At 50.8% G+C, this 123,991-nt stretch overlaps 6 protein-coding genes, 1 long non-coding RNA gene and 1 pseudogene across 7 annotated transcripts; 2 read left to right on the forward strand and 6 right to left on the reverse strand.

Moving 5' to 3' along the window:
• Positions 1–8,431: 8,431 nt before the first annotated feature.
• On the forward strand, positions 8,432–10,440 carry LOC141977375 (interferon-inducible GTPase 5-like). The gene has a single exon (XM_074938832.1). The coding sequence runs from the start codon at positions 8,517–8,519 to the stop codon at positions 9,798–9,800; it is 1,284 nt and encodes a 427-aa protein (XP_074794933.1). The 5' UTR covers positions 8,432–8,516; the 3' UTR covers positions 9,801–10,440.
• Positions 10,441–17,171: 6,731 nt separating this feature from the next.
• On the reverse strand, positions 17,172–23,993 carry LOC141977564 (interferon-inducible GTPase 5-like). Its single transcript, XM_074939079.1, has 4 exons — positions 23,817–23,993; positions 23,186–23,288; positions 21,523–22,213; positions 17,172–17,358 (listed from the first exon to the last, which is right to left on the reverse strand). Exons 2-4 carry the CDS (start codon positions 23,220–23,222, stop codon positions 17,172–17,174), a joined length of 915 nt encoding a protein of 304 aa, XP_074795180.1. The 5' UTR covers positions 23,223–23,288; positions 23,817–23,993.
• Positions 23,994–24,275: 282 nt separating this feature from the next.
• On the reverse strand, positions 24,276–30,317 carry LOC141977565 (CD276 antigen-like). The gene is made up of 5 exons (XM_074939080.1): positions 30,231–30,317; positions 29,305–29,381; positions 25,553–25,906; positions 24,443–24,790; positions 24,276–24,286 (listed from the first exon to the last, which is right to left on the reverse strand). The coding sequence occupies exons 2-5, from the start codon at positions 29,372–29,374 to the stop codon at positions 24,276–24,278; spliced, it is 783 nt and encodes a 260-aa protein (XP_074795181.1). The 5' UTR covers positions 29,375–29,381; positions 30,231–30,317.
• A 9,842-nt stretch (positions 30,318–40,159) lies between these two features.
• LOC141977398 (phospholipase A2 inhibitor gamma subunit B-like) lies at positions 40,160–44,103 on the reverse strand. Its single transcript, XM_074938863.1, has 5 exons — positions 44,055–44,103; positions 43,497–43,613; positions 42,888–43,040; positions 42,323–42,463; positions 40,160–40,505 (listed from the first exon to the last, which is right to left on the reverse strand). The coding sequence occupies exons 1-5, from the start codon at positions 44,101–44,103 to the stop codon at positions 40,291–40,293; spliced, it is 675 nt and encodes a 224-aa protein (XP_074794964.1). The 3' UTR covers positions 40,160–40,290.
• A 6,737-nt stretch (positions 44,104–50,840) lies between these two features.
• On the reverse strand, positions 50,841–55,402 carry LOC141977189 (phospholipase A2 inhibitor gamma subunit B-like; annotated as a pseudogene).
• Positions 53,629–65,679, forward strand: LOC141977190 (uncharacterized). The gene is made up of 3 exons (XR_012636185.1): positions 53,629–53,983; positions 54,828–55,587; positions 65,362–65,679. It is a non-coding gene; the product is annotated as an uncharacterized LOC141977190 (long non-coding RNA).
• A 6,294-nt stretch (positions 65,680–71,973) lies between these two features.
• Positions 71,974–85,148, reverse strand: LOC141977566 (phospholipase A2 inhibitor NAI-like). The gene is made up of 5 exons (XM_074939081.1): positions 85,100–85,148; positions 84,464–84,580; positions 76,398–76,550; positions 75,864–76,004; positions 71,974–72,134 (listed from the first exon to the last, which is right to left on the reverse strand). Exons 1-5 carry the CDS (start codon positions 85,146–85,148, stop codon positions 71,974–71,976), a joined length of 621 nt encoding a protein of 206 aa, XP_074795182.1.
• Positions 85,149–104,720: 19,572 nt separating this feature from the next.
• LOC141977567 (phospholipase A2 inhibitor gamma subunit B-like) lies at positions 104,721–109,633 on the reverse strand. The gene is made up of 5 exons (XM_074939082.1): positions 109,585–109,633; positions 109,203–109,319; positions 106,660–106,812; positions 106,189–106,278; positions 104,721–104,974 (listed from the first exon to the last, which is right to left on the reverse strand). The coding sequence occupies exons 1-5, from the start codon at positions 109,631–109,633 to the stop codon at positions 104,721–104,723; spliced, it is 663 nt and encodes a 220-aa protein (XP_074795183.1).
• Positions 109,634–123,991: the final 14,358 nt, after the last annotated feature.

Here is a 123,991-nt window from a genome sequence, read left to right on the forward strand (position 1 = left end):
GGGGGCTGGATTCAGGGCACTGTGCATTTGTGTGGGAGGGTGCTGGGCATAGCGGGTCCATGGGGGGCTGGGCAGGGGGGGGCTGCGTGACCCGACATGGACCCACCTCTACAGGGAAGGGGCACGCTGGCAGCACAGGGCTGGGCGGGGCAGTGTGCGTCTGGCGACTGCCGGTTTGTAAACAGTGCCCCCACATTGGACGTGACCGCCCCCGCCGTGGCTTGCCCCTGGCCGGCCCCTCGCTCCAAGGACCGACCTCCCTGCGCCATGTTCCATTGCTCCCATAGGGGCCCACAAAAAGTTTATCCGGCCCTGACTGGGTCAGAGCAATGGTTCATCTAGCCCAGTATCCCGTCTTCCAACAGTGGCCAATGCCAGGTGCCCCCGAGGGAATGAACAGAATAATCAGGGAACCATCAAGTGACCCATCCCCTCTTGTCCTGTCCAGCTCCTGGCAGTCAAAGCTTAGGGACCCATCCCTGCCCGTCCTGGCTCACAGACATTGGTGAATCTACCCTCCATGAACGTATCTAATTCTGTTCTTAGCCTAGTTTTATTTTTGGCCTTCACAACATCCCCGGGCAAACAAGTTCCCCAGGGTGCCTGTGTGTTGGGTGAAGAGGCACTGCCTTGTGTTTCTTTTAAACCTGCCGCCTGTTAATTTGACTGGGTGACCCCTGCTGGTTGTGTTATGTGAAGGGGTAAATACCACTTCCTTCTTCACTCTCTCCTTCCATTCATGGAATCATGGAATTGCAGGACGGGAAGGGACCTCGAGAGGTCGTCTAGTCCAGTCCCAGGCACTCAAGGCAGGGTTACGTAATAACTAGACCATCCCTGACAGATGTTTGTCTAACCTGCTCTTAAAAACCTCTAATGACGGAGATTCCACAACCTCCCTAGGCAATTTGTTCTTGGCAGTTAGGAAGTATTTCCTGATGTCCAACCTAAACCTCATGGTTGTACAGACTGACTTTCTGACATGGGTGGCTTTATTGCATCGGCGTAATGGGGCGCTTACGTTGTCCGGAGACAAATTAGCGTGTAGACACGTGCACAGATAGGTGGACGCAAAATGACTTATATCAACCAAATTCTGTAGAACAGACCAGGCCTCAGGCTCTCCTGCTGAAGCTTTGGATCAATAGGTAAAGAGAGACTGGGCCAGACAGAGGGTGCGTGAGAATGACTGTAAGAGCCTGGTGGTTAGAGCACCCACCTGGAAAACACAGTGTGGAGTTCGCCCGCTCACTGACCCTTCAGTTATGTATCCACCATGGAACAGCGTCCCCAGGGAGAGACTCGGGGAGCCCGCGTCAGCCAGTCACCTTATGCCAGGGGCTACCGCAGCTGCCACTGGCTGACCCATTTGGGCAGTACCGGGTTCACCACGGCGCTGGGCCCCACACTCAGAATGGGGCCCCGGTGTCTGGACTTGCTGCTTCAGCCTCCAGCGACCAGCCCGATCCCCCGGCCGGCTGAGCTGGCCAGGAAAACTGCCCCTGCCGCAGTGAGTGCTGGGGGCCAGTTCCCTCCTGCCCCCCAAGTCCCAAGGCAGGAGCCAGGGGAGTAGAGTGGAGCGGGCTGGGGCCGGGTCACTCCACTTCCCGTCGCCCTGGGACTGCGGGGTCGGGCCCGCCTGCTCCTGCCCCCCACAGACCTTGGGCACAGTCTCCCCGCTGCGCGGAGGCCTGGGGACACCCCCCCTTCCCCTGCGTAAGGCACCACAATGTCGAGGGATGGCCTTGCTGGTCCTGGCTGGTTGTGCCGCTTCTGAGGGGCCAGAGGGTCCCTGACTGGCCCCAGCAGTGTTGCTGGTTGAGCTCCCCTTCTGTGTGCTGGGAGCCATCCTGTTTTCCGTACAACGGTGAGTGCCATATGGGGGGAAGGGCAGGGGCAGGCTGGGGGCTAGGGGGAAAGAGGCAGGGGGGGAAGGAAGTGGGTGGGGTGGGGAGGAGAAGGGGGCAAAGGAATGGGGGCCAGGGGAAGCGGCGGCTGGGGGAAAGAGGCAGTGAGGACAAGTGGGGGGTGGGATGGGGAAGCCTTGTGGCTGTGTGCTGGGTGGAGCTCACAGAAATTATACTTTAGCTCTGCTTCCTGTTTTTCAATAGATTGTGTGGTACTTTCAGTTTCCGTATTACTGCATCACAGACGTACAGGGGGAGAGAGAGAGAGAGAGATGGCTGAAACACAAAGAATTACCAATATTTCTTTAACTTCCCGAGAAGGTCCCAGGAATGGAAACACCCAGGGTGGAAGGTAAGAGATTTTCTGCTCCAGGGTGGGTTGGTGAAATTGATTCCTGGTGTCATTTTAGCAGCTTCTTCGTGTCTGTAAGTTCAAGGCACAAGTGATTGAAAATGGTTGCTATGAAGGTCTCGCTGAAAATAGCTTCTAGATACTTCCGTGTTTACCATTCCACACTCAACTCCCCCCTGGTCACCCAGCCAAAGACAACTCCAGGGGCTTGTCGTCAGAGCTGGCAAAACAGTTTTGCCCAAAACATTTGTGTGGGGGGTGGGGGGGGGGTGCAAAAAATGCAGGTTTGGTGATACTGAAATGTTTTGTGATTTCAGTTGATTTTGCCAAATTATTCATTTGGGGGGAGGGGCACCCTAATTGCAGGAAAAAACAGAAATGTTTCCTAATGACATTTTGTAAATGAAAAGTTTCAGAGTGGCTTTTTGTGTCACAATTTCCTCTGATTTCTTTAATTACACAATGATTTAAAAATGGCAGAACTGAAATGAAATGTTTCCTTTGTCCCAAAATAAAACAAAAATTTAACTCGTTAATTAGCTGACAGGTTTAAAAAGTTCTGTTTTCGGCTCAACCCCAAATGCTTTTTATTCCCCTGACTTTTCAAAATTGCCAACAAACTGTGAAATCCATTATTTTCCCAGCTCTAGATTCACAGAGTCATAGGACTGGAAGCGAGCTCAAGAGGGTTTTTAGTCCAGTTCCTGGCACTCATGACAGGACAAAGTATGATTTAGACCCAAGGCCACAGGTCCGGGGGTCATGCAGGTCAAGTGTCCCCCCAGCAACTGGCCCAGGTGGGGAGTGGACCAGCGCCTCTTCCCTCTGCTGGGGTGCTGACTGTCACTAAAACCTGTTTGTGTTAATTTATGTAGCTTTGTATGCAAAAGCATAAAGGGGCCTATTCAAGGTGCTGCGTGCCATAAGTTACAAAACCAGAAATAAAATTAACCAGCTCACTAATCCCGGGCTATTTTCTGGGAGGGCCTGTGTGTTCCAGAGTGGACAGCCACCCGCCCCGTCTTCAGCCCACTCCCTTTGCTATCAGAGCTCAAATGCAGGGCCGGATTAAGTTTTTGTGGGCCCAGCACCATATATATTTGTGGGCCCCCATGGGGCAAGGTGCAAGGGGGCGGGATGGTCAGTCTCGAGAGTGAAGGGCGGGCTGGGGGCAATGAGGCCCAGCGCAGCGGGAGCAGCCCCGCTCCACACAGCCCAGCAGGAGGGCACGGTTTACAAATCTGCAGCTGCCAGACGCACACTGGCCTGCCCAGCCCCGTGCTGCCAGCATGACCCTTCCCTTGAGGGTGGGCCCGCACCACACCGCCCCCCTGCCCAGTGCCCCACCCTTATGCCCAGCGCCCCCTGCCCATAGATCTCCCCACTGCCCCCCACTTTCCTCACAGCCCACCATCATAGCTGCACAGCACCCCATATTCCTGAGGGGATTCTGCACCAGAAAAATAAAAATTCTGCACGCAATCGTTTAAAATTCTGCAAATTTTATTTGTCCAGTAAATAAATGTGGAGGCTCCAATATGGCAGTGGGGAGCACAGGCCACTGGTTGCATGGAGGTGGGAGATCCCTGCAGCCTCCCCCCACCCCACCCCGGGACAGAGACTCGGCAGTGAGGCTGCACCCGACCCTGACACAATGCAAGGGCCAGGCCTGCCCCAGCAACACCCTGAGGCCCTGCCCCCCTGTGCCAGGCGCACCAGGTGTGGGTGAGCAGGCTCAGCCCAGCAGCAGGATCCAAGTGCAGAGGGATTTAGTGTGGAGGGATCCAGGTGGGGGTAAGAGAGTTTGCTGTGGGGCAATCTGGGTGTGGGCGGCTCAGTGGGGAGATCTGGCTGCACAGAAGCTCATTGAGGGGTTCCAGGTGCAGGGGCAAATGGGACTCTGCAGGGGATCCAGGTGAAGGTGTCTGGGGCTCAGCAGGGGGGTCTAGTGCAGGGGAGGTGGGGTTCATTTGGGTGGGGGTCCAGTTGCAGGTGGTTGGGGCTCAGTGGGGAGGGTGTCAGGGGGGTTCATCGGGGTGGTACAGATGCAGGGGAGGTGGGGCTTGTCAGGGTGAGGGTTCGATGGGCCTGCTGAACAGGGGAGCCCCAGCTTCTGCCAAGGGGATGCTGCAGGCTGGGCTCCAGCTTCCCCCCTCCCCTTCTCTTCCCCAACCCCTGCCCCTTCCCCACTGCCCCATCTCCTCCCCACCTCACCCTCTTCCTTCCCCACTGCCTCTTTCCCCCATCCCCTTCTCTTCCTCATCCCATATCCCTTCCCCACTGCCCCATCTCCTCCTCATCCCACCCCCTTCATCCCCACTGCCTCTTTCCCCCATCCCCCACTTCCCCATCCCCTTCTCTTCCCCATCCCATGCTCCTTCCGCACCGCTCCATCTCCTCCCCACCCGCTTCCTTCTCCACTGCCTCTTTCCCTGCTTCCCCTGCTTCCTTCTCTTCCCCATCTCATGCCCCTTCCCCACTGCCCCATCTCCTCCCCATCCCACCCCGCCCCTTGTCCTCACTGCCTCTTTCCCCCAGCCGCCGCTTCCCCTGGCCCCCACTTCCTTTGCCCCCTTCTCCTCCCCACCCCACCCACTTCCTTCCCCCCTGCCTCTTTCCCCCTAGCCCCAGCCTGCCCCTGCCCTTCCCCCCCATAGGCACTCACCGTTGTACGGAAAACAGGATGGCTCCCAGCACACAGAAGGGGAGCTCAACCAGCAACACTGCTGGGGCCAGTCAGGGACCCTCTGGCCCCTCAGAAGCGGCACAACCAGCCAGGACCAGCAAGGCCATCCCTCGACATTGTGGTGCCTTACGCAGGGGAAGGGGGGGTGTCCCCAGGCCTCCGCGCAGCGGGGAGACTGTGCCCAAGGTCTGTGGGGGGCAGGAGCAGGCGGGCCCGACCCCGCAGTCCCAGGGCGACGGGAAGTGGAGTGACCCGGCCCCAGCCCGCTCCACTCTACTCCCCTGGCTCCCTGCCTTGGGACTTGGGGGGCAGGAGGGAACTGGCCCCCAGCACTCACTGGCGGCAGGGGCAGTTTTCCTGGCCAGCTCAGCCGGCCGGGGGATCGGGCTGGTCGCTGGAGGCTGAAGCAGCAAGTCCAGACACCGGGGCCCCTTCTGAGTGTGGGCCCAGCGCCGTGGTGAACCCGGTACTGCCCAAATGGGTCAGCCAGTGGCAGCTGCGGTAGCCCCTGGCATAAGGTGACTGGCTGACGCGGGCTCCCCGAGTCTCTCCTGGGGACGCTGTTCCATGGTGGATACATAACTGAAGGGTCAGTGAGCGGGCGAACTCCACACTGTGTTTTCCAGGTGGGTGCTCTAACCACCAGGCTCTACAGTCATTCTCACGCACCCTCTGTCTGGCCCAGTCTCTCTTTACCTATTGATCCAAAGCTTCAGCAGGAGAGCCTGAGGCCTGGTCTGTTCTACAGAATTTGGTTGATATAAGTCATTTTGCGTCCACCTATCTGTGCACGTGTCTACACGCTAATTTGTCTCCGGACAACGTAAGCGCCCCATTACGCCGATGCAATAAAGCCACCCATGTCAGAAAGTCAGTCTGTACAACCATGAGGTTTAGGTTGGACATCAGGAAATACTTCCTAACTGCCAAGAACAAATTGCCTAGGGAGGTTGTGGAATCTCCGTCATTAGAGGTTTTTAAGAGCAGGTTAGACAAACATCTGTCAGGGATGGTCTAGTTATTACGTAACCCTGCCTTGAGTGCCTGGGACTGGACTAGACGACCTCTCGAGGTCCCTTCCCGTCCTGCAATTCCATGATTCCATGAATGGAAGGAGAGAGTGAAGAAGGAAGTGGTATTTACCCCTTCACATAACACAACCAGCAGGGGTCACCCAGTCAAATTAACAGGCGGCAGGTTTAAAAGAAACACAAGGCAGTGCCTCTTCACCCAACACACAGGCACCCTGGGGAACTTGTTTGCCCGGGGATGTTGTGAAGGCCAAAAATAAAACTAGGCTAAGAACAGAATTAGATACGTTCATGGAGGGTAGATTCACCAATGTCTGTGAGCCAGGACGGGCAGGGATGGGTCCCTAAGCTTTGACTGCCAGGAGCTGGACAGGACAAGAGGGGATGGGTCACTTGATGGTTCCCTGATTATTCTGTTCATTCCCTCGGGGGCACCTGGCATTGGCCACTGTTGGAAGACGGGATACTGGGCTAGATGAACCATTGCTCTGACCCAGTCAGGGCCGGATAAACTTTTTGTGGGCCCCTATGGGAGCAATGGAACATGGCGCAGGGAGGTCGGTCCTTGGAGCGAGGGGCCGGCCAGGGGCAAGCCACGGCGGGGGCGGTCACGTCCAATGTGGGGGCACTGTTTACAAACCGGCAGTCGCCAGACGCACACTGCCCCGCCCAGCCCTGTGCTGCCAGCGTGCCCCTTCCCTGTAGAGGTGGGTCCATGTCGGGTCACGCAGCCCCCCCCTGCCCAGCCCCCCATGGACCCGCTATGCCCAGCACCCTCCCACACAAATGCACAGTGCCCTGAATCCAGCCCCCGCCCCCATCCTCAGCCCCACTGCAACCTCCCGGTACCCCACGCAGACCCCCCCTGCCCAGGACCCCAACACGCATAGATCTCCCCCACTCCCACAGCCCAGTACCCTTCATTGGGGGCGGTTTTATTTCGTGGGCAGGAGAGCTCTCTCCCGCTGACAGAGAGCGGCCACCCTGCGTAACTTAGAGAGCACGGCTGAGCGGCACGGCTGTGGTGGTGTGAGGTTCATAGTGTAGACGTCAATCCTCTCTTTTGTTAGGCTCAGTGAATTCAGGTACAAGGGATAAAGACAAAAATAACGACAAGCAAATAAAAGTAAATAAAGATGCTTTCTAGCGGCTAAGACTTCACAAGTTACAGTCTGGGTCCAAGGTAGATTTCTTCCCACTCTGTCTTCTTCCAGCCGTACCTGACCTTCTGTCTCTCCACAAGCTTCCTGGGTGCCCCCACGCATCCCCCTCTATTTGAAAGACTCCCTACCCCAAGCCAGGGGCTCTGTATGCTTCCCATCCCCCTCCCATTATGATGTCTTTTCTTTCTGTCCGTGAGATCAGTCATTAAGATGTCGACATGTTCCGTTCCGCTGGGAGAACGTTGTTTGTGGTGTAGTTGTAGCCATGTGGGTCCCAGGAGATTAGAGAGACAAGGTGGGGGAGGGAATAGCTTTTATTGGACCAACTTCTGTCCGAGAGAGAGAGAGGAGCTCCGGAGCTACCCAGGGCTCTTCTCCAGCTCTGGGGAAGGAGAGATTGGAGAGCTGTGAAGGTGTTAATAGGGCCATCAACTGGTTCTTTGATTTTGTCTACACCACACACTTACTTCCGAATAACAACAGTGCTCAGGGGGGTGAAAAAATCCCCTGAGAGACCTGGTTTATACCAATCTGACCCCCCCCCCCCCCCCCGTGTAGACAGCGCTGTCAGAAGGAAATCGTCTGCCCTGACATAGCTGCCGCCTCTCGCATGAAGCCGATGGGAGATCTCTCCTGTCAGCTGAGAGCATCTTCACCAGAAGCACTACAGTGGTGCAGCTGCATCGGTGCCAGCTTGTAGTGTAGACCTGCCCTTACAGAGTTGGTTAAAGCTGCTTGGCCAGCTAACCAGTTGCCAAGGGCTCAGTGGGTACATCTACACTGCAATAAACCATCTGCAGCTGGCCCGTGTCCCCCGAGGGGCCCAGAGCCCGGGATCCAGCCCAAGCCCGGAGGTCTACACTGTGATTTTATTGCCGCACAGCCCAAGCCCCATGAGCCCGAGTCAGCCGACACGGGCCAGCCACAGGTGTTTTACTGCAGTGTAGACGTACCCAGTGTGTCTATTTCCCCGTTCTGCTTGTCCAACGGACAGACAAACAAACAAACAGAGAAATGCCATCAAGTTGCATGTAGGACTTCGCTTTGCTTGGCCAAAATAGAATAGTACTAATAACACAGTAATGAAGGGGCAGATTGCCAGCTTGGGTCAACGGGCCGTAGCTCCACTGGGGTGATTGGGGACAGATTCCCAGCTGGGATAAAACAGCCCTAGCTCCAGGATCTGACCCTAGGTCTTGAGGACTTATAGTAGATATAATGGCAGGGTCATAGGGGAGATTAATTCCATTTATTTTTAATAACTGAAATATTTGTTCTCTTTTTCAAAGACAGGCAGCTTAGGTCGATTGAGCGGCTCACAGGAAGTCTCAGTAAAAGTCCATTGACCCAGTAGCGGTTGGGAAAAAATCTCCCACTATGAGCGAAGAAGAATTCAAAGCTGCTGTCCAAGAAGGAAACCTTAAAAAAGCAGCTTCGATAGCGCAGCAGATGATCAAGTCACCCAGATTATTCGAAATTGCTGTCATCGGGGAGTCGGGCTCTGGAAAGTCATCGTTTGTCAATGCCTTCCTGGGCTTAGCTGATGGTGAATTAGGAGCCGCTGAGGTCGGGGTGGTGGAAACGACAGTGTGGTCAACCATGTATTCACATCCTGAATACCCTAATGTTTTCTTATGGGACCTCCCAGGAATCGGAACGCCAAATTTTCAGTCAATTGAACACAAGATGACTGATAAATACTTGTCAGGATATGATTTTTTCCTTATTGTCACTGCTACACGCTTCAGAGATATTCATGCCAACCTTGCACAGAAGATCCAGGAGAACATGAAGAAGTTTTATTTTCTGCGCTCCAAAGTGGACCAAGACTTGGGGGCTGAAAAGAGAAAAATAAACTATAGTGAGGTGAGAACCCTGCAACAGATCAGAGAGGACTGCAAAGCCCATCTGCAAAGAGCAGGGGTGAATGACCCTCAGGTTTTTCTCCTCTCCAACTGGGAATCTGACAAGCACGATTTTCCCCTCCTGAAGGAAACTCTGGATAAAGAACTCTGCCATTCTATGTTGCAAAAGCTGCTCGATACCTCATGCTCGACCCTGCAAGAGAAGAAAACAGCCATGCAGAAGACCACATGTAATCCAGCTACCTTGTCGGGCGGTCCTGGTGCTATTCCTCTTCCAGGTCTTTCTCTTGTTGCTGACATGTCTATCTTGGTGGGTTGCATGAGAGATTACTGCAAGAATTTTGGCCTGAATTCTGACTCCCTCACTGCACTCGCTGAACAGGTTGGGAAGCGGGAGAAAGATCTGAAGGCCGTGATAAGTTCTCCACTGGTCACAGAAATAACTACTGACCTTGTACTGAAGCTGCTGGAAAAGTCGGCAGGTGAGGGAGTGATGTATCTGACTTACTTTGCCTGGACTATGCCAGTGGTCGGGTCACTGTTTTCTGCACAGGTTTCTTTTGGCACAACAAAGTTTATGCTGGATAACTTTATAAGCAATCTTGCTGAAGATACCCAAAGAGTCCTGGCAAAGGCTTTGGAGGGAGAAGAGAAAAAGTCAAAACAACATCACCAAGAAATCAATTTGCCTGTAATGCATGAAAAAAACCCAACCAATCCAATCTCAGCTGGAGGCAGGTGTGACACTGGCCGACCAGGTGCCAGCTCATGCCAAGACTCTAGGCCTCAGCCCTGACAAATTCAGAGCTGGAAACCAGTCTGTGTGTGAGGATTGTTAATATAGATGTTAAGCTTACAAAAATGTGTTCAGACTTTAGGAAATGCTTGTGAGTTGCGGCCTGCCTTAATTTCACTTTTAATGTCTCAATCCCCTGTGTTAGGTGAGAAAAGCTAAACAGGAGGCAGTTATGCCAACCGAACCAAAGTCAGGCCAAGAGAGGCTGCTGGGAAAGTCTCTGAAAGTAGAATGAAGGAATATTTGTTTAAGTTACAGAGAGTGAGAAAAAAAGGGAGGCCTGCATTCCTGCAGTTTTGTACCAGATGTGCTGGGAACAATCCTTCAGATACAGAGGCGCTGTTTTCCACTCCCTGTTCTTGTGTTATGTCTGTTTTGTCTCCTGGTTGACACCCATACCGATAAGAAAATTAGTGAAGCACTGTGATTTGCTAAAAGTTATCTACAATAAGGGGGGGTAGATGTGCATGCATACAGAGAAAGAGGATTTTAACTAATATGGTGTGGGGGGCTGCTTTATGAATAAATCTGTGACGCGACGGGACTGTCTATAAAAACCTATGAGTTTTACTTAGAGGCTGGCTGGTTCTCTTTGGAGACAGGCGGCTCTCTCTTGTTGCATGCACTCTTCAATAAAGAGCTTTGAGTTCGGACCTTGCTGGTGTTGGCTGTCTCTCTCTGGTCAGACAACGAACCGTGCCGTCTGGGGTTCGAGTCCTCGACCCCTGCTCTATATGGAGGTAGTACTTGAGGGTTTTGTAAAAACGTTTGCTCTGAAACTGTAAACCCAGCCAGGAAAGAAACCTCATCAAGTGTGAAATACTGGTTTGCCCCGGAAAGGGTGATCTCCTGCCCATCAGGAAGGCCTATTGGATCCAAACAGGCCATTGTGGGACATCATACACCAGTGATTCTCAACCAGGGGTACATGTACCCCTGGGGATACACAGAGGTCTTCCAGGGGGTCCATCAACTCATCTAAGCATTTTCTAGTTTTACAACAGACCACATAAAAAGCACGAGCGAAGTCAGTACAAACTAAAATTTCATACAGACCATGACGTGTTTACACGGCTCTATAGACTGTCCACTGAAATGTAAGTGCAATATTTGTATCCCAATTGATTTATTTTATAATTGTACGATAAAAATGAGAAAGGCAGCAATTTTTTGGTAATAGTGCGCTTTGACAGCACTGTGATACTTTTGTATTTTTGGTCTGATTTTGTAAGCAGGTCATTTTTAAGTGAGGGGAAACTTGGGGGCACACAAGACAAATCAAACTCCTGAAAGGGGAAGAGTCGTCTGGAAAGGTTGAGAGCCACTGTCATAAACCAAAGACTTTGTGGATTGTTCCCCTGCACACCCATGAAGAGGGGAGGGGCAGAAGCGCTCATCCTGTCAGCTTAAAGTCTGGGGGAAGGGAGGGACTAAAACTGCCTGACAAGAAAAGTCATCATCTTTATGTGGCTTGAACTCTAAAAGTGCAAAAGAGCTACATAACACAGGCAAAAGAATCCCAGGTTAGCCTGGGTTAGCCCTAAGGAGCATATAGAGATGACCTATTACCACGGTTCCCACACCTTGTGTGCATGTATCTTTACCTGCGTTAATCTTGTAAATAAGGAATTCTTCTTTCCTTTTCTTAATTAATCAAGTCTTAGTGAGTTTATTATAGGATTGGCCACAAGCATCATCTTTGGTGCGAGATCTAAAGTGCAATTGGCATGGTATAAGTGACGGGTCCTTTGGAACTGGGAGAAACCTAAATATGTTAAGTATCCGAGGGGTGGCCGTGTTAGTCTGGATCTGTGAAAGCGGCAAAGAGTCCTGTGGCACCTTATAGACTAACAGACGTATTGGAGCATAAGCTTTCATGGCTGAATACCCACTTCTTCAGATGCTAAACATTGCTGTGATTTTTGGTGTAAGTGACCATCCATCATAAAGGCAGGCTTGCCTGGGTGGCAAAATCGAGCAGGGTACCCCAGGCGACTGTCTGTGACTCCATGATTGGGCTGTTATGGTGCCTGAGGAGTTTACACTTGATATTTGGTTTTCGTGAAATCGAAACATAGACCTCACACCCAGTTTGGGGGGTTGTGCCCTATTTCTGGGGGTTTGCCCTGAGGTTGGTACCCATGCCCTTGAGTCTCTCCAGGCAGCATGACAACATGATACCAAGTTCAGGCCTGGTCTACAGGCAGAAGTTGCACCACTTTAACCAAAATCCCTTTTTAATTTGATTTAGTTAAACTAGAGCAAACCTCTGTGAGGACACCTTAAACTGGTGCCTTACAGCCATTTAGCTTAATTCATGTGTCATAGAGGTCTCAGCTCTGCTCCTTTGCATGAGTGGAAAGCTATGTGTGAATTATCCAGGTCCTTCCAAACTCTTGCTGATAAAACCTGTATTCTGCATATTACAAAAGAAATTGTTTTATAAAAATTTTTGAGCAGACTTAGAATCCTAGAAGATCAGGGTTGGAAGGGACCTCAGGAGGTCATCTAGTCCCACCCCCTGCTCAAAGCAGGACCAACCCCAACTAAATCATCCCAGCCAGGGCTTTGTCAGGACTTCTCATTTGTCCTCTTAGTCTCTCTCTCTTTTTTTTTTTTTTAACAAAATTAAGTCTCTAGTTGCTGTGTCAGCCTCACTCTTAAGTATAGACCAGGCGTAGATGCTGACAGGAGTTTGTGTAGGAACACTGCCTCCCCGAACGGCGTTAGCTAAGCGCTCTTCCATTGGCACAGCTGCATCTACACATTGCAATGCTGGCTGTGGGGCGGGGGGGGGGGGGGGGCTTTTTCACATCCCTGACTGAGACTGTAGTAAGATGCGGCCCTGAAACATAAACCCTTGGTATCAGAGGCCAGGTATGAGACCTAAGGCCTGAGCTAAAGCAATGGTCAAGACTTTGCTAACAAGTTAAGCTGTGAGCCAGAGGCAGACCCTGCTCGCAGAAGCTGGCAAGGAGAAGGCTGATGGTGCATAAAGATATGCTGTTGCACAAACATAGATCTAAAGTGTATTGGGTACCAGGACCGTCTACAAATGGTACAAGAACATTCTGATACCATCCACACAGACAACAAGGACGGGGCAAAAGGCTAGGATGATGGAGAGAGTTGTTTTGTTCGAACCAACCTGTACAAGGTGAGAGGCGGCACCTCACTGTGTAGAAGGGTGGCGCATAGTTACGGAAAGGGGTTGCATCTTGATACGTCAGGAACGTTGTGTGATTTGTTTGTACCTGTGTATAAGAACGCATCCCTGGGGGGGTGTCTCTGTCCGGCCTAGGGGGCAGCGGAAAGTCCCGCCGCTGACTGAGCTGTGTCCATTGCCAGGGAGCACAAATTCGTAGTATGCCCTGTCGAGTCTATAGGGAACTATCCCTGCGCTTCGTTTGAGCAATAAACCTGGCCGGGTGCCTTCGTACCTTACTAGAGCCTGTGGTCATTCGGGGTCTGCTGTGTCAGCGATCTGCGCAGAGCCGGGGCAGCACCCGGAGGGAACGCGCACGCAGCCAACTGTTATCATCGCCCAAAACCAGCAGAGCGCCACACCGGTAGCTTCTGACCACAGAGACCTCGCTACGCAGCACAGGTGCCGACTCTGTGGGTGCCCCAGGGCTCAGCACCCACCGACGGGCCCTGCCGATCAGCTCCTTCCTCTCCCTCGCGGTGCCCCCGGCTCGCCCACTGCAGGTCAGCTGTTCAGCAGCAGGCAAGATGCTCTGGGGGAAAGGAGGAGGAGCAGAGGGCAGGAAGAGGTGGAGTGAGGGTGGGGCACGCTGCGGGGAGGGGTCAGAAAGGAGCAGGAAGAGGCAGAGTGGGGGTGGGGCCTTGGGGGAAGGGGTGGAGTGGGGGGCAGGGCCTGGGGCAGAGCGGGGGCCGAGCACCCCTGGGGAAACCAGAAGGTCGGGGCCTCTGCTACCGAATTAGGTCGGCGCAAGGCAGCTTATGTCCACCTAACCGCGGGAGCGTCCACACTCACATTGCACGCCCGCGACATAACTTCCCTGCTACGCCAGTGTAAAGACTCCACCTCCACGAGCGGCGCAGAGCCAGAGTCGCTGTAGTTAGGTTGATGCAGCGTCAGGGTAGACACTGTGCTGCTCACATCGACGGTTACCCGCTGTCAGGAGCCATCCCCCCATGCCCCACTGTAGCAGATCGATGGCTCACTGGCACGGCGCCTCCTGCTGGCCGGTGTCTCTCCCGCTCAGTGTCCCTCCCAGATCCCGGTGCCCCTTACCCTGGGGTTCTGCCCCACGGCAGTCCCCATGCTCTGGGTCTTCCCTCCCAGGGGAACCCCCAACCCTCTAAACCCACCTCGCCTCCGTGGCTACTGCCAGTCCTCATCTAGCCCCTGCTCACCGGGGCAGGCTGCAGACTGTCATGGCCACTCAACACGGGCAAGGGGGTTGGACCAGCTGCCTCTGCCTGTCCCCGGGCTGCCCCTCTGCAGCCCCAGTACCACTTTAGGCCTTTAACTAGGCCTCAGCCTGGGGAGTTGCCAGGTTGGAGCACCCCAGCTCCTCCTCCTGCCCTTCCCCAGCCCTGCTCTGCCCAAGGTGCCCTGTCTCCCAGGCAGCCAGGTCCTTCCCCCTCCAAGGCTGGAGTGAGACTGACCCAGCTCCTCCCTGAGCCGTCATATCAGGGCCAGCTGTGGCTGCTTCCCCCAATCAGCCGAGCTTTTTCCCCAGGAGCAGGGTAACTGCCCCGCTACACCCACTCGGACAGTGCAATTGACAGACGCGCCCGTAGCAAGGACGCACACAGCCGACACAAGGAGCGAAGTGGAGACTTGCCCCAGCAATGTAATTACTACAGCGGCCGTTTGCCGACCTAAGTGAGCTTGAGTTTATTTTGTAGTGCAGACGCGGCTGTACATAGCTAAGTTGTAAGTGTAGACCAAGCCTAAGGTTGCAGAGAGCCTGAAACGCTTGCTGTGAGGTGTGAATTGCCCCGTTCATTCCAGTGGGTGCGAGCTCAACTGTGCAATGATTTTGAAGGGCCTCAGAGGGGGCGTCTATAATATACGCCCACTTTCGGTTGCTCTGGCAGCGTCAAGGGGCTTTCAAGAGGCTTTAGTGTAACTGCAAATAAAGCTTTTAATGGCCACACTGTGAACTATTTCACTGCTCAACCCATGAAAGAAAGGAGAAAAGGGAACGTATTCTGAAGATCGACACCAGCCAAGCGCAGGATGGATAGAACTAGTGTGTGTGTGTGAGTGAGAGAGAGAGACTCGGCTGGTGTGTGTAAGATGTATACATTAAGTTGTTTAAGTTTGTTGATTTTATTGCCTTATTGGGACAATATTGTTTACATCCTTGCCAAGCCAGGTGCCTGAATTACCCTGATGCTCTCAAAGCTAACTTGAAAGCTGTAATGTTTCTATTGGGGTAAACCCAGGACAAACAGCTACCAAAGGGGGGTAGTAATTAGTCCCAGGGGATTAAAAGGCCCCTCCCTATCCACTGAGGAGAGAGAACCAGGGGGCAATAAGGTTCAGCTGGGAAAGGGGTTGCTAGGGAAGCAATTAGGTTTGGCTGACCCCAACTACTGGGGACCTTTGAAAACCCTCCCCTGGCTGGAAGGAGGGGGAGAGTGAGGGGAGCAGGGAAGGGGCCAGTAGGCTGTTCGCAGCAAGACACCAGACCTTCCCAGTAGGGAGGCTGCACTCGCTCCCCAGGAGGGAAGGAAAACAGGCCCAAGGGACTGACTGAGGAGAGGAGTAGCCGGACCCTGTGCCACCTATGAGGATTCGCCTTGCCCCAAACCTGAGCCTCCAAGGCTAAAAAGGACGGAGCCTGCTGAGGCGAGCAAGGTATTTTGCCACACTGTGCACAGCAAAGTTCTTGTAAGTCTTGCTGGGAATCTCCCCCTGTAATGAGACAGTCTCACTTGCCCTTGGCAACTGGCCAGTTCACACCAGCTCCAGGATCGGGGGAATCAAAGGTTGTATACGCTGTGTGGGTGTATTGTATTGGGCTGTGTGCACTGTGTGGGTGTATTGTATTGGAGATAGCAATTTCTCGCACTACACTGTCTGGCGGGAGGAGGGAGGCCTCCGGACGGATTAGGGCTCCTCCATCCGAGGGGGCGGGGGTCTCGGGTCTCCGGCTGTGGGAGGGGGTGGTGGGGCAGGTAGAAGGGGCGGAGCTGGGGCTAGTCTCTCTGAAATGGGGGCTCCACCCCCAGCCCATGCAGGGATTGGATGTAATTCCATGGAAGAGGGGAACCACAGTGCCTTTGGGATCTAAGAACATTGGGGTGGATGGTAATTAGGTGAATTCGCTCTGGTTGCACAACCTCCCGAGAGCCCCAGTCCTTCCTGGGAAGGGTTGGGAGGACTTGGCCTATTCCTGGGGGTTCCTGTTCTGCGCTAACAGCTGTGATGAACTTGTAACCACAGAAAACCCCCGATGGGGGGTTGCAGGACTGATCAGCTACCAGGGCCCTGCTGGGGTTGGGGGTGAGCTCTGGGAAGATTATTAGCGCGGGTACTTTTATTGTGTTGAATGTGTTTTCTCTGCCATGCTTTCACCTTAAGGATAAATGTGCTGACTTAGAAACAGCTGGGGGCTAAGTTACACCTGATGAAGCACAGAGGATGCTGGGCAGCAGTCAGCATGGTTAGCAAACAATGCTGTAGGTGGACTAGACGTGCGTCTCAAGCCTTTGAGAGGTGCCAGACAGTACGGCGCATGGCAAACTGCTGTAGTGTAGACAAGGCCTAAGATTTTCTGCTCACCACACACTTACTTCCGGGCATGCGATCCAGCACTGACCCGTCCACCAGCCCTGAATTAATGCAAAGTCTTCTGTGAGTGACGAGGTTCAGAAACACAAACGCTTAATCCCGAAAGACGCATGTTTAGTGGAGTATAAACCAAGTCTGACGAGGAGAACACCCAGGCTAGTGAACAGACACACTGTATTCGCGTCTTGCTAACCTACAGTGAGCAGGCTAAGCAATTACCTTTTAAAGGTCTAAACCATCAGCTATCGCCCGGTTTGTAGTGCTATTGCTTGAAATGACTGGCTCGGGAAGTGGGGAATGGGAAATGGGGCCTTTTCCCTCTACGAGGCGCCAGCCCCAATCTGGCCCCAGGGGGGACTAGCTGGCTCAGGGTGCAGAGGGAGGTGTAACACAGACCGAACAGCGAGTGAGGGACTCAGACCCATTTCCTAGCTGGGAAACCTACAGCATTAATAACGATACACATGGTGTTTCTATCAGCAACCGTCTTCTCGAGGTCCCCAGGCTAGTCTGGCGGGAGGCTTGGGACAGAGGAGAACAGCACGAGGGTGCAGAAATTTGCACGCCCCTGGCTCTGCCCCCACTGTGCAAATGTGTCCCTAGTGCTGCGGGGAAAGCAGCAGCAGCTCCCGCAGCGACCACACAGATGGCTCAGCTGCCAGGCCCAGATTTCTCGTCCTGTAAGGCTGCTGCTGAGCTGAGATGCCAGGACCTGGGCAGCCCCCGGGAACGCCCCATCCCAGGCGGCACGGATCCTGCTGCTGAGTGGCGAACAAGGAAGCGGAGCTAAAAGAATGAGAGAGGAAGTGAGTCATGCAGTTTTTTTTAGCCCACTAGCCTTGGAGTGAGGAGACGCAGGGTGCGTTTCTGGCCTGCTTGGGGTCTCGCTCTGTGCCTCCATTTCCCCTCCCACCTTTTGTCTGTTTATAAACTCTTAGAGGAAGGAACTGTCTTTGGCTGTGTGTCTGGGCAGTGCCTGGCATGACTGGGCCCAGATCTCGGCTGTCTCTTGCTGTGTGTGTCTGGCAGCAGTGCCATTTTAGATTGGGCGGGGGCAACTTTAACTTTGATTCGAGGAGCTACTCGGGCACCTGAAAACTCAAGTGTTTTTGGGAGATAACAACTTAGAAATTAGCTGACAGGAGCACTGCACCTAATTCCTATATAAAGAAAGGAAAAAAATATAAATACAAACACCAATTAAAGCCATATTTTATGTTTATATGTACATTTAGAACAATCCAGAGATAACACAGCAAGATATTCCTAGCCCCAAGCCTGGAAGTATCATAAGAACGGCCAGACTGGGTCAGACCAAAGGTCCATCTAGCCCAGTATCCTGTCTTCCCACAGTGGCCAGTTCCGGGTGCCCCAGAAGGAATGAACAAAACAGTGCTGGCAAACAGAGGCTAGGGACACCATCTCTGTCCATCCTGGCTAATAACTGTAGATGGACCTGTCCTCCATGAATGTATCTAGTTCTTTTTTGAACCCTGTTATAGTCTTGGTCTTCACAACATCCCTTGGCAAAGAGTCCCACGGGTTGACTGTAGGTTGTGTGAAGAAATATTTCCGTTTGTTTGTTTGTTCCTCCTGCTGCCTATTAATTTCATTGGGTGACCCCTAGTTCTTGTGTTATGGGAAGGAGTAAATAACACTTCCTTATTTACTTTCTCCACACCTATCAGAACTTTATAGAGCTCTATCATAACCCCCATTAGTCGTCTCTGTTCCAAGCTGAAAAGTCCCAGTCCTGTGAATCTCTCCTCATAAGGAAGCCGTCCCATACCCCCAATCATTTTTGTAGCCCTTCTCTGTACATTTTCCAATTCTAATATATCTTTTTTCAGATGGGGCGACCAGATCTGCACATGGTATTCAAGATGTGGGTGTATCATGGATTTCTATAGAGGCAATATGATATTTTCTTTTATCTTTCCCTTTCCTAATCATTCCCAACATTCTGTTTGCTTTTTTGACTGCCACTGCACCTTGAGTGGATGTTTTCAGAGAACTATCCACAATGACTCCAAGATCTTTCTTGCATGGTAACAGCTAATTTAGACCTCATAATTTTGTATGTATAGCTGCGATAATGTTTTCCAATGTGCATTACTTTGCAGTTACTTTCCTTTACCAGTTTTGGAGCCTTATTACAAGAACTAATAACTTTAACCAGCAAATAACATTCATGCAGAATATTTGCTCAATATCATTGTCCTTACCACGTCACACCAATCCCCCTCAAACACCCGCACACTTGTTTATTTTCATTTGTATTACTTTTACAAAAATTATAAGCAAGCAAATATATGCACTTTTAATTTGTGAATCTCATTTCTTATAAAAAAGTTATGAAGTCTAAAGTAGTTGTGTTTCTCCTCAAACATTCTTCTGAAACATGGAATGACTAACAAATTAGAGAACAAATTCGTTTTGGCACTATCTAAATAAAAAGGATAGTCAAAAAGCTTTTAAAGTGATAATTGGAAAGAAAATATTACAATAGATTGGCCAACACGGGTTTCCCATCAGCTCTGACACATCTGAAGGTGTATTTCCACTATATAAAAATATGACTTTTTCCAGTGGCCATGTGTTTTCTTTTCTTAAGGTACTCAGTAACTAGAAATAAAGTCTTAAACATTGTAATCTATTTATACAATGCATTTGATATTTCTCCAGCATAAAGGAAAATGAATTTAAAAACTGAACTTTTAGCCTCTGGAAACTCTTCAGTTCTATTACGTAATATAGGAATCCACTGTAGATACATACTCAGATGTTAGAGGGGTTGCCTTTCACCTCCTCCCCTGGTTCTTGTCTCGCATGCAGAAAGCAGAAGACCAGAAGTCCGAAGTGCAGGCAATGCAATGTTTATTGGCGTTCGTTCCAAGCAAGCATATCCATAGCTCTACATGCCGGGAGAGTCTGTTTCCCCCTTCCCAGCTCTGACGCTGCAGAGCCGGACCTGTGTCCCTGTTCCCCATTCCCACCATCTCCTTCTTAGCAGGCCCCAGTATACCTGCTATGCTCACCCCTAGTCACACCCCTTACAACTTATGGTCATGCTCCATTTTGGGGTGTCGTGAGTCTGGGGTCTTCGTCCCACCTCTTTTGTATCCCATGGGAGGGGTAAGGAGTGAGGCTGTTTTCTGGCCAAGGCCAGGCTTTTAGTGTTTCTTATGCCTCCCCCATCCCTCTTGCCCCTCCTAACTGATTGCTTGACCTTGGCTTGAGAAAGGAGCCAGGCAGCCTTTCAGTGTATGTGCATATATTACTCTCCCACCACGCCCTGTAATGTTTTAGCTCTATCCCTTATCTCTTCCCATTATGCTAACAAACCCATTTGTCCAGGCAGAAGCAACACACATTGTCTTTGTTTGCACATATTAGTAAGGATATAAAAGTATCAAAAATCAAACCCAAAATTCTCTCTCAGGCTGACAAACCAGCTATATACTAACCATGACCCAACTGGATCATTCTTAACTGTGCCTTACTGAAAATACAGTATGACACTAGACCTCTTAAATGTTAAGAAAATTTGCCCTCTAAACAATGTCCTTTCTAGCGCATACTCACATATTAAGGAAGTTAGGAAAGCAACCACTTCTAAGGCTGTAATAACCAGGGAGGATTAAGACCCCTACAGGAACTGTTTTAAAAAAAAAAAAAAGTCCCAGAGGTCCATAGAATAATTTCAGAAGGAAACCATTTGTGTTGCTGATGGAGACGCCAAGGTACGGACAATAACGTCCTCTGGTTTCCATCATAAGAGACTGAACGTCTCAGGGCAGCACCGACGGTGACAGTGGAAATAAAACGGCCCGGCTTTGTGGGGGAGACTCGTGGAGATCAGCACGCACCAGGTCCCTTCTCTGGGCCAAGGCTGGCCAGGACTTGCCCTCCCCTGGCTCCCATCCCACCAGCGGGGGAACGAGGAGCTATTTCCCCACAGGAAGGGCTTTGAGTGTCCTCTGGTGCCGGGGCTGCTAGCGCTGATGCTGGCGGGGGGGCTGATGGGCGCCCAGGTTCTCAGCCGCCCAGCCGGAGGGGGCATGTGAGGAACTTGCTCCACCCGCTCTGCTCCGGGTCGAGGCGCACAGAGCCATACGGACAGGTCTCAGCTGCGAGGACAAAGCTGGGGAATTTACAGTTCCCACAGCCCGGAGTGGGAGAGGCGGGGTGGGGGTGGGGACAGCCTTGTGCCAGCAGCAACTTCTCAGCCCCCACCCACGGCCTTCGCAGTTCCTCTCCTGTTTGCACGCCATTGTGATACGGACCTGGGGTGGGGGATGGGCAGGTGCCCGCCCTCTGTAAATAGTGCACTTGCCAAGCGGGCATGTCTATTCTTAGCCCTGCAGTGCACATCCAAGTCAATTGACCCGGGCACTAAGAGCTGGTGCCTTTTTTTTTTCCTGTGTATTTTCTCTCTTCCCTCTGGACAGGGACGATAAACCTGTTTTGTTTTGTTTTTTTCTCCCGTAGGCTGCAGCTCTTTAGCAGAGCTAGTGCGGAGGAAGTGCCATGGCTGAACGTCAAGGGCCTTCCCGGTGTGTACCGGCCGCGTGCACTGTCGGCAGAGGTAGATCTGGCTTTCTACGACAGGGTGACACAATTTCATGTTTCACCCAGAATTCAGAAGGTCTGTAGACAGCTCCCCAGACCATCACACCAACCCTCCAGGGGAGCGGGGAAGGAACTGTGACTCCCTGGCCAGTGGGACTCCTAATAAATCGTAGGCACATGATTTCGCTGGCAGAAGGACACAAAAATGGGACATGGGTCAAATTCTCTGATGGCGTAAATTGGAGCTACCTAGGTAGAGTTTGGCCCCATGTCGGCTCCTACAATGTCACTTTTATCTTTTGCAAAATGGGTAAAGAACTCTTTGAGAGAGCCCGCTGCAAAGCCCAGGCCCTGTGATGGCGGAATTCCTTGGCTAACGCTTGCTGCAGGTGGGGGAAATCAAACTTGTCAGGGTCCCAGCTGGATATAAGGAAAACATCTTTCTCTCCTCCCAGGCGCGATAGACAGTCCTCTTTGATTGTCTGCAGGGCGCTCGCCTCAGGGCCGTTTCTTCTCCGTGCAGACAACACGTCCGAGTCCACTTTGGAACGGACAAAGTAAAACCTCTTGCCCAGTGTTCGAATCTCCTCCACAAGTCTGGCGTCGGTATCTGTGAAGCGCTCACAGGAGATGACAAGGAGCAAGTCGTACTGTCTGAAGTGACGCTGCTTAAGGAAAGTGTCTGAGGGACAATTCCTTGTCCCAATCCCTGGCAGGTCCCATAGCGTTACGTTGGGGTGTTCGGGATGTGAATAAGCCTTGGGCTCCACCATGATTCCTCCTATCACCCCAGTCTCAGCAGCACCTGTATCCTGTTCTTTCAGACCCCGGGTGGCATTGACAAAAGATGACTTTCCAGATCCCGTCTCTCCGACTACAGCAACTTCGAGCTTTGCATTCTTGACGGCCTCACTGACCTCTTGCAGCGCGGAAGCCAGGCCTGACGGGTTATTTGTTGCAACAGCAGCTTTCAGTTCTGCAATTTCTCCTTCAGAGAGCATGTCGAAATCTTCCCAAACCACATCTGTAGCAGCTCTTCCCTGTTGTTCATGCTCCTTTGGCTGCCGGTCTTAAGGAAAGGGAACGACACATTTCAGTTATGGATCGATTCGTTTCCACAGGCAGTATACAATCAGAAGCAACAGCTACACTCAATACGATCTCTAGTCAATAGGCAACAAGATTCTGATGACATTTAAGGAAGGCTGCTTTTGTCCCATGCGAGAGCTCCAGCTCATTATGACCTTGATTCAGCAAAGCACTCAAATCTTTACTGAATTCTCTAGAAGCTCTGGATTTGTGGGGCCTGGTTGTTCTTTCACCAGGCCTGGCACATTTGTCCCCCTTCCCACCCCACAAAGAAAAACAATTTTCAAGGGCCCCCAACCCAGCGTCAGGACGGCCCTTTTATGTACAAAGTTACCCAGTGTTAAGCAGTGGAATTATGGTAGATTGAAGAGGCTTCACCCTTTACATAAATCACAGCAAAATACCAACACTGGGGCCAAATTTTACTTTTTTAAATTCTTAATTTCTAAGATTTCCCAGGGATTGAGTTAGCCTCTGGACTCCTGGAAAGTTGTTTGTTTTTTAAAAATAGCAATATCCCGGGGGGCCCAAATTACTCAATTCTCCCCCTCCCCAATAATTGGATGGTAGAACTAGTCCTGCCTGTCACTTAAATCAGTTTTGCTTTCCCTGAGAGTCATGGGGAATTAGGTTCCAAAGTGCCACAGTCATCCTGCAAAATGGGACTCAAGCTCCTAAGTCACTTTGGTGCATTTGAAAATTTTAATCATGATCTCCTGACTTGCCCTCCCGAGCATACTGAAGTGCCCAGGGTCAGATCCTGAGCTGGTTTAAATCAATGTAGTTCCGGATCTGGCACATTGTCCTCTATCTTCTACCAGCTTGAACAATTCCTCATCCTAATAAACGAGTGGCTTTGTCCCGTCTCAATTCAGCTAACTATCAAGTCCTGCTAGGACCAGAGGCTGATTTGGGTATAAACCCCCAAAGGATGAAAAACACAGTATTTTACCCAAGGAGCTGGAAGACTGTGTGTCATCATGTTCCATTACTCGAGAGCCTCCAGGGCATCTGGTGGTAACCTCTCCATAGGGCTGTGAGTTCAAGTCTGTTGCCTAGAAAAGATTCACATTTGGGGAGAGGAAAGAAAATCTGTGTTAGGAGCTATGGATCCCCAGCTGTGCTGTGCATGACGTGTGGCTTGTTTGGAATCATAGCAAGGGGACTTTCTATGAAACTAACACCTTGTTACAGCACCAGACTTCCCTCCTGGCTATCTTTGTGTATTTCTCTCTTCCCCGATGACCTAAATGCATCCCATGTGATGCAGCTGCGCTGGGTAGGTGGGTGGACTATCTGTTCTGTGCCAAATAGGGCAACTACATAGCCCTCCTTCTCAGTAGCAGCTGAGCATCTCCCAATCATTAACGAAATTACCCTTGCAACCTCTTGTGAGATACAGTCCACGTTATTAATGGAGTTGAAGGGCAGGATTTCCAAAAGCATCTTAAGGACTGAGGAGCACTATTCCTCTTGAAAGGCCCTTTTGAAAAGCCCTTCCAGAGGGGTTTGCTCTATGTGGCAGAACTGGGAACCCCCAACATATGCAAACAGGAAGGAAACAAACATGTCTTGTGCCTCACCTGTAAGGAGTAGCCAGGTGGTGGCAGGAGTGTGTTTGGCTTTTCTGACTCACTGGCTGTCAACAAGTTTGACTCAGGCTGGTCTCTGCCCTCCTGCTGTTTCTGTTGGGGCCAAAACTGAAAAGTCCTTAATTTCCGCAGCAGGGAGGGATAGTGCTTCTTAATAATAATATATGTTATAATTGCTAACAGAGCTAAACACAAGAAGACCCAGTACACAACTGATGATGGCTGGTCACTCACAAAGCCTGTAAAAGACAAACAGAAAACAAAATAAAAACTTTTGGATGCTATTGGCATAATCTTAGTATTTTCCTTCCCATCTCTTGTGCAGCCTAGCGTCTGGTTCGTTTTTCCCCTGCCACTGCAGGTTAAGCAGCAGCTTCAGTTGAGGTATCCTCAAGGCCTCTTCCTTGTGTGGCTATGGCGGGGCTCAGAAGCCAGCAATGTGCGTATGGCTCATGTTGACCCTATGGGGAAGCAGGGACAGCCTGGACCAGATCTATGGAGCTAGAACCTGCCGAGGCTGGGGAAAAGGTTAAGGTTACATCGAGGTAGCTAACCTCAAGCACTTTTCTCAAGTGTAGGAAAACCCCTCGGGGCTTGTACTATACGCTGTCCCGTACCTTCGACTCTAACTTGCATCCGCACAGAAAACCGTCCCAGTTCCGGCTTGACATGGCAGATGTAGAATCCCTCATCCTGGCTGCGAACTCTCCTTAACGTCAGGGACGCATTTCCCTCAGGGAATCTCTCTGGGTGGAGCTGTGTTCTGTTCTTGTAAGCGACATCTTGTCTCTGCAAAGTGTCCATCCCGTTATAATAACTGTGAACCAGGAGATCCGGCCCCTCGGCTTCTTCCTTCTTCCAGGTGATGTTCAACAACTGGGGGTTTAATCCAACTTCAAAGGAGCAGCTCAGGGTGACGTCCTGCCCCAGCTGAGCCACGATAGGGAAATTCATTTCACGCTTCCCTTATGGAGAAACAAGGCTCAGAATTATTTACCCCAGCTCCAGAGGCAATTGTCGGTCACGTTTTCCGTTCTATTTTATAGAAACCAACCAGCAAAAGTAACCCATACGAACATGCCACACTCGTACCATGCACACAACAGACACCCCACACGCCCACCACACACAGTCACACCGCCGTCACAACTTTCCAAGCCCACCACACTTACATGACACACACGCACAATGCTCACACAGCACACGCCGAACAACACACTCAGACCTACCACGTTACCAAGAAGACCAACAGGGTTATACAACTTCGCATTTTCTCTGCAGCAAAACGTATGCACCCACGTACCATTTCCTTCAAAATTCACACCCACAGAAAGGCCTAGAACATTACCGGTGCTCCGCTTGGGCTGTGAGGGGGATTTGAACCCATGACCTTTGGAACCAAAAGCATGCACCGCTGTCACATGAACTGAAGGAACAACTCCAGCAGCTGATACCACTAGGAGGCTATTGTCTCTTTAGGTGATAGGGCCGCTAGCGGGGGACAAAGGCAAGCCCTGCGCTTGTGCGGGCTAAACCTATGGGGAAGAACACAAGGCTTCACAGCGGCTGAAAGTCAAGGCCAAGCGCTGCTACCACGGACATGGCCTGTGTCTGCACTGGGGGTTGTGGGGCGTTAACCAGACCTGGCTCTGCTGGGCATCACATTGTACACAGCGAGTGACTGGGTCTCAGATGCTCTGACAGGGACACAGGCAGAGGAAACCTACTTAGCACTGCCAGTGAAATCTCCTGGGACCAGGCTCCCAGCTCAGAGGTGATGTAGCAGAAGTAGGAGCCCTCGTCCTGGACGCGCACAGCCCTGAGTCGCAGGGACGCGTTTCCTTTCTGGATTCCCTCTGGGTACAGCTGCGTCCGGCCCCAGTAAGCTTTGTCCTGTCCCTGCCACAGGTTCGTCTTCCCATAGTAGCTGTGAACCAGGAGATCTGCTCCCTCGGCTCTTTGCATCTTCCAGGTGATGTTCAGTCGATGGAGTTTTACCTCCGGTATGTGGTCGAAGGTGCAGTCTAGGGTGACGTCCTCGCCATCCTGAGCTGTGATGGATGGCCGTGCTCCAGCGACTCCTTAAAGGGAAGCAAAGGTAGGTGTGGGAGCCTTTCACCTTGAACCCCCATTTCCAAGCCCTCCCCAAATATCGGCATTGACTAGCTGAAAAGCCTGCCACCATCGGACACGTGCGTCCGTGGAAGGTGCTCCCCATTCCCGGAGACACATGGCCAGTGCACAGTTACTAGTTAGTAACAAAAACCATCACAGCGCTGCCAGGTACAATTCCTCTGTTAACCCAGCTGGGCTGGAGGAAGTCCCTTGTGGACACAGCTATCCCAGCCAATCGGTGCTTTTATGGATCTGGCTTGTTGCGCTCACAGGGGATGGTTTTAGTGCTCTATGCTGTGGGCCTGGCCACACGAGGAGTGCTCTGCTGGGATCGTATCCTGGCCAAGTGCTCCTAGTGCAGACCGAGCCTGCGTCTACACTCGCGGGCTGTAGATGTTAACTAGACCCAGTGTAGGGGGTATAAATAGCTGCGGGGCCGCGGCAGGACACGTGACGGCAGCAGAGGCCCGGCTTAGCCAGGCTGAGTATGTGCCCACTGGCTGCAGCTCTTGCTGTCTGTGTGACTGCACGTACCCTGCTCTCTATGCTCGCCCCAGCTGTCACGGAACTGCCGCGAGCTGGGGGATCGGACTCCCAGTTCACAGTGTAGACAGAGCCTGTGCGGGCACAAGTGTGTAGTGTAGACATGGCTGCAGCTGCCGTAGTATAAAGGGGTTTCAAACCAGTGTAGCTAGTTCTGTATGTGAAGGGGAATACCCTAGACCAGTGGTTTTAAACCTATTTTTCTGGGGACCCAGTTGAAGAAAATTGTTGATGCCCACGACTCAACGGAGCTGGGGATGAGGGGTTTGGGGTGTGGGAGAGGCTCAGGGCTAGGGCAGAGGGTTGGGGTGCAGGCTGAGGGCTGTGCGTGGGGCTGGGGATGAGGGGTTTGGGGTGTGGGAGGGGCTCAGGGTTGGGGCAGAGGGGTGCGGGGTGAGGGCTGTGGGGTGGGGCTGGGGATGAGGCGTTTGGGGTGTGGGAGGGGCTCAGGGCTGGGGCAGAGGGGTCGGGTGAGGGCTGTGGGGTGGGGCTGGGCATGAGGGGTTTGGGGTGTGGGAGAGGCTCAGGGCTGGGGCAGAGGGGTGGGGTGGGGCTGGGGATGAGGGGTTTGGGGTGTAGGGGGGGCTCAGGGCTGGGGCAGAGGGTTGGGGTGCGGGGTGAGGGCTGTGGGGTGGGGCCGGGGATGAGGGGTGCAGGAAGGGGCTCCGGGTTTTGTGCGGGCCCAGGGCTGGGAATTGGGGCGTGGGGTTCGGGCGTGGGCTCACCTCCGGCGGCTCCCGGTCAGCGGCGCAGCGGGGGGCTAAGGCAGGCTTCCCGCCTGTGCTGGCACCACGGACCGCGCTGCGCCCCGGAAGTGGCCAGCAGCTGGTCCGGCTCCTAGGTGGAGGCACCCAAGAGGCTCCGCACTGTTCTTCCCGCAGTCACTGCCCCCTCTCCCCCCGCAGCTCCCATTGGCCAGTTCCCAGCCAATGGGAGTGTGGAGCCGGTGCTCGCGGCGGGGGCAGCGCGTGGAGCCCCGTGGCCCCACTCCCTAGAAGTCGGACCAGCTGCCGGGCGCAGCGCGGTGTCAGAAGAGGTAGGGACTAGCCTGCCTTAGCCGGGCAGCGCCGCCGACGGGACCTTTAACAGCCTGACTGGCAGGGCGGAGCAGAGCCGCGAGGGTCCCTGGGTGCTGGGCAAGGCGACCCAGGGCCTGACACGCTGCGGCCCAGTAACGCTGCACTAGACTGGTATTTGGCGGCTTTTCACCGTAGTCAGGGCACGCGCTCTAGGGGCTGTCCCAGTATAACTGTATCAATGGAACAGCACATACATAACCGACATACAGCGTGGCACTGGGGGGCGAGGTTTGCAGGGGCTATAGCCACCCCAAAATTTGCCTTAGCCCCCCCCGTCGCCACCTCTCCCAGACCTGGGCACGCTGCCAGGAGCTGCCAGCTGCTCTCTGGCCGCCCAGCCCCCACCGCTGCGGCAGTCTCCCCTTCTTTGGGAAGCAGTTCAGTGGCTCGCCCGATGCCGGAGGTGGCCGTGCCCGCGTGGGTCTCGGCTGAGCCGGGGCGGGGGGCAGGGAGCCTGTCTGAGCTGGTGCCCCGGGCTCAGGAGTGGGAGCTGCAGCTGCTGCGGGACTGAAAAGCGTTCAGCTCCTGGGTGCTGGTCTTAAGGAGACTTAAAGCGCGTGGACGCACTCACGCGGGGCACACACCGCCTCCCTCCCACACTCCCCAACGCACAGTCTCACACACACACTTGTGTTCTTGTTGCAGTTACTTCCTGGTACTTCCTGTCGAAATGCGCAAGGCAGATATATTCTCTGGAATTCTATTCTTCCAAAGTTTAAGGATTACCGTCCTGCGATTTTCGCTGTTTGGCTGCTCTGCGCGGTTCATCATTTTATTTCTCTCTTATGCTTAAATGTAATTCTTTCAGTAGTGAGGTCTGAAATGTCTAACCTGTCCTGGCTGGAGCAATTATCATTATTACTTTTATTACCCTATTGTGCTTTGTCATCCATTGTTCAATGGGGTACAATCAAATAATAGTATCCATGGGAGGCACATGCACCCCCCATTCGGGCAGGCTAGCCTCCTTCCACCCAAGGCCCTGCCCCTTCCGCCCAATGCCCCCCCCCACTCCGCCCCTTCCACACACGCCCCCTCTCACGGAGGAGCCCTGAGCCCAGGGTGCTAGGGGAGCTCTGAGCCCCACCGCGGCCCGGTCCTGGGGCTATGGCAGTGAGCATTAGCGGGGGTTTGGGGAGGCACCTCCATTACCCACCGCCCATGACAGGACCCTTCTAGAATGTAAATTTAGCTTGTGCTCATCTTTGCCGTACCAATTTAAAAAAATGAGCTAAACATGTAATTTTAGACACTGTGCAGATTGTACAATTATTTGCAAATTGTATTTTTAATTATATCTGTAAAATAACTTAAAATTCATATGCAAATAAAATCTGTATTATCTCCTGATTGTTCTAAACTTATATATAAACTTCAAATATGGCTTTAATTGGTGTTGCCATCTATATTTTTCTTTCTTGTAGAAAGATTTAGATACAGGGCTCCTGTCAGCAAATTTCTAACTTATTATCTGCAAAAAACCTAAGTTGGTTAGTCTCTAAGGTGCCACAAGTCCTCCTTTTCTTTTTGCAAAAAAACTAGTTTTCAGGTGCCTAAGTAGCCCCTTGAAATCACCGTTAAAGTTGGCCCTCGGCCCCCCCCAAAATTGGAAACGGTGCCCCTGGCACAGACTGGGACCAGCTAAAAAAAGGGGAGGGGGGCAAACCCAGAAGGGAAATGGACAATTAAAGCGATCCCAGATCGCACGAAAGAGGCAGGAGAGTGAAGCAGGAAGTACCTACCATAGAGAGTCCACAGAGCCGTCAAAAGCAGTGACCAGCCAGGACTCATTCTCACTCTGCTTCTCACCATTTTGCATCTGCAAGAAAAGGAGATAAAATGCTCTGATGAGCTGCATTCCAGACACCAGCCCCTGGGGACACAGACACAGACACTGCAGCCCTGGGTTCCCGTCCTGCTCACCCCAGCCGGCGCGGAGGGTCGGGGCCACTCCTCGCGGCTCCAGGAAGCAGTGGTATGGCCCCCCTCCAGCTCCTATGCGCTCCAAAGGCCCTGCTCCAATGGGAGCTGCTGGAGCGCTGCCTGCAGATGGGGCAGCATGCAGAGCTGTCTGGCCGCGCCTCCGCCTAGGAGCTGGAGGGGGGACATGCCGCTGCTTCCAGGAGCCGCTTGCAGTAAGCGCCGCTCAGAGCCTGCACCCCTGAGCCTCTCCCCACGTCCCAACCCCCTGCCCCAGCCCTGATCCCTCTTCCGCCCTCCAAACCCCTCAATCCCAGCCCAGAGCACCCTCCTGCACCCCAAACTCCTCATCCCCAGCCCCACCCCAGAGCCTGCAACCCCCAGCCGGAGCCCTCACCTCCCCCCGCATCCCACTCCCCAACCCCAGCCCGGAGCCCCTTCCCACACCCTGAACTCCTCATTTCTGGCCCCACCCTGGAGCCCACACCACCAACCAGAGACCCCCCACCCCCCCATGCCTCAACTCCAATTTTGTGAGCATTCGTGGCCCGCCATAGAATTTCTCTTCCCAGATATGGCCCTCGGCCCAAAAAGTTTGCCCACCCCGATTTAGAAGCTGTTTTCAGGGAGCCCTTCATAGCAGCCATTTTCAATCAGTTGTGCCGTCAACTTACAGACACGAAGAAGCTGCTAAAATGACACCAGGAATCAATTTCACCAACCCACCCTGGAGCAGAAAATCTCTTACCTTCCACCCTTCCTTCCATTTCTGGGACCGTCGCGAAGAAGTTAAAGAAATGTGGTAATCCTCTGTGTTTCAGCCACCTGTGTGTGTGTGTGTCTCTCTCTCTCTTCCTGTAAGTCTGCGATGCAGTAATATGGAAACTGAAAGTACCACGCAATCTATTGAAATAACACACAGCAAGCTCAAGTCTAATTTCTGTGAGCTCCACCCAGGCACTTTTCAATTGATTTTAGGCGTGCCGATCAGTGTCTGTGAGTCCCACATTGCCCCCGGGAGCAGAACACGATGGGGCTGCCCCTTCGCCTCCTGCCCCATGCTGCCCTTACCCGCAACCCCCGCCCTTGCACCGCCTCTTCCCTGCAAGACCACACGCCCCCCCGCTAGCCCCTGTGAGCCGGCTGGCTGATGCGGGTGTGGATGCGGGTCACGGGTCGGATGCACCTTGTTTCTGGCACCCGCGGATCCATAATTTTGTGTCCGTGCAGGGCTCTGAATATACAGATCACCCCGCCTGCTGTGGGTGCCCGGTCAGGCACATGCCCCTCCACGCCTGCTCCCAGGCAGTCCGGAGAAGGGGTGATCCTACCCCCCTTGCCATGGGGACCCTCTCTGGGAAACCGCCCACAGGACACATTTCCACCCCACACCAGCTCCCCCCCACAGAGACGAGACTTACAGGGCAGCTGCAGCCTGCTCATCCCCCCCAGAGGCGACACGTAGCTGTGTCTAGTGAGGGGACACATCCCTCCCCCGCCCCCCCCCCCGCCATTTCTCCGGACACCTCTTGAAGGGCTAAAATCCATATGCTGTTTATGTTACAACCTGATATATAGACTGTGTCAGCTCTTTTTACAGGCCCAAAATCCAGAGTTTGGTCAAGAAGACAGAGACAAATAGTGAACAATATTAGCTAAGAAGCAGAACAAACAAAGGACAACCTTGCTTTTCGCTAAGATAAGCTTGGTCAGCAAGAAGCCAAGTGGAAATTATAATTGGGGGCTTTATCTCAAAGTTGCGAACAGACCATGGGAATGAAAGGGGCCCTGTTTCTTCTGTAGAAGAGGTGCCTTCCTACACACCAGCCTTGAGTTTATGGAAGAGGTTCAGACATATCAGTATGAGATAGGATATCCTCCCTCTCACAGACGTGCACCTCTCCTCCAAGCCGTTGCCAGTACCTGCCTTAGAAACACAAATGAATAATTAAAAGACAACCTTTCTTGCTAGTTACTTTTCATTTGTCCTTTTGCTTTAACTCCTAGGTGTGTACCTGTCGGACAATCAAGGGAGCTACTTCATTATCCGTGGATCCCAAATCAGAATTCAACATATATATATTTTCTACTACCACACTTTATATATTGTTTAATGGAAAACCCCTGTGTACTAGTCCCCCGCATGGGTGACCTGTGTGACATCGCGGTGATCACCCACGCCTTCTGCCTGCTGACGTGTCCCCACGCCATGGTAAGGAACATCGCAGCAAACGCCCTCCATGACGCAACAAAGAAGCGGATCGGCAGAGCCCCCTCCACCCAAGACACCGCCAGCTTCCTGAGAGGTTCCCTGGATGGCGAATTCAGATGGGACGGGCGCGACATCGCTTCACTGTGGTCCCGCGCCCGCAATGCCACGCGTGGCCGGGGGAAGCGCATCGGCGGCTGCTGGGCGTGGTGCGAGGAGCGCCAGGAGATGCAGATCAGATCCAACGACAACACCATCGTCACCCCGAGCGCCAGGGGCCTGCTGGAGAGGACCCTAAAGGCGGCCATCCACTCGCTGTACATGGAAGCCCTGAAGCGTAAACCGGACCAGGGAAAAGCCTTCGAACTGACTAGCAAGTGGGACGCCAGCAACCACTTCCTCGCCGGGGGCAGCTTCACCCGTTTCGCTGACTGGAGGTTCATCCTCCGCGCCCGGCTCAACTGCGTCCCGCTCAACGGAGCCGTCTGCCACGGGAACCAAGACGAGCGTCGCAGGAAGTGCGGCTACTCCAGCGAGACCCTGCCCCACGTCCTGTGCAGCTGCAGGACCCACTCCAGAGCCGGGCAGCTGCGCCACACGCCACCCAGAACCGCCTGGTGAAAGCCATCGCCCTGCGCCTGGGGGAGGTCGCCGTGAACTGCGCCATCCCCGGGACTGACAGCCAGCTGCGACCTGACGTGGTCGTCACCGACGAGGCCCAGAAAAAGATCATCCTCGTCGACATCACGGTCCCCTTCGAGAACAGGACCCCGGCCCTCCGAGAAGCCCGAGCTCGGAAGCTGGAAAAATACGCCCTCTGGCCGACACCCTGAGAGCGAAGGGCTACGAGGTGCAGATGGACGCCCTGATCGTCGGAGCCCTGGGCGCTTGGGACCCCTGCAACGAGCGTGTGCTGCAGACCTGCGGGATCGGTCGACGCTATGCACGGCTCATGCGGCGCCTCATGGTCTCGGACACCATCCGATGGTCCCGGGACATCTACATCGAACACACCACCAGCCACCGACAGCACCAGGAGGTGTGAGCCGGAACGACATCGTGTATCCACGATGGGAAAGGGACTGAGAGGCTTTTTCCATTGCACCGTATGAACTGGAACCATAAACTCAATGAACATTAAATCCCACCAAATGAGGGTAGATCCAGCCCCATCATCGTATCCGCTCATTATACCCCACACCTGAACATAGCCATTATATGGACAACATACCCCCATATCTCAATGTCTGTACTTTGACCGGTTAAACTTTTACCCCCAATCGGGGAGATTGCAGATTATGTATTCCTTATGCCACCAGCTCCTAACTGAATTTCGCACCCCTTGATAATCTGTACCTTATTCCCTGATAACCAGAAACTTCTATGCTTGAACTCTGGACCGTTTCCTTTTTATTTCAACATTATCTTAATAAAATTAAGTGTCATGTGTTAACCTGAAACCATGGGCGGAGACATTATGTAACCTTTGGACCATTGGCCATTGTGCTTATCTTCTCTTGCTGCTAGACCTACCCAGGGGTTTGGGACTTCCTACCCCGTCATTTCCCTCCGCCCATGGAAAATCCATATAATCCCTTGTAATCAATTGTTTGGCAGTGTCTCTGAGCCTAATAAGCGAGGTGACACTCCGCCAGCGCTGTGCGTAATAAACCCACGGGCTTGATTCTACACGGTGTCCATATTTGTTCCTTCACCTCTGGCTCGGACGCACAGAAACGAGGAGCTAACGCTTCCCCACGGTGGCACTCACAGTCATCCCCTTCTCCTCCCCCTGCCCCTCTCCCACTCCTCCATCCCCTCCCGCTTCTCTTCCCCCTGCCCCATCCCACTCCCCCATTCCTTCCCCCTTTCCCTTCCTCCCACCCTATCCCCTTTCCTCTCCACACTGTCACCTGCCCCATTCCCCCATCCCCTTCTCCTCCCCCTGCCCCATCCCACTCCCCCATCTCCTCCCCTTCTCTCCCCCGCCCCTCTCCCACTCCCCCATCCCCCCCTTCTCTTCCCCCTGCCCCCTCCCACTCCTCCATCCCCTCCCTGCTTCTCCTCCCCCTGCCCCATCCCACTCCCCATCCCCTCCCCATTTCCTCTACACACTGTCACCTGCCCCACTCCCCCATCCCCTTCTCCTCCCCCTGCCCCATCCTACTCCCCCATCCCCTCCCCCTTCTCTCCCCCACCCCTCTCCCACTCCCCCATCCCCTCCCCCTTCTCTTCCCCCTGCCCCATCCCACTCCCCCATTGTTATACCAATAAAATAAAAACCAGCAGGATTTTATTAAAGGGAAAAAGGCAAAATGCCACATTGATTGTGAATACAGAAAGAATCCTAGTAAGCAGTTAGTTACAGCTCTAACATTCCATTCAATCTCATATTTATGCACACATTCATTCATACAAAGACACACACACAGGTTCTGCAAGGTTGTTCTCATAGATACCAGCCTTAGAGTTGCTCATGCCAAGCCACTGGCCAGGTGGCCTGGACATGAGGAGGGAGCAGGGCCTTGTCAGATGCTCATCTGATGCTCCTGGAAGTTGGTTTGCAGAATCAGACCCCAAAGTTCTCACTTTCCAGAGTCCATTTTTATAGGAATTTCTTCCTACGTCAGTCTATGGGAATGGCTTCATCATGCTGTTGCTGAATCAGTCAGCAGATGGCACATTCCTGACGGCTCCGTTCTTTGGGTCTCCCATCCTTGAGGCTGTTGGGTGGATTCCAGTCTGCCCTCCGGGGGTCATCCGATTATTTCCACTTGACGCCTTCTTCAGCCGATGGACGCTGGATTCTTAGGCTGGCACCTCCCTGATCACTCAGTTATTATCCACACCAAGCATCCATCCACATACATCCTCTATCTCTATTTTAAACACAATTGTTAACAAAGCGAGATGACTACAACAAAAGGGTGAGGAGTCTCTGGGTGCTGTTTCTGTTGTTACAGAGTGTTACTTTGAGTCTCTCTCTGTGTGAGTGGTTGTTGTTACAAAGAATTGCTTTGAGAACAGACTCTGTCTTAGAATGTAGTAACACAATTAGCAGCCTGCAAGTTTCACAAGAGAGGGAGAAAAACATTACCAAAAACCAAGAGACCTCTTAATTACTAATGTTAGGTGAAAAAAATTAAATATAAAGCAGTTATGCCGACCGAACCAAAGTCAGGCCAAGAGAGGCGCTGGGAAAGTCTCTGAAAGTAGAATAAAGGAATATTTGTTTAAGTTACAAAGAATGTGACCATCGCTTATTAGCACTGTAGTGTCCAGGAAGTGGATCTCTTGTGTGGACTGGTCCAGGCTGAGGTTGATGGTGGGATGGAAATTGTTGAAATCATGGTGGAATTCCTCAAGGGCTTCTTTTCCATGGGTCCAGATGATGAAGATGTCATCAATATAGCGCAAGTAGAGTAGGGGCGTTAGGGGACGAGAGCTGAGGAAGCGTTGTTCTAAATCAGCCATAAAAATGTTGGCATCCTGTGGGGCCATGCGGGTACCCATTGCAGTGCCGCTGGTTTGAAGGCATACATTGTCCCCAAATGTGAAATAGTTATGGGTGAGGACAAAGTCACAAAGTTCAGCCACCAGGTTAGCCGTGACATTATCGGGGATAGTGTTCCTGATGGCTTGTAGTCCATCTTTGTGTGGAATGTTGGTGTAGAGGGTTTCTCCATCCATAGTGGCCAGGATGGTGTTATCAGGAAGATCACCGATGGATTGTAGTTTCCTCAGGAAGTCAGTGGTGTCTCGAAGGTAGCTGGGAGTGCTGGTAGCGTAGGGCCTGAGGAGGGAGTCTACATACCCGGACAATCCTGCTGTCAGGGTGCCAATGCCTGAGAAGATGGGGCGTCCAGGATTTCCAGGTTTATGGATCTTGGGTAGTAGATAGAATATCCCAGATCAGGGTTCCAGGGTGTGTCTGTGCGGATTTGATCTTGTGCTTTTTCAGGAAGTTTCTTGAGCAAATGCTGTAGTTTCTTTTGGTAATTCTCAGTGGGATCAGAGGGTAATGGCTTGTAGGAAGTGGTGTTGGAGAGCTGCCGAGCAGCCTCTTGTTCATATTCCGACCTATTCATGATGACGACAGCACCTCCTTTGTCAGTCTTTTTTATGATGATGTCAGAGTTGTTTCTGAGGCTGTGGGTGGCATTGTGTTCTGCACGGCTGAGGTTATGGGGCAAGTGATGCTGCTTTTCCACAATTTCAGCCCGTGCACGTCGGCGGAAGCACTCTATGTAGAAGTCCAGTCTGCTGTCTCGACCTTCAGGAGGAGTCCACCTAGAATCCTTCTTTTTGTAGTGTTGGTAGGCAGGCCTCTGTGGGTTAGTATGTTGTTCAGAGGTGTCTTGGAAATATTCCTTGAGTCAGAGGTGTCGAAAATAGGATTCTAGGTCACCACAGAACTGTATCCTGTTTGTGGGGGTGGAGGGGCAGAAGGAGAGGCCCCAAGATAGGAGAGCTTCTTCTGCTGGGCTAGGAGTATAGCTGGATAGATTGACAATATTGCCGGGTGGGTTGAGGGAACCACTATTGTGGCCCCTTGTGGCATGTAGTAGTTTGGATAGTTTAGTGTCCTTTTTCTTTTGTAGAGAAGCAAAGTGTGTGTTGTAAATGGCTTGTCGAGTTTTAGTAAAGTCCAGCCACGAGGAAGTTTGTGTGGAAGGCTGGATTTTTATGAGAGGATCCAGTTTTGAGAGCTCATTCTTAATCTCTCCCTGTTTGCTGTAGAGGATGTTGATCAGGTGATTCCGCAGTTTCTTTGAGAGCGTGTGGCACAAGCTGTCAGCACAGTCTGTGTGGTGTGTAGACTGTAATGGATTTTTTACCTTCAGTCCTTTTGGTACGATGTCCATCTGTTTGCATTCGGAAAGGAAGATGATGTCTGTCTGTATCTGTACAAGTTTTTTAATGAAGTTCATAGATTTCCACTCCATACGGCTAAATTCAGTGCCTTGCATAATGACAGGTTTCAGAGGAGCAGCCGTGTTAGTCTGCATCCGCAAAAAGAACAGGAGGACTTGTGGCACCTTAGAGACTAACCAATTTATTTGAGCATGAGCTTTCGTCAGCTACAGCTCACTTCATCGGATGCATTCAGTGGAAAATACAGTGGGGAGATTTATATACACAGAGAACAGGAAACAATGGGTGTTACCATACACACTGTAACGAGAGTGATCAGGTAAGGTGAGCTATTACCAGCAGGAGAGTGGGGGGGGAGGGGGGAACCTTTTGTAGTGATAATCAAGGTGGGCCATTTCAGCTGAAAAGAACGTGTGAGGAACAGTGCGGGGGCGGGGGGGGAATAAACATGGGGAAATAGTTTTACTTTGTGTAATGACCCATCCACTCCCAGTCTTTTTTCAAGCCTAAGTTAATTGTATTCAAAAACAGACTCCAACGAGAGACTCCTTAATTGGAATTAATTTGCAAACGGGATACAATTAACTTAGGCTTGAATAAAGACTGGGAGTGGATGGGTCATTACACCAAGTAAAACTATTTCCCCATGTTTATCCCCCCCCCGCCCCCCACTGTTCCTCACACGTTCTTATGTTCTTATGACTTAAGTGGGGTTATGTCTGGTTTACTACAGTAGAAGGGATTGGAAACCCAGGCCCAGTGACTGAGTGACTGTCTTCTATCATCTATCTATCTATCTATCTATCTATCTATCTATCTATCTATCTATCTATCTATCTATCTATCTATCCCAAACAGACCCCTCTATCTCTCCATTACATGTACACCCTACCATCTATCGTTCTCGCTCTCTCTCTCTCATCCCAGACACACCCATCTGATTCATTGACTCCAATGGAGCTATGGCCCATTCACCCCAGTTGGGATCTGGCTATATTTTACATACCTGCCCCTTTCTGGGTAATCCCAGAGCAGAGCAAGTGAGTGGAGGACACTAGTCCGGCCCCAGCCCTGACGGGAAGCCAGGTCCAGTTCCTCCATGGGACGGTGCATGACTCCTCCTAGTGGTCACTGATGGAATAATCTGGGCCATGCAGGTGGGCTCCTTCCTACCTCCTCAGTCAGCAATCAGTGGGCTCAGAAAAAGGCAGGCGTGTGACCCTTTTACACCCATCTCTCTAATGAGGCTGTAGATCCTCTCATTTTCTGTCCAAATGGCCAGTCCTGTCTGAATCCTGGCACTGGTAGTTTCCAATGGCAGGGAGTTCCGCAGGTTAACGCCATCTCAACAGAAAAAAGTTATCATTTCTCTAGTTTAAATCTAAGGTTTTAAAGGGGCAGCACCACAGGGATAGAGGGTCGTCCACATGATCCTAGGTGGGTGGGTCTCTGTTGATACGGGAGGGCTCACTAGCTTTCCCCCCACCTCTTGGTGGGGTGGTTTACTGTAGCACCAATGTAACCCGGATCCATACCAGTGTGTGTCTTTCCCCCCTCTAGTGGCTGGATCCTGGGAAGTGGTTTAGGGAGCTGCTATGCCGCACAGCGAAAGATGTGTCTCCTTTAATTCCAGCGTTAAACACTCCTGCGTTTATTCTCCGCTCCTCCTCCCCCCAAGTCCAAGGTTCAGTCCTGGTGCCCGGTATCTTTCCAACAACTGCTCTGTTCAGGAAGCAGAGCTGCCCTGGCATCCCCAGGCGTAGGGGGGAGGGGAAGCTGCTTTAACCCTTTAGGGTCTCCAGCCCTGGTTGGTGGGTCCTGCCACAAAAAATATATTTATGATTAAAAAAAACGGATTTTTCAGCTGAACATTTTTCAGTTTGATGACAAAAAAATTGGAATATTCTAAGAAATACCCCCCCCAACCAAACCCCATTTTCCAAATGACTCTAGGGCCCGTAGGAGGGTGGGTGTGGCTTCTGATAGGCCCATGACCCCTGCTAGAATTAAACACAGGGGAAATCAGCCCGATCATCACAAACACACACACATAATCCCGGACACACACCTACACATGCACAGACTCACGCTCTCACACACAGACACATGATCCAAGACTCCCGGTTACACACACAATCCAGGACTCAGGATTATACGCACACATACTGTTATACCAATAAAATAAAAAACCAGCAGGATTTTATTAAAGGGGAAAAGGCAAAATGCCACATTTATTGTGAATACAGAAAGAATCCTAGTAAGCAGTTAGTTACAGCTCTAACATTCCATTCAATCTCATATTTATGCACAAATTCATTCATACAAACACACACACACACACACACACACACACACACACACACACACACAGGTTCTGCAAGGTTGTTATCATAGTTACCAGCCTTAGAGTTGCTCATGCCAAGCCACTGGCCAGGTGGCCTGGACACGAGGAGGGAGCAGGGCCTTGTCAGATGCTCATCTGATGCTCCTGGAAGTTGGTTTCCAGAATCAAACCCCAAAGTTCTCACTTTCCAGAGTCCTTTTTTATAGGAATTTCTTCCTATGCCAGTCTATGGAGGTGGCTTCATCATGCTGTTGCTGAATCAATCAGCAGATGGCACATTCCTGACGGCTCCGTGCTGCCAGATGTTATCTTGTTCTTTGGGTCTCCCATCCTTGAGGCTGTTGGGTGGATTCCAGTCTGCCCTCCCGCGTTCCTCTGGTTATTACCACTTGACGCCTTCTTCAGCCGATGGACACTGGATTCTTAGGCTGGCACCTCCCTGATCACTCAGTTATTATCCACACCAAGCATCCATCCACATACATCCTCTATCTCTATTTTAAACACAGTTGTTAACAAAGCGAGATGAATACAACAAAAGGGCGAGGAGTCTCTGGGTGCTGTTTCTGTTGTTACAGAGTGTTGCTTTGAGTCTCTCTCTGTGTGAGAAGTTGTTGTTACAAAGAATTGCTTTGAGAACAGAAAGAAAAGGAGGACTTGTGGCACCTTAGAGACTAACAAATCTATTTGAACATAAGCTTTCGTGAACTTTCATGCATCCGATGAAGTGAGCTGTAGCTTCACGAAAGCTTATGCTCAAATAAATTGGTTAGTCTCTAAGGTGCCACAAGTCCTCCTTTTCTTTTTGCGAATACAGACTAACACGGCTGCTACTCTGAAACCTTTGAGAACAGACTCTGTCTTAGAGTGTACTAACACAATTAGCAGCTTGCAAGTTTCACACAGAGAGGGAGAGAAACAGCACCAAAAACCAAGAGACCTCTTAATTAGTAATACCCTGGAATTTAAACTGTGGGGAATCAAACTCATTTGTGATTTTAATACAGAACTTCTTTAATATGATCCAACAACACCACACACACACACACACAGAGTCCAAGACTTACACACACACAGTCCAAGACTCATGATCACACACAGACACACACAATATGAGACTCATGCTTGCATACTCCCAGAGTCCAACACTCACAGTTACACACAGAAAGACACACAGTATCTGAGATTCGTGATAACAGACAAACACACACACACACACACACACACACGACCATTTTCTCCTGTCTGTTTTATTCCATTAATCCCACGAAAGGGGAAGTGAATCCGAGCGGGGCGTGGGAGTCTTTGGCAGGGGGGCACCCGCCCACCACCTGCCGTGTGGTTATCCAGGGCCGCGTGGCTGTGACACGGGCGTGGGGATCAGGAGAGGACCTTCGCCAGCAGGACGGTAACGAGGGCTGGGAGGACGAGTCTGGTTGGTTCTGGAGCCATGCTGGCCACATGGGAGGCTGGTCTGCATTCGGCCGTGGTGAGATCCATACTGAACCCCCCGAAGGCCCCTTTGAACCGTTGTATATTGGTGCAGGCGGACTCGGTGGCGCAGCCTTTCATGGTGGTGTGTATGGTTGTCCCACCTGTGGGGGACCAAACAGTGGGGTCGGTGCCTAGGGGCCTATGACCTCTTACAGCTCGGACCCTATACAAACACCCTCCCCCTCCTCCTCTGCACCACTCCCTGCTGCCCATCTAGACCTGCCGCCAACCGTCCCCCCCCCCCGCTCTGATATACTCTCACTCTGTGGACACCTGGGCAAGTCATGTAGGGCCCTGATCCCTAATGAACTTTGGAGCAGGCCTGTGTTAGTCCCACCATTCACCAGGCAATGGTGTAGCTCACTGATGGTGTCAGAGCTGGGATCCCTAAGAAGCTCTCAGTCAAGAGGTCTGTACAGAACCTGGCATGTCGGGACTCCCAATTTCAGCCGGAGGGTGGGGGGAGGGGCATGCAGCACCTTGCACAGCGGGGATCCCTATCTCAGCCAAGGGGTCTGTGCAACATCCGGATCAAAAAGGTCCCGATCTCAGTTGGGGCATCTATTGTACCATTCCACAACCAGTAAGAAAGAAATCTCTCTGGGACCTCCAGGTCAAACCAGCTGGGGGATTTCTGCAGGAGTCCCAGGGACAGGGTGTTTGTGCCATCACTTTTCCTGTATTATTTTGATTTGTAGAACAGCAGGCTCTGGAGACACCACGGAGTTTGGAGCCCCGTTGTGCAGGGTGCTGTGCATGGACAGTATTCCGTCTCCGTCAGTGGCCAGCACTAGATTCTGCAGAGAAAGGATCAAAACCGCCCAACGTGTGGGATAATCTCCTCCTCCTCTCGGTCTCATCCCGATTGCTAAGAGCTAGAGCTCACCTCACGACCTGAAAGAGGAGGGTCGTTATCCCCACCAACATTTTTACGATCCTTTATTCTGATCTCTCTGATTAGCCCACAATCCCTTTTCGAATCTTGCTCAACTCTTGACCACAGCAATTTATTGGGTGGGGAGTTCCATGGATTGACGGTTTATTGACTGGAAAATGTGTTTCCTTTCATCAAAATGAACTTGTCCCTTTTCAATTTCATTGAACATTTGCTTACGTCCTGTCCTGTGACAGCGGGCAGGCAGGAGTCCTCGATCTCCCCGCTCTCGTGGTCAGTGACATTTTTCAGCTGAAACTTTTTTTCAGTGAAATATGCAAATGTGACCACTTGGGAACATTTTGCAAATTCAAAGTCGTCCAATTGTTTCAGTTGGAAGAAACCCCCGTTTAAAAAACGAACTCTGGTGGAAAAAATAGAAACTTTTCCCTCTTTTGGTTCAAAACAACTTTTCCTTCTGGCATTTTTTTTTAAATGAAACAACATTAACAACCCCTCAAAATCATAACCAGATGTTTCGTTTGACTTTCTCTGACTTTTCAGTTTGTTGCAAGTGCCAAAAAAAAATGAATTTTCTATTTGACCCGAAACAACTATTTTCTTCCAGTTTTTTTGGTGTTGGCATAGAACTAAAGATCTATCTATCTATCTATCTATCTATCTATCTATCTATCTCCTTTATTTGTTCAGATCTCTGCTTCTCTATCACAATCATAATTTCATATGTTCTATCATGTCACCTCTCTTATTCCCAAGGAAAAATAGCCCCAGCTGGTTCCCCTTCTCTCCGCAGGCTTTTCCAGACCTTCCTTGTCAGCTGTCTCCAAACCCTCATGAATTCTAAAATGAAACCCCAACGGGTGCGTAGGGGAAACCGAGGTACAGTGAGGAGAAATCATGGGGACAGTATCCAGGTGTGCTGAGACTCTGCCCAATTCTTCCCCATGGCAGGAGATTGTCCATGTGTGTGGCTCCCTCCTGGATGGGGAAATCCGAATGGAGAAACAGTCGAACGGCAATTACCACTTTTCACGGTGCCGCTGACATGGATGCAGTGGGTCTGGGCTCCTGGGCAGTCGATGATCTCTTCACTGCAGTGATGGGAAAACATAGAGTAGCAGGCTGGGCAGCGGAGGCCGTTCAGGGTGGTGTTAGCCGGAGACACTGGGAAGAAGCGGAGCAAACGCACTCAGCTCGGGGGACAAGCCCCAAGACGGGTCGGGGCCGGGAGAGCAGCTGGGGGCTTCACAGCTCAGCCCCGGGGGCCCCCTGCAGGGGGAGCTGTAGCTCCGGGGAAGCCGGGGGCAGCAGGGGCGGGGGAGGGGTTTGCAGCAGGGAGCCCTGGACCCCGCCCCGGGTGGGGCCAGCTGGGTTGACACCTGGGGGCAGCCTAGATCCCCGCCCACTAAACTCCACCCAGCCAGGGGCTCAGTGTTAGTCCATGGGGCGCCCCAAAGGATTCTTTCATAATCCTTTTTCCATCCTCCCACAGAGACCCCTGCAGGGGTCAGGAGGAGGAGAAGGGGTTGTGAGGAAGGGGAAGAGCTGGAGGGAGAAGGAGCAGGGAGACGGAGACAGAGCTGGGTACCGGGAAAGGAGGCTGTATTACAGTCCTGCCCTGTACAGCAGGCGGTGCTCGTGCTCGTGGATATCCCGTTCCCCAAAGTCATTAAAACAGGACCAACGCTGCACTGGCTGGAGGACACACAGGTCTTGATAAAGGTCGGACTCTTAATCTTGCCTGCATGGGAGGAAGAGGAGATGAGGCTTCATTTGCTGGTGTCGCTGTCTCCGCCTCCCCATCGCAACTCTTCGCATCTGTGATCATGATCAAGCTAAAGATGGGGAAACTGAGGCATGGAGTACAGGAGGAATGACTCAGCCAAGGTCAGTATAGAACCAGGAGTGCTGATACCCACTGCTCCTTCCACCCCCTCAACCTAACCCTCTCAATCTCTCTCCCCTTCCAGATTTGGAGATAGAACCAAGGAGTCCTGGCTCCCAGCCCCCGCTATTCTTACTCACCAGACCCCAGTCCCTTCCCAGAGCCAGGGATGGAACCCAGGAGTCCTGGCTCCCAGCCCCCTACTCTAGCCCACTAGACCATGCCCACCTCCTGGTACTGGGAAGAGAATGAAGGAGTGCTGACTCCGAATGAGACTGTGTTCGGAGCTGGGTCAAGGTCTCCTACACGCACCTACTACAGTTTCTGTTTTAATGATCCCACAGGAATTCGTAACTTCACTGCAGACTTGGACACTGCCCGTACAGCTGCCACGTGTGCTGACGCAAACCTCGCACAAAACACAGGTCCCTGTGGAAGGAAAGGCAACACGATGCACCTGGGCACAGCCCTCACTCCACTCTCTCCATCCCCATTGACTCTGGTGCAGCTACGGGCCATTTACCCCAGCCGGGATCTGGCCCGGAATTTCTTGGGTTTGTGCCAGTGTCGTCCCTCCCTCCATTGCAAAACCGAGTGAGGTAGCTGAGAAAGGGGGAGAAATCTTTTCCTCTCCTCGAGCTCGGTGGGAGCTGGAGGTCCCCATCTCCCCAGAGAAGATGGGTGGGGAGAATTTCCCCCACACGGGACAGGCGGTGAGCAGCCCCCCAGCCCAGGGGCAAGATCTCAGTGCTGGGGCATATTTCACCCCGGGAAGGAGAGCTGCTCCCCTCCAGAGCAGCTATTCCAGGGTGGGTCTTTTTCTGTCGGCACCGGGCAGGGGTTCCAAGACCCCCGAGAGCCCGTTCTCACCTGTCTCCAGCAGGGCCGAGAGGAGGCAGAAGAGGAGAGGTGTCTTCATGGTGCCGGGGACACAGCCGGACGGCGATGAGAGCCGGGGGTCTCTGACGCAGCAAAGGCTGGAGCTTGGCAGTTATCAGCAGAGGCGAGGGCGATGTTGCAATTGGTGTCACCCCGCCCAAAATGGGAAGCGGGGAGGATTTTGGCTGATGGCCTTGGACTGTCAACACGGAGGCCCCCAGGAAGGTAAGGGCTGGATGCTGTGTTCGTCACACGCCCGGGGACTGCTCAGTGCACTGCCCTGACTCAGGCCTGGGGCACTGGCGCCGTGGGCCAGGGTGGCGCCCGGCACCTGGGAGGCAGTGACGGTGGAGTGGGACGAGGGGGACCCTGGCACTGGGGAGAGTGCGGGGGCATGCAGAGCCTAGGGGTGCCAGGTTTGCCCAGGCTGGCCCCTTCTCTGGGGTAGCTGTCCCCGGGAAATCTGCCAGGACGCTCTGTGCAAGCGCCCAGACGGTCGGTGACACGGGCTGAGGATCATCCCAGGTGTCCCGGGTTTTTGTATCTCAGAGGTGGGAACCCTAGAACCCCTGGCATTGGGGGGGAGGGGAAATGGGGGGCACATAGAGACCCTGGCATTGGGGGAAGGAGGCATGAGATGGCACAGAGCCCCTGTCATTGGGGGGAGGGGGAGTGGGAGCGCACACAGCCCCTTGCATGGGGGAAGGGGGACTGGGGACATGACAGATCCCCCGGCATGGGAGGAAAGGGGGCCCTGCTCTATTAATTTAGACAGACTAAGCAGGCTGGAGGGGTTGGCCAAACCCTGTCACTGTCCAACATTAACCAGTGTGAAGCAGGGTGGGGGTTTGGCACACGAGATCCCCACAGACGGTGAGTGCGTGATGCTTAGTCCAGTGGCCGGTCTCTCTCCCCAGGGTCCCTTCGGTTTGGGAACCCGAGAGGGAGCGGTGGGGCTAACAGCCTGCCCCCCCCGCTGGTTTGCCCGCCGATTAACCCTCGTGTCCGAGACGCCGGGCGCAGGGCGTTGACTCCCAACACTCCTGCTAATACATCCCAGAATGACGTTCCGTTTTTTTGCAGCAGCGTTACTGTTGACTCATATTCAGCTTGTGGTCCCCGAGATCCCTTTCCGCAGTACTCCTTCCTAGGCCGTCATTTCCCATGTTACATGTGTGCAGCTGATTGTTCCCTCATAAGTGGAGGACTTTGCATTTGTCCTTCTTGAATTTCATCCTATTTACTTCAGACCATTTCTCCAGTTTGTGCAGATCATTTTGAATTTTAATCCTATCCTCCAAAGCACTTGCAACCCCTCCCAGCTTGGTATCATTCACAAACTTTATCAGTGTACTCTCTGTGCCATGATCGACATCATTGATGAAGACATTTAAAAGAACTGGACCCAGAACTGATCCCTGAGGAACCCCACTCATTATGCCCTTCCAGCCTGACTGTGAACCACTGATAACTACTCTCTGGGAATGGTTTTCCATCCAGTTATGCACCCACCTTATAATAGCTCCATCTAGGTTGTATTTCCCTAGTTTGTTTATGAGAAGATCATGTGAGACTGTATGAAAAGCCTTACTAAAGTCAAGATAGACCACATCTACCACTTCCTCCCATCCACAAGGCTTGTTACCCTGTCAAAGAAAGCTATCAGGTTGGTTTGACAGGAGATGTTCTTGACAAATCCATGCTGGCTGTTACTTATCACCTTATTTTTTTCTAGATGTTTGCAAACTGATTGCTTAATTATTTGCTCCATTATCTTTCCAGGTGCACACGTTAAGCTGACTGGTCTATAATTCCCCCAGGTTGTCCTTATTTCCTTTTTATGGATGGGCACTAGATTTGCCCTTTTCCAGTGTTCTGGAATTTCTTCCATGACTTTCAAAGATAATTGCTAAGGGGTCAGATATCTCCTCAGGCAGCTCCTTGAGTATTCTAGGACACATTTCAACAGGACTTGGTGATTTGAAGACATCTAATTTGTCTAAGTAATTTTTAACTTGTTCTTTTCCTATTTTTGCCTCTAGTCCTACCTCATTTTCACTGGCATTCACTATGCTAGGCGTCCACTCGCCACCAACCTTCTTGGAGAAAACAGAAACAAAGACGTCATTAAGCACCTCTGCCATTTCCACGTTTTCTGCTATTGTTTCCCCCTCGTTAAGTAATGGGCCTACCCTGTCCTAGGTCTTCCTCTTGCTTCAAATGTATTTGCAGAATGTTTTTTTTCTTACCCTTTATGTCTCTAGCTAGTTTGATCTCGTTTTGTGCCTTGGCGTTTTTAATTTTGTCCCTACATACTTGTGTTATTTGTTCAAATTCATCCTTTGTAATTTGACCTAATTTTGCTTTTTGTAGGACTCTTTTGATTTTTAGATCATTGAAGATCTCCTGGTTAAGCCAGGGTGGTCTCTGGCCAGACTTCCTGTCTTTCCCACGCAGTGGTATACTTTGCTCTTGTGCCCTTAATAATGTCTCTTTGAAAAACTGCCAATGGTCTTCAGTTGCTTTTCCCCTTAGACTTGCTTCCCCAGGGATCTTACCTTCCAACTCCCAGAGATGGCTAAAGTCGCCTTCATGAAATCCACTGTCTTTATTTTGCTGTTCTCCTTCCTACTATTCCCTAGACTCATGAACTCTACCATTTCATGATCACTTTCACCCAAGCTGCCTTCCACTTTCAAATTCTCAACCAGTTCCTCCCTCGTTGTCAAAATCAAATCTAGAACAGCCTCTCCTCTAAAAGCTTTCTCCACCTTCTGAAATAAAAAATGGTCTCCAATACATTCAAAAAACTTGTTGGATAATCTGTGCCCTGCTGTGTTATTTTCCCAACAGATGTCTGGGTAGTTGAAGTCCCTCATCACCACCAAGAACATAAGGTTGTTCTTATTTGCTGACTTCTCCTAATTTGGTAAAAACTGCTCTCTGATGTAGCTAATCCCTACAGAGAGGTTTCACACACCCTTTGGTGTAAGAAACTGCTACGTAGAAGAATTTGCTACCTGTAGCAGGGACGGGTCCTAATTTGCTTAAAAACTGCTCTCTGATGTAGCTTATTCCTGCAGATAGCAGGTTCTTACACCGCAGGGTGTGTGAAACGGCTAACTGCAGGAAAGTGCTACCAGGAGCAGTGACAGGTCCTACTTTGCAAGAAACTATCTGATGTAGCTAATCCCCTCGAGGGTGTGTGAAACTGCTCTCTGTAGGAATTTGTTACCTGGAGTCGGAAGAGGTAATGAAGTGTTACCGTTAGCAGTTACGGATACATATGCTTGTTCTGATGTGCTGACTTGTCAGCTAATTTGCTAAAACTTGACAGGGATGTGGGATGGAAGCATCAAGTGTTCAGCTTCCAAACGACCCTGCCTGGATTCGTTGTCATGGGACACAGGACCTGTGGAGGAGAATTTAAAATCTTAATTTCCTTAGGGTTCGCCTTCAAGATCCTTCTATGCTGGTGCTATCTCTGACCATTAAAGTTCATCAACTTGGCAGGCACAGGGAACAATGGACTTGTCCTGTTGCCTTGACTGAGAAAGGTTTCCGATCAAAGGGAGGGTAGATTCCAGCAAGCTCCTGGGGTAATATCATTGGAGAGATGGTGTGTGTTTCTCATACCCCATTTTGTGTTTCTTACCATCATGTCATCTTTATTTATTTATTCATTTTGCAAGTCACATAATTCAAGTATAAGCAGTAGTCCTCCATGCTCTCTGAAAAAATCAGTACAATGTTGTCAAATGATGGTTGTATTGTGACCAAAACTGTAAATAGAAATCTTGATTTATTCATTACTGTCAATTGCTCAAAAAAAAAATTAACTTGTTTGCAAATACTTTTCCTTTCAGGCGGGGGGGGACCCCCATGGAAGGGAAAACCCAGGGACCAGGACCCTACTTCCTGTAACCCTTCTGCCCATCAGAGTTGGCAGCAACAAGGGCCGGGTTCAATATCTAGGGGATCCATTCCAATAACACAATGCAAACCGGCTCGAGCCCCCACCCAGTGACCTGGGACAAATATATACCACCCCCGCTGGGCGCCTTCAAGAGGCAATACTTCCCCTCTCACAAGCACATAGTCTGAGTGTAGCAAAAAGCCTTTTAATAACAGAGAGAAACAATGTGGCATTATGTTGGGGAGACACCACCAACAGGATTCATAACACAACCCATGAGCAAAAAAAAACCCACCCCAAGCAAATTGGGGCATGCCCCTTTCCCTCGGGTTCTTGAGTCCCAGCACCCAAACGTCTCTTGAGTCCAGCAATCCACAAATCACCCAAAGTCCAAAAAGTCCAGCCCCAGAGTTCAAAAGTTCATCTGCATAGTGTTACTCCCCAGTCTGGCTAAAATGTGTCTGTGTGGGGGGGAAAGGGGTAAGGGGCACCTTACATGTCCTGAAGCTGGCTGCCCCACAGGGCTCCGCTCTGCACAGCTCACCGTCTCACGAACAGCTCTGCTCAGCTTGCCGTCTCACGAACGGCTCCGCTCCACCACGACTGGCTCTGCTCTGCACAGCTCGCTGTCTCACGAACAGCTCTGCTCCGCTCTGCCAGCCTATCCATGAACAGCACCACTGCACTCTAGATCTTCCGGCTCCCCACTACTTGACACAGTGCTCAGTGATTTCAGCTCATAGCAGTGGGAGCCTTAGTGCTGGTGCACCATAAGGCCAAAGTGAATGCCGCACAGTACCTGTAGCAAGACTCTTAATAGACACAAAATTAGCTCTGACATTCCACAGTGGAGAGAGACAGAGGTGCAATTGGTGCTTCAGGCCCTCACAAAGGGGCCCACACCACCAGGTACTAATACTTGTCTCAAGTCTCTCTCCCTTCACAGAGTTTTGGAACCCATGTCCCTTGCCTAGCGAGTGCTACTCAGTTGATGGTGAGTCCCTCCATCATAACAAAAGGTCAAGTACAGTTCCAAGCACAGTTCCCATAATCAGGGTAATAACAATTTACTCTTCCTGCCCCAATAACAAAGACACTGGGGATCCCACAACAGCCAAAGTGACCATTTGGGCAGTTATGGCCTCATTCTAGGCGGGGTGGGTGTGCCTATGCAAATTGAGATCAGCCCCTGAAGTTCTTTTCCACTACTTGCCACACCTCACCACCAGATGTCAGGGTGGAGCCCATCCTGACTCTGCTTACATCCATAATGAAGAAGAATCTCTTATGCCAAGTTGCACCAGTACAGGGGCAGAAGGTACAGCAGATCCTAGTACCTCAAAAACAACAGAATGCTGTATTAAGTCTGGCCCATAGTCATCTTTTTGGGGGGCATTTGGGGGTAGAGAAGACCCTGGCACAGGTCCTGCGACGATTCTTCTGGCCCGGAGTTGACCTGGACGGTGGGTTCAGAAAAATGGCCAAGCTGAGGGCTACCGTGAAGCTCCAAGGCGAGCAAATCCGCCAATGAGCGCAAGACCCACCAAGGTAGAGAAGGAACTTTGTCACACTATCTATCTATCTATCTATCTATCTATCTATCTATCCCCAAACAGACCCCTCTATCTCTCCATTACACATACACCCGACCATCTATTGTTCTCTCTCTCTCTCATCCCAGACACACCCATCTGATTCATTGACTCCAATGGAGCTACGGCCCGTCGACCCCAGCTGGGATCTGGCTATATTTTACATACCTGCCCCCTTCTGGGTAATCCCAGAGCAGAGCAAGTGAGTGGAGGACACTAGACCAGCCCCAGCCCTGACAGGAAGCCAGGTCCAGTTCCTCCATGGGACGGTGCATGACTCCTCCTAGTGGTCACTGATGGAATAATCTGGGCCATGCAGGTGGGCTCCTTCCTACCTCCTCAGTCAGCAATCAGTGGGCTCAGAAAAAGGCAGGCGTGTGACCCTTTTACACCCATCTCTCTAATGAGGCTGTAGATCCTCTCATTTTCTGTCCAAATGGCCAATCATGTCTGAATCCTGGCACTGGCGGTTTCCAGTGGCAGGGAGTTCTGCAGGTTAACACCATCTCAACAGAAAAAAGTTATCATTTCTCTAGTTTAAATCTAAGGTTTTAAAGGGGCAGCACCGCAGGGATAGGGGGTCGTCCACATGATCCTAGGTGGGTGGGTCTCTGTTGATACGGGAGGGCTCACCCGCTTTCCCCCCACCCTCTCGGTGGGGTGGTTTACTGTAGCACCAATGTAACCTGGATCCATACCAGTGTGTGTCTTTCCCCCCTCTAGTGGCTGGATCCTGGGAAGTGGTTTAGGGAGCTGCTAAGCCGCACAGCGAAAGATGTGTCTCCTTTAATTCCAGGGTTAAATACTCCTGCGTTTATTCCCCGCTCCTCCTCCCCCCAAGTCCAAGGTTCAGTCCTGGTGCCCGGTATCTTTCCAACAACTGCTCTGTTCAGGAAGCAGAGCTGCCCTGGCATCCCCAGGCGTAGGGAGGAGGGGAAGCTGCTTTAACCCTTTAGGGTCTCCAGCCCTGGTTGGTGGGTCCTGCCACAAAAAAAAAATTATGATTAAAAAAAACCCGGGGTTTTCAGCTGAACATTTTTCAGTTTGATGACAAAAAAACTGGAATATTCTAAGAAATACCCCCGCCCAAACAAACAAGCCCCATTTTCCAAACGACTCTAGGGCCCGTAGGAGGGTGGGTGCGGCTTCTGATAGCCCCACGGCGCCTGCTAGAATTAAACACAGGGAAATCAGCCCGATCATCACAAACACACACATGTAATCCCAGACACACACCCACACACGCACAGACTCACGATCTCACACACAGACACATGATCCAAGACTCCCGGTTACACACACAATCCAGGACTCAGGACTATACGCACACACACAGAGTCCAACAACATGATTATAGACAAACACACACCCACACACGATCATTTTCTCCTGTCTGTTTTATTCCGTTAATCCCACGAAAGGGGAAGTGAATCCGAGCGGGGCGTGGGAGCCTTTGGCAGGGGTGCACCCGCCCACCCCCTGCGGTGTGTGGATCAGGAGAGGACCTTCGCCAGCAGGACGGTAATGAGGGCTGGGAGAGAGGAGTCCGGGTGGTTACGGAGCCACACGGGAGGCTGGTCTGCATTCGGCCGTGGTGAAATTCATACTGAACCCCTGGAAGGGTTTGTACGGTTGGCTATAGGTGCAGGCAGACTTGGTGGCGCAGCCTTTCATGGTGGTGTGTATGGTTGTCCCACCTGTGGGGGACCAAACAGCGGGGTCGGTGCCTAGGGGCCTATGACCTCTTACGGCTCGGACCCTATACAAACACCCTCCCCCTCCTCCTCTGCACCACTCCCTGCTGCCCATCTAGACCTGCCCCCAACAGTCTCCCCCCCCCTGCTCTGATATAGTCTCACTCTATGGACACCTGGGCAAGTCATGCTTTGAGCAGGGGGTTGGACTAGATGACCTCCTGAGGTCCCTTCCAACTCTGAGATTCTAGGATTCTGTGTTGGGCCCTGATCCCCAATGAACTTTGGAGCAGGCCTGTGTTAGTCCCACCATTCACCAGGCAATGGTGTAGCTCACTGATGGTGTCAGAGCTGGGATCCCTAAGAAGCTCTCGGTCAAGAGGTCTGTACAGAACCTGGCATGTCGGGACTCCCAATTTCAGCCGGAGGGTGGGGGGAGGGGCATGCAGCACCTTGCACAGCGGGGATCCCCATCTCAGCCAAGGGGTCTGTGCAACATCCGGATCAAAAAGGTCCCGATCTCAGTTGGGGCATCTATTGTACCATTCCACAACCAGTAAGAAAGAAATCTCTCTGGGACCTCCAGGTCAAACCAGCTGGGGGATTTCTGCAGGAGTCCCAGGGACAGGGTGTTTGTGCCATCACTTTTCCTGTATTATTTTGATTTGTAGAACAGCAGGCTCTGGAGACACCACGGAGTTTGGGGCCCCATTGTGCAGGGTGCTGTGCATAGGACAGTATCCCGTCTCCGTCAGTGGCCAGCACTAGATTCTGCAGAGAAAGGATCAAAACCGCCCAACGTGTGGGATAATCTCCCCCTCCTCTAGGTCTCGTCCCGATTGCTAAGAGCTAGAGCTCACCTCACGACCTGAAAGAGGAGGTTCAATATCCCTGCCAACATTTTTACGATCCTTTATTCTGATCTCTCTGATTAGCCCACAATCCCTTTTCGAATCTTGCTCAACTCTTGACCACAGCAATTTCTTGGGTGGGGAGTTCCATGGACTGACAGTTTATTGACTGGGAAATGTGTTTCCTTTCATCAGAATGAACTTGTCCCTTTTCAATTTCATTGAACATTTGCTTACGTCCTGTTCTGTGACAGCGGGCGGGCAGGAGTCCTCGATCTCCCCGCTCTCGTGGTCGGTGACATTTTTCAGCTGAAACTTTTTTTCAGTGAAAAATGCAAATGTGACCACTTGGGAACATTTTGCAAATTCAAAGTCGTCCAATTGTTTCAGTTGGAAGAAACCCCCGCAAAAAAACAAACTCTGGGGGAAAAAATAGAAACTTTTCCCTCTTTTGGTTCAAAACAACTTTTCCTTCCAACATTTAATTTTTTAAAAAAATTTAAACAACATTAACAACCCCTCAAAATCAAAACCAGATATTTCGTTTGACCCAAAATGAAACTTTTTCTAACTTTTCAGTTTGTTGAAAGTGCCGCCCAAAAATTAATTTTGATTTGACCCGAAACAACTATTTTCTCCCAATCTTTTGGTGTTGGTCTAGAACTAAATTATCTATCTATCTCCCTTATCACAAAAATTTCATATGTTCTATCACGTCGCCTCTCTTATTCCCAAGGAAAAATAGCCCCAGTTGGTTCCCCTTCTCTCCGCAGGCTTTTCCAGACCTTCCTTGTCAGCTGTCTCCAAACCCTCATGAATTCTAAAATGAAACCCCAACGGGTGCGTAGGGGAAACCGAGGTACAGTGAGGAGAAATCATGGGGACAGTATCCAGGTGTGCTGAGACTCTGCCCAATACTTCCCATGGCAGGAGATTGCCCATGTGTGTGGCTCCCTCCTGGATGGGGAAATCTGAGTGGAGAAACAGTCGATTGGCAATTACCGCTTTTCATGGTGCCGCTGACATGGATGCAGTGGGTCTGGGCTCCTGGGCAGTCGATGATCTCTTCACTGCAGTGATGGGAAAACATAGAGTAGCAGGCTGGGCAGCGGAGGCCGTTCAGGGTTGGTGTTAGCCGGGGACACTGGGAAGAAGCGGAGCAAACGCAGTCAGCTCGGGGGACGAGCCCCAAGACGGGTTGGGGCCGGGAGAGCAGCTGGGGGCTGCACAGCTCAGCCCCGGGGGCCCCCTGCAGGGGGAGCTGTAGCTCCGGGGAAGCCGGGGGCAGCAGGGGCGGGGGAGGGGTTTGCAGCAGGGAGCCCTGGACCCCGCCCCGGGTGGGGCCAGCTGGGTTGACACCTGGGGGCAGCCTAGATCCCCGCCCACTAAACTCCACCCAGCCAGGGGCTCAGTGTTAGTCCATGGGGCGCCCCAAAGGATTCTTTCATAATCCTTTTTCCATCCTCCCACAGAGACCCCTGCAGGGGTCAGGAGGAGGAGAAGGGGACGTGAGGAAGGGGAAGAACTGGAGGGAGAAGGAGCAGGGAGACGGAGACGGAGCTGGGTACCGGGAAAGGAGGCTGTATCACAGGCCTGCCCCATACAGCAGGCGGTGCTCGTGCTCGTGGATATCCCGTTCCCCAAAGTCATTAAAACAGGATCGACGCCGCACTGGCTGGAGGACACACAGGTCTTGATAAAGGTCGGACTCTTTATCTCGCCTGCATGGGAGGAAGAGGAGATGAGGCTTCATTCACTGGTGTCGCTGTCTCCTCCTCCCCATTGCAACTCTTCATGTGTGTGATCATGATCAAGCTAAAGATGGGGAAACTGAGGCATGGCGTACAGGAGGAATGACTCAGCCAAGGTCAGTATAGAACCAGGAGTGCTGATACCCACTGCTCCTTCCACCCCCTCAACCTAACCCTCTCAATCTCTCTCCCCTTCCAGATTTGGAGATAGAACCCAGGAGTCCTGGCTCCCAGCCCCTGCTATTCTTACTCATCAGACCCCAGTCCCTTCCCAGAGCCAGGGATGGAACCCAGGAGTCCTGGCTCCCAGCCCCTGCTATTCTAACTCACCAGACCCCAGTCCCTTCCCAGAGCCAGGGATGGAACCCAGGAGTCCTGGCTCCCAGCCCCTGCTATTCTAACTCACCAGGCCCCACTCCCTTCCCAGAGCCAGGGATGGAACCCAGGAGTCCTGGCTCCCAGCCCCCTACTCTAGCCCACTAGACCATGCCCACTTCCTGGTACTGGGAAGAGAATGAAGGAGTGCTGACTCTGAATGAGACTGTGTTCGGAGCTGGTTCAAGGTCTCCTGCACCCACCTATTCCCCCCCCCCACACACACACAGTCTTCCTCAGACGTTCTTGTCAACTTCTAGAAATGGCCCACCTTGATTATCACTACAAAAGGTTCCCCCCCCCCGCTCTCCTGCTGGTAATAGCTCACCTTACCTGATCACTCTCCTTACAGTGTGTGTGGTAATACCCATTGTTTCATGTTCTCTGTGCATATAAATCTCCCCACTGTATTTTCCACTGAATGCATCCGATGAAGTGAGCTGTAGCTGACGAAAGCTTATGCTCAGATAAATTTGTCAGTCTCTAAGGTGCCCCAAGTCCTCCTTTTCTTTTTGCGAATACAGACTAACACGGCTGCTCCTCTGAAACCCACCTACTATGGTTTCTGTTTTAATGATCCCACAGGAATTCGTATCTTCACTGCAGACTTGGACACTGCCCGTACAGCTGTGACATGCGCTGATGCAAACCTCGCACGAAACACAGGTCCCTGTGGAAGGAAAGGCAACACGATGCACCTGGGCACAGCCCTCACTCCACTCTCTCCATCCCCATTGACTCCGGTGTAGCTACGGGCCATTGACCCCAGCCGGGATCTGGCCCTGAATTTCTTGGGTTTGTGCCAGTGTCGTCCCTCCCTCCATTGCAAAACTGAGTGAGGTAGCTGAGAAAGGGGAAGAAATCTTTCCCTCTCCTCTAGCTCGGTGGGAGCTGGAGGTCCCCATCTCCCCAGAGAAGATCGGTGGGGAGAATTTCCCCCACACGGGACAGGTGGTGAGCAGCCCCCCAGCCCAGGGGCAAGATCTCAGTGCTGGGGCATATTTCACCCCGGGAAGGAGAGCTGCTCCCCTCCAGAGCAGCTATTCCAGGGTGGGTCTTTTTCTGTCGGCACCGGGCAAGGGTTCCAAGACCCCCGAGAGCCCGTTCTCACCTGTCTCCAGCAGGGCCGAGAGGAGGCAGAAGAGGAGAGGTGTCTTCATGGTGCCGGGGACGCAGCCGGACGGTGGTGAGAGCCGGGGGTCTCTGACGCAGCAAAGGCCGGAGCTTGGCAGTTATCGACAGAGGCGGGGGCGATGCTGCAATGAGTGTCACCCCGTCCAAAATGGGAAGCGGGGAGGATTTTGGCTGATGGCCTTGGACTGTCAACACGGAGGCCCCCAGGAAGGTAAGGGCTGGATGATGTGTTCGTCACACGCCCGGGGACTGCTCAGTGCACTGCCCTGACTCAGGCCTGGGGCACTGGCGCCGTGGGCCAGGGTGGCGCCCGGCACCTGGGAGGCAGTGACGGTGGAGTGGGACGAGTGGAACCCTGGCACTGGGGAGAGTGCGGGGGCACGCAGAGCCTAGGGGTGCCAGGTTTGCCCAGGCTGGCCCCTTCTCTGGGGTAGCTGTCCCCGGGAAATCTGCCAGGACACTCTGTGCAAGCGCCCAGACGGTCGGTGACACGGGCTGAGGATCATCCCAGGTGTCCTGGCTTTTTGTATCTCAGATGTGGGAACCCTAGAACCCCTGGCACTGGGGGGAGGGGGGATGGGAGGGCACAGAGCCCCTGGCATTGGGGGGAGGGGAAACAGGGGAGCACAGAGCCCTTGGCTTTGGGGGGGGAGGGGAAATGGGAGGCACAGAGCCCCTGGCATTGTGGGGAGGGGAATGGGAGGGAACAGAGCCCTTGGCATGGGGGGAGGGGGATGGGTGGGAAAAACCCCTGGAATTGAGGGGAGGGGAAATGGGGGCTCACAGAGCCCCTGGCTTTGGGGGGAGGTGAATGGGAGGGCACAGAGCCCCTGGCATTTGGGAGAGGAGGAATGGGGGGGGGCAGAGAGCCCCTGGCATTGGGAGAAGGGGAGATGCGGGGGGGCACAGAGCCCCTGGCATGGGGGAAGGGGGGCTGGGGGCATGACAGATCCCCCAGCATGGGAGGAAAGGGGGCCCTGCTCTGTTGGCCTCACCCTGTCACTGTCCAGCATTAACCAGTGTGAAGCAGGGTGGGGGTTTGGCACACGAGATCCCCGCAGACGGTCAGGCCGTGACGCTTAGTCCGGTGGCCGGTCTCTCTCCCCAGGGTCCCTTCGGTTCGGGACCCCAAGAGGGAGTGGTGGGCGGAAGAGCCTGGCCCCCTGGCTGGTTTGCCCGCCGATTAACCCTCGTGTCCGAGACGCCGGGCGCAGGGCGTTGACTCACGGGCTGATGCTGGGCACTGTTCCCGGGCACCATCTTCACGTCGCCCTTGAGATGCATCAGGGGTCCATTTTCTTTGGGCTCGTTCATCTCCCCCTCCCCGTTCGGCCCTTGTCCCTCCATGTCGGCTGTTGTAGGGGGGCGGGACAATTGCAAACTCGCTCTTGGTGTTTACAGCTCAGCTCGCCCCAAAGGTCAGTGTGTAGGGCTGGTTATCAGCTCCGCACACAGACCTTTGGCTTTGGGGGGTGCCAGGGGGTCCTTGAAACGTTGGTGGCTGGGGGATGGCAGGGTTGCCAACCCTCCCGGTTTGGCTGGGAGTCTCCCGGAATAGGGCTCGACCTCCCAGAGGCTCCGGCAACCAATCCGGGAGATTTTTGGCCACTAACAGTCTGGCAGTGCAGTGGGGCTAAGGCAGGCTCCCGGGTGCAGGCCACAGGGGGGCTCTGGCCCCTCGAGGGGCTGGTTCCTGCGGAGGGGTTTAGGGGGCCGCTATCCCCCCACCACTGGGCCTTGCCCCTTTGGCACCAGCCCTAGGTGTGCTGTGTCCGTCTCTGGACAGGACAGGGGTCAGTCCCAGGCGCTGGTGGCATCATTCCCAGAGCTGCCCTCGGTCACCGACCCACAGGGCAAACAGCCCTTGGGGGAGCGGGACCCATGTTAACCCTTCGGGGGCTCTCGCCCTGTCTCGCGGCTGCTCTGCACCAGGAGATTGTGAGGAGACCTGTAGGCTCCGACAGCCAGGGAAATCAAGGCAGGACTGCAGCGGGTCCATTGGCAGCAGGTTCGAGCCCACAGCTGGGGCACACAGCGGGAGCTGGGACACAGACAGGGGCCCGGCAATCTGGATTTTCATTATTTTGATTGTTTCGACGGATCATATCAATGTTTATATTTCAGCATGTTTCCCTATTTTTAGCAACTGAAATTTCCGCAGTTGTGCAAAATTACGGGTGTGGAGCAGTTTTTCATTTGAATTTCCACCGTTGTGCGAAAGTATTGTTTTAAGCATTCTTTTTTCAATTTTTATCCATTTAAATTCCCAGTTATGCAAACGTATGGGATTTTTAGGCATTGATTCCATTAAAATCTCCACAGCTGTGTAAAATTATGGGGTTTAAGCATTTTCTTTTTAAATTTTTGTCCACGTACATGTTCATGCTTGTGGGAAATGATAGGGTGTTTTAAGCATTTTTGGTTTCAATTTTTAATCCATTTAAATTTCCACAGCTGCGGGAAAACCAGGGGCGGTGTCCAACAATGAATATTTAATGACAGCAGACCCTGGGATTCGGAAAGTTAGAGCTTTATTAGGCCCTTTAATTGTCAACATCACGTGTCAAAACATAGGAAGTAAACAGCCCGCAATCCAACTCTCTCAAGCAGCATTTCTCTTACTCTACTGAGCTGTAAATGTCTGTCATCATCAATGGAAATATTTTTCCACTGGGGGAGGGGCATGCATGTGTGTGCGGTGAAATCGACATTTACCGATACAAATCAAACCCTCCCAAACCAACATAGATCACGGTGGTGATCTCTAGCACCTTCTAGTGGCTCTATCATATAACAGGTGTGGAAGCACAGTTCTTAAAGAGAGGTTTCAGAGTAACAGCCGTGTTAGTCTGTATTTGCAAAAAGAAAAGGAGGACTTGTGGCACCTTAGAGACTAACCAATTTATTTGAGCATAAGCTTTCTTGAGCTACAGCTCACTTCATCGGATGCATACTGTGGAAACTGCAGAAGACATTATATATAAGACACAGATACCATGAAACAATACCTCCTCCCACCCCACTCTCCTGTTGGTAATAGCTTATCTAAAGTGATCACTCTCCTTACAATGTGTATGATAATCAAGGTGGGCCATTTCCAGCACAAGTCCAGGTTTTCTCACTCCCCCACCCCCCTCTAAAAACCACACACTCATCCACACATTGCATCCGATGAAGTGAGCTGTAGCTCACGAAAGCTCATGCTCAAATAAATTGGTTAGTCTCTAAGGTGCCACAAGTCCTCCTTTTCTTTTTGTGAATACAGACTAACACGGCTGTCACTCTGAAACCACACACACAAACTCACTCTCCTGCTGGTAATAGCTTACCCAAAGTGACCACCCTCCCGCCCACCTTGATTATCATGCACATTGTAGGGAGAGTGGTCACTTTGGATAAGCTATTACCAGCAGGAGAGTGAGTTTGTGTGTGTGTGTTTATTGGGGAAGGGGGGGGGTGAGAAAACTTGTATTTGGGCTGGAAATGGCCCACCTTGATTTTCATGCACGATGTAAGGAGAGTGGTCACTTTGGATAGGCTATTACCAGCAGGAGAGTGAGTTTGTGTGTGTGGTTTTTGGAGGGGGGTGAGGGGGTGAGAGAACCTGGATTTGTGCAGGAAATGGCCCACCTTGATTATCATACACATTGTGAAGAGAGTGGTCACTTTGGATGGGCTATTACCAGCAGGAGAGTGAGTTTGTGGGGGGGGGGGGGCGGAGGATGAGAAAACCTGGATTTGTGCTGGAAATGGCCCACCTTGATTATCATGCACATTGTAGGGAGAGTGGTCACTTTGGATAAGCTATTACCAGCAGGAGAGTGAGTTTGTGTGTGTGTGTTTTTTGGGGAAGGGGGGGGGTGAGAAAACTTGTATTTGGGCTGGAAATGGCCCACCTTGATTTTCATGCACGATGTAAGGAGAATGGTCACTTTGGATAGGCTATTACCAGCAGGAGAGTGAGTTTGTGTGTGTGGTTTTTGGAGGGGGGTGAGGGGGTGAGAGAACCTGGATTTGTGCAGGAAATGGCCCACCTTGATTATCATACACATTGTGAAGAGAGTGGTCACTTTGGATGGGCTATTACCAGCAGGAGAGTGAGTTTGTGGGGGGGGGGGGGCGGAGGATGAGAAAACCTGGATTTGTGCTGGAAATGGCCCAACTTGATGATCACTTTAGATAAGCTATTGCCAGCAGGAGAGTGGGGTGGGAGGAGGTATTGGTTCATGGTCTCTGTGTATATAATGTCTTCTGCAGTTTCCACAGTATGCATCCGATGAAGTGAGCTGTAGCTCACGAAAGCTCATGCTCAAATAAATTGGTTAGTCTCTAAGGTGCCACAAGTGCTCCTTTACAGTTCTTAAAGCGGACGTTTTAGCTGGAATCATTGCCATGTGCGTGATTATTCAGCCTGAGATCATAGGTTCAAGTCCCCCATACTGCTGCACCCCCTGGAGAAGGTCAAATACCGGAGAGGGAGAGGAATTATTTAAGCTCAGTACCAATGTGGACGCAAGAACAAATGGATATAAACTGCTCATTGGGAAGTTTAGTCTTGAAATTAGGCGAAGGTTTCTAACCATCAGAGGAGTGAAGTTTTGGAATAGCCTTCCAAGGGAAGCAGTGGGGGAAAAGACCTATCTGGCTTTAAGATTAAACTCGATAAGTTTATGGAGGAGATGGTATGATGGGGTAATATGATTTTGGCAATTAATTGATCTTTAAATATTCATGGTAAATAGGCCCAATGGCCTGTGATGGGATGTTCGATGGGGTGGGATCTGAGTTACTACAGAGAATTCTTTCCTGGGTATCTGGCTGGTGAATCTTGCCCAAATGCTCAGGGTTCAGCTGATCGCCATATTTGGGGTCGGGAAGGAATTTTCTTCCAGGGCAGATTGGAAGAGGCCCTGGAGGTTTTTCGCCTTCCTCTGTAGCATGGGGCACGGGTCACGTGCTGGAGGATTCTCTGCTCCTTGAAGTCTTTAAACCATAGATTCATAGATATTTAGGTCAAAAGGGACCATTATGATCATCTAGTCTGACCTCCTGCACAACGCAGGACACAGAATTTCACCCACCACTCCTACAAAAAAAATCTCACACCTATATCTGTGCTACTGAAGTCCTCAAATCATAGTTTAAAGACTTCAAGGAGCAGAGAATCCTCCAGCAAGTGACCCGTGCCCCATGCTACAGAGGAAGGCGAAAAACCTCCAGAGCCTCTTCCAATCTGCTCTGGAGGAAAATTCCTTCCCGACCCCAAATATGGCGATCAGCTAAACCCTGAGCATATGGGCAAGATTCATCAGCCAGATACTACAGAAAATTCTTTCCTGGGTAACTCGGATCTCACCCCATCTAATAGCCCATCCCAGGCCATTGGGCCTATTTACCATGAATATTTAATTACCAAAACCATGTTATCCCATCATACCATCTCCTCCATAAACTTATCGAGTTTAATCTTAAAGCCAGATAGATCTTTTGCCCCCACTGCTTCCCTTGGAAGGCTATTCCAAAACTTCACTCCTCTGATGGTTAAAAACCTTCATCTAATTTCTAGTCTAAATTTCCTAGTGGCCAATTTATATCCATTTGTTCTTGTGTCCACATTGGTACTGAGCTTAAATAATTCCTCTCCCTCTCCGGTACTTATCCCTCTGATATATTTATAGAGAGCAATCATATCTCCCCATAACCTTCTTTTAGTTAGGCTAAACAAACCAAGCTCCCTGAGTCTCCTTTCATAAGACAAGTTTTCCATTCCTCGGATCATCCTAGTAGCCCTTCTCTGTACCTGTTCCAGTTTGAATTCATCCTTCTTAAACATGGGAGACCAGAACTGCACCCAGTATTCCAGGTGAAGTCTCACCAGTGCCTTGTATAATGGTACTAAAACCTCCTTATCCCTACTGGAAATACCTCTCCTGATGCATCCCAAGACCACATTAGCTTTTTTCACGGCCATATCACATTGGCGGCTCATTGTCATCCTGTGATCAACCAATACTCCAAGGTCCTTTTCCTCCTCCGTTACTTCTAATTGATGCATCCCTAGCTTATAACTAAAATTCTTGTTATTAATCCCTAAATGCATGACCTTACACTTCTCACTATTAAATTTCATCCTATTACTATTACTCCAGTTTACAAGGTCATCCAGATCCTCCTGTAGGGTATCCCTGTCCGTCTCTAAATTGGCAATACCTCCCAGCTTTGTATCATCTGCAAACTTTATTAGCACACTCCCACTTTTTGTGCCAAGGTCAGTAATAAAAAGATTAAATAAGATTGGTCCCAAAACTGATCCTTGAGGAACTTCACTGGTAACCTCCCTCCAGCCTGACAGTTCACCTTTCAGTAGGACCCGTTGTAGTCTCCCCTTTAACCAATTCCTTATCCACCTTTCAATGTTCATATTGATCCCCATCTTATCCAATTTAACTAATAATTCCCCATGTGGCACGGTATCAAACGCCTTACTGAAATCTAGGTAAATTAGATCCACTGCGTTTCCTTTGTCTAAAAAAATCTGTTTCTGTCTCAAAGAGAGCAATCAGGTTGGTTTGGCACGATCTACCTTTTGTAAAACCATGTTGTATTTTGTCCCATTTACCATTGACTTCAATGTCCTTAACTATCTTCTCCTTCAAAATTTTTTCCAAGACCTTGCATACTACAGATGTCAAACTAACAGGCCTGTAGTTACCCGGATCACTTTTTTTCCCTTTCTTAAAAATAGGAACTATGTTAGCAATTCTCCAATCATACGGTACAACCCCTGAGTTTACAGATTCATTAAAAATTCTTGCTAATGGGCTTGCAATTTCTTGTGCCAATTCTTTTAATATTCTTGGATGAAGATTATCTGGGGCCCCCGATTTAGTCCCATTAAGCTGTCTGAGTTTCGCTTCTACCTCAAATATGGTAATGTCTACCTCCATATCCTCATTCCCATTTGTCATACTACCATTATCCCTAAGATCCTCTTTAGTCTTATTAAAGACTGAGGCAAAGTCCATGATTTGAGGACTTCAGTAGCTCAGCCATAGGTGAGAGGTTTATCGCAGGAGTGGGTGGGTGAGATTCTGTGGCCTGCGTTGTGCAGGAGGTCAGATCAGACGATCATAATGGTCCCTTCTGACCTTAATATCTATGAATCTATGAATCTATGTAAAGAGATGGCCCAGTATGTTGATAAAACACCTACCGCTCAACCTCTGCCACAAGGGAGCATTGAAATGAAAGGGTTAAAATGCATTGCTGATGTAATAATCTGGTATATGGATTTGTGTACAGGCCCAAAGTCCAGAGTTTGGTCAAGAGGTCAGAGGCCTAGCAGTAGCTAAGAGAAAGCAAAATAACCAAAGATAACCTTGCTTTTGCTAAGATATGCCTGGTCAGCAAGACGCCAGATCTGGGGGCAATACTTGTGTCTTATTCAAAGTTGCAAATAGAACAAAGAAGCCCTGTTTCTGTTGTGCTAGTTTCTCCTGCAGGGAGACGTTCTTCCCACCCCTCCAACCCTGAGTTTATGAAAGGTTCAAGCATGTCAGAATAAGATACGGCCTCCTCCCACTTCCCTTTCCCAGGGACCAATGCCTGCCTTAAGACACAAATAAGCAACTTGAAAGACAATCTTTATTGCCATATACTTTCACTGTTTCATAGAAGATCAGGGTTGGAAGGGACCTCAGGAGGTATCTAGTCCAACCCCCTGCTCGAAGCAGGACCAATCCCCAACTAAATCATCCCAGCCAGGGCTTTGTCAAGCCTGACCTTAAAAACATCCAAGGAAGGAGATTCCACCACCTCCCTAGGTAACGCATTCCCGTGTTTCACCACCCTCCCAGTGAAAAAGGTTTTCCTAATATCCAACCTAAACCTCCCCCACTGCAACTTGAGACCATTACTCCTTTGCTTTTACCCCTAGATATGTATCTGTTGGACAATCAAAGGAGCTACTTCCTTCCTATGGACCCCAAATCAGAATTCAACATATATTTTATACTAATACATTTATTAAAGTACTAATTAAATGCTAAATGTTAATTTGTCAACTTGAGACCGTGGGCGGAGACATTATGTAATCTTTTGACCATTGGCTACTGTGCTTATCTTCTCTTGCTGCTAGACCTACCCAGGGGTTTGGGACTGCCTACCCCGTCATTTCCCTCCGCCCATGGAAAATCCATATAATCCCTTGTAATCAATTGTTTGGCGGTGTCTCTGAGCCTAATAAGCATGGTGAGACTCCACCAGCGCTGTGCGTAATAAACCCACGTGCTTGATTCTACACGGTGTCCATATTTTGTTCATTCATAAAGTAATACAGCGATAATAACTAGCTGTATTGTATTATTTGATCTCGTGAGTTAAGCAATAACCTGAGCCCCAGCCCACCTCACTGCCATTCCTGCCTCTGGCACTGGCCTGCTGGCTGACCTTGGATGAGTTGCATCACTGTTCTGTGCCTCAGTTTCCCCATCTATAAAACGGTGATACGCTACATCTCTCCCTTTCTCAAATGCTTCGGGATCTACTCATGAAGACTGTGACACAAGAGCTTGGTGTTAGCACCATTTAGCCTAGCAGACAAGGTTCAAAATCGGGAAATGTTTCTCATGAAATAGTTGTGCAAGTCTCAAGAAGGGACACGTTTTTTGGTTTCTTTGACATTTTGCATGAGCGCTTTAATTTGAAAATTTGGGGTAAAAAATTTCTTTTTTTTCTTGTTTCCCCCCAGTTTGTGGCTAAAGAATGGGGAGGGGGAGGGGACAGAAATGGAGGAGTGGGACGTCCTTTTTTCATAGAATCCTAGACTTTAAGGTCAGAAGGGACCATTATGATCACCTAGTCCAACCTCCTGCACAACGCAGGCCACAGAATCTCACCCACCCACTCCTGGAAGAACCCCCTAACCTGTGTCTGAGCTATTGAAGTCCTCAAATCGTGGCTTAAAGACTTCAAGGTGCAGAGAATCCTCCAGCAAGTGACCCCTGTCCCACACTGCAGAGGAAGGCGAAAAACCCCCAGGGCCTCTTCCAATCTGCCCTGGAGGAAAATTCCTTCCCGACCCCAAATATGGCCATCAGCTGAATCCTGAGCATGTTAATGGATTGAAATGTTCAGGGTTGAGGGAAATAATGGGAGATCAGGCAATTGTTTCATGACAATAGACACTGAGATTTAAAAAGTTAAAACCGTCATAACTGTTCAAACAGAAATTGGCAACGTCACATGTCAAAATACACAAAGCAAATAGCCTTAAATCACTAACTTGTACCTGTTTGTTCTATTTGTTCACTGGTCCATTTGTAAAAAATCTAATTTAAAAATCTAAACCAAGCAGCAGGTTTGTATTCCACCTACCTTTGCATTTTGATTATGCCCAGTGGAAATATTATTTGTCGGTTTATGTGTGTACACTGAAATCGATTTTTAACAACACTTACCGACACAAATCAAATCCTTTCAAGCCTAATTTTAATTAATAATTGGCAAGCCGGCTAGGAGACTATTAGCCAGTATTAGCCACACCGGCTGGAACTGAGTAGCGGCCTGGTCATTTGGATTTTGGATGGTAATCTCTGGGAAGAAATCTCCAGGAATTGAAAGAAGGAAAGATAAACCTACAAATAACAGATGCTCAGTTACATTTCAACCGACCGTGTATGGACAATTAAGAATGCAATCAACTATAAACACAGGTCTAACTGTTCTTTAAATGTATTTTATGAAGCACAGTGAGGTTATGCATATCATTGTGGTTTTAAATCATTTGCATTGGAATGTGGATGAACTGGGTTATTGTGGAAAAGGAAATGTGTCATGGTTTTATACTTCTTCATTAATTAATATTGTAGCATCTTATCAGGAACCGGCACAAAACTCAATTTAAGGGCAAGAGATTATTCCACAGTCTGGTTCCTCTGCGCTATGTGACTCCAAATTTCACATGGAGTTATTGGTTCCATTTCAGGACGATGTGGCTCTTGGATGTCCATTTGGGACAGGGCTGATGTGGAAAATATCAAAAGGCACATTGACTATTTCGAACCCTGATGGCCTTGAGGCGCTGGCTACTGAGGACGAGGATGGTGTATAATACGCATGACATTGCTAAGCTGTTTAACCAAACCCAGGTAAAAAATAACAAATGAATGATAATAAATAAGGTGAAGGCAAAGATAAATTGTGTCATTAGAGAAATTATTTGAGGTGCTTATGGGAGTTATTTGCTAATGACCCTAGCCAGCCCATCAGGGGATAACGAAAAAGGAAACTTGTCTGATCTTATTAAAGATGAGCAATTAGCCAAGCGGTCTTGTTCAGTGTATAGCAGAGACTATTGTGAATGGGCAATGCATTAAATCATACAAACAAAGTCCATTGAGCCCAATTCCTCATTGGGATCAGTGGCACCACAGCCTCTTTGAGGCTCATGCTAGTCAAGACAACCGTGCTCAATCCGGGTTCCGTGCATGTGTCTTTACCAATATGGGATCCTGACACTACAAATATGGAATAAGTCAATTACTGTCCATTCAGTAGGATACTGGGAAGATGGCATCTACAAGGACCTATCTCAAATACCGGTGAGTAGAGAGGACCTCGTAGAAGACCTGGGCAGAGAAAACAGCCTTGCTTTGAGTGATCAACTAATTCAGTTCAAACAGAGTGGCAGGATAAAGAAACACAGGGCTGCCATGAGGGCCCCTGATTTCAAAAGGGCAAACTGAAGGGAATTAGTTCGGGACGTGGACTGGCCCAAAGAACTCGAGGATCTGAACGTAGAGGAGGCTGGGAATGACTTTAAGTCAAAGTTGCAGAAGCTCTCTGAAGCCTGGGATGCAGGCGAACAATGTAGGGCCCAGATATGCCACCAATACGTGTTGGTCTTTCAGCCACACAAACATGGAGGGCACCACGTGTGGCTTCTTCTACCACTGGGGGGGCAGCAAGATGTGTCAGCGCACGGTTTTTGACATCGCAACTCCAGTGGGTCGCCATGACGGCCAGGACGAGTACAATGAGACAGAGAAGCCAGCTGGTCCTTATGCCGGCCTTAAGAAGCTTAAAAAGTGGTGAGGTCTAGTAGTGAGGGTGACCTATAGTACGGAGGGGCAGTCCTGTTAACCAGTATATGCTGGCTAGCGTAGATACAGCTATAGCTATAGATAGACAGATATAGATCTCTTATTAATAATGTGTGTTTTACGCACTGTATTTATAGATACAGATTAGCATGCATCATGCACAAATAGCATTAAGCACAAACATTACAGCAGTTACGTAACCTAAACTGGCCTCCACCTTTCCTGTGATCCTGCTCCCCTACGCGAAGGATCCCACAGCACCGTGCGTTAGCTGAAGTTCGCTTTGGCTGAAGGAGACAGGAGAGCTGCCAGGATTAGGACGGAGGAGTATTGTATCATAGCAGCAGGTCGGGAGTTATTCTCACTGGCCTGCACCGGAGTGGCCCATAGGAAGAGGGCAAGACACCGATTGTTCTACCCTTGTGCAGACCTAGGGGGCGCCAGCTGCCATGCAGGTGCGTGGAACGCAGAGGTAAGGGGGACCCCATGGTGCCAGGGAAAAACGGGGGAAAGTGAAGGGGTTAACTCTACGTTTGTCGGGTGCACACTTTACTTTGTACCTCTAAGCAGGACGAGTATAAATAGATGGTTACAGGGGCGGAGCTCTGGAAATCCCCCTTTTTTAATAAGGTAAATGTGACAATGCCGCAGGTGATGGGATCGTATTGAACTTTTTCCCTGTTTCCTTATGGGCTTAGAGCAATAAAGCTAAGCGCCATTGGTTATGTGCTCTCTGGGCTACATTTCATAACGACCCACGGGGTGGTCACGTCACTGACTATCAGCGGTACCGGTAGCAGTCTGTGGTAGCCCATAATCAGACATTCGGGGATAAAAAACTTGCTTGTACTGTCACGACTCCAAATTTCTGCTCTTCCTCGTGTGTCACGCGGTGGCTATTCCTGGCTACTAACGCCTCTTCCCGTTTAAGGAGTGATCGTTTTACCTGCATTCATTGTGCATTGCCACTTACGGAGTTTGCTAAAACAGTATAAATCTCAAGTCAATACTCTTACCTCTGTGTCACAGATCAGTTCGGTAAAATAATATAAAATCGTTATTAAATTAAATATTTAATAATAATCACAGCACCAAACAGGGTCCTGTTCGCTAATCCATATACGCAGGGGTGGCAGGTTTGTAGAAATTTTGGTGGTGCCCAGATTACGCCCTCCAGCTCCGCCCCCCCAAACTCCACCCCCCACCTGCCTAAGGCTCTGGGAGGGAGTTTGGGTGCAGGGAGGAGGTCTGGGGATTGGGGTGCAGGAGGGGTGCAGGGTGCATGCTCTGGGAGGGAGTTTGGGTGCAAAAGGGGTGAGAGGTTGGGCTCTGGGAGGGAGTTTGGGTGGGGGAGGGGGTCTGGGGTGCAGGCTCTGGGATGGAGTTTGGTGCTGGGTGCAGGCTCTGGGCTGGGACAAGGGGTGAGGGTGCAGGAGGGGGTGAGGGGTGCAGGCTCTGGGATGGAGTTTGGGTGCAGGCTCTGGGCTGGGGGTGAGGGTGTAGGAGGGGGTGAGGGGTGCAGGCTCTGAGAGGGAGTTTGTGGGGGGGAGAGGGTGTGTGTGTGGGGGGTGCAGGCTCTGGGATGGAGTTTGGGTGCAGGCTCTGGGCTGGGGGTGAGGGTGTAGGAGGGGGTGAGGGGTGCAGGCTCTGAGAGGGAGTTTGTGGGGGGGAGAGGGTGTGTGTGTGTGGGGTGCAGGCTCTGGGATGGAGTTGGGGGTGGAGGGGGTGCTGAGGGAGGGGGTGCAGGGGTGAGGGGTTTGGAGTGTGGCTGGGGATGAGAGGTTTGGGGTGTGGGAGGGGGCTCAGGGCTAGGGCAGAGGGTTGGGATGTGGGGTGAGGGCTGTGGGGTGGGGCTGGGGATGAGGAGTTCATGATGCAGGAGGGGGCTCAGGGCTGGGGCAGAGGGTGGGGGCGCAGGGGGATGAGGGCTCTGGCTGGGGCTGGGGATGAGGAGTTTGGGGTGTTGGAGAGGCTCAGAGTTGGGGCAGAGGGTTGGGGGTGCAGGCTCTGGGGTGGGGCAGGGCTGAGGATGACTTTGGGGTGCAGGCAGGCTGCCCCAGGGCTGGGGCCAGAGAGGAGGACTCCCCCCAGCCCTCTCCCCAACGGCAGCAGTCAGCTCTGGGGGAGGGGCCCCCCTCTCTCCCCCCCCCCAACAACACCCTCACCCCACACCACTGTCACTGCACGTGCTCCTAGGGCCCCTCTCAGGTCCAGGAAGCCCCCTCGCCTCCCCTGTGGGGGGTGCCGGGGGGGGGGGGGCTGCCATCACACGTGGCCTCCTCCCCTGCTGCTGCCCCTCACTGTAGCCTCACTGGGGGCGAGGCATGGGGCTGCCCCTTGCCCAGCGTGGGGCAGGAGCGGTGACTGCGGCTGGCGGGGCGGGGCCCTGTGCTGGGGGAGGGTCCCACCGGACAAGGGAAGGGTCCGAGGCGGAGGGGCAGGGTTCGGGTCAGCCTGCCCTGACATTAGAGGACGGGGGGCACTGGAACCCTGCGGCCGCAGTTGATGCCGGGAGCCGGCAGAGCCGAGAGGCAGGGACGCCCAGGGCCCTGGGGAAGGTGCGCAGGGGCAGCAATTGGGGGCCGGGGGACACTCGGGGGAGGTGCGTGGGGGCGGAAGGCGGGGCTGGGGGAGAGACCCGGCCCCGAACATTGGTGGAGCCGGGCCCCCGGGCCCTGAATATTGCTGGAGCCCAGGCACCGTGAGCCCATACAACTCGCCGCCCCTGCATGTACGTTAGACATACGCGTGCTGTGTTAATACTCTGTTATACCCAGCACGAGAGCAGTTATGTTAATGGGATTATATTGTGTCTTTCCTCAGTGCTTTCACTGGGGTGTCCCACAACGCCTGGGACCGGGACAACTCCGCATTTGGCATAAGTGGGTCAGGAAAGAGTCAAAGCAAGAGACATTTGTCTGATGTCCCAGCACAGCCAACTTTAAGCGCAACTGGCTTAAAATGCAGTGTCCGTAGCGGAGATAAGGAAAGGATCTTAGGAGGCGAGTCTGGGCTTTCTCGCTTGTTAGAAACCCTGCTACACCTGGAAGTGGTTTGGGGAGTGTATTTTTGAGCCACCCGTTCTGTGTCAGGCAAATGGAAAACGGTGGGAGAAACAAGCGTCCCAGAAAGATCAGGGTGGTATAAACTCTTTCCTTTCTGTATTGGCCTATTTTGTCTTTGACAATAAAATTGACTGAGTTTGGTTATTTGGTCTCGTGAACATTTTTCGTAACACACCAGCCATATCACTCCACTGGATTTTCCTTCTGCAAGGGAGTTTCTTTGACTCACACCCTATCAAGGGAAAGCATTGGAAGGTCATTTGGGACGAATGCTGGCAGAATTCCACCGCCTAGAGAGGAATCCAAGCCACCGTCTCTTCAGTGTCTAGAGGGTGAGGTAAAGCATGTCTTCTTTCTGTATTCTTTGTAGCGCGATATTCATTTGATTAATAATTTTTGATTTAATAATTGCACTTTTACATAATAGGCTTTAATCTGCAATCATTAGCAAATTCAAACATGCAACAAATTGGAGACCCTGACGTGATTGTCAGGAACAGGATCATTTGGATCTGGATTCCCTGGCCTAGTGACGGATGTTTTCCATTTGGACCTGGATTACCTGGGCTAAGGACATATGTTTTCCAATAGAGGCTAGGAACAGCATCAACATGTTTTATTCAACTGTTATAAAGCCTGAGGGAAGAGCTCGCTGCCGTGTCTGTCAGGTGCGGTGGGGTGGGGTGGGGAAGAATACATAAAACAATCAGAAAGTCTTTAAATCGGTTAAATAAAATAAGAAAAAAGCTGGCCGGCAATGGGAAAACACTAAAGATTTTTACAATAAACGATGTTATTAATAAAGGGGCTGCTCTGTCTGCATGAAGAGCGATGAATAAAGCAGCCCTTGGAAATCTGTTTGTCAATGGGTTACAAAGGATGCAGAGGGGGAAAGATAAAGTGCACACAACGAATCAGGAGACTCTTTCGTTTGCGCAGGTGGCAAAATGTAACAGTAACTTTGTGCTGGCTCTCGGCGTACAGCACAACGCGAGAACAAAGATACAAAGGCAAACTGCCAAAACCAGGCTCTTGCTGGCTGGCAGGAAATCACAGGAAATCATGCAACAGCCAGAGGGGGTTTAAAGGAGCAAAATAGAGAATTAAAGCAACAAAGAGAGGGGGTGAGTAAATGAAATACCTCCTTGTCTTGTCAGGCACAGGAGTGGGAGGATTTCATGCACTGAGATGTTGGCAAGGTAAAGAGAAGGGACAGGTCAGATTGTTCAGTACAGTCTCCAATCCCATTTCCCCCACCTCTGATGGTTTTTTCTCTCTCTTAAACTTATTTGTAGCTACGGTTTATGAGCTGCTTCCTCTCTGCTCCCGTTGCTGGCTTTTCTCCTTCTGTGGGTTGTGAAATGCCCAGACAAATTTCTGCCTTTCTAAACTTCTTTAATGGGTACCCATTTGGCTTATCTATTCCTACTGTCTTATATGATTTCTCTCACCTTAAAGTGTTTTTATGTAAGGATGGGGAAGAGGGAATCCTTCAAGTTCTTTCCTCTGTAGCATGTTTCTGACGACAGAACTGTTACTGGTTTATTTTGTTATTTCAAATAAAGAAAAAAACCCACCTGTGTTAATTTGGTTCACTTCTAGATTTTGGGAATGTGTGTTTGATTTGCAAAGCCTTCTCTTGTCTCACTGCCTCTGTTTTTAAAGAAAAGCTCACACGTCTGATTTTGCAAAGAGTTAAAGAGGAAAGGAAGGAGAGAATAAATCGTTTGATGTAAATGGTAAAACCTACCGGTGTGGCACTCAGCCCTGTAACACCACAATGCTTCCTTTGTAAAAATATAGTGTCATCCAAACTAAGAAATCAGGTGCAAATAAAAATAAAATAAAATAATAATTCACAAAGGACCAAAAGGCTAAAAACAAAAGGGCTTCAGTAAGTCCAGTAAAACTAATGATTTTAGCTTTTTTTTTTAAGTCCTAAGGTCAAGCATGTGAGATGCTTTTCAAGCAACAAAATATACTAGGACTTTTAAGCAACAAAATGGTCACTGTTGGTTTTTTTTAAACTCCTCGCATAATATTCATCTCTCGTCCCTTTTTCGATATAGCTGTACTCACAAGGTAAGCACAGTGTAAATTGCTTTAAGTCAACTGAATTAGTACAATTAAAGGGGCAAGGAATTAATATAAAATGAATGAACTTTGATTGAAAGATTGAATAAAGGGTCACCTGCCTCATCAATTGTTTGGTTTTTGGTTTGTGTTCCAGCATGCATTGTTTTCATTCATTTGAATGTTTGGTCCTGTAAGTGGAGCAGCATTCGTCTTGTCCTATACATGGGTTATGTGTTTGTGTGGGTCACATCATTATTTTGCTGCTTCTTCTTGCAACAATATCATCCGTAGCCCTGTTTCACAATTACCCTTCCTCTTCCGTGGGCGGGGGAAGCGGGCTCTGTTATTGTCTAGCTACCCCCTGTCTGATAATAACTCGTACCTGGCCATGGGTACCTCAGAGGAGCGCTTGGAGCTGTCAATAAGCTGGTGAAGCTGCCACAAGAGGCTGATGTGAAATGTCACCCAGCCAAGGCGCGTCTCCTCGCTCAGTTTCCTTTGAGAAATTACATTGTCTAGCGACAAACAGACACCCGCTCAACAGCAGGGAGACCGACGTTTGCATTCACCTTTGCCTGTCCGTGTATGTGCCTTAAAATCGATTCTAGGCCGTATGGGCCACAGCAGAAATGTTAGACCCTCCTCAGCCAAAGTGGTGCTGGACATCGGACCGCACAAAGGCAGTTGCCGTTACGGAAAAAACCTGTAACTTCTGCCGCGGTTCTGGTCCCGCCAAACCTTTCCATCAGGAGGTTACTACAAACAAAACCGAGCTATGGTACGCTCCACTCAGCCCAGGACGTGACTCTCTGCTGTGGTGTGCGCACGGAAACGCTTCGCCTCGCCTCGTCTGCACTTGCTTTTCCTGTCTAACTCGACGGGGTTCTGTCCCACCCTGGCAGAATTCCTCCCCTGCTGGAGGAAAACGAAGGAGAAAGAAGGAAATGTCCCTCCAAGAACTGAGTTTTTCATTAAAAAAATAAAGCAGTAAAATGGAAAGGGGGAAGATAAAAGTAAAATTTTCATCCCATTTTGATGGAAAAATTTCAGCCAGTTCCAGCTGTGGCTTCGTTTCGAAGGGAGCTGGTTGCAGATGGCCTGGGACTATTTCCCAGGGTAGGAATTCAAACCGGCACCTCCCAAACTCAGGGCTCTGTTCCCAGCTCTGCTACAAAACCTCCCTCGCTGACCTTGGCCGACAGTTTCCAAAGCGGCCTGTGATTTAGGTCCACCTGCTCCTGGGGCTCTGCAAGGGGCAGAAGATGCAGGTGTTAGTTGTGATGGACATAAGTAGTTTGGAAGGATACGTTTTTCCTCAGGTGTCAGAGGAGCAGCCATGCTAGTCTGTATCCGCAAAAAGAACAGGAGTCCTTGTGGCACCTTAGAGACTAACAAATTTGTTTGTCTCTAAGTTTTTCCTCAGTAAATGTTGTTAAACGCTGATCACACCAGACACACCCAACCCAAGGAACAGATCTTTGCAACAAAATCACAAAATTTCCCGATAGGCACAGTAAGAAAAATGCTTGTTGAGAATTTATTGGAGTTTGATTTGAGGCTCTTTGCTTTGCATATTCTGACAGGTGGTGTTGACACTTTTTGTGCTTTAACAGTTAGTAAACTTTAACTTTTTGAATCTCAGCATCGACTGTCAGTACATCATTATGGCCCCCATCATTTCCCATAACTGTGAACGTTTAAATGGATAAAAATAGAAAAAATGCTCAAAAATAAAGTTTTCTATTATCCATGGAAATAAAAAAGCTAAAAATAAAATTCATCCAGCCGGAGATATAAGAAGATGCTTTATCAAGAATTGTCACTCCCAGCTGTGCTGCCTGATTTCACCACTAGGGGTCACTCTAAGACTAAGCAGGCCCACCCACTAGAATTAAAATTTTCCCCATCAAAATAAAAAATCTCCAAAGACTTTGGTCTCTGGTTTCTTTTATTCAGTGCAACAAAATAAAGGGGAAGCGAATCCATCTGGGAGCCCGGAGCCCCTGGGAGGGGACAGTGGCTGTGGAGAGGAGCAGACGCAAGGAGAAAGGGTGTTATTCAGTGCGGTGTGGCCATTGCAAGGGTGGGGGCTCAGGAGAGGAGCGGCATGAGGAGGAGCCCAGCCAGGGCTGGGATGAGGAGCCCGGCTGGGCCCCGTGCTGTGCCAGGTGCTTTGCATTTGAGAGTTAGATCCACATGGACACCTGCAAAGGACCCCGAACCCTCTCCTTTATTTGCACAGAAAGCCTCAGTAGCACAGCCCTTCAGGGTCAGCGATGTGACTATTTCACCTGTGTGGGAAGGAAAAGCAGGTGACGGGTGTCAGGGAGCAAATCCCCTCCTTGAAAGGTTTGGGACACAATGGCCTCTCCTGCCTCTCCTCTGCTCCTCAGAGCTCATTCCAGATCCCTCACAGCCTCCATCTCCCCATCTCCTCCGCTCTCCACAGCCTGTCTGGCCCTGGATGGTCTCCCCCACTTCTCCTCCGCTTGGACCCAGACTCACTCTGTCTCCTTGAGCAAGTCACTGGCAGCTCCGATCTAGATCCCACCCAGACTGGAGCAGGCCTGTATTAGCCACAACATTCACTTAGTAAAGCAGCAGCTCACTGTTGGTGTTTGAAGTCGGATCTCTAAGAGGTTTTGTGGCACCGTGATGGGACTCTGCAATCTAGGTTCAGTTCCCAGCTCTGCCGCAGTCTTCCTGTGTGACCTTAGGCACGTCTCCTTGTTTTTATGTGGCTCAGTTTCCCCATCTGTGAAATGGGTAAAATGCTTCTTCTGCCCATTTGGACTGCAAGCTCTTTGATGCAAGAACTGTCACTATGAACTTGTTCAGTGCCTGGCACAATGAGGGTCTCCCATTTCTGTCTGGGTCTGTGCAGCACCTGGCACCCCAGGGGATCCCAATACTCAGACATGCCCTACCACAAAGAGCTTACAGATTAAAGTTTATGTGGGCAAAAGGTGGAAGCAGAGACAAAGAAAGGGGAAGCCACTGGCTCAAGGTCACACAGGAGGAAGCACTGGGAATAGGACCCAGGTGTCCTGATGTCCAGCTGATATCTTTACCCAGCAGACCCCCACAGCATCCTGTCCTAACGTAGGGGTTTGGGACAGAGGGGAGACTTGGGGTCCAGAGGCCTGTACTGAACCATGTGCCAGCCAGGGATGGACTCTTGGCACAGCAAGTGGTAAGTGGTTTTCCCCGGGGAATCTCTAGGGTGAGGTTAATGCCCATTCCCCAGCCCCGGTTACTCCAGAAACAGCCCTGCGAAGCTACGCCAGGAAGGGGGCACCTTTGTCTGCTGATCCCCTGGGACATGAGGCCTAGATGAAAGGTCCAAGTTGTAGGAAGGAACGGCTGAACTAGTCATCAGAGCTCTGAGACTGCTATTAACTTGTAACAACCACGAAACCCTAGTCATTGGGGCGGCCCCTAGCAGAGCCCGAGGCTGGAGGTGGGGTGACCTCAGGGAAAGTTTCCAGCTTCCAGGTCCTTTCATTGTTTTCAACCATTGGTTTCTCTGCAGTGCTCTCTCCTTCAACATGAAGGTGCTTGCTTAGGACGCGCTGTGGGGTAGCTCACAGCTGTGGGACGTGATGCTGTTCAACCCCCCTGCGGAGAATGCACCCACGCTGGCCTGTTGAGCAGTCTGGCTTGCTGGGGCTATCACAGTGCTGGCAGGGGACTGTGTCACCTTAAAGAAAAGGCAGCCAGTCCAACCCCCTCGATGATGATGAGTGGCCATTTCAGACTGGTTTGCCCCTGAGGGAAGGGGCTAGATGAAGACTGTCACTGAGGTGAGGTGAGCTTAGGGAATTGGGGTTCCCCAGAGAGGGGAGGACCCCTGAGTGTGGGGCACTGCTGCAGGGCAGTACCCAAGAGAAGGGGCACCATGGACAGGGAGGGACACGGGGCCTGAAGTGAAGCATGGTGGAGATTTGGAAGAAGCCGGTGATGGCAGGAGAGACACCGACCAGTGGAGGGTGCCCCAGAGCTGGACCTGAGCTAATTCCCAGGTGTAACCAGCAGGAGGCACCGCGGCAGGGAGTCTCGCCTTGCTACACCCCCGGTCAGCAGGGTTAAAGACACAGGTGTCCCCCCAAGGGAAGTGAGGGCTGAGGAGCCAGGAGCCCAGTGTGGGAGCCCTGAGGAACCCTGGCAGGGGAAGACAAGTGCAGTTTCCTTGAACTGTGAACAACAAAGGAAAAATAACCCCAAAATAAATGAACAGAAGTTACCGATTGTTGTAGTCCCAGCAACCTCGACACATCGGGTCTCAGCTCCAGTACAATCTATGATCTCTTCATTGCACTTAGCAAAAAGCACAGCAATGCAGGCTGGGCAGCTCCGGCCACTGGGATTGGGGTCGGCCGGGGGCGCTGGGAAGAAGCGGAGCAAACGCAGTCAGCTCGGGGGACGAGCCCCAGGACGGGGCATGGCCGGGAGAGCAGCTGGGGGTTGCACAGCTCAGCCCCGCGGGCCCCCTGCAGGGGGAGCTGTAGCTCTGGGGACGCCGGGGGCAGCAGGGGCAGGGGAGGGGTTTGCAGCAGGGAGCCCTGGACCCCGCCCCGGGTGGGGCCAGCTGGGTTCACACCTGGTGGGAGCCTAGAGCCCCGCCCACTAAACTCCACCCAGCCAGGGGCTCAGTGTTAATCCACGGGGCGCCCCCCGCAGGGCGGGAGGACCAGGCCTGGGACGTTATCGTGGGGCAGGTTCCAGGCAGCCAGAGGTGCAGGGGATGGGGCAGGAGAGGCGGAGATGGGGAGAGGTACCTGTCACGGTGGTTGTTCTGCAGGCGACTCCCACGCAGCAGGCGGTGATCACCTTCATGGTCACTCCATTCCCAAAATTCATAGTGAAGGGGCCAACTTTACAACTTCCGGATGTCACACAGCCCTTGGCAATCATCTGTAGCTTCATTCCCGCTGCATAGGAGAAGATGTAGATTTATTCCCCTTCCACTCCCACCCCATCAATGCCCTCTGCAGAGTGATGGCCCTGTGACATTATCCTACCTCTACCCATGGGGAAACTGAGGCATGGAAAAGGAGAAGGAAATTCTGAAGGAACTCAACCATAAAATTGCAGAGCTACTCGCCGTGGTAAGTAACCTATCGTTTAAACCAGCCTCTGGACCAAATGGCCGAGGGTAGCTAATGTGATGGTGATTTTTAAAGAGGTTCTAGAACAGTAGTGCTGGAACTAGAGGGGGTCAGAGCCCTCCCAATTTTGAAAGGGGACGGACGTGGAACATCCACTTTTCACTGGGGTGGATCTTGCCTCCTTCCCCTCCTCTTCCCCCCGAGGGCCCACCCTCCGACCAGGCCAGCACCCTGGTGGAGCCCGGCCAGGGAGCCCAGGCTGTTTGGGGAGCAGTGCGGACCCTCCACCTGCCCGTAGTGCAGGGACCCCAAGAGGAGTTCCTGGCCTGTCTCCCTGCCTCCCAAGCTCCCACCCGGCCCAGGGCAGGTGGAGATGGACGGTCCACGACTCTGCGCTGGCTCCCCACATCTGATCATGTGGGACTCCCCAACCTGACTCTGGCCAGGGGGAGGCTTCAAAGCCACAGCCTGGCATGGTAAGAGTCACAGGGGCAGCTGTGGGGAGCCTCCCTCTGCTTTGGTGTGGGGCCCAGGGGATGAATCATAGAATCATAGAATATCAGGGTTGGAAGGGACCTCAGGAGGTCATCTAGTCCAACCCCCTGCTCAAAGCAGGACCAATCTCCAATTAAATCATCCCAGCCAGGGCTTTGTCAAGCCTGACCTTAAAAACTTCTAAGGAAGGAGATTCTACCACCTCCCTAGGTAACGCATTCCAGTGTTTCACCACCCTCTTGGTGAAAAAGTTTTTCCTAATATCCAACCTAAACCTCCCCCACTGCAACTTGAGACCATTACTCCTTGACCTGTCCTCTTCTACCACGGAGAACAGTCTAGAACCATCCTCTCTGGAACCACCTCTCAGGTAGTTGAAAGTAGCTATCAAATCCCCCCTCATTCTTCTCTTCTGCAGACTAAACAATCCCAGTTCCCTCAGCCTCTCCTCATAAGTCATGTGTTCCAGACCCCTAATCATTTTTGTTGCCCTTCGCTGGACTCTCTCCAATTTATCCACATCCTTCTTGTAGTGTGGGGCCCAAAACTGGACACAGTACTCCAGATGAGGCCTCACCAATGTCGAATAGAGGGGAACGATCACATCCCTCGATCTGCTCGCTATGCCCCTACTTATACATCCCAAAATGCCATTGGCCTTCTTGGCAACAAGGGCATACTGCTGACTCATATCCAGCTTCTCGTCCACTGTCACCCCTAGGTCCTTTTCCGCAGAACTGCTGCCTAGCCATTCGGTCCCTAGTCTGTAGCTGTGCATTGGGTTCTTCCATCCTAAGTGCAGGACCCTGCACTTATCCTTCTTGAACCTCATCAGATTTCTTTTGGCCCAATCCTCTCATTTGTCTAGGTCCCTCTGTATCCTATCCCTGCCCTCCAGCGTATCTACCACTCCTCCCAGTTTAGTATCATCCGCAAATTTGCTGAGGGTGCAATCCACACCATCCTCCAGATCATTTATGAAGATATTGAACAAAACCGGCCCCAGGACCGACCCCTGGGGCACTCCACTTGACACCGGCTGCCAACTAGACATGGAGCCATTGATCACTACCTGTTGAGCCCGACAATCTAGCCAACTTTCTACCCACTTTATAGTGCATTCATCCAGCCCATACTTCTTTAACTTGCTGACAAGAATACTGTGGGAGACCGTGTCAAAAGCTTTGCTAAAGTCAAGAAACAATACATCCACTGCTTTCCCTTCATCCACAGAACCAGTAATCTCATCATAGAAGGCGATTAGATTAGTCAGGCATGACCTTCCCTTGGTGAATCCATGCTGACTGTTCGTGATCACTTTCCTGTCATGTAAGTGCTTCAGGATTGATTCTTTGAGGACCTGCTCCATGATTTTTCCGGGGACTGAGGTGAGGCTGACTGGCCTGTAGTTCCCAGGATCCTCCTTCTTCCCTTTTTTAAAGATTGGCACTACATTAGCCTTTTTCCAGTCGTCCGGGACTTCCCCCGTTCGCCACGAGTTTTCAAAGATAATGGCCAAGGGCTCTGCAATCACAGCCGCCAATTCCTTTAGCACTCTCGGATGCAACTCGTCCGGCCCCATGGACTTGTGCATGTCCAGCTTTTCTAAATAGTCCCTAACCACCTCTTTCTCCACTGAGGGCTGGCCATCTCTTCCCCATTCTGTGATGCCCAGCGCAGCAGTCTGGGAGCTGACCTTGTTCGTGAAGACAGAGGCAAAAAAAGCATTGAGTACATTAGCTTTTTCCACATCCTCTGTCACTAGGTTGCCTCCCTCATTCAGTAAGGGGCCCACACTTTCCTTGGCTTTCTTCTTGTTGCCAACATACCTGAAGAAACCCTTCTTGTTACTGTTAACATCTCTTGCTAGCTGCAGCTCCAGGTGTGATTTGGCCTTCCTGATTTCATTCCTACATGCCCGAGCAATATTTTTATACTCATCCCTGGCCATATGTCCAACCTTCCACTTCTTGTAAGCTTCTTTTTTATGTTTAAGATCCGCTAGGATTTCACCGTTAAGCCAAGCTGGTCGCCTGCCATATTTACTATTCTTTCGACTCATCGGGATGGTTTGTCCCTGTAACCTCAACAGCGATTCCTTGAAATACAGCCAGCTCTCCTGGACTCCTTTCCCCTTCATGTTAGTCCCCCAGGGGATCCTACCCATCCGCTCCCTGAGGGAGTCAAAGTCTGCTTTCCTGAAGTCCAGGGTCCGTATCCTGCTGCTTACCTTTCTTCCCTGCGTCAGGATCCTGAACTCAACCAACTCATGGTCACTGCCCCCCAGATTCCCATCCACTTTTGCTTCCCCTACTAATTCTTCCCGGTTTGTGAGCAGCAGGTCAAGAAAAGCTCCCCCCCTAGTTGGCTCCTCTAGCACTTGCACCAGGAAATTGTCCCCTACGCTTTCCAAAAACTTCCTGGATTGTCTGTGCACCGCTGTATTGCTCTCCCAGCAGATATCAGGAAAATTAAAATCACCCATGAGAACCAGGGCGTGCGATCTAGTAGCTTCTGCAAGTTGCCGGAAGAAAGCCTCATCCACCTCATCCCCCTGGTCCGGTGGCCTATAGCAGACTCCCACCACTACATCACTCTTGTTGCTCACACTTCTAAACTTAATCCAGAGACACTCAGGTTTTTCTGCAGTTTCGTACCGGAGCTCTGAGCAGTCATACTGCTCCCTTACATACAGTGCTACTCCCCCATCTTTTCTGCCCTGCCTGTCCTTCCTGAACAGTTTATATCCATCCATGACTGTACTCCAGTCATGTGAGTTATCCCACCAAGTCTCTGTTATTCCAATCACGTCATAATTCCTTGACATCAACAGGACCTCCAGTTCTCCCTGCTTGTTTCCAAGGCTTTGTGCATTCGTATATAAGCACTTGAGATAACCTGCTGATCGCCCCTCATTCTCAGTATGAGGCAGGAGCCCTCCCCTCACAGACGTTCCTGCCTGTGTTTCCTCCCGGTATCCCGCTTTCCCACTTACCTCAGGGCTTTGGTCTCCTTCCCCGGTGAACCTAGTTTAAAGCCCTCCTCACTAGGTTAGCCAGCCTGCTCGCAAAGATGCTCTTCCCTCTCTTCGTAAGATGGAGCCCGTCTCTGCCCAGCACTCCTCCTTCTTGGAACACCATCCCATGAGTACATGGGCTGGGAGCTGCTCTCAGCCCCACCCCACCCTGGGTGGGGGTGGAAGGCTTCCCAGCTCCGCTCCAGGTTCTGGCTTGTCTGGAAGCAGGGCCTCTAGGGGAAAAGGGGAGTAGGCCCTTGTGGGGTAGGGGTTGGGGTGGGACCTCAGGGGGCAGGGCCTCCCACTTTTGGGAGGGCTCTGGTGCCCTTGCTCCAGAGGCAATCCTGGCAATACAAGCCGGGAAGTCTGATTTCAGGACCAGGAAAATTGGATGAAAATATAGTAAAGAACAGAATTATCTGAAAAATAGATGAGTACAGTATGTTGGGGAAGAGTCAACATGGCTTTTGTAAAGGAAAATCACGCCTCACCAATCTATTAGAATTCTTTGATGGGGTTGTGACACGACACCCCCTATTCATCATGGGGGCATGATTATGACAGAATTATGATGCAATTTGTACAAGATGAGTCATTGGGAAAGTTATGATTTGCTGAATGTGATTATCCTCTTTTGGGGCATGTGTCGTTTTTGTATCTGAAGTGATGAATATTGACTATGTACCTGGATTTCATATGTGCTTACTCTGTGTAACACCCACAGCTAGCCTTTCAGGTACAACAATGGAGAAACTCGACAGTGCTGATGGCCCATCAGCAAAGACAATGAACTATGGAAGAGCTTAGCCTTCCTGTAAATGTTTCAGCAAGCCTGTAAATAATGGCTGCCATGACTCAGCAAGGCCATGTGACCAGATCACATGACACGGAACTCCATTTTGGGTACCTGTATTTTTCAGCAAACTGGGCTGGGAATGGAATTTGGAACAAAGGGTTCCTGACATATATTAAAGCTATATAAGGTGGGGTGTGAAATCCCACCTTGTATAGTTCTGAATGAAGAGGGAAAAACGATAACAGAAAATGTGGAAATGGCAGAGGTGCTTAATGACGCCTTTGTTTCGGTTTTCACCAAGAAGGTTGGTGGCGTCTGGATGCCTAACACAGGGAAGGCCAGTGAAAACGGGGTAGGTTCAGATGCTGAAATAGGGAAAGAACAAGTTAAAAGTTACTTGGACAAGTTCGATGTCTTCAAGTCACCAAGGCCTGATGAAATGCATCCCAGAATACTGAAGGAGCTGACTGAGGAGATATCTGAGGCATTAGCTAGTGTCTTTGAAAAGTCACAGAAAAGAGGGCAGATTCCAGAAGACTGGGAAAGAGCACGTAAAGTGCCCATCTATAAAAAGGGAAATAAGGGCAACCCAAGCAATTACAGACCAGTCAGCTTAACTTCTGTACCAGGTAAGATAACGGAGCAAATAATTAAGGAATCAATTTGCAAACACCTAGAAGATAATAAGGTGATGAGTAACAGCCAGCATGGATTTGTCAGGAACAAATCATGTCAAACCAACCTGATAGCTTTCTTTGACAGGGTAACAAGCCTTGTGGACGGGGGGAAGCAGTAGATGTGGTATATCTAGACTCTAGTAAGGCTTTTGATACAGTCTCGAACGACCTTCTCATAAACAAACTAGGGAAATACAACCTAGATGGAGCTATTATAAGGTGGGTGCATAACTGGTTGGATAACCATTCCCAGAGAGTAGTTATCAGTGGTTCACAGTCATGCTGGGAGGGCTTAATGAGTGGGGTTCCTCAGGGATCAGTTCTGGGTCCGGTTCTTTTAAATGTCTTCATCAGTGATGTCGATCATGGCATAGAGAGTACACTTATTAAGTTTGTGGACGATACCAAGCTGGGAGGGGTTGCAAGTGCTCTGGAGGATAGGATGAAAATTCAAAATGATCTGGACAAACTGGAGAAATGGTCTGAGGTAAATAGGATGAAATTCAATAAGGATAAATGCAAAGTACGCCACTTAGGAAGGAACAATCAATTGCACACATTCAACATGGGACTGCCTAGGAAGGAGTGCTGTGGAAAGGGATCTAGGGGTCATAGTGGACCACAAGCTAAATATGAGTCAACAGGGTAACACTGTTGCAAAAACAAAAAAAGCAAACATCATTCTGGGATGTATTAGCAGGAATGTTGAAAGCAAGACACAAGAAGTAATTCTTCCGCTCTACTCCACGCTGATTAGGCCTCAACTGGAGTGTTGTGTCCAGTTCTGGGCGCCACATTGCAAAGAGATGTGGACAAATTGGAGAAGGTCAAGAGAAGAGCAACAAAAATGATCAAAGGTCTAGAAAATATGACCTATGAGGGAAGATTGAAAGAACTGGGTTTGTTTAGTCTGGAAAAGAGAAGACTGACACTGGTCCTAGGCTGGGGAGCTTGAGGTTATTTTGGGTGTAGCCTCTCTGTTGTTGGTTCATGCAGTGGCTGATCATAGTCTACATGCAACTGCAGCTGGCTGCGTCCCTGCCTGTGAGAATACTGGTGTAAGTCTCGGACCGGGAGTGGCCTGCATCTTGTCACAGCAGCACAGGCTGAGAGGGAGCCCAGGCTGGTGAATCAGAGGGCTCAGTCCTAGCCCAGTTCAAGTAGCACTCCGGGGGTACAACCCATCACAGGGGTCAACAAGCACACGGACAAGGGGTTATAGCACACTCCAGTGGCTATAGAGTACTTGGACTTTCAGACAGCCTTTCACAAGGTCCCTCATGAAAGACTCGCAAGAAAAATAAGCTGTCACGGGATAAGAGGGAAGGTCCTCTCCTGGACTGGTAACTGGTTAAAACACAGGACACAAAGGGTAGGAATAAATGGTCCGTTTTTACAGTGGAGAGACGTCCCACAAAGCAATTTAGTCACCTAACTGCCACCTTAGACACCAAAATCCAACATTTCAATCCTCAAGCTCCCAGCTCTGCTGCTGCCTGACCCTGTAAGCGCCTAAACTCCCTAGGTCCCTAAGTTTCTGCTGATGGGTAACCACACAGCTGCCTAAATCCTGACACCCGGCACCTAGCTCATGGTTAGGCCTCAGCAGGACCACACAGTAGGCATTCCCCTACCTATCTCAGGTATGGTGTCTAATCCAGGAGGCAGCCTCTGAGAAGGGAGACGTGGTTGGGCCCCCCACAAAACACAGCTGGAGGAGCCGGTATTTCTGATGTCCCCCAACCCCGTCATATCCCCAATAGTCCAATGGCCAGAGAGCTCCCCCAGTGTATGTCAAAGTCCCACATAAACTAGACCCTGACTTTGACCAAATAGTTCCATCGATGATGACTGAAATTTACAGATTGGCAAAGTAGCAAAAATGCTGCTTGAGAACATATCAGAGTTTGATTTAAGGCTATTTCCTTTGTATAACTTGACACACGATGTTGAGAGTTTTTGCTTTAACGGTTACAAAGATTTACCTTATTGCATCTCGACACCTATTGTCATTAAATAATTATTGTCTGAAACCCCCGTGCCATCATTTTCCTCAATTGAGAAAACTAGAATGGATAAAAAGCTCAATAATAAACATGTTCAAAATGAGAAGAAAGGTAAAAATCAAATTCTCCCAAGAAGCTGAAATATGTAATATGAAATGGAATAGCAGCAAGAAGAAGGCTCGAGAAAGACCCGCTCCATAATCCAGTGGAAGGGGGAATTTGAAACTGGGTCTCCCACCTCCAGGCTGTGTGTCCCAGCTGCTGGTGTCTCAAGGAAGGGCTGACCAGCTTCAGATGCCTGACTCCCAGCAAGGGGTTCCCAGGTGTGGATCCCAGCAAGAGTTGGGCACATCTGTGCAGCCGGGACTTAGATACTGAACTCTGGGAGGAAGGGGTTTAGGCCACACCCCTCACCTCAGCATTTCCTATTGGCTGGATTAGGCAACTGCCCGCTCAGCATGCTGGCTTTTCTGGATCCCGTGCACCGGACAGGGAGCCTGGGCCCCTCACCGATGGTCCGTGGAGACCACTGAGGGTTCGGCATCGCAATACTGAGTCTAAGTCCCCTTGCGGGAGCTAGCCCACAGGGTCTGGCCTAGAACCTAGGTGTTCTGGTTCCCAGTCAATCCCTGTTCAGACCCATGCACCCCACTTCCTTTCCAGTGCTGGGATTAGGAGAGGACCCAGGCATCCTAGCTCCCCAGCCTGTTCACTGAGCCAGGTTGGTTAGGGTCCGTATCACCTACCCAATGTGGATTCTGTCAGAGTGATGCCACAAGAGTCTAATCCAGCGGCGCAGGTCTCTAGGTCGCCCGTGCAGTTGGTTCCTGGCCCTTCGCAAACCTCACACTGCAGACAGGCCCCTAGAGATGGAGAGAGAACATGAGCCACCTGGATTTGTCCCTCCCTCGTCTTCCCCTGGGTTTGATCGACACCAGGTGGGGATCTGGCCCCACTGACTCCAGTGCAGCTACAGCGACAGACCCCAGCAAGGATGAGACAGAAATCTAGTTCCCAGCGTCTTACGCTCTCCTTATTCAGATTCAAATCTGGTTCCTTCCAGGCAAACTTGCAGCGGAAGATCCTCTTTCCCAAATCTCCGCGTTTATTGGCCAGCTGGGAAATGTAACCAGTCCGGGCACGTTTTCAGGGATTCCAACTCCAACCATTGCCTCCCAGCTCCAGAATTGTTTCATACATTGCCCCAGGGACTTGGAACTTCCAGGCATCTCCTCAGGGGCTGTTTCCATTCAGACCTCGCCCCTGTTATTCTGCTGCTTCTCTTTGGTTCTTTAATAAACCATTTCGTAAAACTGGCTGCTCTGGGGTTTTGTGGCATTGGAGAAGTCAGAGCAGATCCTGTAGAAACAGACCCCACTCACCTGTCGCCAGGAGAGCAGCGAGGATGAAGACAGCAAGAGAAGCCTTCATGGTGATGGGGAAGCAGGAGATCGGCGCTGGGGTCTCTGGTGCAGCCAGGTCACCAACTGGGGGAATTATCACAGACGGGCTGAAATGAGATCAGAAGAGAGACTGAACAAGATAACAGAGCAAATAAAAAAGCAATCAGTTTGCAAACACCTACAAAATAATAAGGTGATAAGTACGAGTCAGCATGGATTTGTCAAGAACAAATCGTTTCAAACCAACCTGATAGCTTTCTTTGTTAGGGTAACAAGCCTTGTGGATAGGGGGAAGCGGTAGATGTGGTCTATCTTGACTTTAGTAAGGCTTTTGATACAGTCTCACACGGCCTTCTCATAAACAACTAGGGAAATACAACCTAGGTGGAGCTATTATAAGGTGGGTGCATAACTGGCTGGAAAACCATTGCCAGAGAGTAGTTATCAGTGGTTCACAGTCATGCTGGAAGGGCCTAACGAGTGGGGTCCCGCAGGGATCAGTTCTGGGTCCGGCTCTGTCCAATGTCTTCAGTGATTTAGATCCCTGGTGTTCACACGGCGGGCAGCAGACCGCACGCAGCTCCTCAGGGTAAGCCGCTGGTGGGCCGTGGGAGCCTGTTGATGTTGAGCGTCAGGAGGCAGGGCCGCCTGCAGCTCCCACTGCCCGCGGTTCGCCAGTCTCGTCCAAGGGGAGCTGCAGCTTCCCCGACCCAGCCACTCTTAAAGTCACAGCTGGCGACCCAAACAGACTTTGATACGCAACCCCCTGCTCCCGACAAGGTGACTCTCAGCTGCACACTTTTAACAGCGGTGGCATCCCACGCCCAGGTCATGGATGAGCCTTCAACCTGCCACTGAAACCACGTTTTCCCCTGTACCCTCTCCGTGGTGGTCAGGGCCTGGGTGCCGGCACCAGCACCCCAGGGCCCCCAGTGGGGAGGAGAATTATGCTGCCCCCTCCACTCTACTGAGATTGGGTTTTGCTCCCCACACCACACAACGGTAGAACGTCCCCCACTCCCTTGGGATCATTCACAATTCCACAGAACATCAGGCAGCCCAAAACTGGAGGGCTGGGGGGGAGGGAGGGGGAAGAAATTCCCGTTCCCTCCTAGAGGCAGTAGCTATCTCTGTGATCTCCCCTCACTGCCATGCACTATGCATGGGCGATTCCCCCCCTTAGGGGGGTGTCACAACATTGCCAGTGCTCTCCAGCTGCCTCAGTTTCCCCACTTTCAGCAGACGGCTCAGGCCACCTCCTCCTGCTCTGTTATGTCCCATGTTTTCTGGCAAGGTGGAGGGGACAGAGCTGATTTCCCTGCTCCTGGCTGAAGGAGTCCAGGAGTTTACACGGGAGTCAGCGAGACTCCAATCTTCCATATGTCTCCCGTACGTCTCTTTGCACAGGCTGGGAAGAGAACTGAAGCATAACAGTGTTTCCTTTCGCATACAGCCCATCCCCACTGTTGTTTCTCTCCTTTAGCTACCCCCCTTGCATGCTGGCTCTCGCCTTCATTTGCATCCTTATGGGGCTGGGAGCCAGGACTCCTGGGTTCTATCCCCAGCTCTGGGAGGGGAGTGGGGTCTAGCGGGTTAGAGCAGGAGGGGCTGGAAGCCAGGACTCCTGGGTCTATTCTTACTTCTGGGAGGATAGTGGAGTCTACTGGTTAAAGCATCCCTATACCAGAGGGGTTTCACTTACCAAAAATGCTCCTTCGGGGCACCAGGCTGGGTAATGTTTGCCTGGGCGGGAGTACAAGGTGAGACTGTGAACTGGAAAAGATGTACAATCTCTCCGTCATGTCTCTGTGTCTCTCTCTCTCCTCCTTTAATAGCCGGGCTCAGGTGTACGCTCTGACGTGAGACAGGAACTCCCCATATTCGTCTTTGGCAGGGTCGATACATTTCTGTTCCTGTTGCCAGTGCTGCCCCCTACCCACAGCGCTGTGAGATCCGCAGGGTACGTCCAGATGAATGTACCACAGCTAATGGTACAATCCACCCCTGCCCTTCACCCTTGGGTGCCTTCCAGCATCCTGCCTGGGCTGCTCACAAACAGCTCCCAGTGTGTAAGCCGCACCCTGAGTTTGTGTGTGAAACTGCAGCCTGTCGGCCACACCTGCATTACTGGCTCTCCCCAGCCTGGGTTATATTGCACGGTGATGCCAACGCACCCCCAGTCCCACCTTCTCACACAGAAACGTGTCCTGTGCTACCCAGCCCTCTCCTGAACGACCCAGGCTGATCGAAAGTCTGCCATTTGATTACAAGAAAGTATATGTGCATATTTTATCACCCCAAATGGAGTTTCCCAGACACTTGAGTTCAATCACACTGGCTTATGTAAACAATAAAACAAGTTAATTAACTACAAAGAGGTAGATTTTGGTGAGTACAAGTACTAGGTATAGAAGTCAGAAATGAGTACAGGAAAAACGAAGATAAAACATTTACCAATGACTAACTTAACAAGCTACATTAGACACCAAGCCAGGTTTTTCTCACCATATGCTCACCGCTGGCTGGCTGGATCTATCGGCCAGGAACCTTCCACCAGGCAAAGGAAGCATCCTTGAACTGGTGGATGGTTTCCTCACCATGTGCTTCAGCAAGTTACTCCTTCCTAGGCGGTCATTTCCCATGTTGTATGTGTGCAATTGATTGTTCCTTCCTAAGTGGCATACTTTGCATTTATCCTTATTGAATTTCATCCTATTTACCTCAGACCATTTCTCCAGTTTGTCCAGATCATTTTGAATTTTCATCCTATCCTCCAAAGCACTTGCAACCCTTCCCAGCTTGGTATCGTCCACAAACTTAATAATTGTCCTCTCGATGTCATGATCGACATCATTGATGAAGACAGTTAAAAGAACTGGACCCAGAACAGATCCCTGAGGAACCCCACTTGTTATGCCCTTCCAGCATGACTGTGAACCATTGATAACTACTCTCTGGGAATGTTTATCCAACCAGTTATGCACCCACCTTATAATAGCTCCATCTAGGTTGTATTTCCCTAGTTTATTTATGAGAAGGTCATTCAAGACTGTATCAAAAGCCTTACTAAAGTCTAGATATACCACATCTACCGCTTCCCCACTGTCCACAAGGCTTGTTACCTTGTCAGAGAAAGCTATCAGGTTGGTTTGACATGATTTGTTCCTGACAAATCCATGCTGGCTGTTACTTATCACCTTATTATCTTCTAGGTGTTTGCAAATTGATTCCTTAATTATTTGCTCCATTATCTTACCTGGTACAGAAGTTAAACTGACTGGTCTGTAATTGCCCGGGTTGCCCTTATTTCTCTTTTTATAGATGAGCACTATATGTGCTCTTTTCCAGTCTTCTGGAATCTCCCCTGTCTTCCATGACTTTTCAAAGATACTAGCGAATGCCTCAGATATCTCCTCAGTTAGCTCCTTCATTGTTCCAGGACGTGTTTCATCAGGCCCTGGTGACTTGAAGACATCGAACTTGTCCAAGTCATTTTTAACCTGTTCTTTCCCTATTTCAGCATCTGAACCTACCCCGTTTTCACTGGCCTTCCCTGTGTTAGGCATCCAGACGCCACCAACCTTCTTGGTGAAAACCGAAACAAAGACGTCATTAAGCGCCTCTGCCATTTCCACATTTTTTGTTATTGTTTTTCCTTCTTCATTCAAAGCTATATAAGGTGGGATTTCACACCCCACCTTATATAGCTTTAATATATGTCAGGAACCCTTTGTTCCAAATTCCATTCCCAGCCCAGTTTGCTGAAAAATACAGGTTCCCAAAATGGAGTTCAGTGTCATGTGTTCTGGTCACATGGCCTTGCTGAGTCATGGCAGCCATTATATACAGGCTTGCAGAAACATTTACAGGAAGGCTAAGCTCTTCCATAGTTCATTGTCTTTGCTGATGGGCCATCAGCACTGTCGAGTTTCTCCATTGTTGTACCTGAAAGGCCAGCTGTTGGTGTTACACAGAGTAAGCACATATGAAATCCAGGTACATAGTCAATATTCATAACTTCAGATACAAAAACGACACATGCCCAAAAAAGGATAATCACATTCAGCAAATCATAACTTTCCCAATGACTCCTAATATGACTCATCTTGTACAAATTGCATCATAATTCTGTCATAATCATGCGCCCATGATGAATAGGGGGTGTCGTGTCACAACCCCATCAAAGAATTCTAATAGATTGGTGAAGCGTGATTTTCCTTTACAAAAGCCATGTTGACTCTTCCCCAACATACTGTACTCATCTATTTTTCAGATAATTCTGTTCTTTACGAGAGTTTCATCCAATTTTCCTGGTACTGAAATCAGACTTCCCGGCTTGTATTGCCAGGATTGCCTCTGGAGCAAGGGCACCAGAGCCCTCCCAAAAGTGGGAGGCCCTGGGGCCCCTGCCTCCTGAGGCCCTGCCCCCTGAGGTCCCACCCCAACCCCTCCTTTGCTTCCTTTGCCTTTCAAACGTTATTGATGCAGTTAGTAGAGATGAGGGGAGAGAAATGATTTGGGGCTTTGTTTTTATCTTTTCCCCTTTTTGTGAATCATCTCATGCTGGGGTTCTGGCAAAGCCAACCTGTTCACACAGGAACCCCCTGCTCCTGAACTGCCAAGATGTAAAGTTCTCACTTACACCTTTTTTCCTGCCGCTTAACCAGGTGATAAGTCCATTTGATTTTGTTGACACCGGGCTGAGGTGCTGGCTAGCCTTTTGTCTCTTGGGAAGTGGTCTGATGCTGTTTCCCCACACTTGGAACATGTCTTACGCAGTAGAAAATTATCACTTTACATGCAATGTTGCCACGCATATGTTACCAGGACAATAATATTCAGCAGACTATGAGTTTTGAAATGGTACTTCACAAGGCAGATTTTGTACAAGATTTATCACAGTTTTGTAAAATAGATGAACATAAGGGTAGAATCATAGAACCATAGAACTGGAAGGGATTCTACGAGGTCACCTCCTCCAGTCCCCTGTACTAATGGCCGGACTAAGTAGTATATGCATTATATTAGATGTGCACATACCATTTCTACTAGTAAAATGATGGACATTTTATCAGCCTGTGTTGTTGAGGAGGGGGCTGGGCAGCACAGTACATGCATTGCCGGAGGAGAATCTGGGACTGGGGGTGGGTTAACGTCACCGTGCAACATAACCCAGGCTGGGGAGAGCCAGAGTGCAACTCAGGGGTTTCTGGAAGATGCAGTTTCACACACACACTCAGGGTGCGGCTCGCACACTGGAGGCCATTGGTGAACGGCCCAGGTGGGAGCTACTTCAGCAGGGCATTGGAAGGCACCCAAGGCTCCTCCTGCTGAAGTTTCTCTCCTGATTCCCCACTCAGTGGCCGCACCACACTCCATCCCACCCCGGCTGCATTTGTCTGCAGAGGTCAGAGCAGAGGCAAGTGACAGCAGAAGGTGACCAACAGGCAGCTGGTGGAGCGGTGAGCAGCCGGCCCGCAGAAGAGAGGAACAGAGCAGATGGCTGGCAGGTTGGCCAGCCGGATCAAGTGCTCAAATGGCGGAGCAAGCAAGGTGTCTTCTTCCCCAGGGGGAAGGCGAACTCACACAGATGCACCTCTGAACCCAGGGTCCTCACTGACGAAGGAGAACCACTGAGAGTGGGGTGTGGTGAGGGAGCAGGGAGGGGCACAGGAAAGGAACTTTTGGTTGTAGATCTCGAGAACAGGAGGTGGAAGGCTCTGCCCCACCCACTCTGGGGGGGGAGAGGGGGCATCCTGCTTACAGTTTGATGTTTATGAATCCTGCTTGCAGTATTTTCCCTAATTACTGTCAGGTGACTTCCCTCTTTTCATTAAAAGTTTCTTTCCTATACTCAGACTCTGCTCGTGAGTGGGGAAGTATTGCCTCTCAGAGGTGCCCAGGGGTGGTGTGTAATTTTCCAAGGTTATTGGGTGGAAGACAACATCTACAAGGACCAGCTGGACCTTCCTTAGATACCAGTGAGTAGAGAGGACCTCGTAGAAGAACTGGGTAGAGAAAACAGCCTTGCTTTGAGTCATCAACTAATTCAGTTCAAACAGAGTGTCAGGATAAACAAACACAGGGCTGCCATGAGGGCCCCTGATTTCAAAAGGGCAAACTTTAAAAAACTGAAGGAAATTAGTTCGGGACGTGGACTGGCCCAAAAACTCGAGGATCTGAACGTAGAGGAGGCTGGGAATGACTTTAAGTCAAAGTTGCAGAAGCTCTCTGAAGCCTGGGATGCAGGCGAACAATGTAGGGCCCAGATATGCCACCAATACGTGTTGGTCTTTCAGCCACGCAAACATGGAGGGCACCACGTGGCTGCCAGGATTAGGACGGAGGAGTATTGTATCATAGCAGCAGGTCGGGAGTTATTCTCACTGGCCTGCACCGGAGTGGCCCATAGGAAGAGGGCAAGACACCGATTGTTCTACCCTTGTGCAGACCTAGGGGGCGCCAGCTGCCATGCAGGTGCGTGGAACGCAGAGGTAAGGGGGACCCCATGGTACCAGGGAAAAAAGGGGGAAAGCGAAGGGGTTAACTCTACGTTTGACGGGTGCAGACTGTACTTTGTACCTGTAAACAGTACGAGTATAAATAGATGGTTACAGGGGTGGAGCTCTGGAAATCCCCCTTTTTTATAAGGTAAATGTAACAATGTGATCGGATCATATTGAACATTTCCCCTGTTTCCTTATGGGCTTAGAGCAAAAAAGCTAACCGCCATTGGTTACGTGCTCTCTGGGCTACATTTCATAACGACCCACGGGGTGGTCACGTCACTGACTATCAGCGGTACCGGTAGCAGTCTGTGGTAGCCCATAATCAGACATTCGGGGATAAAAAACTTGCTTGTACTGTCACGACTCCAAATTTCTGCTCTTCCTCGTGTGTCACGCGGTGGCTATTCCTGGCTACTAACGCCTCTTCCCGTTTAAGGAGTGATCGTTTTACCTGCATTCATTGTGCATTGCCACTTACGGAGTTTGCTAAAACAGTATAAATCTCAGGTCAATACTCTTACCTCTGTGTCACAGATCAGTTTGGTAAAATAATATTGAATGGTTGTTAAATATTTAATCATAATCACAGCACCAAGCAGGGTCCTGTTCGCTAATCCATGTACATTAGACATACGTGTACCATGTTAACAGTCTGTTATACCCAGCGCGAGAGCACTTATGTTAATGGGATTATATTGTGTCTTTCCACAGTGCTGTTCACTGGGGTGTCCCACAATGCCTCGGACCGGGACAACTCCGCATTTGGCATAAGTGGGTCAGGAAAGAGTCAAAGCAAGAGACATTTGTCTGATGTCCCAGAACAGCCAACTTTACGTGCAACTGGCTTAAAATGCAGTGCCCATAACGGAGATAAGGAAAGGATCTTAGGAGGCAAATCTGGGCTTTTAGCTAGAAACCCTGCTACACAGAGAAGTGCTTTTTGGGGGTGTATTTTTGAACCACCTGTTCTGTGTAAAGTGAATGGAAAACACTGGGAGAAACAAGCATCCCAGAAAGATCAATCTGGTATAAACTCTTTCCTTTCTGTATTGGCCTATTTTGTCTTCAACAATAAAATTGGCTGAATTTGGTTACTGGGTCAAGGGAACATTTTTCATAACAAACCAGCCATGTAGTCACTGCACTGGATTTTCCCTTCTGAATGGGAGTTTGTTTGGCTCACACCCTATCAAGGGAAAGAGTTGGAAAGGTCATTTGGGATGAATGCTGGTGGCTTTCCACCACCTACAGAGGAAAGGACCAAACCACCTTCTCTTCACTGTCTAGATGGTGAGGTAAAGTATCAGTGTTCTTTATAGTGCTGTATTCATTTGATTAATAATCTTTGATTAAATAATTGCATTGGAGCCTGGTAGGTGACAATCTCGAATCGTTATGAAATTCAGGCAGGCAACAAATTGCAGACCTCAACGTGATTGTCAATAACGGTCATCTGGGCTAAGGACGTATGTTTTCCAATAGGGACTAGGGACAGTCTAAAAATGTTTTATTCTACTGTTATAAAGCCTGAGTGAAGAGCTCACTGCCGTGTTTGTCCGGTGCATTGGGGTGGGGTGAGGAAGAATACAAAAAACAATCAGAAAGCCTCAAAACAGGTTAAATAAAATAAGAAAAAAAGTTGGCCGGCAATGGGAAAACACTAAAGAACTGTATAATAAACAGTATTATTGATGAAGGGGCTGCTGTTCTGCATGAAGAGCGATGAATAAAGCAGCCCTTGGAAATCTGTTTGTCAATGGGTTAAAAAGAAAGCAGAGGGGAAAAGATAAAGTGCACACAACGAATCAGGAGACTCTTTCGTTTGCGCAGGTGGCAAAATGTAACAGTAACTTTGTGCTGGCTCTCGGCGTACAGCACAATGCGAGAACAAAGATACAAAGGCAAACTGCCAAAACCAGGCTCTTGCTGGCTGGCAGGAAATCACAGGAAATCATGCAACAGCCAGAGGGGGATTAAAGGAGCAAAATAGAGAATTAAAGCAACAAAGAGAGGGGGTGAGTAAATGAAATACCTCCTTGTCTTGTCAGGCACAGGAGTAGGAGAATTTCATGCACAGAGCTGTCGGCAAGCTAAAGAGAAGGGAAAGGTCAGATTGTTCAGAACAGTCTCCAATCCCATTTCCCCGACCTCTGATGGTTTTTTCTCTCTCTTAAACTTATTTGTAGCTATGGTGGGTTTATGCCGCTGCTCCCTCTCTGCTCCCCTTGCTGGCTTTTCTCCTTCTGTGGGTTTTGGAAATTCTCAAATACCTGCCTTCTAAACTTCTTTAATGGGTACCCACTTGGTCTTACCTATTCCTACTGTCTTACATGGTTTCTCTCAACGTAAAGCAACCTGACAGTGTTTTTGTGTAAGGAGGGGGGAGAGTTCAGGTTCTTTCCTCCGTGGCATGTTACTGTCTACAGAACTGTGACTGGTTTATTTTGTTATTTCAAATCATAGAATCATAGAATATCAGGGTTGGAAGGGATGTCAGGAGGTATCTAGTCCAACGCCCTGCTCAAAGCAGGACCAATCCCCAACTAAATCATCCCAGCCAGGGCTTGGTCAAGCCTGACCTTAAAAACTTCTAAGGAAGGAGATTCCACCACCTCCCTAGGTAACACATTCCTCTGTTTCACCACCCTCCTAGTGAAAAAGTTTTTCCTAATATCCAACCTAAACCACCCCCACTGCAATTTGAGACCATTACTCCTTGTTCTGTCATCTGCGACCACTGAGAATAGTCTAGATCCATCCTCTTTGGAACCCCCTTTCAGGTAGTTGAAAGCAGCTATCAAATCCCCCCTCGTTCTTCTCTTCCGCAGACTAAACAATCCCAGTTCCCTCAGCCTCTCCTCATAAGTCATGTGTTCCAGTCCCCTAATCATTTTTGTTGCCCTCCGCTGGACATTTTCCAATTTTTCCACCTCCTTCTTGTAGTGTGGGGCCCAAAACTGGACACAGTACTCCAGATGAGGCCTCACCAATGTCGAATAGAGGGGAACGATCACGTCCCTCGATCTGCTGGCAATGCCCCTACTTATACATCCCAAAATGCCATTGGCCTTCTTGACAACAAGGTCACACTGTTGACTCATATCCAGCTTCTCGTCCACTGTAACCCCTAGGTCCTTTTCCGCAGAACTGCTGCCGAGCCATTCGGTCCCTAGTCTGTAGCGGTGCATGGGATTCTTCCATCCTAAATGCAGGACTCTGCACGTGTCCTTGTTGAACCTCATCAGATTTCTTTTGGCCCAATCCTCTCATTTGTCTAGGTCCCTCTGTATCCTATCCCTACCCTCCAGCGTATCTACCTCTCCTCCCAGTTTAGTGTCATCTGCAAACTTGCTGAGGGTGCAATCCACACCATCCTCCAGATCATTTATGAAGATATTGAACAAAACCGGCCCCAGCACCAACCCTTGGGGCATTCCACTTGATACCAGCTGCCAACTAGACATGGAGCCATTGATCAATACCCGTTGAGCCCGACAATCTAGCCAACTTTCTATCCACCTTATAGTCCATAAATAAAGAAAACAACCCCACCTGTGTTAATTTGGTTCACTTTTAGATTTTGGGACCGTGTGTTTTGTCTGCAAAGGTTTCTCTTGTCTCAATCCGGGTTTTCCCCCACTCCCTCTGTTTTTAAAGAAAAGCTCACAGGTCTGATTTTGCAAAGAGTTAAAAAGGAGAGGACGGAGAAAATAAATCGTTTGATGTCAATGGTAAAACCTACCTGTGTGGCACTCAGCCCTGTAAAACCACAATGCTTCATCTGTAAAAAATACAGTGTCATCCAAACTAAGGAAACAGATGTGAGCAGATATCAAGTGTGAAAAATCGGGACAGGGGGTGGAGGGTAATAGGAGCCCATATTAAAAAAAAGCCCCAAATATCAGGACTGTCCCTATAAAATCAGGACATCTGGTCACCCTAGGTGCAAATAAAAATAAAATAAAATAATAATTAACAAAGTACCAAAATGCTAATGTAAGCAGTGTCAGGAGGAGCTCCACCCTGACACCTGGTGGTGAGGTGTGGCAAGTTGTGGAAAAGAACTTCAGGGGCCGATCTCATTTGCATAGGCACACCCACCCCGCCTAGAATGAGGCCATAGCTGCCCAGATGGTCACTTTGGCTGCTGTGGGATCCCCAGTGTCTCTGTTATTGGGGCGGGAAGAGTAAATTGTTATTACCCTGATTATGGGAACTGTGCTTGGAACTGTACTTGGCCTTTTGTTATGATGGAGGGACACACCATCAACTAAGTAGCACTCGCTAGGCAAGGGACATGGGTTCCAAAAGTCTGTGAATTGAGAGAGGTTGGGGACAAGTATTAATACTTGGTGGTATGGGTCCCTTAGTGAGGGCCTTATATGCTAATTGTGCTTCCTCCTCTCTCCACTATAGAATATCAGAGCTAATTTTGATTCCATTAGGAGTCTAGTTACAGGCTGCTGAGCTGAATTCACTTTGGGCTAATGGTGCACCAGCCCTGGGCCTCCCCTACTACAAGCTGAAATCACAAAAGAGCTGAACTGACTAAGAGCTGCAATCACTGAGTGTTGTGTTAAGTAGTGGGGGAGCCTGAAGATATACTGCGGAGCAGTTTGCAGGATGGCTGGAGTGCCTTGTGGACAGGTTGGCGGAGCAGTTTGTAGGATGGCGGGAGCTGCTGGTGGGCCGTGGAGCGGAGCTGAGCAAAGCAGTTTGTGGGGCGGCTGGCGGAGCGGAGCGAAGGCCTATGGAGCTGTGGGGCGGTCAGCTTCAGATCATGTAAGGTGCCTCTTACCCCCACCCCCATCTCCACCCAGGTTGGGAAGTAAAGCTCTGCAGATCAACTTTCGAACTCTGGGGCTGCCTTGACCAGGGACAGAGACTTTTGAGTCATTGGACTTTGGGTTATTTGGGGTTGCTGGACTCAAGAACCAAAGGGAAAGGACACGCCCCAATTTGCTTGGGGTGGGTTTTTTGCTCATGGGTTGTGTTATGAATCCTGTTGGTGGTGTTTCCCCAACATAATGCCACGTTGTTTCTCTCTGTTATTAGAAGGGTTTTTTGCTACACTCAGACTCTGTGCTTGCGAGAGGGGAAGTATTGCCTCTTGGAGGCGCCCAGCGGGGGTGGTATATATTTGTCCCAGGTCACTGGGTGGGGGCTCGAGCCGGTTTGCATTGTGTTATTGGAATGGATCCCCTAGATATTGAACCCGGCCCTTGTTGCTGCCAACTCAGGAAAGCAGACTTCGACTCCCTCAGGGAGCGGATGGGTAGGATCCCCTGGGGGACTAACATGAAGGGGAAAGGAGTCCAGGAGAGATGGCTGTATTTCAAGGAATCCCTGTTGAGATTACAGGGACAAACCATCCCAATGAGTCGAAAGAAGAGTAAATATGGCAGGCGACCAGCTTGGCTTAACGGTGAAATCCTAGCGGATCTTAAACATAAAAAAGAAGCTTACAAGAAGTGGAAGGTTGGACATATGACCAAGGAAGAGTATAAAAATATTGCTCGGGCATGTAGGAATGAAATCAGGAGGGCCAAATCGCACCTGGAGCTGCAGCTAGCAAGAAATGTCAAGAGTAACAAGAAGGGTTTCTTCAGGTATGTTGGCAACAAGAAGAAAGCCAAGGAAAGTGTGGGCCCCTTACTGAATGAGGGAGGCAACCTAGTGACAGAGGATGTGGAAAAAGCTAATGTGCTCAATGCTTTTTTTGCCTCTGTCTTCACTAACAAGGACAGCTCCCAGACTGCTGCGCTGGGCATCACAACATGGGGAGTAGATGGCCAGCCCTCTGTGGAGAAAGAGGTGGTTAGGGACTATTTAGAAAAGCTGGACGTGCACAAGTCCATGGGGCCGGACGAGTTGCATCCGAGAGTGCTAAAGGAATTGGCGAATGTGATTGCAGAGCCATTGGCCATTATCTTTGAAAACTCGTGGCGAACGGGGGAAGTCCCGGATGACTGGAAAAAGGCTAATGTAGTGCCCATCTTTAAAAAAGGGAAGAAGGAGGATCCTGGGAACTACAGGCCAGTCAGCCTCACCTCAGTCCCCGGAAAAATCATGGAGCAGGTCCTCAAGGAATCAATCCTGAAGCACTTACATGACAGGAAAGTGATCACGAACAGTCAGCATGGATTCACCAAGGGAAGGTCATGCCTGACTAATCTAATCGCCTTCTATGATGAGATTACTGGTTCTGTGGATGAAGGGAAAGCAGTGGATGTATTGTTTCTTGACTTTAGCAAAGCTTTTGACACGGTCTCCCACAGTATTCTTGTCAGCAAGTTAAAGAAGTATGGGCTGGATGAATGCACTATAAGGTGGGTAGAAAGTTGGCTAGATTGTCGGGCTCAACGGGTAGTGATCAATGGCTCCATGTCTAGTTGGCAGCCAGTATCAAGTGGAGTGCCCCAGGGGTCGGTCCTGGGGCCGGTTTTGTTCAATATCTTCATAAATGATCTGGAGGATGGTGTGGATTGCACTCTCAGCAAATTTGCGGATGATACTAAACTGGGAGGAGTGGTAGATACGCTGGAGGGCAGGGATAGGATACAGAGGGACCTAGACAAATTGGAGGATTGGGCCAAAAGAAACCTGATGAGGTTCAATAAGGATAAGTGCAGGGTCCTGCACTTAGGACGGAAGAACCCAATGCACAGCTACAGACTAGGGACCGAATGGCTAGGCAGCAGTTCTGCGGAAAAGGACCTAGGGGTTACAGTGGACGAGAAGCTGGATATGAGTCAGCAGTGTGCCCTTGTTGCCAAGAAGGCCAATGGCATTTTGGGATGTATAAGTAGGGGCATAGCGAGCAGATCGAGGGACGTGATCATTCCCCTCTATTCGACACTGGTGAGGCCTCATCTGGAGTACTGTGTTCAGTTTTGGGCCCCACACTACAAGAAGGATGTGGATAAATTGGAGAGAGTCCAGCGAAGGGCAACAAAAATGATTAGGGGTCTGGAACACGTGACTTATGAGGAGAGGCTGAGGGAACTGGGATTGTTTCATCTGCAGAAGAGAAGAACGAGGGGGGATTTGATAGCTGCTTTCAACTACCTGAGAGGTGGTTCCAGAGAGGATGGTTCTAGACTATTCTCAGTGGTAGAAGAGGACAGGACAAGGAGTAATGGTCTCAAGTTGTAGTGGGGGAGGTTTAGATTGGATATTAGGAAAAACTTTTTCACTAGGAGGGTGGTGAAACACTGGAATGCGTTACCTAGGGAGGTGGTAGAATCTCCTTCCTTAGAAGTTTTTAAGGTCAGGCTTGACAAAGCCCTGGCTGGGATGATTTGATTGGGGATTGGTCCTGCTTTGAGCAGGGGGTTGGACTAGATGACCTCCTGAGGTCCCTTCCAACCCTGATATTCTATGATTCTATGAACTCTGACGGGCAGAAGGGTTACACTAAAAATAAAAGGGCTTACTTAAGTATAGTAAAACTAATAATTTTAACTCTTTTTAAGTCCTAAGGTCAAGCATGTAATATCCTTTTCGAGCAACAAAATATAATATGACTTTCAAGCAACAAAATGGTCACTATTGTTTTTTAAATCCTCGCATAACTATTAAACGCTCGCCCCTTTTTCGATATAGCTGTATTCACAAGGTAAGAGCAATGTAAATTGCTGAACGTCAATTCAACTAGTACAATTAAAGCGGCAAAGGAATTAATAATAAATGGAATGAGCTTTGATTGAAAGATTTAAATAAAGGGTCACCAGCCTCATCAATTATTTAGTTTTTTGTTTGTTTTCTAACATGCATTGTTTTCATTCATTGTTCTCTAAGTGGAGCAACATTTGTCTTGTCCTATACATGGGTTATGTGTTTGTGTGGGTCACATCATTATTTTGCTGCTTCTTCTTGCAACAATATCATCCGTAGCCCTGTTTCACAATTACCCTTCCTCTTCCGTGGGCGGGGGAAGCGGGCTCTGTTATTGTCTAGCTACCCCCTGTCTGATAATAACTCGTACCTGGCCATGGGTACCTCAGAGGAGCGCTTGGAGCTGTCAATAAGCTGGTGAAGCTGCCACAAGAGGCTGATGTGAAATGTCACCCAGCCAAGGCGCGTCTCCTCGCTCAGTTTCCTTTGAGAAATTACATTGTCTAGAGACAAACAGACACCCGCTCAACAGCAGGGAGACCGACGTTTGCATTCACCTTTGCCTGTCCGTGTATGTGCCTTAAAATCGATTCTAGGCCTTATGGGCCACAGCAGAAATGTTAGACCCTCCTCAGCCAAAGTGGTGCTGGACATCGGACCGCACAAAGGCAGTTGCCGTTACGGAAAAAACCTGTAACTTCTGCCGCGGTTCTGGTCCCGCCAAACCTTTCCATCAGGAGGTTACTACAAACAAAACCGAGCTATGGTACGCTCCACTCAGCCCAGGACGTGACTCTCTGCTGTGGTGTGCGCACGGAAACGCTTCGCCTCGCCTCGTCTGCACTTGCTTTTCCTGTCTAACTCGACGGGGTTCTGTCCCACCCTGGCAGAATTCCTCCCCTTCTGGAGGAAAACGAAGGAGAAAGAAGGAAATGTCCTTCCAAGAATTGAGTTTTTCATTTTCAACATCAAAAGTTTTTGATGGAAAAATTTGAGCCAGTTCCATCTGTGGCTGCATTTCAACGGGAGCTGGTTGCAGATGGCCTGAGATACTTCAAAAGGTTTTTTTCCCCTGCTGATAATAGCTCCTCTTAATTAATTAGCCTCTTACAGTTGGTATGGGTACTTCCACCTTTTCATGTTCTCTGTATGTATAAATATCTTCGGACTATATGTTCCATTCTATACATCCGATGAAGTGAGCTGTAGCCCACGAAAGCTTATGCTCTAATAAATTTGTTAGTCTCTAAGGTGCCACAAGTCCTCCTGTTCTTTTTTCCCAGGGTAGGAATTCAAACCGGCACCTCCCAAACTCAGGGCACTGTTCCCAGCTCTGTTACAAAACCTCCCTCGCTGACCTTGGCCGACAGTTTCCAAAGCGGCCTGTGATTTATGTTCCCCTTCTCTAGGGGTGCTGCCAGTGGCAGAAGAGGCAGGTGCTTGTTGAGATGGATGTAAACAGGCTTGGAAGGATAAGATTCTCATCGGTAAACATCAATCAACGTCGATTTCCAGACCAGACACACCCAACCCAAGGAATAGATATTTGCAACAAAATCATAAAATTTTCCAACAGTAAGAAAAATGCTTGTTGAGAACTTATGAGAGTTTGATTTGAGGCTCTTTGCTTTGCCTATTCTGACCGGTGATGTTGACACTTTGTGCTTTAACAGTTAGAAAACTTTAACTTTTTGAATCTCAGCATCGACTGTCATTACATCATTATGGCCCCGTCATTTCCCACAACTGTGAACATTTAAATGGATAAAAATAGAAAAAAAAAAGCTTTAAAAACCTTTCAATATTGTCCACTGAAATTTTAAAAAAATAAAATTCAGCCAAGGCTAGATATAAAAAGATTCTTAATTGAGAATTGTCTCTGCTTTGTTTTATTCAGTGCAACAAAATAAAGGGGAAGCGAATCCAGGCGGGAGCCCAGAGCCCCTGGGAGGGGTGAACAGCTGCAGAGAGGGGCAGACGCAAGCGGCAGGGACGTTATTGAGTGTCGCGTGGCCATTGCACAGGTGGGGGATCAGCAGAGGAGCGGCAGGAGGTGGAGCCCAGCCAGGTCTGGGATGAGGAGCCCGGCTGGTCCCCGAGCTGTGCTGGCTGCTTTGCTGGGCACAGAAGGACTCGGTAGCACCTTCATGGCTGTTCCACCTGCATGAGAGTGGGGGGAAAGGAGGCCATCAAAGCTGGACTAGGACACAACGCCCTCCCCCGCCTCAGCTCTGCTCTTGGGAGACCCACCTCGGCCCTGCGATCCAACCATCTCCCCATCTGCTCTGCTCCCCCTGGCCTTTCTGGGCCAGACTGGCCTCCCCCTTTTCCTCTGCCCTGACACAGACTCACTGTGTGTCCTTGAGCAAGTCACTTGCACCCCTGATTTAGATCCCACCGATGACACCTGGATTAGATCCAGCCAGTTTTAGCCCCCACCCTGCTCACCTAGCAAAGCAGCAGCTCACTGTTGGTGTCAGGAGTGGGCTCTTTATGATGTTTTGTGGGGACTCAAGTCACCATGATGGGACTCAGGAAACCTAGGTTAAATTCCCAGCTCTGCCCCAGCCTCCCTGTGTGGCCTTGGACATGTTTCCTCATAAGGCTGTGTCTCAGTTCCCCCATCTATGAAATGGGTAAAATGCTCCTTCTTTTGTCTGTTTAGATTGCAAACTCTTAGTGACAGTCCTGTCCCCAGTGAACTTGTTCAATACCTGGCACAACAAGGGTCTCCAAACTCAGTCAGGGTCTGTGCAGCACCTGGCATCCCAGGGGCTCCCAATACTAATCCAGGCCCTACCACAAAGAGTTTACAGATTAAACTATATCTAGGCAAAAGATGGGAGGAGGAAAGGAGAGGGAAAGTCACTGGCCCTAGGTCACACAGGAGCCAGCGCTAGGAATAGGACCCAGGTATCCTGATCACCAGCCAATATCTTTACTCAGCAGACCCCACAGCATCCTGTCCTATGGTAGGAATTGGGGACAGATGTGAGACCTGGGTCCAAAAGCCTGTACTGAACCATATGACAACCATGGATGGACTCTGGCAACAACAAGTGGTAAGTGGTTTTCACAGGGAACCTCTAGGGTGACATTAATGCAAATTCCCCACCTCTGGTTATTCCAGAACCAGCCTTGTGAAGCTATGCCATGAGGATGGGGCCCTTGTCTGATGATTCCTGGGACATGAAACCAAGACAAAAGGCCCCTGTTGGAGGAAGGAACGACTGAGCTAGTCATCGGGACTCTGGTGCTGAGTCTGTGACCAGTATCAATGTGTAACCACAAGAAAACCCTAGGTGTCAACCCGCAAGACTAGGTGAATGAAGGTGCTGACTTAGGAAGCACTGTGGGGTAGCTGACAACTGTGGGCTGTTCAAACTTCCTGCAAAGAGGCGTGGCACTGGGGGGGAGGGGTTTGCAGGGGCTATAGCCACTCCAAAATTTTCCATAGCCACGTCTCCTTGCGCAAAGAGCGGCATGGTTCCCACCCTTACTTCTGCGCTGCCAGGGGCGGTGGCGCTGCCTTCGGAGCTGGAGGTCCGGACAGCAGCGGCTGCTACCGGCCTCCCAGCTCTGAATGTGGACAATGTCCAGGGCTGGCCTTTCGGGACAATGGTGCTCTGGGGAAACAGGGCAGGGGTGACCCGTCCCCTGTTGGCTGAAGAGTGATGTGGGCAGGAAGAGCAGGGTGGGTGGTGCAGAGCTTCCTACGGCTGGGGGGGTTTCCTGGAGGTGGGTCTGACGTGGTCCGTGCTGGGGAAGAAGAAGGCAGGGGGGTATATGTATAAAGCAGCCCTCCATTTTTCTGTCCGCCCCCCGCCCCACCGGGAAGAGGTTGTTGTCACCCCTGCCTTAGGGACAAAGGGCAAGCTGACGCCTCAGCCACGTGCCGACCCGGGCAATGGGCCATTCGCTGCTAAGCGGCCGCTCTTTGGCCTTGTCGACACTACAAAATTTAGTCGGCAAAAGGCAGCTTTTGTCCGCAAAGCAGCAGAGGTGCAGCTGCAACGCCACGGTTTGGGCAGGAGAACTGCCGCCCCCCTTGACGAGAGGACTCGGGCTTTTTGCGGCCCAGTTAAAGTGACACAGTGTCAGCCCGCTATGTCGCCGTAACTGGCCTCCCCCAGTATCCCACAATGCCCTCCATGGCCGCTCCGTTCCCTGTTTGGATCTCAGCTGCCCTGCAGGCATACGCCCGTCCCAGGGCTGCCGACACAATTGCCAGGCCCCTGAGCAAGGCGTGGGGGATGTGGCTCCTGGCCCCCGGAAGGGGCGGGGTCTTGGGAAGAAGGGGTGGGGGAGCGAAGCGCTTCAGTGCTGCCCGACCTGCACCGCCCGGCGCTCCAGCGGCGATTTAAGGGGCCCAGGCTCCGGCCGCAGCGACTACCGCAGTACTGGCAGTGGCAGCCAGGAGCCCTGGGCCCTTTTAAATCTCCTGGTCCCGGGGCAGCTGCCCCTTTGGCCCTCCCCCCGGTCAGCAGCCCTGCGCGACAGGGGATGGGTCACTGGATGGTTCCCTGTTCTGTTCACTCCCTCTGGGGCACCGGGCACTGGCCACTGTCGGAAGACAGGACACTGGGCTAGAGGGACCTTGGCTCTGACCCCGTCTGGCCGTTCGTATGTTCTTATGACCCCTCTCCTTTCAAAGCTCCAGGAACTTCTGACAACGATGAAAGCAAATTTTAAACTCAGGTCCTGTAGACTAACATCTTCGGAGTAAATATGACAGTGATGCCCAGCTGGTTTTGCCAGTAAATTCAGATACTAACTGTATATACCTGGGGTTTGGCAAATGCCTGTGAAATGGCTTAATTACTCCTTGAATGGCTCTTTGGCAGCGTCAGTGTTGTGCTGATAGGGCTGGCAGGCTGGAGGCTTTTTCACTTGTAAGTTACTAGATCCCCTCTGGAGGAAGACTCCCCAGGCTGCAGGAGCCAGCGGTGGGAGCCTGCAGGAAGGGTCAGACCAGGGATAGGAAGAGGCAGAAGGGTGGACAATAAGACCCAGGGGTGTCCCAAATTTTTGGGTGCCCTGTGCAGCCGTGTATCCTGCGTATGCCTAAGGAGGTCCTGGCGTGAGGACACACGCTCCGTCAACACACGTGCTGTTTCTGTCTCTCTCTCCCCCCACCACGCTCCCTGTCACGTACTCCCCCCGCCTCCCCATTGAAAAGTGGCTGGCAATCTGCCCACGGAAGGATGGGATTGAGACAGCGGCATCCTGTGACGCGGTCCCAGCCCCACAAGGCACTGCAAACCCTTCCCACAGCACCCTGCAGCCGGTTGCACAGCGGGCTGGCTGCCCTCCGTGCCCTGCTCTCCGTGGCCGTGCGAGAGCTGCTAGCGTGGCTGCACGCCACCGACACGTGGAGTTCATTCCAGCCGCACAACTTCTGTCGACAAACCTCCATAGCGCAGACCAGGCCTTTGGCAGGAGATGGGGCAGGGGTGGAAAACCTACCGGCAAGATTACATGCGAGTCGACAAGAAAGCGCGGCGTGCTCGTCCACACAGACACGAGAGAAGCTTCAGCAGGAGGACCCCAGCGAGGGCTGAGAGGAGGAGCCCGGCTAATCCCGTGCCAGCCGTCTCGCAGGCGGTGGTGCACATGTCCATGACTGGAACTACACTGTCCCCTGGGACGACATCAAATGCCTTCAGTAGCATGGCACAGTAGGACTTGGTAGCGCAACCGTGAAGGATGTCGAACGGGTCATCTCCACCTGCGTGTGTGTGGGGAGAAAGCAGGCGATTGGCATCCGGGGAGCCTCTCCACTGCACAAGCTGGTGTGGGGCACAACGACCGCCCCCTCCTCTGCTCCTCAGAGCCCCATCTAGGCCCCCACAGCCATAATTTCCCCACTGGCTCTGCTCCCCGCAGCCCGTCTGGTCCTAGATGGCCTCTCCCTGCTCCTCTGCTGTGGCAGACACACTGTGTCTCCTTGAGCAAGTCACTTGCAGCCCCAATCCAGAGCCCACCGACAACACCCGGACTGGGCTTGAATTAGCCCCACCACTCATCCAGCAAAGCAGCAGCTCAGTGCAGGTGGCAGGAGTGGGATCTCTGAGAGGTTTAGTGGGGAATTAAGGCAACTTGATGGGACTTGGGAAAATTACGCTTAATTCCCAGTTCTGCCCCAGCCTTCCTGTGTGACCTTGGACAAGTCACCACATTGCTCTGTGCCTCAGTTTCCCCAGCTGTAAAACAGAGAGAACACTGCTTCCTTTGCCTGTGTAGATCACAAGCTCTTTGGCGCACGGACTGTCACCATGAACTTGGCACAAGGAGGGTCTCCCATCTCGGTCGGGGTCTGTGCAGCGCACCAGGAGCTCCCAATACTAAGCCAGGCCCCACCACAAAGAGTTTACAGATTAAACTCTATCTGGGCAAAATATGGGAGGGGCAATGGAGGCAAAGAAAGGGGAAGTCAATGGCCCAAGGTCACACAGGAGCCAGCACTGGGAATAGGACCCAGGTGTCCTGATCTCCAGCTGATATCTTTACCCAGCAGACCCCACAGCATCCTGTCCTAGAGTAGGAGTTTGGGACAGATGTGAGACCTGGGGTCCAGAGGCCTGTACTGAGCCATGTGCCAGCCAGGGATGGACTCTTGGATCAAGAAGTGGTAAGTGGTTTTCCCCGGGGAATCTCTAGGGTAACATTAATGCAAATTCCCCACATCCGGTTACTCCAAAACCAACCTCGTGAAGCTACACTGGGAGGGGGGCACCCTTCTCTTCTCCCCTGAAACATGAGGCCAAGAACAAAGGTCCAAGCCATGGGAAGGAACGAATGAGCTATTCATCGGAGCTCTGGGGCTGACTCAGGGATGGTTATGAACTTGTAACAACAAGGAAAACCCAGAATAATTTAACGGAAGTTACCACGTGCCTTTTCTTTTGATTGAGTAGAAACATTGGGTCTCAGCTCCAGTACACTCTATGGTCCCTTGCTGGCAATAACTTGAGTTTGAGAAGATGCAGCCCCGGCAGCTCCGGCCATTGGGTTTGGTGTCGGCCGGGGGCACTGGGAAGAAGCGGAGCAAACACAGTCAGCTTGGGGGACGAGCCCCAGGACAGGTCGGGGCCGGGAGAGCAGCTGGGGGCTGCACAGCTCAGCCCCGGGGGCCCCCTGCAGGGGGAGCTGTAGCTCCGGGGACGCCGGGGGCAGCAGGGGCGGGGGAGGGGTTTGCAGCAGGGAGCCCTGGACCCCGCCCCGGGTGGGATCAGATGGGTTCACACCCTGTGGGAGCCTAGAGCCCCGCCCACTAAACTCCACCCAGCGTTATTCAATGGTGCCCCCCCTGCAAGGCGGGAGGACCAGTCGCAGGAAGTTATCGTGGGGCAGGTTCCAGGGAACGGGAGGTGCAGGGGATGGGGGAGGAGAGGCAGAGGTGGGGAGACGTACATGGAACCGCGGTTGCTCTGCAGGCGTCTCCCACGCAGCAGGAGATGCTCATCCTTACTGTCTCTCCATTCCAGTATGTGATAGAGAGGAGGCCGGCTTTACATTGGATGGGTGTCGCACAGGTCTTGGTAAGGTTCTGAGACTTCACGCCCACTGCACAGAAGGCGAGACAGAGATTTATTCCCCTTCCACTCCTACACCGTCGACACCCACTGCACAACGACGGCCATAATCCTCGCTCTACCCATTGGGAAACTCAGCCACAGGGAGGGGGAAGGAAGTTCAGAAATTGCAGCACTCTACCTGCGGTTTATAACCTACCGCTTAAGCCAGCCTCTGCACCACATGACTGGTGGGTAGGTCGTGTAATGGCAATTTTAAAAAAGGCTCGAGAGGCGATCCTGGCAATTGCAGGCCAGTGAGCCTAACTTCAGTGCCAGGCAAATAGGTTGAAACTACAGTAAAGAACAGAATTATCAGACACATAGGTTAACAGGATTTTTTGGGGAAGAGTCAATATGGCTTTTGTAAGGGGAAGTCATGCCTCACCAATCTATTAGAATTCTTTGAGGGGAGCAACAAACATAGTTTACTTGGACTTTCAGAAAGCCTCCGAGAAGGTCCCTCATCTTATGCAAGCTAAGCTGTCATGGGAGAAGTGGGAAGGTCCTCTCATGGATAAGTAACTTGTTAAAAGACAGGAAACAGAAAAGAAACAGGGTAAGAGTAAATGGTCAATTTTCACAGCGGGGTCCCCCAGGGATCTGTACTGAGACCAGAGCACTCCAACTGGGTCATTAATGATCTGCAAAACAGAGATGTGGTGAAGTTTGCAGACGATACAAAATTAGTCAAGAGAGTTATGCCCAAAGCAGAGTGCAAGAAGTCACAAAGGGATCTCGCAAAACTGGGTGACAAAATGGCAGATGAAATTCAATATTGATAAATGAAAACTAATACACATCCCAGCTCTACATACAAAATGAGGGGTCTAAATTAGCTGTTACCACTCTAGAAAGAGATGTTGGCGTCATCATGGACAGTTCTCTGGGCAGGAGCTCCATGTGCAGTGGCAGTCAAAAGAGCGAACAGAATGCTAGGAACCATGAGCAAAGGGATCGATAATATGACAGAAAATATTATAATGCCACTAGATAAATCCATGAGATGCCCACTTATTGAATAGTGCCTGCAGTTCTGGTCACCCCAGTGCAATATTAGAATTGGAAAAAGAGCAGAGAAAGGCAACCAAAACGATAGGGGGGTAGAACAGGTTCCACACGAGGAGAGATTAATAAGAGTGGGACTGTTCAGCTTGCAAAAGAGATGCCTAAGGGGGGACATGATTGAGGTCTATAAACCCATAACCGGTGTAGAGAAAGTGAAGAGGGAAGTGTTATTTATCCCTTTATATAACACAAGATCCAGGGGTCGCCCAATGAAACTAATAGGCAGCAGGTTTTAAACAAACAAAAGGAAGTATTTCTTCACACAACATACAGTCAACCTGTGGAACTCACTGCCAGGGGATGTTGTGAAAGTCAAAGTATAACTGGGTTCCAAAAGGAGCTAGATACATTCTTTGAGAGTAGGTTCATCAATGGCTATTGGCCAAGATGGTTAGGGACACAACCTCATGATCTGGGTGAGCCTAAACCTCTGACTGCCAGAAGCTGGGACCGGATGACAGGGATCACTCAAAATTGCTTGAACTGTTCAGTCCCTCGGAAGCACTGACAGCCTTAAAATGTACACGTCAGCAAAGTAAGAACGACGCTGCTTGAGAACATGCTGGAGTTGGATTTACGGCGATTTATGCTGTGCACGTTTGTAGCTGACGTTGACAGTTGATGTTTGTGTTTTAAGGTTATAAAGCTTGAATTTTTTGAATCACAACATCTGCTGTTATTCCCCAATTATTGTCTGAAAAGCCCCACCCCTGCCACGCTCAATCATTTCCTGAAACTTTGAAAACTTCAGTAGATAAAAACTGAGAAAAAATCCTTAAAACTAACCATTGTCAGAATGATAAACCAGATCCAAACTGAATTCAGCCAAGATTACCTATTTAATCCTCCACCACTGCCTTTTGTAAGGAAGAGCTGGCCCAGTTCAGACTCCAGACAAGGGGTTCCGAGTTCTGGACCCCAAACAGAGCTGGGCACCTCCGTGCAGCCAGGACTTAGGTGCCAAACTCTGGGAGAGGGGCAGGGCTTAGCTCCCTGCTCAGCATGCTGGCTTTTGTGGATCCCTTTCAAAGGTGCTTCTCTCTCCCTAGGTGCCGTATGGGCAGCCTGGGCCCCTGACCCAGAGTCCATGGAGACCACTGGCTGGCTACTGTCCTGGGAGCCAGGCATTGCAATGCTGGGCCTAAATCCCCTTTGGGGACCTAGCCCACAGGGCCTGGCATAGAACCCAGTCAACCACTGCTCAGATCCATTCACCCCACTCCCTTCCCACAGCTGGGACTAGGAGTGGACCCAGGCGTCCTAGCTCCCCAGCCTGTTCCCTGACCCACGGTGGTTAGGGTCCATTTCACCTACCCACTGTTTTTTCTAACACAGCGATGGCACAAGAGTCAAACCCAGCGGGGCAGGTCCGTAGGTCGCCCGTGCAGCTGGTTCCTGGTCCAGCGCAGATCTCACACTGCAGACAGGCCCCTAGAGAGGGAGAGAGAACAGGATGTCTCTAGTTTGTCCCTCCCTCGCCCCCTTGCTTTTCCAGGGGGTTGATCGACAGCAGCTGAAGAACTGGGGCCGATTCACTCCAGCTGGGGACCCGACAGAAATGCCTTTTTATTGTGTCTAGAGCACTGACGTTCAGCTCTGTTCCCTTTCAGTCACACTCATCGTGGGGAAGATCTGAGTTTTTATTACACAGGCCACCTAAGGAAATCAGCCCCTGTAGGAACACAGCCCCACTCACCCATAGCCAGGAGAGCAGCGAGGATGCAGATGGCAAGAGAAGCCTCCATGGTGATGGGGAAGCAGGAGATCGGCAGTGGGGTCTCTGATGCAGCCAAATTTCCGGCCGGGGGATTTATCACAGACGAACTGAAATTAGATCAGACAAGGGATTGCATACGCATGAGCCATCAACAGGGTGGATGGAACCACTGAGCCATTTGCCAGAGTTCTGGGATAGCCGCACCTCTGACCCCTTTGCGGCTGGTACGTTCATGGCACTCACCAAGTGAAGTCAGAGACAAACCTGAAATGCTCCTGCTAGTAGGCTGCAGTGTGAGGTGACTCTGTCTCTGGGAATCCAGAAAAATCACCCACAAGAACACAAACCAGAGGGAGACAAAGCAGGCTGCTCCCTATGACTGCGAGAGACAACTCAGCCCACTTTGTTCTAGGATGGTTCTTTGCAGGCTGCCTCTGGTCCCACACTTCCCTGCAGAGCCCCCAAGACTGCCAGCAGGACCAGGAAACCCCACTCCTCCCCCCTTGAAGAGAGAGCTTGCCTCTGCAAACACTCCTCAATACACAACATCCAGCTCCCTGCAAAGAGGCTCTCAGCCATGCACTACTTTTAACGCAGAGGGATCCCAGGGTCCAGGCCAGGTCAAAGCCGTATCTCTCCTCCAGAGCCAAATTCCCTCTATGTCCCCCTCCCTAGAGATCAGAGCCTGGGGCCTGGCATCATCACTCCTGATTCCCTGGGGAGGAGGAGGAACTGTGTTGATCCTGCCCCCCAAGGAGGTGGAGTTTTGCTCCCCACACCACACAGGAGTGGTACCTCCTGTGACGATGTGACGCAGCAGGGAGGGGGGAGTGTTGACCTGGGAATGTGCCCTGGGGACGGGAGACCTGAGAGCCTGTCACCTGAGCCAGGAGGGGGAGGGGGAGGTGACACCTCTGCCCAGGAATGTGGACAGAGGCTGCAGCAGGGAACCTGCTCGGTGGGTTTAGTTTCAGTTTGGGGCTGGGTGGAGGAAGACAGGGAACCCCAGGGCTGGGGTCTAAGCTCCCTGCTCCCCCAGAAGGACTTCACTGAGGGGTCCTGGGGGTACCCACAAGCTCTGTTTTGGACTGTGTTCCTGTTGTCCAATAAACCTTCTGTTTTACTGGCTGGCTGAGAGTCTCAGTGAATCCCAGGAAGAGGGGTGCAGGGCCTGGACTCCCCCACACTCCGTGACACCTCCCCCACCCGCTTGGGGTCTCTCACTTCGGCAGAGATCATCAGGCAGCCATAGACTGGGCGGAGACATTCCCCCTCCCTCCTGGTGGCAGCTACCTCTGTTCTCTGCCCTCTTGCCCCCACCACTTTAACTCTGCTGGGGCATTTCCCACCCTTGGGGGTGTCACGGCATTGCCAGTGCTCTGCAGCTGCCTCAGTTTCCCCACATTTGGCTAGAGGCTCAGCCACCCACATTCTCTGTTCTGCTCCATGCTCCCTGGCAAGGCGCGGAGGGGAAAAGAGCTGATTTCCTGGGCCTGGCTGACAGAATACAGGGGTTTAAGGGGAGTCAGAGAGTCACCTCTCTGGTGCGGTGGCGGGCAGCTTGCTCACCCCCACAGTGATAAATGAAGTGGGGGGGGGAGCTCCCTTTTATGGACACCCAGCCAGCCAGTTAGCTATAAAGTTCCTCTTCGTGGCTACTTGCTTTACCTGTAAAGGGTTAAAAACCCCCAGGTATAGAATCATAGAATCATAGAATATCAGGGTTGGAAGGGACGTCAGGAGGTCATCTAGTCCAACCCCCTGCTCAAAGCAGGACCAATCCCCAATAAAATCATCCCAGCCAGGGCTTTGTCAAGCCTGACCTGAAAAACTTCTAAGGAAGGAGATTCCACCACCTCCCTAGGTAACGCATTCCAGTGCTTCACCACCCTCCTAGTGAAAAAGTTTTTCCTAATATCCAACCTAAACCTCCCCCACTGCAACTTGAGACCATTACTCCTTGTTCTGTCATCTGCTACCACTGAGAACAGTCTAGGTCCATCCTCTTTGGAACCCCCTTTCAGGTAGTTGAAAGCAGCTATCAAATCCCCCCTCATTCTTCTCTTCCGTAGACTAAACAATCCCAGTTCCCTCAGCCTCTCCTCATAAGTCATGTGTTCCAGTCCCCTAATCATTTTTGTTGCCCTCCGCTGGACATTTTCCAATTTTTCCACCTTCTCCTTCTAGTGTGGGGCCCAAAACTGGACACAGTACTCCAGATGAGGTCTCACCAATGTTGAATAGAGGGGAACAATCACGTTCCTCGATCTGCTGGCAATGCCCCTACTTAGACATCCCAAAATGCCATTGGCCTTCTTGGCAACAAGGGCACACTGTTGACTCATATCCAGCTCCTTGTCCACTGTAACCCCTAGGTCCTTTTCTGCAGAACCGCTGCCGAGCCATTCAGTCCCTAGTCTGTAGCCGTGCATGGGATTCTTCTGTCCTAAGTGCAGGACTCTGCACTTATCCTTATTGAACCTCATCAGATTTCTTTTGGCCCAATCCTCCAATTTGTCTAGGGCCCTCTGTATCCTATCCCTCCCCTCCAGCGTACCTACCTCTCCTCCCAGTTTAGTGTCATCTGCAAACTTGCTGAGGGTGCAATCCACACCATCCTCCAGATCATTTATGAAGATATTGAACAAAACCAGCCCCAGGACCGACCCTTGGGGCACTCCGCTTGATACTGGCTGTCAACTAGACATGGAGCCATTGATCACTACCCGTTGAGCCCGACAATCTAGCCAGCTTTCTACCCACCTTATAGTCCATTCATCCAGCCCATACGTCTTTAATTTGCTGGCAAGAATACTGTGGGAGACCGTGTCAAAAGCTTTGCTAAAGTCAAGGACCAAAAGTCAAGGTAAAGGAAAGGGAGAGGGCACCTGACCAAAAGAGCCAATGGGAAGGCAAGAACTTTTTAAAATTGGGAACAAAGCTTCCCCTGTGTGTTCTGGGGTTGTTCTCCGGAGAGAAGGGGACAGAGCAAAGCCCGGGCTGTGGCTGTGCTGTAAAAGGCTTTTTGCCAGGTTTGGAAATCATCAGATTATGCCTAGAACTACCCAAATATGTCAGCAGATTAGGAAATGTCGAGAAAGACGCGATTAGGGTTATTTCTTTTATTTTCCGTAAGGCTCGTGGACTCCTCCGTGCTAACCCTCAGATGCTTTTGTTTTGCTTGTAACCTTCAAGCTGGACCTCAGGAAGGTTATTCTTGATGTTCAATTTTTGTAAGTAGGTTTTTTTAAATCCAGCAAAAGCCTAAATTCCAGATGTCTTTTCTTTCTTGTTGGGTTTAATAAAATTTACCTTTTTTAAGAACAGGGATTTTTTTTGTCCTCAAAGGTTTGTGTGTGTTGTTTAATTAGCTGGTGGCAACAGCTGATTTCCTTTGTTTTTTCTCAGCTCTTCCCGGGAAGGGGGGTGCAAGGGCTCGGGGGTACCCCCCAGGGAGGAATTCCCAAGTGTTCCTTCCGGGTTCTCAAAAGGGGGCGGGTTGCACTTGGGTGGTGGCAGCATCGACCCATCCAAGCTCAGAGAGAAGCTGTGACCTTGGGAGTTTAATACAAGCCTGGAGTGGCCAGTATGAATTTTTAAAATCTTTGGGGCCCCACTTCTGCACTCCAAGTGCCAGAGTGGGGACTCAACCTTGTCACATGGCGAAGGAACCCAGGAAGGCTCACTTGGGAATTCCTTCCTGGGGGGTACCCTCAAGCCCTTTCACCCCCCTCCAGGGAAGAGTTGAGAAAAAACAAGGGAAATCAGCTATTGCCACCAGCTAATCAAACAATATGGGCACAAACCTCTTAGGACACCAAAAATCCCATCCTGTTCTTAAAAAAGGTAAATTTTATTAAACCCAACAAGAAAGAAAAGACATCTGGAATTTAGGCTTTTGCTAGATTTTTAAAAAACCCACTTACAAAAATTAAACATCAAGAATAACCTTCTTGAGGTCCAGCTTAAAGGTTACAAGCAAAACAAAAGCATCTGAGGGTTAGCACAGAGGAGTCCACAAGCCTTACAGAAAATAAAAGAAATAAACCTAATCGCATCTTTCTAGACATTTCCTAATCTGCTGACATATTTGGGTAGTTCTAGGTACAATCTGATGATTTCCAAATCTGGCAAAAAGCCTTTTACAGCACAGCCGCAGCCCTGGCTTTGCTCTGTCCCCCTCTCTCCCGAGAACAACCCCAGAACACACAGGGGAAGCTTTTCCTCAATTTTAAAAAGTTTTCGCCTTCCCATTGGCTCTTTTGGTCAGGTGCCCTCTCCCTTTCCTTTACCTGGGGGACTTTTTAACCCTTTACAGGTAAAGCAAGTAGCTACCAAGACGGACTTTATAGTTAATTGGCTGGCTGGATGTCCATAAATGGGAGCTCCCCCCCCAGCTTCATTTATCACACCCACGTCCCTGGCAGCTCGCTGGGAAGAGAACTGGAGATTAACGGTGCTTCCTCTTTGATACGACCCCGCCGCACCCGTCAGATACCCCGACTGCACTCTGGCTCTCCCCTTCATCAGCATTCATAGGGTGGAGGAGTGGGGATGGGAGCCAGGACTCCTGGGTTCTCTCCCTGGCTCTACCAAGGGAGTCCAATTTAGTGGTTAGAGCAGGGGGCTGGGAGCCAGGACAGTTGGGTTCTATCCCCAGCTCGGGGAGGAGGGTCTAGTGGTTAGAGCACCCACAGCCCAAAGGGGTATCACTTACCTAATGATCCTTAGAATAAAGTTTGCGTGGGGGGAAGTCGGTGGCTAATTCTGCAAAGTGGAAAAGCTGTCCCCGTCTCTCGCTCTGGCCTGTCCCACCTGGGCTGTCTCTGGCTCTTTTTATGGAAGGGCTCAGGTACCTGCTGTGATGCAATATAGAAACCTAGACAGATCTGCACACATCTCCTGGGAAAGTCTGTAAGTTTCTATTCTCCTCACCAGCCAGGCCCACCCTTTGGGCGTCTGTGCACACTGCTAAATCCTCCTGCCTTCCTGCTGGGAAATTGAATTAGAGGAATTAGGAAACCAGCTCCCCTTGGAAGACTTGGGGTGGCAATGCAGGGTAGCATGTCACACAAGGGACAGGGCAGCAGGACTCCTGGATTCTGTTTCTGGTGACATGTAGGTTAAGAGCAGGACTCTTGGGTCCCACTCCTGTCCTTGGGAGAAGCAGGACCCAGTGGTGAGAGAAGTGGGGGTGGGAACCGGGATGCCTGGGTTCGATAGAGTGGACAGTGGGGCACAGAAGAGTAGGGTTGGGTGGGCCTTGGAAATCTGGGTTCCATAAGGATGTGGGGTCTAGTGGGTTAAGGCAGGAGGAAGGGGGCCTGCTGGTCAGGATTCCTGGGTTCCCTGGAGAACTGAGGGGTGTCTAGTAGTTAAAACTGCTTGTCAGGACTCTCAGGTTCTTGACCCATCTCTGGGAGGGGAGTGGGGTCTAGTGAGTAAGAGCCCGAGGACTGGGAGCCAGGACTCCTGGGTTCCATTCCCAGCTCTGGGCGGGGAGTGTGGTCTAGTGGTTAGATCATCCATAGCCCTGAGAGGTGTCACTTACCAAATGCTCCTTAGGGGGCTTCTGCCTGCCCCTTCCCACCAGTGACCACATTTCGGATGCATGAGCCATTGATCAATTCTCCTCCCTGCTGGCTAAGAAACAAAAGCCACAGGGATGCGTGAAACCGCCTCTCCCTTAAACCTTAGGGTGCCAACATGGGGAACCAGGTCACCAATGGATGGAGCGGCAGGACTCCTGGGTCCTATTCCTGGCTTGTGAAGGGCATGTGGGCTAAGGGCAGGACTCTTGGGTCTCATTCCTGTCCCTGGGAAAAGTGGCGAGCTGCAGGTTAGAGGAGTGGGGGATGGGAGTGGCCAGGAGTCCTGGGTTCTGCAGAGTAGAGAGTAGGGTGTAGTAGTTAGAGCAGTGTGGGGTTGGGACTGGAAATCAGGGTCCCTCACTTCCATAGAAAGGTGGGTGGGGCCCAGTAGTTAAAACTGGTCATCAGGTTCTATCCCTAGCTCTGGGAGGGGAGTGGGGTCTAGTAGGTTAGAGCTGGGGGCGGGGCTGGGAGCCAGGACACTTGGGTTCTATCCCTAGCTCTGGGGGGGTGCCTAGTGACTGGGAGCAGTGTGGGCTAGGGACTGTAGCCCAGTGGGCCAGCTTACCTGTATTATATTCATTGCTTTGTTATCCTGCTTTATTCTATTTAGTATTAATGCAAAGAACCTGCAGGCTTTTCTCCTGTAAGATTTGGCTTTAGTAGATAGTGTGAAGCCTGAGACCTACAACCTTTGGTATAGATAAATGTAAGTCACTCATAAGTTATAGGGAGCGGAAAGTGGTATGCCAGAGGGGGCATTTTATCCAAAATCCCGACATCAGCCACCCACAGAACATCGCTGACGCCAGCATCCGGAAAGTTCCCGACAGAGCCTCCCACCTCAACGGTGCCATGACAGCAAACTGACACGTATGCGAAGAGCGTAACATCGTGCATATACTAACCGATAGAGAACGGACCCCTTACGGGGAGGAAATGCAAACCAGGACCGCTCTTGAATATGCATCGGTCATGGCAGCCTCAGCGTGACTGACTATAAGAGTAACATCCCAGGGGCAGCAGATGGGCTGGAGAGACGTAGACCTTGGGGAGGAAAGACGAGGACGATAACGGTGATGAGAAAGATAATGGTTAAGTATGAGAGATCAGGGTGTAAGGATGGCCGTCCAAATGTACTTTCGGTGTTATCTCTATCTGCTTGGTTGAGTTTAAGTGTGTGTATCACTTTGCTGAATTATTAATAAATTATACATTTGTATATGTAGAGAGAGTTCCTATGGTGTGAGTGTTGCACCTGGGCACATCGGGGTTCCCAAATTATACGATCATTTTACAATAATCTTACTGGGCCTGATCTTAAAACAAAAACCTGTTAATCCTCAAGTTACAATTATATATCCCCAGCTTTGGGTCAGGCTACAGGACTGAGTGTCATCACTATGCCAACCTACTCCCATCAGCTAGGCTGATGGAAGCTACCATCGCTTGGGGAGGCAGAGGTCCTACAGCCACAGAACACCCCCCCCCCCGCCCCATAACTTGTGTTTGCACTCTGCCGTAGCTGTACTGTGACAGCGCCCATCACACAGACCCTGCAGCTCAGAGCTGAGCCGGGTGGGCGGAAGGGATCGCCTGGTTGCAAACCCAGGGGCAAGGAGGGAAGGTGGGAGCAGCAGCGATGGGTAGGACCCTGGGAGGAAGCAGGGAGAGAGAGCTTCTTGGGCACAGAGCCCACCAGAGGGGCAGGCGCGGGGATTTCTGAGCATGGGAATGGGCGGCTGCTGTTTGTCCCTGCTGCTGTCCAAGAAGCAGGACGCTGGCAGGGTGCATGGTCTTTGCACTGCAGAGAGACCTGCCTTGCATCATCAAGTTCTCCTCCTAAAGGAAATAGCCTTGCAGTGTCCCCAGCAGGTGGCTAAACTGCACGGGGCAGCAAAAGGGGAAATAGCCCTGCAACAAAATGCATACAGGCCTAGGGCTAGATTCCGGCTACTTCAGGCCCCAGCCACTCAGATTTAGGCACCACTGGCGTTCTCAAATGCACACACACACCCTGGTGTCTGTCAAGCCTTCTGAGCATTCAGCCTCAACATTTGTGTCGTAAAAGTTCCCTTGATACTCACGTTTCTGCCCCCGGGTACCCTGATGCCTGCGTCCCAGCAAGAGCCAGGAGCCCCGATCTTGCCTGCCGGGCTCAATCCAGGAGGTGTGCTCAGAACTGGCTCTACACACCACAGAGGAGGAGGTGGTGGCAGAAGTGGCATCCCTTAGATCCACTAGTCCAGTGGCCAGGATCCTGTCCTGGGTTCATTCACCCCTCTGCCAGAGGTGGAAAAGGGATTTGAACTTGTGCCACCTGCTTCTGAGCTGAGGGCTGAAACCACAGGGATGTACAACAGCCTGGCATGGGGCAGGGGGCATGCTGCAATCTCTCCTCTTCAAGCTGTTCCACTCTATGTGTTCCACCAAACGGCCAAACACCGGTGTGAACCGTAGACCTCTAAAAAGTCAGCCTGAATCGCTTGGAATGTCACGGGCCTCCCCTCCTGTGCGACACCCATCGCTCGTTAGCTGCCAGGGCGGCTGTCCTGCCGAGCCAGGGGTCAATATTTGGTGGCGATCCACTTTTCCATTTCTGCAGAATTAATATTGCAGACACCAAGGCTCCACGTTGGAACCAGGCTACTTTGTCACCAGGTATCAGGACTAGAGCCAAGAATGAAACTTAAGGGTAGGGGGGCAAAAAATTTGGTTAACGCCAGGTTCTGGTTGCCCGCTGATAGCTCTCGTCCTTCCAGAGTGTCGAGACCAGCAAAATCCAACCTTCTGGAAATCAGGAAATACCGAGTTACAGTAAATGCCCAGGCAGCTATCACTCTGTCCCCATGGCGATCGCACTCCAGCTGCATTCACTGGAGTTGTGCTAAATGGTGGAGAAATCTGTTGGAAGAGTTACATGACTTACAAGGAGAGGCTGAGGAAACTGGGCTTATTTAGCCTGCAGAAGAGAAGAGTGAGGGGGGATTTGGTAGCAGCCTTCAACTACCTGAGGGGAGTTCCAAAGGGGATGAAGCTCGGCTGTTCTCAGTGGTGGCAGATGACAGACCAAGGAGCAGTGGTCTCAAGTTGCAGCAAGGGAGGTCTAGGTTGGATATTAGGAAACACTATTTCACTAGGAGGGTGGTGAAACACTGGAATGGGTTACAGAGGGAGGTGGTGGAATCGCCATCCTTAGAGGTTTTTAAGGCCCAGCTTGACAAAGCCCTGGCTGGGATGATTTAGTTGGGGTTGGTTCTGCTTGGAGCAGGGAGTTGGACTAGATGACCTCCTGAGGTCTCTTCCAACCCTAATATTCTATGGTTCTAAGAGCTCCAAGACCTCCATCTATTTGACAGAGGATATTAAAGGGTGACTTGATCCCAGTTTATAAGCACCGACAAAGGGAACAAATATTGGATCACGGGCTCTTCAGCCAAGCCGAGGAAGATCTAACACCATCCAATGGCTGGAAGTTGAAGCCGGACAAATTCAGCCTGGAACAAAGGTGTCAGTTTTTAATGGTGAGAGTAATTAACCATTGGGACAATTTACCATGGGGCGCGGTGGATTCTCCATCACCAACAATTTTTAAATCCAGATGGGATGTTGTTCTCAGAGGTCAGTGTCTTGGAGTATGGGGGAGTCAGGGCCCTGCACCCCGCACTTCCTGCAATTCACTGTGACTCTCAGCCAGCCAGTAAAAGAGAAGGTTTATTAGATGACAGGAACACAGTCTAAAACAGAGCGTGTAGGTACAGAAAAGAGGACCCCTCAGTCAGGTCCATCTTGGGGGGTAGGGAGCCCAGACCCCAGTGCTGGGCCTCCCTCTGTTTTCCCTGCCAGCTCCAAACTGAAACTCCCCCCAGCCCCTCCTCTGGCCTTTGTCTCCTTCCTGGGCCAGGAGGCCACCTGATCTCTTTGTTCTCCAATACCTTGCAGGGGAGGGGCCCAGGCCATCAGTTGCCAGGAGACAGGGTGTCGGCCATTCTCTCTGCAGACAGCATCACATCTCCCTCTAGGGCTCTGCAACAATCACACACACTTATCCCACCCCCTAGATACTTGAGAAATGAATAGGGGAAACTGAGGCACCCACACAGTATTCAGAGAAAACATTAAGAACATTCCCACTTCGTCACAGTCGGCTCAAGGAATTAATTCAGAGGGGCCGATGTGAGGCGGGGGGAGAGGTATCTGAGATGATTCCAATGGTCCCTTCTGGCCTTGGACTCTATGTTCTAGACGGTGCTGGTCCTGCCATGAGTGCAGGGGACTGGACTTGACCTCTCGAGGTCCCTTCCAGTCCTTGGATTCTATGACTCTAGGGGCTGTGAATGTGATATGAAGAGATCTGGGCTGAGTCCCCCCAAACCCTCCATGCCACGAGGGTCCCATCTGCGTCGTGCCAACACAGAACTGGGTGGATGGTGTTTGCAGCAGGGCCCAGGGGAGCTGGCAGGTAGAGGGTTAGGTGGGTTCCCAAGTTCACATGTTGAGCGTCCAGAAAAAAGGATATGAAGCAGCTGTGAATTGTCCATGTGCCAGGGGAGATGGTCAGGGTCTGGGGTACGTAGGGGCAGGACGGGGAGCCCCTGTCCATTACAGTGAAAAGGCAGCAGGCGAGAAGGTGTCTCCAGGGTACTGTGGAGAATCAACGGAAGAGGTCACAGACAGGGATGACAGTGCAGGCGCCTGCCTTAACTCACAATTTCCTGTATTTCAGATGTTTGTGTTTTGCTGAACTCGAGGCTCTGCAAGGGTAGGGCCTATCACCAGGCAGCCTTAACCCAGCGTTAACCAAGTCCCCCCCCCCCCCCGACTTCCTGCTTAAGTTTTATCCTTGGATTTATTCCTGGAACTTGGAGATTACCCGATTTGGTTAGCCAAATAACGGGGTGCAAGAAGGATGAATTTTACAAGAGCACAATCAGTTGAGACTCTTGGTAAGAGAATAACAGCTTTCTGGGGACACGTCCCTCGCTGATCCCAGAGCATTACCAGATGTGCCCATTACTTTGGGGTATGCTCATTTATTAGGGTTACTTTCGGGGAGGGGGGGTGTTCTGTAATTCTACCAATGTACTGTTTGTGTCACTTGTCTTCTCATACGGAGCCCTACTTCTCCCTTCTGCAAGTCCCTTCCCAATGGAGCTCTCTTGCAGGGCCTCGGTTCCCCAGGGCTGGGTTCCTCCAGCTCCAGAACTGGATACACACACACACACACATATTAACAGAGCAAGTCTGAGTGGACTGATCAGAGAAAAGACTTGCAGAGAGCAGTGAAGGGCAGTGGGAGACATACCCAAACCCCTACTGACAAGGGAGACAAGATTAAGGCATCTCCATTAGCATACAGAATGGAGAACAGAGGCAAATCCCCTAGCCTCATTGCATGAAAGATGGGACAGGGAGACATCTCCATTAGCGTACAGAATGGAAACAAAGAGGGTGTTCTTTAGGCTAGACAATAGGACCTGATCACTCTTGGCTATGGGTGGTGTTTTCTTCCAGAGAGCTCACAATGCAATTAGGCTGCTTCAGTATTTTGGATATCAATCAAGGATTCATGACTAGAATTGGTCTGATAACTAATGAGCTGGGGCTGTGCAGGCGTGGGTTCCTTAACGTCTGGAGCAGAGCTCCCCCATCATGCAGTGCTTCCCTGCTTTTCTGGTCCCAGAGTTCAGTGCGGTTCTTGCCTTGGAATCTCTGTTCTCCCTTCTGTCTGCTAATGGAGATGCCTCCCTGTCCCATCTTTGATGCAGATGAGGCTAGGGCAGTTGCCTTAATCCTGTCACCCTTGTCAGGAGGGGTCTAGGTGTGTCTCCCACCGCCCTTCACTGCTCTCTGCAAGTCTTTTCTCTGATCGGTTTTGGTTCAAGCCAGGGGGCGGGGGGGTTGTCCTTCATGAGTCAGACAGGCTGGATACTGCACCCTGGTTCCCCAAGATCACAGAGCTGACTGATATCAAGTACAACTCGATTCAAAGACTCACACAGTCCGGCAGTATGGCAGGCAAACCAGGAAGAGGTGGAAGGAGAGCCAGCTAGGTCGGAGCCATCACCCAATGGGCTAGTCTCCGAAGCAGAGGGGAAGTTTTACACCTCTGTCCCAACGGTGGAAGATGGCAGGCGGTGGCCGACGACATCTGCATCGGAGCTGTCACTTGAAGAGGAAAAAACTTTTTAAAGGTTGACATGAAAAAGGAGGACTGAAAGATTTTGGCCTGACTTTTCCTGGAAACATTGACAACTGTTTGAAATCGTTTCTTTTTTGTCAGGTTTCAGAGTAACAGCCGCGTTAGTCTGTATTCGCAAAAAGAAAAGGAGGACTTGTGGCACCTTAGAGACTAACCAATTTGTTTGAGCATAAGCTTTCGTGAGCTACAGCTCACTTCATCGGATGCATACTGTCATCCGATGAAGTGAGCTGTAGCTCACGAAAGCTTATTCTCAAATAAATTGGTTAGTCTCTAAGGTGCCACAAGTCCTCCTTTTCTTTTTTCTTTTTTGTGCGACCTGGCTTTGGACCTGTTCGCTGTTCGTTTTTGTGCTGCAGCCTGGGCAAGCGTCTGTCCGACAGAAACTCTTCCAAACTCATTATTCCGCCCACAGAGGTACACGCAATGTTTTGCCAGACTTTCTAATTACGGGCCGCCGGGTTTCCGAAGCTCCCAAGCTTGTCTCTGTCTCCCTCCCATCCAGAATCGGAGCTGAGGGCAGGACCCCCACTGTGGGGCTCTGAACACTAGGACACGCTGCCTTCCTTAGCCCCCCCCCCCATGCACGTGGTGTGAGTTCAGCCCATCTCCTTATGTCTCTGCCTCACACACAGGCCAGGCCAGGCCCACCTTGAAAAATCAGCGTGACCCAGCTCGATTGCTCAGGGGTGTGAAAAATCCACCCCCCGAGCGCCGTGCTTACACCGACCGATGAAACCCGGGGAACTAGCTGCGGCTGCTCGGGGAGCTGGATGGACTGCAGCCACGGGAGAGCCCCGCCTGTCGCTGGAGCGAATCTCTGCCCTGGAGCTGTCGCGTCTGAGGAGCAGACACGGCCCGCACCCCTCCCGCACCTGCTGCTCCGCTGCACTTTCTAACCGCTGCCAAAGGCAGAGCGTGGGCGGCAATGGACGTGAAAGCTGGTTTTACCCTTGGGCTGTGGTGAAACTTAGCTGCAGGGCTACGGGCCCCGAGCTGCAGGGAAAAGGCGGGTACCAATGAGGGGTGCTCTGCTTCAGCCCCAGAGCCCCCTTCCTTTCTGTACAGAACCCTGGAGTCTTAAATTCCAGGGCCTCCGTCTTCTTTAACCCACTCGACCCCCAGAGCAGGGGATAGAACCCAGGCATCCTCGCTCCCCACCCCTCTCTAACTCAGTAGACCCCTCTCCCCTCCCAGAGCTGGGGAAAGAACTCAGGAGTCCTGACTCCCAGCCCCCTGCTCTACCCACTAGACCCCACTCCCTTCACGGAACTGGATTAGAACCCACGAGTCCTACACTTCATCCTCATGCGGCAAACAAGCCAGGAAAGAACCCAAGTGACTCCATAGCTCCCAGTCCAGTGCTTAATCCAATATGCTGCCAGGCCAAGACTGAAAACTGTGTTTTGCTTCTTTGTGTGATTTTCTTTCTCAGCAGGAGAGGGGAAGTGATTGTCAGGGCGCTGATGTGTCCAAAAAGGTGGGCACATCTGGCTGTAGGTCACTGCTGCTCAGGGCAGGTAGAAAATGATGGTCTAGAAAAGACAAAAAGAGGAAAGGTTTAAGTTTTGTGTGTTTGAATTTCATGACAATTCGAGATTGTTACATACCAGCCGGGCTCCAGTGCAATTGTTGAATCAAAGATTATTAACCAAAGATGAATCCAGCACTAGGCAGAATACAGAACAAAGACATACCCCCCAGAGCTGGGGAAGAGAATGTAGCTTGCTCCCTTCCTTTGTACGTGGTGGAAAGCTGCCAGCGTTCATCCCCAAACGAACTTTCCAACTTTCTTTCCTTTGCTAGGGTGTCAGCCAAAGACACCCCTTTCTGGAAGGAAAAGTCCTTTCCCATGAGTCATGGGAAATGTCACCACATGTTCTGTGATGGGATGTCTTTTATGGCCTCACTTTACCTGACGGACCAATCAGGGGGAATTGCTAACCCAGTCGTTATTACTAACGGTTCTGAATGAGACAAACGGGCAGTATTTGCAGAACCCACCTGCAGTAACAAGCATCCCTTATCAATCACCCACTATTGTGTAGAACATACTTCTGCAGACACCCCCTTAGGCCGAGGGGTCTCTTCCCATGTCGTGAAGTCAGGGTAAAAAGCAGGATTAAGAGATCTCACACCTATCTATTTCGTTCATTTTGCCTTCATCCGTCAGAATCACTAGATTTGAAGCAAAGGGGATGTGGATGGCTTCGGGGGGGATTTTGCACTGCTGCCATCCCCTGGCCTATACCTGCCTACCACACACACAAGGTTGTGGGGCCTGTGTCCAAGGAGTGGGGTCCTTGGAAGTTGTCCCTTGGGAGGTAGAAATAGGTGATGGAGTCTGGTAGCAACTTTAAAGCAGGCCGGTTTATTGACTAGGGACACAGCAAGTCCTGCTTCTCTGAACACAGGAGCAAACATGAATGAAAGGAAAGCATCTTTGCTCGCGCTCTTTAGCCAGCCTCATACCCTTGCTACAGGCGTTTGAGGGACCACACCATGCAGGCGGGCTTCTCTGCGTTGCCTTCGGCGTAGCTCTGAGTGGTCTGTCTCCCCCCACAAAGCTGCTTCCTCAGCAACGCTCAGCAAA

Source organism: Natator depressus, chromosome 24 (genome assembly GCF_965152275.1).
Source record: "Natator depressus isolate rNatDep1 chromosome 24, rNatDep2.hap1, whole genome shotgun sequence".
Taxonomy (NCBI): Eukaryota; Metazoa; Chordata; order Testudines; family Cheloniidae; genus Natator; species Natator depressus.

Coding starts and splice junctions, on each gene's coding strand:
- LOC141977566 (XM_074939081.1), bottom strand. CDS start 85,148: ATGAAGGCTTCTCTTGCTGTCTTCATCCTCGCTGCTCTCCTGGCGACA. Junction 76,005..76,397: donor CAGAACAACCACCGTGACAG/GTACCTCTCCCC, acceptor GCTTCTTCCCAG/CGCCCCCGGCCGACCCCAAT. Junction 72,135..75,863: donor TGCTGGGACTACAACAATCG/GTAACTTCTGTT, acceptor GTTTGTCGCTAG/ACAATGTAATTTCTCAAAGG.
- LOC141977567 (XM_074939082.1), bottom strand. CDS start 109,633: ATGGAGGCTTCTCTTGCCATCTGCATCCTCGCTGCTCTCCTGGCTATG. Junction 109,320..109,584: donor CGCTGCTCTCCTGGCTATGG/GTGAGTGGGGCT, acceptor CTCCCTCTCTAG/GGGCCTGTCTGCAGTGTGAG. Junction 104,975..106,188: donor CCAGCAAGGGACCATAGAGT/GTACTGGAGCTG, acceptor ACACACACGCAG/GTGGAGATGACCCGTTCGAC.
- LOC141977398 (XM_074938863.1), bottom strand. CDS start 44,103: ATGAAGACACCTCTCCTCTTCTGCCTCCTCTCGGCCCTGCTGGAGACA. Junction 42,464..42,887: donor TAATACAGCCTCCTTTCCCG/GTACCCAGCTCT, acceptor GCTTCTTCCCAG/TGTCTCCGGCTAACACCACC. Junction 40,506..42,322: donor CAGCGGCACCGTGAAAAGTG/GTAATTGCCGTT, acceptor GGTCCCCCACAG/GTGGGACAACCATACACACC.
- LOC141977564 (XM_074939079.1), bottom strand. CDS start 23,222: ATGGAACATGATGACACACAGTCTTCCAGCTCCTTGG. Junction 22,214..23,185: donor ACAGTCTTCCAGCTCCTTGG/GTAAAATACTGT, acceptor CCTTTCCTTAAG/ACCGGCAGCCAAAGGAGCAT. Junction 17,359..21,522: donor TTCCCCCACCTGCAGCAAGC/GTTAGCCAAGGA, acceptor TCATTCTTTTAG/CTCCGCTTCCTTGTTCGCCA.
- LOC141977375 (XM_074938832.1), top strand. CDS start 8,517: ATGAGCGAAGAAGAATTCAAAGCTGCTGTCCAAGAAGGAAACCTTAAA.
- LOC141977565 (XM_074939080.1), bottom strand. CDS start 29,374: ATGGTGAGAAGCAGAGTGAGAATGAGTCCTGGCTGGTCACTGCTTTTG. Junction 25,907..29,304: donor GGCTCTGTGGACTCTCTATG/GTAGGTACTTCC, acceptor CTTCCCTTTAAG/GAGTCGCTGGAGCACGGCCA. Junction 24,791..25,552: donor GATTTCACTGGCAGTGCTAA/GTAGGTTTCCTC, acceptor TTTCTCCATAAG/GGAAGCGTGAAATGAATTTC.